The following is a 120,848-nucleotide window of genomic DNA, read 5'->3' as shown; positions in this document are numbered from 1 at the left end:
CTTTACAGGGAGTTCAATGTGTTTGTTCTTGTGCTTGAATGAGCAAATGGAGTTAGAGCAATGCAAAGCCCAGGACTGATCGTTACACCCAAATACGCATTTCACACCCTCTCCCTTTCTCCGGATGCTCTTATAAGACACTGACATTTCCCTTCCACTATGTAGTAACAGTGTCCGTCCACACAACACCTGGTTGCAGTCTGCAAATCTGTCTGGATCAGGGGTCTTCGGGGCAAGGACCCCTAAGAGATACATGGAGCAGGGACCCCCTTTTACTAAAGTGTGAACAGAGCTATTTATATAGGAACAGCCCTTATGGTCACAGCAATATGATCTAAATGCATGGCATTAGCACTATTATGCATGTTATTGTTTCAGACTTTTCTGTATATTCTTTTTCATGTTAATAGATCGTTTGATTATCGTAAGGGATTTGCAACATTTTCATTTTACTGTGAAAATGTACTGTTTTTCTTCTTTTCCGCTTCTCTGTTTTGCAGAACACTTCTATTTTATGAGCTCAATTGTCTTTCTCGTGGATCAGCATGGTCGCGGCTGCTACACGAAAATTCACGAGTATTTTTCTGCTAAGCATCAGAGAGCAACAAGTATAAATGTATCTGGTTGCTAAAACCACATAAGACAGGGCTTTACTCCTCCCAAACGGATGTGTGTTGCTCGGCAGTTAGCCGCGCCTGAGGCAAATAAACCGGTAAAACAGCCGGGGATGGAGCCGCCGCGAAACGCAGACACTGATGGGGCTATTTACTTGTGCGGTCGACGCGCTTTTTTTAGATCGCTGAGATCTCTTCATCCTGGAGAACGCGACTTGTGGTTATTCTGCAAATGCATGATTCCACGAGAGCACAAGCGCATTGTAAGAGAAAGCGTTACGACACGAGTTTGTCATCGCCTTTTAGACACGAATGCATTTGCAGAAGTAAATAAAGCAAAACAAAAGTCCCTGTATCCATTTCATTTCGGCGGAAATAAAGACATTTGCAATTTGTGCGCGCATAGAAGATTTGATTCCTTTCCGTTCTGAGAAGAGAGACAGAGCATGCACTCCGATGCAGATGTAACGCGTCTTCATTCGCATGAATGAATGTTTTTGTCCGCGCGAGCTTCAATGCAGCACGTGCCCAGTTTAAAGAAAATACCGATTGTAATATTTCTGTAACCTTGCTTAACATTTTTATTTAAAAGTTGTCTGTGAGTAAACAGTAGCCTAATTGGCGGACATCCGGTTGAAGACCCATGGTCTGGTGTTGGAGCTGCTATAGGTGCAATGCAATGGATGCAACGTTTGTTGAGTTATGGCAACATAACTCATGTCTGTGTGATGTTTCCTCGAAGGTTTTATATATATATTTTGCGCTTTTTTGATGCCAAAACAGCCGGTTCAAAACACGCTGCTTCAATCTATGGTTTATTTTTACACTGCAGTATGGACGCTTCTTTCCGAAAATCAGTCAGTCACTATAGTAACGCCTACTCAATGACATCACATACGCAGTCCACGTCACCCACGTCGTAAAAGACGAAAACCCGTCGTTGGGAGGACACGCAAAGTCTGCCATTGTTTATTTTGAACGACATGTCAATATTTGACAATAATTGAAACTTCAGCATTTCATTTCTAAGGTGATTTCAGATCACCGCAACTTTCGGAAGATTTGCTTTCAACCGATCGGCGGGCTTCATCTAAGCTTTGGACACTCCTTAACATATGTGGACATAAATACAACGCTTTTATCTTGGTACTGACGAAATTTAATCGAAATCCATAGAGCAGAGAGTACTTTAACTAAATCGCGGAAATTGGGTCACATTTGTGGCGGGTAGATTAGCGATTGTAAAAAAAACATCCTCTGTATTTAATAATTAGCATTTTCAAACACATGACTTCCATTGTAGTTATATGTTAACTATTTTAATATATTCCCCGTTATTATAAATATCGTTACTTTCGCAATCCTCAACTGATTTTCACAATTCAGGTGTCGTCGTAAAGGGAATTTTCAGCTCTGTCTAGAAGTGTGATCCATTTTGAGTTTAGGGGTGTTTGAAAATTGTATCAAACCCGTGTTGTTTTTTGCCCGTGTAGATCACTGACAAGGTATGTAGTGTACATGCCCAAACTAAAGGTGTTTTATTTTTAGATAATCAAGTAAAGTCAGCTTTATTTATATAGTGCTTTTAACAATTTTCATTGTTACAAAGCAGCTGTACAAGAAAACATTGACTACAAGAGGTTATGCAAGTCAAATCAAAACACAGGTGAAATATCAGACAAACTATAAATTCCTATATGCAGTGTTAATTAAATAAAACTATAAAATTCTAGCAGCCCCCCCGCCAGGCAAACAGTGCAGAACAGTATGCAAACGGTAGCGATGAACCCAAAACTCCTTTGGAGGAGAAAAAAAACCTCAGAGGGAAACCAGGCCTAACCAGGGGATTCCAGTTCCCCTCTGGCAAAAACTGCAGCCTCTGCACAAGCACGACAGTGCTTCACAACAAGGCAAAATAACAAAAATTTGATTTAAGATTATTAATAATCTAGTAGCGGCTGAAATGTTGTAGAGTCGCCACGTCCTTTGTCCAGCTCTTTCATCACAGCATTTGTCAGGTCTTGTAACCTTGGACTGCGTAGTAAAAGTAAAGGCACTCCCGAAGAAGTCATACTTTCATAACAAAACGCTTGTACTTTATGTGATCCAATGTTGTTTGCCTACACTGTTAGATGTCGCTGTAGATTAGCAGCACATTACTGTAAAAATCCACAGTACAATACTGCATCTGTATATTACAGTAAAATACTGCAGCTCATAATGCATTCTGGGTAATTTTCATTGAGCGGGAAACTTTTACAGTAAATTTTGGTCTCGCTGTAACCTCGCTGTAGCTTTGCTGTAACGTGTAACGAAAGTGCGCCACAACGTCATCACGTCAAATCACACAGAGCCCATCCTGGCTGCAGCTGGAGGAGGATAGTCGATTTCTGGCTTTTTGGTAAGTTTTTAGTTTGGTTTATTTTATGTGTTTCATACAAAAAAATTATTTTGTTTTTGTATTTTGCACAACAGTTTGTCACAGTGTTGTTTTAAACGTGGAATGAGAGAGATATGGTCGCCAACAAACGACCATATCTCTCTCATTCCACGTTCCTCAGAAATTAAACTAAGTCAGCCCACTGCTTAAACCCGTTTTACACATCTCACTTAATGAATATAGGATTATTTCAACCATTTATGAGGGTTTTGGTGAGTTTATTTTCTGTCGAATAGTTGAAGTTCGTTTATAATGGCAAGCTAGGTAAACCGACTTGTATTTGGTAATAGATAAACTCGCGTTTGTGTTCAGATAAAATAATCTTTGACCAATTCAACTAAGATTCCTCCTAAATAAATCTCATACGAAATAACAAAGTCACTGTAAAGTAGCCCACACAGCTACCAAACTGCTTCACACAAAATGAAACGTCATATTTAACTGTGATGAGTGCGATCCATACAGATTTCATTACTAACAGATTTATAAATGTGTTTGCGGCGCTTATTTCTGTATTTACGGTATATCCGCAGAAGCAGATATGATGTTCTTTAGAGTGTTTTACATTCAGTTGGCCAAAAAGTTTTGTATGACGATATATTTGTAGCGATATTGCTTCCAACACCTCAAACCAATGCACGTACTTTGCTTAAGAGCGCTGCTGACTCCGCCTTTACGTAATGACGCTGTACGGAAAGAGGAGCGCGATCAGCTTTAAATGCATTTCCAAAAACACATTGACTTTCGCTACACCAACGGTATAGAAAATGCAATCCCAAATATTTGAACTCTTAATGTTAATGTATACAGGGGAAAACATTTAAATGATCATTTTGATACATTTTTGATTGACTATCTTAAGCGTATATAATAAACAGAATGGTTTCTAAATTTCAGCAAGTAACATATCATTATATATTTCTTCTTACAGCTCTAACGTCACAGTTTGGTCCACTTTTGCACCCTGGGCTTATGAGTTTCTGTAAGTATTGACCATGTATTTATAATACAACTTTTATTCAAATCTGTTTCTGGTTTTACTTCTGACTTTTTAGTAACACTTACAATAAGGTTATATTTGTTAACATAGGATGTTAATACATTTTAACATTTGGCAATACATTTTTAAATCAATCAATTTATCTCTGTTCACATTAGTTAATTCATAATGAATTCTCAAATATTATTAATGTTGAAAAATATATTGTTCATTGTTAGTTCATATTATCTAAACCATTAATAAATGTTATGGAATAAAACCTTATAGTAAAGTGTTAATGAATTTTATTTCACCATTTACTTCACAATTTGTAATTATTTCTATGGCTAACAGATTTTGTTATTTTTGGCTTTTTGTGTTACAGTCTCACCATTGATATTTTGGCTGGATTTGGTCATTTTTAAACCAAGCAAGTCATCCCAGGATGTCCAGTTACAACTGCAAGTCATGTAGTTTCTCGACAAAAATACCCACACCCACACAACACTCTCACACACAACACTCTCACACAGCCACACACAACACTCTTACACACGACACTCAGTTTGAATGGAACATTTTAACTACAGACCAGTGTTTTCTTTGCCAGTGTTAGATGACACCTGTCACTTTGTTGCTATTGTTTGTTTTGATATGTAATGTATGAATATTTTTGCTCACTTAAATGTTGTAATATATATAGTAGTCAACATTTGAAGTGGGTCAAAAAAGTTACAAGAAAAGGTATTGTTCTCGCCTTTTTGATCCACTTTAAATGTTGACTACTGTACATAGTCATTATATGTTGTTAATGTAATACATCATTCTTCAATACTGTTTTAAATGTTTTAATACTTTTTTTTTCAATGAAATGATTCAATAAAAAATTTGCCTGGATTGCCTTTTGATTCATAATGTCAAGTATAGCAGTTTTATAATATTAATAACTACAGATTTATATCCAAACTAGCTAAAATATATAATAATATTTGTAATTATTGCCAATACGAATTAAATAGTAATTTGTCAATATAGGTATTACAGTAAATTGCAGTAAAAATATAGTAAAAATACAGTAAAGTACTGTGTTGTATCTATACAGCAATATTTTTTTGTACTGTAGTAATCTATTACAGTACAGCACTGTAAATCAAAATACAGTAACTTACTGGCAACCGTGCTGCCAGTAAGTTACTGTAAAAATACAAGCAAATCGTTAACAGTGTACTCCTGGCAGAAGGCAGAAATTGGTAGCTCTTTGAGTTTATCGAAATATTTATTTAAACCGTTTGAAAAGGCTGAAATTGAGCAAAAGGACAATACTGTGCAGCAGACATTTACATTTATGCATTTGGCTGACACTTTTATCCAAAGCGACTTACATTGCATTATCCTATAAATTTATACATGGGTATCTGCCATCCCCTGGGATCACACCCACAACCTTGTGTTGTTAACACAATGCTCTTACCACTGAGCTACAGGACAATATTACATTACATACAGCCCTTTAGCTAAATATACTAGTCTAACTTTGACTTTTATTTTTCTTCAGATTTGGGCTAGTTCAACAGAGCACCTTGTGACTCGTATGAAGTGGACCTGCAAGCTCTGCCCATATTCTTCTGCCAACCAACGCAAAATAATAAGGCACTATAAGATAAAAAACAGACACTTCAGTAGATCTTCCCCTTACCTTGCATCTATAGTGACTGTTTGTGTTCTTTTAAGACACAAGTTGCCCTTAAAAAACATTTGTTACAGCACAAAAAATATCTGCTTCATCAGTTTCAGCCAACTATTACCCACAAATCTCGTGTAATAACGCATAGGTTACAGTGTGAATTGTGCAATTTTTCTGAGCCATGTACTATTGAGCAGTACTTTGTACTTTTTTTTTAACTGTATGTGAGTGGAGTGGAGACGGCTAAAAACGCGCCATGATTATTTTCTGGGTCATTATCACTATAAAGTGCTTTTTTTGTCCTCATTCCAAACACTGAGCCATAGTGAACATAATGCAAAATAATGATATTTTGAGGTTTTATTGTAAATGACCTAATATTGTGTTTATTAAATGCTAACTTTAGGCACAAATGTCCACCCTGTCATTGTCCACCCTGTCACCAAGCCTTCCCTGACATGGTGGACAAGTGCATTGATTTTGCTACATTTGGATATTATTTGACATATTACAACAGTAATAACACACATACTGTACCAGTAGATGCTATACATGAGTATTTTTTTTCCAGGAATGAGTCAAAGTGGAGCTGAGATAGCAAGGAGATATAGGAAACGGCGTGATGCAGACCCAGAGAGAAGAAGAAGAAAGTTCCTTGAGAAAGAGAGAGAAAATGGGAAAAAAGACAGAAAGATTGGAAAGAAGAAGGGCATTAATGAGTTCAGTAAGAGAGAAAAGGGCAATTAGAAAGAAATGGAGGGAGGCAAAAAGGCAAGGGCCAGAGCTGTTGCTTTGGTACAGTCAAAGACATCACCCAACTCTACAGATGTTCCTGAAACTCAGCCTGAGCCAGGCCCCTCCAGGTTAAAATATAAAAGTTCACATACAGAATTCATTAGAAAGTTTATATTTATTTGAAGAACAATTTTCAATTTTTATTTTCCATTAATTGTACTATTGAAGACTAACTACCCAGGTGTCATTGTGGATGTGGAATGGAAGAGTGTGAAAGTCAAGTGTTTGCACCGCTATGGCACAAACAAGTTCATCTGGTCAGGTCCCCGGGAGGACATCAGTTGGTACCATGACTGGCAGATATTTTGCTTAATGCCAGAACCACAATCTCTGAACAGGCGCTCTCTACAAATTGCTCCGTCTGTTTGGAAATATGTGGAAGATCAATTAGAGTGATGCAGAAAAGGAGTTGAATTAAAAAAGTGAATTCCTGAAATCTTTAGTTATGTTGCTTTAGTGTTACTTGTTGCTCCTGATGTTCTGCTGATGTTCTTGTTCTCTAAGTTCACCCTTTAATGCCTTTGTCCATCCTGTCATTCAAGGTCCACCCTGACATCTTGTTGTTTACCCTGTGATCTTCAACTTTTATGAAAATAAATGAAGTTAGCAAATCCATGTGTGTGATTTCTTAAAAACCTAATGATGGACAGTATCATTATTTAGTCAAATTGTCCAACAATTCTGCCGCATCATGTCATATTTCTTTTGGTCTAGTGGCAGGATCATGACAGAACCTCATGTTTAATGTGGAGAGAGGCGACTATTGTGTATTTGGCTTGCCATATGCTCTCTCTGGTCTCGTCTCTGTTCCCATCCTCTCCTTACCTCGTTATTGATTCATGCCCTACACCTGTTCCCCTCTTGATTTGGTCCCTTATTTTATGCCCTTGTGTCTTCTGTCTTGTGCTGCTGGTTCATTGTGATTGTGTGGTGAGTTCCTGTTCTAGTCTAGTCTAGTCTAGTCTATTCAGTTCATTTATTTTTAATTCAAGTGTTGTCTTAGTCTTGTCTAGTTTAGTTAGTTAATCCTTGTTCCTGTTTCTATGTTATGTTACCCCCTCGTCGTCTCACCCCCGTGATCATGACATTTTACAATCAGTATACATTGAAGATTTATTCTATAAAAACTTACAGTGTCTAATAATTCTCTTACATATATGTGTACACCCAAAATAAACAGATTTTAAGTCTCTTGCTCTGATAAGAAAAAAGTGAGGTATAGTGGCACGCGTCGACATGGATATTAAAGGGAAAGTAATCTCTCTTGGATTTGCTGCTGCAATTTGCTCTGTGTCTCGTTTCTGTAGAAACCTCAGGAGTATAATAATGACATAATAATATTGATGTGACCTGCTTTCTCATAGAAGCAAACACATGCGAATCTTAAAGCAGGAACAGTGAAGGGGCATGGGCATGGTCTCTAATACTTCGGTCAGTGTTCTTAACCCAGATAGCACACTCCTGGCTTACGTCTATTGGACATCTGCAAGACATAGTTTGCTCATCTGCAATACGCCTCGGAGACGTCTGTAATACGTCTGCTAAAGATGTAAACATCAATTTGAAAAAGCTCTGTCTCAAGCTCAAGTAGTTTTATCTCGAACAACATGTTGCCAAATTGCTAAACTATCAAAATACAAGTTCAGAAACCACATCTTTAAAACTTTACTTTATAAATCCTAACTTTATAACAGCATAGTTCCCTCCCACCCCAAATATTATCCCTCTAAGAGAACAACTCGGAACAAAATCAGGAAACTTGTCTGGCCCTTGCTTCTTCCTGTCCTTGCCCTTCCCTTACAGTAAAAACCCGGGCATTTGATCATTCATTGAAACTAGAAAACCTGCAGTTTCTCTTTAAAAGAAGCAGCACATTAAAACCTTGTGTTGAAATGAAGAGCTCATTTTTGCTCTCGCACATTGAGTTTTAACCAATGATCGGTTCAGCATTGTCATGGTGACAGGATCGCTGACTTGTCTATTTCAGTTCTGTTTCTGTGCTTTTATTTTGCAGTAAGGAACATGCTTAGGGGAAATGAATCAGAGTAAAAGTATACATTTTGTTCAGGAAATGTAGCGGAGTAAAAGCGAAAGTTTCAAGTAAAGAACAGATTCTACCAAAAACTACTTGAGTACTGCACTTCAGTATTTTTATTTTGTTACAATACAACACTGTTGGTCAGTACGTCAGAAACACTCCAGGAGTGGATCATGTTGAGGGCAGATCATCGTCAGTGGGGTGAAGGTCTGTCTGCACTGAGGGCAGCTCTAGACCCCCTTAAGATCATCCTGATCCCAGCAGTCTCGCATGGTAACTGTGTCTACAGGGAATGGTCGCTGGATCCTTCGATGTATCCAGACAAAAATGACATGTAAACTGAGCCCGAGCTTCTGCCATCATGGCATACACACATGTACAGAAAGGCTTAACACAGCCAAACTATTTTTCTAGAACTTGAGAGCTTGCTTCTGTGTTTGAGAGACAAAACGGGCGAGTCCTGCACAAACATCCATCTCATATATATATATAGGCCTATATATATATATATATATATATATTTTGTTAATATATATATATATGAAGAGTTTGGTTCCAAGATGCAAACTTAAAAAATGTTCAAAAATCACTAATTAATATCTTGCTTCTGTGTTTGAGAGACAAAACGGGCGAGTCCTGCACAAACGTCCATGTCATATATATATATATATATTAGGATCAGACGATAAACAATTAGATTTCTTCTAAAACGTAATCATGAATTCCTCCAATCCAGCAGGGGTCAGTATTCCGCCAAAGCGCTTAACATTCGGCTGAGAAATATGGCGCATGTATACTTCATCACTAATTTCTAAATATTTGATATTAGTCTTTGAACTTCCAGAGGTAGAAGTTGAGCACGATATCAAGAAGTATTTGTGCTAGAAGATGTTCGTGGCGAAAAGTATCGCGGCGGATCATAAAGATCTCATTCACGATGTTTCTTATGACTTTCACGGTCGGAGGATGGCGACGTGCTCCAGTGATCAAAGTGTCAAGGCAAGAAAACATAAACACTTTCGCAACATTATACAGAAGCGCCAGTCACTGCCTTGTCTTTATAATGCGCTTTTATTTGAATGATATTTCTTCTTTTAAGTATTTGAAATATTGGTGGGTTTAATGTAAAATGATCAAATAGGGGAATTTAAGGCAAATGTCTTATTCGTTTTTAATACGTAAAATTAAGTCATGTTCAGATTGTAACATAATTTCAAAATACTCGCCATTGTGTTCAGACAGGTTTTGCTTCTGTTGTGTTTTGTTATCAGATTTTAAACCCATTTTCTGGCTTCTCTGAACTGCTTTAGGTCTGGGATAAAGATGACAGTGGAGAATGGCACTGCACTGCTAGCTGGAAGGTGTGTGTTTTCTTTTCTACTTGTTGTGAAATGAGTTCACAGTGTTTTATGTAAGAACAAATCTCTTTTGGCACCTGTATTTTGACAATTGTGCATTATTGCAAAGCAGCTCTAAAGACAATACATCCTAAAATAAATAAAAATGTAAATAAAAAAGACACGAAAGATTTTAAAGTTTGAAACTGTATTTTGTCTATCTGCTGTAGACTCACAGTGGATCTGTGTGGAGAGTGACATGGGCGCACCCTGAGTTTGGTCAGGTGTTGGCGTCTTGCTCATTTGACCGCACTGCAGCCGTATGGGAGGAAATAGTTGGCGAATCCAATGACAAACAGCGAGGTCAAAATCACTGGGTGTGAAAGAGAAATCACTTTTTCAGAATATATTTCACACAGCGTTTGAATTTGTTTACATTTTGATATCGGTATTTCTGAAAGCTGAAGCAGTGTCACAGTTCTTCTATTGATTGTGTGTTCAGATAAAGAGAACCACGCTGGTGGACAGCCGGACATCAGTAACTGATGTGAAGTTTGCGCCAAAGCACATGGGTCTGATGTTGACAACCTGCTCTGCAGATGGTGTGGTGCGCATCTACGAAGCGCCTGATGTGATGAACCTAAGTCAGTGGTCCTTACAGCACGAGATCTCCTGCAAGCTCTCCTGTTCCTGCATCTCCTGGAACCCATCCAGGTCTCAGCAGAACACGAGTGCCTCTCGACTGGTTCGCGACCATGGGACCCACATTTTGCCATAGTCATCACCAAGCCTCGCGCGACCCCCATATATATATATATATATATATATATGAAGAGTTTGGTTCCAAAAGGAGAGAACCAAAAACTTGTTTTTTAAGTTTTTTATAATGTTATCATGTTTTTATTGTGTTAGTAAGCTGTATATTTTTGGAGTTATTATGGCTTAAATCAAAACAAACCAATTGCAGTTTGATTGATATTAATTAGTGATTTTTGAACATTTTTTAAGTTTGCATCTTGGAACCAAACTCTTCATATATATATATTAACAAAATGTTGTTAATGTTGTTTCTTTGATTGTTCATTTTGACCCACCAGTTGAGAAACACACACTACACGAAACATAATAACTTTAGCAAGTGAACTTTTACAGTCTTATACAACCTTTTGGAATGTGACACTGTTATGGTTTCATTGTAACCGTCAAAACTTCTTACATCCAATAAGACGCAATTTGTCATAGTTGGGCAGATAGCGAGTGACTAGTATTGACTAAAATGAAATGGACCTCAGCAGAAAACAAGATAAAATAAATCATTAATTTCTTGAGCGTTAATGCGCTAACCTGTATATGGTTTGTTCTGACCATTAGCTCTCGAGCTCATCCTCCGATGATAGCCGTGGGTAGCGACGACAGCAATATGACATACGGTGGCAAAGTGCAAATCTATGAGTATAATGAAAACACCAGGTATGAAATTCACCTGTAACTGTTAACTGTTACGAGCAGGTTTCCGGTGTGTTTCTAAAGAGGGTCTCTGTTAACCATACAGGAAATACGCTAAAGCGGAGACGTTGGTGACTGTAACCGATCCCGTTCATGATGTCGCCTTTGCTCCTAATCTCGGAAGATCCTTCCACGTGTTGGCAATCGCAACCAAAGACGTCCGCATTTTCAAACTCATACCACTTAGGTAACATATCTCAGTTTGTAACATTAAAAGTTTCACCACAAATACCGAACGCCTCAGCAAACACTTAGCAACACCGCTTCTTTCGTGGAGATTGATTTGTCTTGTGTGTGTGTTTGACAGGAGAGAGAGCATTATCAGCTCTGCTCCCACTAAGTTTGAGGTGCAGGTGATGGCTCAGTTTGACAGTCATAACTCGCAGGTGTGGCGCGTCAGCTGGAACATCACCAGCACTCTGTTGGCCTCCTCTGGAGATGACGGCTGTGTGAGACTCTGGAAAGGTCAGTCGTCAGCTCGGTCTGCTTCCTTCCGTTCAACGACTAATTCAAATTAGAGCTTTTAGCATATTCTTTTTCAGATCTTGTATATCATGTGCTTATCAGTTTGCTTCTTTCCAATTGTGATAAACGATACCAGGTCCCAGCTGAAAATTCTGTTGTATATGAAAAGTTTTGGGAACTGTTAGTCACGGTCTCTGTTAACTGTTCAGCCAATTACATGGACAACTGGAAGTGCACAGGGATCCTTAGAGGAGACGGGAGTCCGGTGAACGGTTCTGGACACGCGGCAGCTCTTAATGCGGTGGGGGTGTCTGCGGCGGGTCAGCTGCTTGTCGGGGCAGCTTCTGCTGGCAGGTACGTAATGCTGGTGATGTGATTTTTATCGCCGCATGTTGTGGTAAAAAACGGATGTAAGACTGAATTATTGATTTTAGTTGATGTTTGCTTACTGCAGACATTTTTTTTTAACATCCAGAAGTTATTTGCCAGTTAGCCAGTAGTTACTGCAGAAGCGGTGGCGTGTCCAGACCTTTTTGACACATTGTTCTTATACTCAACATGCTGTCATTAACGGAACAAAGAAAATATATCATTGTGATTTTACGGCATCTCTGGCTTTGGGTGTACTTCTGGAATTTGCTCTGTGTTAGGGGTGTTCGTATTGTGCCTCAGGCCTCTCGTGTTTTGTGTATTTAAACACTGACGAATTACAAACCCACGTTAAGTATAATGTGTGCATTTTATGCTTTATTTCATAACTGGAGCTGTCAGTACCTTGACGCATTCACCCTTTGTCACTCACACTTCTCTCTTTACATTTGGTCAAAGTAGGAGACAATTTTTTAAAACAAGAGTTGTAGGAGTTAAAGTAATACTTGACCGGCTGCTTGTACATTTTCCCACTTATTACACTTACATGCTACTTGCCATCAGAGAATAAAATAGACATGAAATGTGAATTTGAAAGATTTTATTAGCTCATTTAAACCAAATGCAGACCTTCCGCGAGGAAAAGCTGTTGACTTTCCGTTTTAAAGTGTAACTACGACCATAAAACATCTGTTGACGTCCATTTTGCCCAAAAAAACGAATTAAGGTTGTTTTGAAAGCTACCTTAGATTGCAACGCAACCAAACTTCAATGCACTGAAAGTGCGTAAAGACATCGTGAAATTGTCCACGCGACTCCGGTGGTTCAGTATAAATAAATGTTATGCGACGAGGAAACTTAAAGTTACCCTTTAAGGTAAGAAACAACGTTCAAATGTCACGAACCGGCAATCGGGTTAATCAGTTGTAAATATTATGTTATTAAAAGACATATTAATACTTCATTTGTCAAAAATAACCTGTCAAAATGATTTGCTGCATCCGAGTAACCTTGTGTCATTAGTTTTGAGAGGTTGTTATTTGGGAATAACGAACCTGCAAATGTCGAGACTGGCCAATCAGAATCAAGCATTCCAACGAGCCGTGTAATAAAGAATGTTGGTAACCAAACAACGATGGCACCCATTCACTTCTCTTGTACAGACACTAACCAACGCTGCTGTTGTTCGGTTAACAACACTTCTAAGAATATATGAATAGGAATAGAAAAAATATTTGTGAACTGACAATGTAGTTTCTATTACACATTTGTCATTTATATATCGTATGCAGTGTTATGGATCACTAACACATTATATTAAGGTGTATATGTCTTTCTTTCTTCAGCCGGATACAATCCAAGTAATTTTAAAAGATGGTCTGGCTCTTCCCAGCTTGCTTATGGCAATAGATAGTGTCCCACTTTTTGAAGATCAAAAAGGTGCATATATCCGTCTTTAAATTCCATACGACTTTAGGGGAATATTATATATATATACTCTAGACCAGGGGTCTCCAACGCGGTGCCCGTAGGCACCTGGTAGCCCGCATGAACTCTGTAAGGTGCCCGCTAAACACAGGGCTCACCAATAATGCTCAAGACAGTTGACAAATCTGTGACTATACCGATCAACCACGTGCTACATCGTCATGAACGTTTATTATTAGCAAGTGTTATAAGCTTTAATATATTAAAGTGCAAAAATATCTGAAAGAAAACTGAATTTGGTTCTGTGAGTGTAAAAATAAGGCCTCGTTACATGTTTAAAGTTTGAAAGTATGTTATCAACAAGTAGCCCTCTAGAGGATTTTAGATATTTTGGTAGCCCTCGCTTACAAAAAGGTTGGAGACCCCTGCTCTAGACTATGTCCGGCTAAAGAAAAAGGAAATATACACCTAGGCTGGCATAAGGGTAAGTAAATTGTGAATGAAAATGAATCAATTCCTATTCCTTCAAGAACAAAATAGCAGGGTGTCTTTGTTTTTGTCCCAGCTGCAGGTCCGTATGACCCATTCATACTGAAAGTTCATTGAATCAATTTTTTTATGAAAATAAATCATGTAAAATATAGTTACATGCCCGGTATAAACGCCCGAAAGACATTCTTACCCATTTACCTATCAGTGTGTGACTGATGTTGAGTCTGACTGTACTGAGTGCTATTGATCACCACTGATAAATGACTCCAACATCTGCGATATGATGCATTAAGATATTATAGCCCTGGAGGGCAATACTTGATGAATCTTTACATGGACAGAATGTCTTTGATCATGACTGATCTGCTGTATGTTTAAAAGACCCCTGCTTTAACTCTAATATTAATTATTATTAACTTTGTTTAAATAAAATGTGCGTTGTCAATCTTTTCGGAGTTTTGAATATTTTTGTACTCATCTCGTGATCATTTATCAGCATTATCAGTTTGTCCCTTTGTGGTGTTACTGTGTGTTACAGCCATACATTGTTTTTTGCATTTGAGCATTTCTGTTTGTGTTTGCTGTGTTGTGGATGACGCATAACCCTTTATCTTATTTTTAACAGAAAGAAAGCACAGCTGATGCCTGGCTAATGGCCTAATGTGCTGATTGGCTGCTTGCTGCATGCACAGGATTGGACAGACTGACCCCTCATCCAGCTACTAATCCAACAAAAGTGTGTGTGTGTGTGTTTTCTTCAGCAAATTATGTTTTCTATAGTTGAACACTATTATAATCCCAGTCTTAATATTATAGGATGTTGTAACATGGTTCAGTATTATTTATTTCACAACAGTTGAACTTTAGGTCATTTCTCAAAACTGATAATAATGTACGATGTGCATACTTCAAGGCAATTTTATATCAGGTTTGCATGAAAATATGAATGATATTATATTAATTATATTAGAACATGAAGCATAAATTGTTATTTAATTGATTTTCCCATTGTGACATTTTCTGCCCTTAATTCATGTAGATATTATAGCACTACACATTTTAATATATATTTTTTGTGGTGAAATAAGTTACCAATTATTTACCAGTATCTTCATATATTCTGTATTCTGAACAGTAGAGAGAGACATTGGGTGATATTGAGCCCTTTCTGCTTATGCTGCGTTTAAGAGACCTTGGGTTTAGGGTATTTCCCACCTCAGCCCGGATATCATTTCTGGAACAGCACTATTTTAATGGTAATCAATACTTGTTATCTTTAATTTTGCTTGATCCAGACGTTTTCTTTTTGTGGTTGTCTTGAATGCAGCATTAAACCTCCAGAAATGCCGCAGAAACGTTTTTGTCAGTAGGCTTCCTAGTCTGGGATATATATAAACGTAGCGTTTGTGTTGTCCATATTAACATGTCAATGAAATTCATCATATTTATCGTAGTTTATAAATCACAAACCGGTGTGTTAAATAAAGGTCGGATTTCTAGAGATGCCAAATTCACACTTAATACATCAAATCTGTACATGTATTAGTTGGGATTTAGAGACAGGAAGGAAGTAATTGAACGTGTCTCAGTGTAAAATAAACGTTGTCAGTTTGTGCTTTGACTTGAGTACTTTTAATGTTCCTTTTGAAGTTTTATGTGAAGAATTGTATTGTCTTCTCTCAAGAAGGCCTTGTGAAGGTTTGAGTGGGACTGAGAAGAGATATTTATCACAAAAGAATACGGTTTCAGTCCCACGCAGACCAAGAGCCTTTTGAAGAGTAAAACAATTATTAAAGTGCAATAGAAAGGTTATCTAGACCTGTTAATTATAGAAAATAAACTTTAAAAATGAGCCAAACTATATTGAAAGTGATGATTATTAAATCTGTGGCAATTTTTCTGTCTATTCCATTAAAATGCACATTTGCAGTTCTTTCACTCAACTCTCTCGTGCTTGTGTGTTTGTATCTCATTTATTTTGCTTATTTCGTATCGCACCCATCGTTTGTACCTACAGGTATTTCTTTCCTCATCTGGACTCCCCCAGACCTGGATCTCGACTGACCCACCTTCTGCCTCCCCCCTCTCTCAGCGAGCAAATGTACGATTCCGATCCCACCCAGGCTGTTCAGCCACGCCATCGATACACGGCCAACACCACCAATCAACCCTACGAGCACGACTGACAACTCGACTACTCGTGTGCTTTTATATGCTGTCAGTTTTGCTCAGCCTGAGTGAGGTCAAACACGGTGAACGAGTATTATCCTTTCATTTTTGTTTTAAGCATCTAAATCCGTTGTTTAATGTCCCGGTAACATTTCAACCAGAAGAAAAAATGATTATAATGTGCTATTCTTTTGCATAATCTTTTATTTTCATTAATAGTTACTTGATTTGTTTGACCATGTCTAATTTCAAAAAGGCCATAAAAAGCCAGAACTGCCATGAATAAATAACATTTTCAATTGAGCTTCATTTCTATGGCGCTTTCACAACTGTTTCAAAACAGTTTGATTGAATAAATGGGATACACACATATCAAATATGTAATGAATACAAATGCCATGGCAAAGAGTTTTATTTTGGATTTAGTCAGATGACTCCGAGCATGCAATGTTGCACATTATGTTCCGAAAATGAAGCAAACACTTCAAGTCACGATTATTGAGTCATTCCGGGACATGTTTCCTCTTCTGTATCTGTGGCAAGTGGCCAGGGCTCGAGAATATACAGTTTTGTGGCCTGATCACACACCTGTCAACCCTTTGGCCATGTCTCTCATACGAACCACACACAGTGATAGCAAACATGCTTGTTAAATCCCAGCCAGGGGGTCAGCTTCTTATGTGAACGAGTCCTTTAGGAGGGTCAATGATCTGCTCCTTTCTAGGGGTCTTTGCACGCCTTCGACAAATTCTCTGTGGTCTGATAAACATACTCATATAGTCATGTTTAAATAAAAATATTCCCATCGTACAGTCAGTGAGTTGTCAGGCGTACTCCTGTCCTTCAGGTGTCGCTGCAGCGTGCTGTAAATGACTCATGTAGGGAGAGGGAGAGAGACCGAGGGCTGGACTGACTGGAACACAACGGGAGTTTGTGCTCTGCTGAGTTTTGGCCGTGAGAGTGAGACAGTCCGTCTAGACGCTGTTGACAGGCTCGTCTGGAGGAGAGAGAGACAGACGCGTCCCTCCGCGGCTCTGCCTTCAGCGACAGCACGCGCTTTCACAACGTAAGACATTTATATCTCTCATACCAACTTGTTGTCTGTCGTATTTCTGCAAGAAAAAGCAAATGAAGTTGTTGCAGACAGTCGCAATGGAAAAGACCAGCGGCGCGCTCGCGCTCTTAAAGGGGCCGTTGCGAGTTAATTGGTGCGAGACTGCGGTATTTTGCGGTTAAAAGGCACGCATCTGTTTGTTTGGCAACTACTCAAGTAATGTTATTTATAGGACAGAGAGATAAACTTTGCTGCAAAGTAAGGCCCCGGTGTTCTGGTCTAATTAAAAGTGACTCTGGGCATGCGTAGTGAAGCTAGTGCACGCTTAGAAATATAAGCAGACATTTGTGTATTAAAATAATAAAATTCCATCACTAAATGTTTAATATGGTGTCCATTTGGTATTATTCTTGTAGGATATAATGAGTTCCCATCCGCCAGAGGTGACATCACATCAACAGAACTCAAAACAGTACTAGAGACCGAGTCACTCGCTGAGTGAAATTAAAGGGTAACTCCGACGAAAATTGTCCCACTCGCGGTCACGTAGTTTAAAATCCGGATGGCGTCCATTTCCCCCCAAAACGCAAATTTAGGTAGTTTTGGAAGGTTTCGGACTCCTCCTTCGCTGAAAGTGCACGAAGACATAGTCAAATTATCCACGGAACTCCTGTGGTTCAGTTTAAATGTAATGTAATGACACTTTTTGTGCACAAACAAACAAAACTAACGGCTATAATAAAAAAAAACGTCCTGATTTGAGTGTTAGTTTCCAGCGCGCGTTCCCGAGAGCCACAGGACACGCATAAGGTGTCAGCACCGCTGGCGCTGACGCATGCGCGTTCTGACTAGAGAACGTGTAGTCGGAAAGCTTCCAGAACTGCCTTCATTTGCGCTTTTGGGAAGAATGGAGGTCATACAGATGTTAAACTTCGCGAGGGTGAGTGATTAATGGCAGATTTTCCGTCCGAGTTACCCTTTAAGAGTCTGAGAAAGAGAAGGTCAGGTAGAGTGCATTACATTATTGGACACAGTGTTTACAGTATGGCTTGTGTCATTTTGACATTCAATTAAGCTTTTACACGCTGTTGTTTGATCGTGAATACACATAAAGAACCCCAGGGGTCATTTCGAAGGGGAATCAGAGACGCACATATTCCCTTTACCGGCGACTTAAAAACAGTAAATCCTAAAACGGCTTTTCTGTCTTTATCTTGCGGTCATTTTTAGCCGCTTAAGTAACTTAAAGTGACACTATGCCCCTAAACTTCACCCATTCTTTTGTAGTGATCCACCCACAACATGAATGACTAAAACCTGTTCCAAAAGGTAGCTGTCTTGCTTAATCTGTAAAGATTTATTTTGTTCAAATTACATTTACATTACATTTAGTCATTTAGCAGACGCTTTTATCCAAAGCGACTTACAGATGAGGAAACATTGGAAGCAATTATAACAACATAGGCAACAAAATACATAAGTGCATCAAACTAGTCCATTAAAGCCTAGCACAGTATACAAAGCTAAATTCTTGGACAGTTTTTTATGCTTTCTTTTGCAAAGAATGCAATAGTTACATTTTGCCCGGAAAAGGTTTATATATGAACTTTGTAAAGGATTTTAATTGTATAATGTCTAATTGATTTAAAACATGATCAAAAGTTAAAAGTGATGTGTTTTAAAAACAGAATAAAACAATATCGCTATCAGAATCAGCCAGTAGTGGTCTGTTCAAATAGTTATCCGTTTCTGCCAAAAAAGTCCTATTGGTTCATCCCTGCTCGCTAGGTTTTGTTGACCACTTCTTCCTCCCTCTTTCTCTCACTGTACTTCCATTTCATCTGCTTAAATCTCAGCGAGAAGTTCATCACAGAAACTCTTGTTCTTATTAAGTCCTGTGGTGTACCGGCCGCTGTCATTCTGTTATGCATAAGCAAACCCTGGATCGTGTCCTGCGGCTAATGCTACCCAAGAGAACTAGAATGCTCTGCACTGATACGATTCTTATTATAGAGATGCACAGAGATTATAAAAAATAAAGTTGTTCTCCCTGCATGTTTGTTTTTTGTTGACCTGTCTGAAGTTGATTTTGGTGCTGCTGTTGGCAGTTTTTCGTATTTTTGCTTGTTTTTTTACTCCACATTGTTTTACCAGTGACCTTATATTGTTGCGTCCAAACAGCCATAAGCCATTTAAGGGTGAAAAACAGCTGATAAAAAGCGCCAGCTTTGACTAGAGTTAGTGCAGACCAGTATGAAGCGAGTATTACACAGTCCTTTGAATCCTTCCACAAATATGTTGATAGAATGACTCACTCCTTTAGTATATTTATGGAGCTCATTCATGCGTGTTATGTACTATAGTATTGTAAATGGATCTTTATGGCTGTAGGTTTGTCAGAATGTTAAACTGACTTTTATAACCGAATAATTTTTTTTTTTACATAATTTATGTTAAATACTTAAAATACTTAGATTTTTACATCACCTGAAAGCTGAACAAATACTCTTTCCATTGACGTATGGTTTTTTAGGACAATGTTTGGCCAAGATTCAAAATCTGGAATCTGAGGGTCGAAAATTGAGAGAATTGCCTTTAAAGTTGTCTCTAAAGTAGCATAGCATATTACTCACAAAAATTACGTTTTGATATATTAACAGTAGGAAACTTACAAATGATCTTCATGGAACATGATCTTTACTTGATATCCTAATGATTTTTTGGTATAAAAGAAAATCTATAATTTTGAAGCCTGTTTGGCCCAGCCTGTATTCGTTTGGCCAACCATAATCAAGATAACAGCTACAGTCACAGCGTCGTCTTTTTTGGTCCTTGGTCCAACCAGAATCAAGATAATCGTCTCAACAGCATTTCCAGTTTTTGAGCTCAACACTTCTAACGTTAAAGGGGTGGTGCAACGGTGTCATGCATTCTGATATTTTTACAGTGTTAAATGTGCTGTCCTCTCATACTTCACATGGTCAACTTGGCAAAAATCGAGTTGGATGTATGACGTAGTATTTTTGTGCTCGATACACTCCCCCAGTGTTCTTACAGGTTTCGGAAAGTTTTTTTTAGAACATGAAAAATCGTTACGTAACAACTTTCCTTAGTCCCTTATTGGACAATTCTCTCGGAAAAGCACCAGCATGCCCTCACGAACCTCACACGGTAAGTGAAACTGTCTTCTTGGCAATGTGTGCGCACATGCTTTAGTTCCGCCTCCTCCCCCCACACACGTTGCATGTTTTCTGAAATAATCGTACAGCTTTATCTGTCTTTTTTAAAATGTGTTCAAACTATAGACTCTGCGGATATGTGAAGGGTGCGATACTGTTCTGTAAGTACTCAAGATTAACATGAGATATACAGAAACTGCCTGAATTATGACGGCTTTAAGGCATGTGGTGTATTTGAAAAAATACTTTGCAGGCCAAAAGACTGAAGAAAATGACAATCTTCAGAAGTACGCTTGCATATAGATGACTCGCGTCTAACAACCATGAACTAAAAACTTCAATTTTGCGCTCATAGTCTTCGTGCATCTTGCTGAACAGACAGCAAACAGTCCTTTTTGTTACTCGTGCACATGATTTCCAACAGCAATCATCACATTATAATACTTAACGTACATAAATCTTCACTCCTGTGGCAGTGGTTAACTGGGGAACAAGCATGTTAGCAACAAGCCATCTATGTTCCTGTTCCTAAGGTAGGGAGCCTGCTGATGATTAGGGACTAACAGACTGCTATTTTCCATATTCATTCCTCTCCATCTTTATTTTTAGCCGTTTCAGGCACTCTTCCCAGTCCACCCAGGGAGTCTCTCTGTTCTAGCTCAGTCTAAATCTCAAAATTCACCGGGTTCGAGCATCTACGGCTGTGGCGAGGAAGCAAAGGAGGCCTTTCTGCTAGTTCTTCTTTGAAGAATCTGAGTTTTATTCATGTATGCTCCATTAATATTGATCAGAGTCCTGGTTGAACGCATCTTTTTGCTTTGAAGGCTTATTGATGGATTAGTTTCCTGCTGGAATAATTCAACGGGCAGGAAGGGCTAGCGTTAGGGGAAGAGCCTTAGTTCTGAGTCTTTAGTCAAGGCCTAAACCAAGCCAAGAGGTTCTGTGAGGATGCACAAGGCTGGCAAAGATGTTTTTATCTTTCTTTGTAACAACTCAGTGCTTTAAAAATACTAGCATTCTTTTAGTATGATATTGTATATTTATTGGAAATTTCCTATGGGAAGAAAGAAAAGCATTTTCAAGTTGCTTGACTGGCACAGCAATCCATAAAAGTATGCCATTCTTATAAATTAAACCTATGGGCCTTCATTTGTTACATATATAAATTCAATTTTGGAGCCAATCATTTGCGACATTAATGTAATGTGAAAATCACTCTGCAGAAAAAGTACCCTCATGTCATTCCAAACCAGTTTTTGACTTACTTTCTTCAGTGGAACGATAAATTATTTTTAGAAATGGTTTGCATACCATGTAAGTTAATGTTGGCCAATGTTGTTGTCTTCAAAATCATACCGGCTTGGAGTGACTTTTTAGCAGTATAATAGTGTTGCTTAATGTAATGTAGATAGCATAAATCACTGGCAAAGTGAAGAAAATATTACATTCGGAAAAGATGTTTATGCATATGAAGCCAGCATATTTCTTCATGGAGAATGAATTCAAGAACGGCCTCCTGCTCTCTGGGGTGGCCACTGAAGCGTTGCCCATCCTCAGCTTTGTTTCTGATGCATTCCAGCTGAATAGTTCTTAAACCAGAAGTATTCGATTCATATGCACATCACCAGTGAAGAGGATCTTGATCTCATTCTTATACATAGTATGTAGCAGAAATGAAATACTGTTATCATATGCATGTGTCCTGAGAAAATGTATACACAAATCTATCAATGTTTGCACTAATAATTCTTATGTCACATACTATGTTGGTCGGGACATAATATCTTAGAATTTACAGTATAGGATGGACAGTTTTAAAGTATGCATTCTGATATATCTTACCAAACGAATACATAAAATAAACCGAGTTAACAAGCATTGACCACATGTTTAAACTGTGTAGCCAGAGATGAACTGACCCTTCTGGTTGAGGCTGGCTTCTCTCAAGGTTTTTTCTCCAATACCAACACTAAAGTTAAGTTTCTGGTTCCCTGCCACAGTGGCCTATAGCCTTTTCACTGGTCTACAGATGTATAAATAAGACAGTGTTTTGTTTAATGTTCCTGTAGATGGAACAGATCAGAGTGGACATTAGTACTGCTATATTCCTTCTAGAGCTACTTTGAAACAGCGTTCATATGTATAACAAAAAGCTACATTAGTTCTCTCTGCCTTTGAAGGTCAACGTGAAACTTACTTGTGTTAGCTAACATTTGAGATATCGAAAAAAATTATATTTAATGTAAAATTGCTACATTTAATGTGAGACTTTATCAATCTATTAACCAGGTGTTTGCTTTGGATAAAAGCGTCTGCCAAATGAATAAATGTGTTTGGAGGTTGACAAAATAAGAGGGCAATGGTCATTTTCATTTTAAAGATGAAAAATGTTGAGGGTTCATTACATGCCCTGAATCACTGGTCAGGAACCTTACACATATATACAGTATATATACACACCGATCTGTTTTAACTTTTGTATGTTTTATTAGATAGAAAATATTAGATGGTCAATTTTGATTTCTGTTTACACAAGCCCTTCTGTACGTCTGGTAAGCGAGCGGTCTGTAATTTGATAGTCATGGTGTGATGAGTCTGGATGACATTGCTGATCCATGCAGACATCACTTAGGCAGCTGTAGCAGTCCAGCATTCATCTGCTGACTTGAGATCAGTCTTGTACACTGAAAGTATTGCTGTGGCAGAGATAAGGGTTGGCGTTATGATTACAGAATAGGACTACGGTAAGAATTCTGGCACATTGCATTGATCCACTGTCTTTTATAAAGCATTAGAGGCACAAATGTTTTGTTCTGAGATGTTTGATAAACTGTTATCTGAATAACCTGGCAATTTAGGGCTGCATAATTTGAGGAAAATAATCGCACATTGCAATTATTGAGGTAAAAATTGCGTTGTGCGATTGCGATACGATAAACTGGGTATAATGAGTCAACTTGGTTGCTATCAAGGAAATGCACACACAGATAACTCAAAATGCTGAAATTTGTATTTCTCAACTGAGATACAATTCAAACTAGCAACAACAACTAGAAATGCACAAAGTTTTCAAATTAAAATTAAATGAAATAACAGTAACATCTTTGCATTACTGAATTAAAATAACTTAAAAAATACACTCACCTAAAGGATTATTGGGAACACCTGTTCAATTTCTCATTAATGCAATTATCTAATCAACCAATCACATGGCAGTTGCTTCAATGCATCTAGGGGTGTGGTCCTGGTCAAGACAATCTCCTGAACTCCAAACTGAGTGTCAGAATGGGAAAGAAAGGTGATTTAAGCTATTTTGAGCATGGCATGGTTGTTGGTGCCAGACGGGCCGGTCTGAGTATTTCACAATCTGCTCAGTTACTGGGATTTTAGGGTTTGCAAATAATGGTGTGAAAAGGGAAAAACATCCAGTATGCGGCAGTCCTGTGGGCGAAAATGCCTTGTTGATGCTAGAGGTCAGAGGAGAATGGGCCGACTGATTCAAGTTGATAGAAGAGCAACTTTGACACAAAAATCCACTCGTTACAACCGAGGTATTCAGCAAAGCATTTGTGAAGCCACAACACACATAACCTTGACGCGGATGGGCTACAACAGCAGAAGACCCCACCGGGTACCACTCATCTCCACTACAAATAGGAAAAAGAGGCTACAATTTGCACGAGCTCACCAAAATTGGACAGTTGAAGACTGGAGTCTCGATTTCTGTTGAGACATTCAGATGGTAGAGTCAGAATTTGGCGAACAGAACATGGGTCCATCATGCCTTGTTACCACTGTGCAGGCTGGTGGTGGTGGTGTAATGGTGTGGGGGATGTTTTATTGGCACACTTTAGGCCCCTTCGTGCTAATTGGGCATCGTTTAAATGCCACGGCCTACCTGAGCATTGTTTCTGACCATGCCCATCCCTTTATGACCACCATGTACCCATCCTCTGATGGCTACTTCTAGCAGGATAATGCACCATGTCACAAAGCCCGAATCATTTCAAATTGGTTTCTTGAACATGACAATGAGGTCACTGTACTAAAATGGCCCCCACAGTCACCAGATCTCAACCCAATAGAGCATCTTTGGGATGTGGTGGAACGGGAGCTTCATGCCCTGGATGTGCATCCCACAAATCTCCATCAACTACAAGATGCTATCCTATCAATATGGGCCAACATTTCTAAAGAATGCTTTCAGCACCTTGTTTTAATCAATGCCACGTAGAATTAAGGCAGTTCTGAAGGCGAATGGGGGTCAAACACACTATTAGTATGGTGTTCCTAATTAGTACTGGTAAATAATACGGATGTACACATTTTTAGGAAAATAATTCCAACAAACGGACATTTAAGCAGGATGTAACATATACTTTAGAAACTCTATAGAAACACACGCCACCGCCACACAAGTCGACTCGTATAGACAATGGGCATACATCTCTAAGAATGGATGTCTTGTCACGTCCACGAATGCACTTGTTTCTTTAATAGAATCAGCTTCATGTAATCGCATAGCCTGACATCGCAATTGCGCCATGATTAATTGCGCAGCACTACCTGTCATGACTGTTAGAAGTATCAAATGCCTAAATTGCTGTTAGACATTATGACCCTCTTTAGTAAATTTGAGAAATTATAAAGCACTATATAGCGTACAACAATACTATCAGTTAAATTGATAAAATTTTGAAGTTTATTAAACTAATATTGTTTTAAATATTTTAACTATTAATGAGAAACAAATTTTGCCCACATTGTGTGCCTCGCCCTATTACTGAATTTGTGATTCACGTAAGATCTTGGTTTTCTTAACACTTGCATCATCACGCTTCCTTTTGAATCATTGAAAGCAAGGTATGCCATGTTTAACAAGTCAGTTTACAGAAGTCGTTTCACTCGGCGGCCATGTTTGCAGTCCTATCTACTTGAAGGGGGGAAGACAGATATATCTCAAATCGCTAGCACTGCGATATCACAATTAAACAGCATATTTCTGATCAATAATAAAGCATGACATGAATTGTATCTTAATGTTTGTAGACTAAGCTTAAATTGCGCTAAAAATCCCTTTTCAATGTAACCTCATCTACTGCACCTGCGCACAGGCTGGCAAGTGCTCACGAGAGCTACTGTTCATATTTATTTTGTATTTATAAAAACATAAATATGCATATAGTTGATGCACATGCTTATATTTAAGAAAACATTTATATATAATTAAATGTATTGGTACATATAGATAAATACATGTAAATATTTCCTTAATATGTATATGTGTATGTGTTTATAAATACATATTAATATGCAAAGTACACAGACAAATATTATGTAAACACAAACTTTTATTCTGGATGCGATTAATCGAGATTACTCATTTGGCGGCCCTATTCATTTCTTTGTTCAAATTATGCTTTGTGCAAGGTAGAGAACACAATTATGTCTATTGTGACAATTTCATGTTACCAAATTATATGTTTTATAATTAAAATCTTTACTGCCCTGAAATTGAGTCATCTAAGAAATTAAATCCACAAGCTCAACCTGCAACCCTGCTGCCAAAGTCATTGTATAAATATAAATGTTATTTAAATGCGAAATAAAAGTTTGTCAGCCACTACAAACCAACTTTTACTTCCAAAGAAGCTAACCCCATATTGAATAATAAACAAGTTACGCAAAATATGCAACCCTTTTAGCCATCCAGGCTCTGTCTTTTTGTTGTTTGATTTCAAGCCTATTTAAACACACAAGGGTTTAACTCTAGTGCTTAATGCGCAAGGCGATGCAGACGCATGCGAACGTTGAAACCCATCTGTCTAGCTCTTGTTTACATAGAAAAATGGTGGGAAAGTAGCGCCACGGGATGGAAAATCACGTTGTCTTTGAATTGCCGTGCCTGTCACTGTAGTTCACAGCACGGCACACACATACTTTGTGCAGTTATTCGCGTGTTCTGTACAGTAATGAAAACAGGTCATACCACAACAAAATGTGCACTCACACAAATGCTCCCTAATATATTTTGAGGTCGCACAGGTTAAATATAGAGAGCATATGCACCTGAAATAGTCCGATTTCGAGCCCAGCTCTCCATCGTGCCAATTGCGGGAGTATAATGTGTTCTTGCGAGACCAGTCGAATCTCGCGAGAAACATCGGATCTCGTCACACCCCTACCTCTTCGCTGGAGTACGATTATTCCTGGAAAAATACAACCTGTGGGGGGAGTAACTAAATCACGAGCACACAATAGCCTACATTAACCCTGCCTAACTATTGATTCACTATAACGTGTTGTTTACATTATGCACGTTCACGCCGATTGCCATAAACACAGACATATGACTTAGTTTCACCTACCGAATGCAGTTCGTGTCCGGCATCTTTTTGTGCTGGGACTGCTCCATCTATCAGTTTCAAACGATCTGCAAATCCAGATTTATATCCATCGTTTATATAACGTCCATCATTGAAATGCTGTGAACAGTCAGACACACCTAAACTTCACCATTGCAAGAGTGATGAGCTGCAGGCCCACAGCGCAGCTAATCTGGATGGTAAGTGGGTCTCACTCGTCGGTTTGGTGCGTGGGCGGCCTATTTACATTTACATTTATTCTTTTGGCAGACGCTTTTATCCAAAGCGACTTACAAGTAGGAGATCATATAAAGATTTTTTCAAGACGCTGTAACAGTACCGTTAGTTTACAAGGCCATGCTACTAGGCCTCCTTTCACTGACCGTTTGCCGGCCCTGTTATTTGACCTGTTGGTGGAAAGTGCCTTATACAGTACGTGGGCTTTGATTGCTTGATACTGAATCCTGGCAACAGACGCCACAAAACAGCATTGTGACACTGTCAGTCTTCGTGATCGGTTTCTTCCACTGGCTACAGATTCATGTATGGACATTTCGGCTGCTGCCACCTAACATGCCCATAAGTGGAGAGGCAGACAGCTCCTCGCCTGCAGCCTGCCCACGTCTCGCTGTCTCTCTCTCGGCCTCCCTCCCCCTCTTCTCTTCCTGGCACGAGGAGAGAGATCCAAGAGAAGCCTGCATTCCGGCAGCATAGCAGGAAAGCTTCCTGACACAGGCGGGGAATGCGTGACGTCCCGTTCCGACCGCGCGGTCAAACTGCTCCCTCCCCATGGCCTGTGTTTGGCCAAACTCGGTTGGCCTGAAAGAGAAAGGTCTCACAGCGGAGCGTAAGTCTCGGGCTATAGACAGACTGTTCTTTGATTTACCAACCCACAACCATTGTGTATAGCGTTGTGGCAATGTTGTGGCTGAAAAGAGTTTTTGCTTAACATTAAGAAACCAGAATCTTTAAAGGAGTAATTCACCTTCAAAATGAAAATTCTGTCATCATTTAATGACAATTTCAAACCTGTATGACCTTCTTTCTTCTGCAGAACAAAAATGAAGATATTTTGAAGACTGATGGTAACAGAACAGCACAGCCCCCCATTCACTTCTATTTTAACCAATGCAAGTGAATGGGGGGGGCTGTCAACAACATTCTTCTTCATATCTTCTTTTGTGTTCTGCGGAAGAAACAGTCATACAGAGGGGGATTAAGTGATGACAGAATTCTCTTTTTGAACGTGAACTACTCCTTTAATGAGATTAGGTAAATTTGTAAATATTCTGTAAATGGGGGGTGGGCTTTGTAGTTGTAGGATTAACCCAAAATTTTACTAGAACTGTATGACATAAAGAAGTACCTTCATTGCTAAGTGATGGAGCAAATGGTGCAGAGGAGGGAGAGCAAAGGGAACACTTTAGAAAAGAAAAAAAACATTACTAGTGTTCATGTTTTTCTTCCTCTTTGAATGAATATGTTTATTGTTAATGAAAGAAACATCTACATTGCACAACTATGTCCACTTTAAGCCAGATTCAGTGATCCTGCAGTAAGGGCACTGTGTAGGTGAGCTCATGGAATGTTTTTACTAATATACTGTTTTATACAAGCTATAAATAACTTGTGGCTTTTTATATTCAGAATATAGTCTTTAGCTGTGACAATTTAATGGTAAGATTTACGTATAAAGAACATTGCATTTTGAAGTGCATGGCCTCCCAACACACGAACAGCATTGCTAGTTCACCATCATTACAGTACAGACCAGCATTGTGCACAAATGAAGGCTTTGTCTTCTGTAGCACTTTCTGTGTCTTCTGCTGTTCCTGCCAAGCTCTGGCTAGCTCTTGCAGAACATATTGCATGGACATGCCCCAAGTTAGTGCCTGTGGGAAAAGAGGTCCAGATGGAGACGCTTTAGGCCTCAGTAGTGTTTTTTTTAATCCTCTCCCGAGGCGAAGCCTATGACCCAGGCCGTACCCCTCTGGTGCTCTTTCCCTGAGGACCGAGATGTATATGTTGAGCCACTAGGCACTTTTGGCCATGTGGACTAGAAAATGATGCATGCAATAAATGCATGCATCACAACAGAATAGTCAGTCATTGCTGTTATTTTTATTTAGTAATAGTTTTAAGTAAGTGATAGCTCACCCAAAAATACAAATTCTGTCATAATACTCGGCCTCATGTCATTTCCAACCTGTTTGACTTAATGTTTTTCTGCAGAACACAAAAGAAGACATTTTGAAGAATGATTTTCACTGGCACCCATTCACTTGCATTGGTTTTGAGCTCATACCGTAGAAGGGAATGGGTGCCGGTGCCAACTTTCTTCAAAATATCTTTTACAGTTTTAAAATGACAAGATGGTGAGTAGAACTATCTCTTTAAAGGGGAAATTCTGTCATCCTTTACTCACCCTAGAGTTGTTCCAAATTTGTATAAATGTCTTTGTTGTGATGAACACAGAGAAAGATATTTGGAAGAATTCTTGTAACCAAACAGATCTTGCACCCATTGACTCCCATAGTAGGAAACATTTCTTTATAATTGTTTTTCGTGTTGAACCCAAAAATAAGACATTTTGAAGAATGTAGGATGGCAAACAGTTCTCGAGCACATTTGACTGCCCTTATATTTTTCCTACTATGGGAGTCAATGGTGGCCAAAATGTGTCTTGTTATAAGCATTTTTTCATTCATCAGAACAAATACATTTATACAGATTTGAAACAATTCGAAGGTGAGTAAATGATAACAGAAATGTCATATTTGGGTGAAAAATCCCTTTAATGTGGAGTGTATTTTTTCAAATGTGTTCAAGATTGTTTTAATGCTAAGCTACATGCTATTAACTAAGCACATCATGCACAAATATTCTTTTAGTTTCACCAATAGTTTCTCTCATTTTCTGTAAATACGGCCAAAAAAGCCACAATGCTTTGTCAACGACAGTATCTCCATCAGCCATGTTTTAATGTGACCTTTGTATTACAGACAAAAAATGAGTTTGGTTTAATAGCTGTCAAACTCTGGGAAATAAAAGCAGCAGACGAAACACCCATAAACTGTATAATTATGAGTCGGAGCGAGGGCTGACCTCTAAACGTTTGTTAGACAATTACAGAGAGGCATCTGGGTGAAAATGGTTGGAAAATCTTGAAATAGCAATGCATAAATGCTAACACACGTGCCTCTCTCTCTCACACACCTCACCTTTCCTGTGTGAAAACCGTGCTATAAATGTTCTGTGATACTGTGGCAGACTCGGCCTGCAGTTGGCATGGTATTATTCGAGATCTGTGCGTGCGTGCGCTTGTAGACAACAGAACAGTACCATACAAGTCCTCGTTCTTCAGACTGTACCGTACGTACAGCTGTGGCCTGTTAACACAGAGCTTCTTTAGAAAGAGCCTCTGGAACATTGCAAATACAATCAGATGCATTCAAGAACTGAGAGAGTGCAAGAGAGAGAAAATGTGAGACACAACAACAGCCTAATCTGACAAAGACTTCAGTTAAAAGAAGCTTACCGTTGGAAATGTCATAATGTACTGTTTGAGCAGATGGCACTTTAATGCTTAAATAAATCAACAAAACATGTATCTTTTTTGTGTTCTGTACTTTTAGAAGACTGCAATAACCTTAGGGGAAAATATATTAGGTGCTGATTATTTGCTAACTTTGTTAACTGTTTCTTTAGAACATTGCTTTGTTAGCTTAGAAACGACCTTAAGTGTAGTCTGTTTATAGCATCATGTTCGCTTTTTGCGATTGTATTTCGGCTTCAAAAGTAACAAATGTTTTGTTAATTTGTAAAGATTATCTTGATAGATAAAACGTGTAAACATCATGAACATTTGTGGGAAAAATGTATAGGCTTTCAGTTAAGTGAACCAGCGCGGTTCTGGGTTAGCCTACAAAAATACATAATTTCTGAGCTTCTTTAGCAATAAAATTACAAATAAAAGTCACAATGAATGTATTTGTGTTCCCATTGTGCATGGTGAACAAAATATAAGCTGCTTTACTTAACTACTAAAATTTGTAATTCGAACTGAATCGCAAGTACGTTTCCTTAATTCAGAATTTGGCCCAGCTTTGAACGACAAGCCCACCCTTTTTCATGTCTAAACTTGGGTCTTTATGACACACGCGGTTTAGAATCTAGTTTCGTTTCTCTAGTGTCCTCATACATCAGACCCACAGACAGAGCAGACATGCTTTAATTCAACTCATGGCCTTTGAAGTGAAATGTTTAGTCTGCCAATAGACTAGTGTGTGTTGAGGTATGTGAGCACGAGATTGTGATCTCCCACATACAGTACACACACACACACACGCAAAGTCTATGCAATGCTTCGTCTGTCCCGCTGGAGAGCATGCGCCCTCTGTGTGACCTCCGTGCCACGACACACACACACCTCTGAAGAGCAGTCAATGACCCCGTCGTCTAGACGCTGTTAGCACTACCGTAAAAGCCATTGATTGGGTGCAAGCTGACACTTCCACTATCGCTGAGAGTGTGTGCGTTACTGAAAGTGTGGATGGAAACACCCCCCAGGCATTAATGTCAGGGCCTTTTGCTGTTTGCACCTCAATACCTCCACACGCACACACACACACAGTGACAGACTGGGATGTTGTTTTTTAAGTCCCCTATAAAGTGGTGTCCAGTCCATTGAAACATTGTTGTTTTCTTGAAATGAATGATATGTATTATCTTGTAGGTCTATTACTCCATAGATACCTATTTAATGCAATAAATTAAGCTTTCCTGTGTGGTCAGTGGTTAGAGCATTCTTTGGAGAAAAGCGTCAGCCAAATGCATAAATGTAAAGTAAAAATATAAAAATATGGTCTTCTGTGGTGGATTTTGTCGGTAATTGTGTACCGTCTAATTCTCTTTGATTTTCTTACCTTACATGAGCGATGAGGTTGGAAAGGTTTGCAATATTGGTGTATATCCAACTGTGAGGCATAAAAGCGACTCTCTCGAATGTTTCTTACCAACTGCGGAGTCACATTATCTGCGATTTCATTTATTCTTCTTTCTTCTGTATTATCTGAAAGTGAAATGAGATATAACCGCTTGCGGGCCTTTTCTCCACACATTACGCTAACCATTTCTTTTGCAGCGGGCAAAGTGAGATCTTTGCCTGTTGTGTGTGCTTTTTCCAGTCTTTGCGACATGATAAAATGCCTACACCGCTTTACTTTCGTCGTTACCATGGCAGGCAGATATTTAGGTTTATTCTCAGACTTTAGTAGGCTTGGACACAAATTTGCTCTGTTTTGTCTCCGAATGCTGACGTAGTTTTTTTCCGTTTCAAAGCTTCATTTGATAAAACTTCCAATACAACGCATAGATGCTGCTGGCTCTCCATCTCCACACATGTAATACCTAGTTATAGATACTCACTGCTGTATTTTTTTATAGTTAGTGTTATGCTTTGTTTTTTCTGACGTCCAGCGGCGATGAAGGGTTACCTTTGTACATGAATTCGTCCTTTTCAGAGACCCAGTTGCTAGACACTTATTCATGGTTACATCTGTTACGGCGTCGGTCACTGTATTCAGCATATTTCAATAAATTGGTGAGCACACATAGTGAATGCACACTGACTGATGAATTGAATATTTATTTTCTTTGATTAATTGCATAATAATGAATGATTTTTAGATGCGATTCACACATTCTAACGCATTTCATCAGAATGATTATTTTTATTAATATAATGCTAATAATTGACAGCCCCTCCAACAATACCCTAGTGGGGTCATTCTCACAAAACCGCTGAAACATCTTGGCAGTAAAGATGTTCATAAAGAACATATAATTCGGTATCATGAAAAAATGATTATTATAAACATTATTGGGTTCTGTTAACATAGGAATGAATTATTTATGCAATATGTTATATATTTAAATCGAGTAGAATGAAAAAACAATTGGATGTTCTACTAGATGTTCTGAAATGACAAAAGCATTACTGACGAAATATTCATGTATAATACAGTGGAGAAAAGGAGTGTCCATGACTGATATTCTCATCCTCCGTAACATTTTAAAAAGACACACAAATACATTATATTTACATTAATTTTGATTTTATGTGAAGAAACACATCTACTAGTACCGTTCAAATGGATTACTTCTTCATATTTTTCTTGTTAAAAACATATTCTATTGACACGCTGTGTACATGACTTTGTTTCATTCTCATTACGATACAGATAATTTTCTGCATTATTTTTATTAAAATATACTTCATTGATGTATGATTAATAAAAACTTGCTTGGGCATAATTTTTTACGAACAAATGCTATGGGATTGACAGTTTATATGGTAACGGTAATTGAGACCGAGAAACCCTTTTTGGTACACAAATAAAAAAATTGTTTGTAAAAGGTTTGAAATGAAGGATTTTAAACATTTCATACCTTGTTTTTAATGCAAGTGTTTTTAAGAAAATCCTGTTTGACATCTTAAAACCAAGATTTTGTAAGAATCATCGGTAAAAAGCCACTGCTTGACAACTTTGTTAGGATTGAACTGCTTCGCTTAAATTTAACATGCAACATTATACCGCCATGTAACAACATTGTAGCATTTAAAACATTTATCATTCCATACTGTTTCACTATTTTGAACTGTGCAGTGCAATAGCCCAGTGTTTCTTTCTGAACAATCCCCTTGACTTTATCAAGGTTTATCACCGCCGTCTCTCTCTGTCTCTCTCCTGATGCTTAGCATCCTCACACCTCTCTTTCACTCCTTTTTTTACATCGCCTTCTCTCTTCATTATAGTCTGGCACCCCCGGTACCAAACAAGACGGTAATGCGCTTGTGTCCTTTCCGTGCACTCTTTCTGTCTCTTTCTTGTCTTCCCGCAGCCCCCAAAGACGGACGCTCAGCTCACACCTGAAGGGCTGTAGGAAGGTCACAGACACCTCATGTCTGCATGCATCAGACAAAATCATTCTTTCATTCCCCCCAGACCACTATTTTAACACATATCTCTTCAGCTATGCTTGTTTTTGTAAATCAGAATTTACCTCAGCTTGCTTGGACGTCCATTGAAGTAGAAGACCAAATTTTTCGCATACATCTTTTGAAAAGATGATGCATTTTAGTTATGTGACACAGTCAGGTGACTCATTCAGCCCAAAGCAAGATGGCGGCTGATAGAAGTTTTTTATAGAAATTCTAATATTTTCACATGTTTATAAAGAATATAAATGAAGCATCTTCCATTTTACCCATGCGCTGAACAGGGCTGGAAACTAGTTCTGACGTTTCAGGGTGGGTGAGCAACTTTTGGACGACGCAAAGTGTTTTCCACAGGTAGTGTGAACGAAGGGCAGGTTTAAGTGAAAAAACATCCGAGTTAGTGTAGACGTAGCCTTAAGAACAATGAGGGTGAGTAAATGATAGCAGACTTTTTGGTGACCGGTTCCTTTAAGACAGGAGCTCATGAATAACCCCGTCAGCAAGAATTAGAAGGTCAATTAGAAAGGACGAAATGAAGCCCACGTCCGCTCTCCTCCAGCCAATAACACCGGCCAATGAGCTGTGAACGTTTCTGCTGCAGAATATAAGACCGTGTTGTCTGGCTGTACCCGGCGCTTTGTATCGGCTGCCATTTTTTTTAAAGGCGTCCTTTAGCTGCGATATAACGCTGATATAATCTTTGACAAGATATCAGGCTGAAACGGCTGCATGAGCATTTATTTATCTGATTCTCTCATCTCAGCTTCTGATGTACTCATCTCACTCTCATCGACTTCAGCTTCAAGTCCTCTGGAGTCATAATAAATGATATTTCAACAGTCTGGAACATTGTGTCTGTTTTCCTTCTGGCAGTATGGGAGAGATTTAGGCTTTTAATTTGAGCATTCTAAGTTGTGTTGACACATGAAGTTGTAAAACGACCAAATTGAGAATAAAACTTATTCTATATATGAGCACTGGTAGATAATTCGTCTTTAAAGCTGCTTACATCCGTACATTTTATTCATCAAGTCATTAAGTACTTTTAATGTAATTTAAAGTATTGACATTCTCATTTATGAAAATGTATACATACATTTGGGATATATTTTGTATTTTTTTAAGAACCATGCATTAAGTAAATAGCAAAACAAAATATAACCAATTTTCTTTTCAATCCAAAAGTCAGACTGTAACTGCTAAAAAGACACTGGGTAATGGCTGATGCAATGAATACAAAAGAATACCAAAACGTAGATAAATCCAACCAAGTATTGGCGTGTACTAACAATTTCTAATTGTCCAGTAACAAAACCATCGTAGATACCATCGTTGTACCATGGTTCCACCACAGCACTATTTTCAGGTCATAACTCACACAATACTTAAATTTCCTCTCATTTCCTTTGCTTTATCATTCTTTTTCTCGTCATGAACACAGCAGAGATTAAAAATGTTCCGCTGGCTTTTCTTTTCCCCTGTGAGCTCTGCCGTCTCGCCAGCCGATTGAGAAAGACGCAGACAGATAATGATGCGGGCAAGAGAAGTTTTTGCCTTAGGGAGGGGGAGAAACATCCTCCCACGCTTTTTATTTCCATATTTTATTGTGGCGTAAACAAAATAACAGAGAAACCGATGCTGTTTACCTCAGCTTCCATCAAGCTTTGTGAGTCCCCTCTGTGCCAGCGCCCCCCGCCCTGATTGAGAGTGTGAGACAGTGTCTGGATATGGCTGCAAAGCACTTGTCTGAGGGGAAATGCGAAGGTTGGGTGGGGGTGTTTTTCAGGGTTTGGGGGTGGTCCGCCTCACTTTGTGTTTTTGAGAGAGAGAGACAGAGATGGTGTAAGGGGGTGTTGTCTCGCTCTGTGCGTCTTGATAAATCAATCTTTAGCCTGGCAGACGAGGCAGGCACCACTGAGACACTCTCAGACTGGCACCATTCAGACCTGAACCCCTGGGCACACACAAACCTAGACAATAATGAGACGGAGGAGCCTCAGAACAGCACAATGATACACATATTATAGCTGTGAGACACAAATACAGAGCGTAAACACACAGACACAATAGCTCTGGCTCTGTCACACTGGAATAGACATGCACACATGATAATCACTTGCCAAAAACTCAAGCTCCAATCTGATTGGTTGATTTACGCATATTCTGCAATTTCTAGTCAACCTGGAAAGAGTTTGCAAAATACCAAGCTGAAACTTTATAGAAGAAATGATCCCTGGATTAACTAGGTTTGCAGTGTCAGACCTCCGTGTTTTAACCTAAATTTACAGTTAAAAATTACATCAGAAATATGTTAAGCTTTTACAAATATAACCAATAAGAACCTTTTTGACATGTTGTATACAGCAGTGGGATTTTAGACCAGTGAGATTTCTTTGTGGGCGGGGAGTGCAACATTTCAGAAATCGAAAGAAAAAGAACTAATACTTTTGGACTGACAGAAAGTCTACAGTTTTTTCTGTATAGTTTTGCGCATAGCTTGCTTATCTTTTTTAAAACATGTTATTATTATGGAACATGCTTGCCATTAAATAGGGTCACAGTTTTTGAAGAAATACATTTTCATTTTCTAAATGAATGCTAAATAAATAAAAAAAGCACAGTTCATTTTGCTGTTATGTGTTGGTCAGACCATGTCATTATGTCTGAGTGGGTGGTACTTGGCCAGAATAAGCTGCAAAGTGGGCCAGACTTGTGACAATAGTCAAAAGTTTGGATGAGAATTTTGCCTGAAGCCACTACAACCAGTGCTGTCCTATTGAGCTCTCTGCATGTGTGTTGCCCGGGGAGGTTTAATTGAGCTGTGACTCATCTAATGGAGAAGGCAAACGCCTCGTGTCTTACAGGCTGCATGGCAGGAGCGTAATGAATTGGTTGTTGCTGTAGACAACAGGTGGGTATATGTGCGAGTCCAGGATGGACAAGCTGTAAAAAATAAATGCACAAAATAAAGGTGAGAATGTAGGTGGATGTTCTTTAAATAGCGGGACATTACGTGCAGGTTTGTGGATGTGTTTGAGCAATGTTTTGAGAGGATGAAACCTGAGCTTGGCACATCCGGACTGATTCACTGCTTCTTACAACAAAAGAACAACAGAACGAAAGGGAAGTAAGAAGTAAATCCTTCATGGGAGAGCCGACAGGGAAACGGTAATGGGTTTTGGAAGCTTAAGTAAGATTCATCTTGCTGGGTTATATTATATGGGCACTCCTACGACAAACAACTATGCCAAAGGATGTCTGAATAGCAAAGATTCTTATATACTGGTCTGTGTTTTAGAACGTGAAAAAAACATAAATGGGGATTTACTTGTCTACTCGAATCTTCTATTCCACAAAGGTGGTCGAAACAAAACATAAGGCCTAATCAGTTTCGTAGCTACATATTATACATATTACATACAACATTTTGGAAAACACAAAAGTTAGTTTACAAGTAATGCAGAAGACTATTTTCACCTGCCGTCAGTTAGGCTCTTGTTAAATGTATGTTTGGTTGGAAGGTTACCATGGCAACAGTTCTTTCCATTAGGGTTGTGTCGGACGGTATATGGGCAAAAATAATTACTATTGTTATTTAGGCCTGTGAAAAGTATATTACAGAACAACTTTTTGTCTTTAAGAGTGATAAACGTGTTGGGACGGATCTATTGAAATTCTCTCAAAAAAGGTAACACTGAAAGTCATAGTATAATTCACACACTCAGACACACTGTGTAGTACACTCTGTTACATAAGATAGCTGGTTGCATAAGATATAAAGTGTTGGGAGTCTGAGAGACAAATCTAAGATTAAGATTAGTGTCAGGAACTAGGGTTAGGGATTCTCAATTGGCTTGCATCATGTGGGGGTAGCGAAGGATAATTTGTTGGCAATAAGTCCTTAAATCCTGGCAAGCTCCTCCTTGCCCAACGACACTATTTGTGCTGATGAGATGTTTGTGGTAGGGAGATGATGCTCCAACATGCTGTTTATTTAAAAACGCAAGATGTTCATCATAGGAATGAAGTTTGCTTTATGTGAGGAACGTGTTAAGTGTGTCTTTGAAGCAGGTGCAGGTTGTTTGTGGCAAAGATTAGATTAGATTAGATTCAACTTTATTGTCATTACACATATACAAGTACAGTGTAACGAAATGTAGTTTAGGTCTAACCAGAAGTGCAGTTAGCAAGTGCAGGATATACAATTAGAATAAATACAGAATACAATATTGATAAAATACTATACAGTTATGAAAATATTTTACAGTAGGTATGTTCTATGAAAATATGAAAGTAGGTATGTACTATGAACAATATATACAGATGACTATATACTATGAACATTAACACTATGAACATTAATGTACAGGTGGATATGAGCAGATAATAATTTAGACTAAACAATAGTGCAAGTGATTTAAGTGTGCATAGATTATTGACATTAGCTGTTAAAGTTGCAGTGCAATAGGTGAGTTAATGCAGTTGAAGTAACAGTGCAGTGGATGAGTTAATGCAGTTATTAAAGTTACGGTGCAGTATAAGAGTTAATAATAGGTTGCAGTCCAGAAGATGAGTTGATGCATTAATGCAGTTAATTAGGTTACAGTGCAGTAGATTAGTTAATGCAGTTATTGAGGTTACAGTGCAATAGATGAGTAGATGCAGTTAATAGTTGCAGTGCAGTAGATAAGTTAGTGCAGTTATGGAAGTGGTCCATTAGTGCAAATGAGCATTCAGTTAAATATTCCTGGTGTGCAAGTGAGCAATGTAGAGCGCAAATGATGCTGTGCGTGTGTAAACAGTCCAGTAGAGCAGATAACATGAAGTACTGGAGTGTACAGTTCAGTCATGCATGCAGCCCTGTAGTGCAATGTAAACGATGTTATAGCAGCATTGGAGTTAAAGGTAAGAGAGGTAGTGGAATCAGTGGGGGGCAGAGTTCAATAATGAAACAGCTCTGGGAAAAAAGCTGTTTCTTAGTCTGCTGGTTCTTGTCCGGAGGCACCGGAAGCGCCTACCAGAAGGCAGGAGAGTAAACAGTCTATGAGCGGGGTGAGAGGAGTCCTTGAGAATGCTGCGAGCTCGACGCAAACAGCGTTTCTTCTGGATGTCCTCAATGGGAGAAAGTGTAGTCCCTGTGATGCGCTGGGCTGTTTTCACCACCCGCTGCAGTGCCTTGTGCTCAGCAACAGAACAGATCCCGTACCAGACTGTGACACAGTTGGTCAGGATGCTCTCTATCGTGCAGCGATAGAAGTTCACCAGGATAGTTGAAGACAGTTGGTTCTTCTTCAGTGTCCTCAGAAAGAAGAGAAGCTGGTGAGCCTTCTTGACCAGGCATGAGGTGTTGGTGGTCCAGGACAGGTCCTCCGAAATATGAGTCCCCAGGACTTAAAACTGGAAACACGTTCAACAGCCATCCCATTAATCCTTTCGCCTTCCTGAAGTCCATGATGATCTCCTTTGTCTTGGAGGTGTTAAGGAGCAGGTTGTTGTCGGTGCACCATGTGGCCAGGTGCCGGACCTCCTCCATGTATGCAGTCTCATCGTTGTTGCTGATGAGACCAATCACTGTTGTATCGTCTGCAAACTTGATGAAGGAGTTAGATCCGTTCACGGGCCTGCAGTCGAGTGTGAAAAGGGAGTAGAGAAAGGGGCTCAGTACGCAGCCCTGTGGTACACCAGTGTTGAGGGTTGTGGTGGTGGAGCAGATGTGGCCTAACCTAACAAGCTGAGGCCTGTTCGTCAGGAAGTCCATAATCCAATTGCAGGTAGAGTTGTTAATGCCTGGGTTTCCAAGTTTGACGATTAGCTTGGAAGGGATGACGGTATTGAAAGCAGAGCTGAGGTCTACAAACAACATGCATGCGTAAGTGTCCTTATTGTCCAGATGTGTGAGCACGGAGTGCAGCGCCATGGTTACTGCATCATCCGTGCTCCTATTGTTGCAATAAGCAAATTGGTATGGTTTCCAGTGTGGGTGGTAGAGAGTCCTTTAGGTGTGCCAGGACCAGCCGCTCAAAGCACTTCATAACAATGGGTGTGAGTGCTACAGGGCGGTAGTCGTTAAGGCATGTCGGGTTCGAATGTTTTGGGATGGGCACAATGGAGGTGGATTTAAGACATGCTGGAACCACTGCTTGGGCGAGAAACAAGTTGAAGATGTCCGTGACGACCCTTGCGAGCTGCTCCGCACATGCCTTGAGTACACAACCAGGGATGCCGTCTGGGCCAGCAGCCTTGCGCGCGTTGATCCGGCTTAGTGCAGTGCGAACATCAGTGGCGTTAAGTGTGATGATTGGGTGGTCAGCCGAGGGTGTGAGCTTGGTAGCTGTTTCCTTATTGTCTCTCTCAAAGCGAGCATAAAAGTCATTTAGCTCGTTCAGGAAGACGGCATCTGTGGCTATGGGGGTGGAGTATTTGGGTTTGTAGTCACTGATGGCCTGGATGCCCTGCCACATGCGTCGAGGGTCAGAATTAGAAAAATGCTCCTCTAGCTTCAGCTTGTAGCAGTGCTTGGCCTTTTTGATGCCCCTCTTCAGATTTGCCCTAGAAGTACTATAGGCCTGTGCATCATCCGATCGGAAGGCAGTGTTACGTGCTTTCAGCAGGAGGCGCACTTCCTTGTTCATCCATGGCTTCTGATTAGGGTACGTGGTGATCTGCTTCTGGGTTGTGACACTATCAATGGTGGAATTTATGTAGTCCAATACAGAGGAGGTGTAACTGTCGATGTCCGTGTGAGAGCCACTGGTGGCCTGAGAAGCAAACAGACTCCAGTCTGTGTGAAGAAACCTTTCCTGGAGTGAAAAGTCTGCCCCCGCAGGCCACACCTTGATGGTCTTCACTGATGGCTTCACACGATTAATGAGATTAATGTACTTGGGGTGAGGAACAAAGAAAGGTGATCAGAACGACCCAGGTGGGGGAGGGGGGTCGCGGCGTAAGCTTCAGCCATGTTTGTGTGACATGATCCAAAGTTTTGTTTCCTCTTGTGTGGCAGGAAACATGCTGATGAAATTTAGGGAGCACTGTCTTTAAGTTTGAGTGATTAAAATCTCCCGCAACAATAAATGCAGCCTCCGGGTGAGCAGTCTGTTGTTTACTGATGGCTGCATGGAGTTCTTTCATAGCAAGCTTGGCATCAGCATCCAGTGGAATATAAGCTGCCCTTATAATGGTGGAAGTGAATTCCTGTGGCAGATAAAACGGTCTACATTTAACCATGAGAAACTCAAGGTTAGCCGAGCATGGTCTCCCGACAATAACAGAGTTCGTGCACCAAGCTTTGTTGATGTAAATGCACAATCCACCTCCTCTTGTCTTACCAGATTCCACTGCCGTTCTATCCGCCCGGTGTGTGTTGTAGCCCGCTAACTCGATAGCGTTGTCCGGTATGCAGCTGTGTAGCCATGTTTCCGTGAAGATTATGACATTGCAGTTCAAAAGTCTTTTGCTGTTGATGATGCGGAGTCGAATCTCATCCATTCAAAGGTGCTCTGTCTTTGGATGAAATGGCATGGAAGAAAGTTTTTCCTAGGTTTCATCATAATGTATTAAAGGGAAAGGCTCTCTCTCTTTAACGTTTTATGTATTCTCATTATTGGGGTACCGCAGGGTTCGGTACTTGGTCTCATAATCTTCTTCATATACACAGAACTGTACAGGCATTTCAGTCAACATGGCTTTCCTTATTTTTGCTAAGACGACGATACTCGACTAAGACTCATTATTTCTCCCTGATTGTCTCCACACCTGCATGTGATCTCAAGAAAGATCTTGGCATTCCTCTTTAATTTATAGTGCCTATTCAAAGACAAATGTGGGATATTCTCTGACTTCGGACCATAAAGGCGTTCCATTGCACATCACTTGAGAGCAAAAATGACAATGCAGCTGTTTGATTTGCAGGTGTTTGGTTGTCAACAAAGATGTTTCATAGCAACCAAATTGTGGAGGATAAGTTATGCTATTCACTGATGGCATTACAGTTGTGCAGGTGTACCATTATTAACAAAGAAGATCAGTTATGGTTGTAAATGTGCTAAGTTTTATTATCTAATATTGAAATGTTGAATCACTGATGTATTTTATTAGCTTAAAAGTAAATGTTCGTCATTACCCGCATAAAGATCACTTTTCCGTTAATGCTTCCAAGTTTGATGTCAAACTTTGACAAGTGAAATTTCCCTTACAAAAGTGAGCTTCTCAAACAAGACATGGTCTAATCATCTCTCCCGGTAGTGTTGTCAAAATTTCCAGTACTTCGGTCCAAGTCGGTACCTAAAAATACAAAAGTTGGTTGTACCTAATTTTCATAAGACCCGTCACCACGGACGTACCAGAAAACAAACAAGTTTTGTGGTGAAAGGAGGAAACATCCAGATTAATTTGAACAAATTCAAGCGGTTTCAAATTCAAATTCTTTTAGCGGTTGCATTATGAATTTTGTATCATATGTTTAGTTAACGGTTCCATTAAAATAAATGTCCCTGTTTGCGTGTTAATTTGTAAATGCCAATGCTAATCCTGTCAAGTGTCCTTGCATTTAATGCATTTATAACTGTAATTGGGTCAAATAAAGGGGAGGACATGATGGGTTTTACAGTAGGCTACTTATTTTGTATATCCGAAATCATGCTAAAAAATGACTAGCAATGTGTATGTTGTTAATATTCTTGAGTCACCAAAATATACACAGTATTCTTAGATAGATAACTCTATCAGGTTTAAAGCTAGGTTTAGATAAAAACGTTCCCCTAAGAAATGGGACACCACTGCTACTCTGTCATACTGTACGTCATTATAATACGTCACTGATTGTACAGAGATGTGGCGATATTTATCACAAACTTCCAATGATGCTGCTTTCAGCTGTAATTATATCAGTTTCGTAGATTACAGCCTAAAAAGCCACACACCCCTTCGTTCGCCGTCACCGGTGGCAAGCGGTCCAGGCAAGGCGGACAAGTTTTGATTAACCCGGTGTTTGTGATTGCATTCCTTGGATCTCTCCCTCTGTCCGCACGGGAATCGGAGGGCGATTGCGGACAGACAACCCCGCATTGGTCGGACAGTTGCATTCTGGAAATGGCACTGCTTAAAAATACTTTTTTGCAGTTGTATATGTTGCGGGTCTATCGTGCAATCAGTCATGCTTAAAAGCCAAATAAGCATTTCACGTATTCAAGACAAGAAACTGAACACAACATTCAATTTAACATAAACCAGATGATTATTTGTTGTTTACATCCTTTTTAAAGCCAAAATAAAGGCTTACATTATACTCTATATGTTGGAAAATGTCATACCCCTTCGTTTGAAAGTGTAGGGGTAGAAATGGGATTTGGCCTTACTGTGGACGTGCACATGGGCAGTCCACGCATACTCCGCTTATGACACAATTTGTGATGCACACTGAGACTGGAACATTACTTTGGGCGGTAGCATGTACAGTATTTTTAGCTGTGAAACATCCAGATACATCACAAGTAGTTTAGGTAAGAAACACCTGGTAAAAACACATACCTACTAAATTTGAACTGTGGCAATACTGTATATGGTGATGAATTCACACTGTGGTTGCAAGTGGACCAGAACAACATAGCCCGTTGCTGGTGGTTTCACCTTCACTGTACGGCGTGTTTGTATGTGCGCTTATGTTCGCTCCTCAGCCAAACTGCCTTTATCTGGCACGGTGTGAAGTTGTTATATCGTTCGTCAATGTCAGAAGAGCAACGTGCCCTCCAGCGTTTCTCGTCTCAATGGAGAGCGCTGCCGTGCGACTGTTTCATAATAAAAACATATGGACAGCCATTGACGGGAGAATATAAGGATTAGAAAGTGTATTATGTCAAAGCTGAATCACAGGATTCCTGTCTCATACAACCTTTGTTTATCATTCAGTTTTTGCCAGATAGCCTCAGTCTCAAATGTCTTGGCCTAGTTTCGAACGGCAAGACTTGGCCTGTGGAACACATCCATGGTCCGATGTAGCGATCTGAATGATTTGTGTTTATTATCCTACAACACACCTGGGCCTTCTAAAGAGTATCATCTGGATAGTGTCAGAAGTTTGGGAAGTTTTAGAAAGTACCAGTGATGCTCGGAGCACTGAAATGATGCAGATTAGACCTTCGCATTATTCAACATCCGCTGCAGTTGTTGCATTGTGGCCCTATCTTCCATTTTCAGTTGGTCGCAGTGAGCTGCGGCATGCTGGCCGATCTCCAAAGAGAGATATTCAGCTCATAGACTGCTGACACAAGGAGGAACTGTCTTCAGAACGGAGGAGAGGAGCGAGGGAGCGTCTCGGCTGTTTGTGTTCTGCCTGATATCAGTCAAACAATGAACAAACTGTTTCCTAGGGACAAAAAGAAAACTTGATTCGTACTCCTTCCTCTCACGTCTTTATCTCGCTAAATCAATTCAGCTTTTGTTCAGATTGGATGTGGCCCTTCACTTTAAACATCCTTGTCTGTGACGACCTGCAGAGTAACAACAGAAATCGGTGGGTTGTTTGAATGAAAAGTCTCTTAAGTCTTTTTGCTCTGTATTGTATAACGGCATTGGTTAAAGGGATAGATCCCCAAGAATGAATGGCTATTCTTGGATCATTTACTAATTTTCATGTTATTGCAAGCCTTTATTTTTTCTTCTTCTGTGGAACACAAAAGAAGATATTTTGAGATGTGTCCGTGATTTTGTGGCCATACAATGAGGGCCGATGTTGTTGGGGCACCAACCAACAAATTTCTATTCCTTTAAGGGGTTTTAATATCAACTGGACACCAAACAACAAATTAGAGTCACAAATCAGGATACACCATGACGCATTGATTCATGGGATCTGAAAAAAGGAATGTATTTAATGGAAACTTTTTTTTTAACAATAGTGAAATGAACTTTTGAATGAGAAAAATGTTGGGCGTGGCTTTAATCTATCTCTGCGATTTGATGTCTAAAACAGCTGTTGCATTTTGAAATGGAACTCGCAGCAGACTGACAGTAGAAGGGGAGGAGTTAACGGATGCTCCACCCAGGCCGTCTAACATAAGATGGATAGTAATTACAGGACGGAAGTGACGTTAATGAGGACACACAATTTTTAATTGATACTATGTACAATATACACTGCAATATTCCGTGAAACAATTGGCATTGGAACTTTAAATCCAAATGATTTCTCAATCTGAAAAATGATGGGTTTTTAGTAATGTACTGTTTTTAGAGCTGACATTATATTTTTCTAATCAGAAACCACGTCACTTAAGCTACACATTTAACTAACCCCATCTGAAAATGAGATGAAAGTAAAACTAATTAAACAGCTGTTTGTTGGCCGTGGTTTTATTCTTCTGTCTTTCTATTCCGCGGTTCCTAATGGCCTGCGTCTCGTACGGTGCATTGATACATGAGGACATTTAAAAGCAACCGCTGTTTCCAGAGCTGCCGACATTCATCCTGATTATTTGCTTTGTCTTTATTCTACACACTAGTACTTTCTGCTAACAATGTTTCATTTGCCGTCTCTTGTTGAGAGGTCTTCTCCTCTGCCGGAAGTGTTTGAAGTGGAGCTGATTTTACTTTCAGAGGTGTTCACGCCACCCCCAGTTATATTTATCTTCAGACTTCAAAGAGCCACCCCGCTGTGTTTTTGCATCTGAGCAAATAAAGAAGGTTGTTTCTCCGGTGTACCCTTCCAAATGGCTCTCTTCCCAAATGAGCCAGCCATGGGGAACGGGGATCACTTGTTCAAATATAATCCTGTTAATCTGTTTCTCTTTTTCATTTCTCCACAGTTTTTCATGAGATGAACCTCTGGCCCCTCTGAGGAAGGATGGTACGCCCGGCACATTGGATAGGACGGTGCCCATGGGCAACTGTGTCACACGTAAAACAATCCTGAGCAGTAATAAGACAGTCATAGCACACTTCTCGTGTGAAAGTTTTCACTGTTGGCCATGGCTGCATTTCCATGGCTCGGAGGATAGGGTGCTTGTTTAGAGAGCACTTTTACCAGCGAGTCAGCTGGTCATTTTAGCAAAGTCCAGCACTTCCTTTGACCCGCGGAGGCTGAAAGAGAAGCATACGTCTCGAACCAGAAGATTCATAATGGAGGTGGCACAGGCACGCTGTCACAAAAGCTCCTCTTTCTGCAGGGCTGGTTAACACTGCAGTCAACAGCATTACTGCAAGGGCAGTATGCAGGCTGCTGACTACCCAGCCACAAATAATAACACAGGTAAGAATCACTTCTTATAGGCATAAATAAAGTCAATGTTTCAAAGGTTTTACACCTAGAGATGCACTTGGTGGACTTAGGAAAGGGGTTTATCTTCTACATACATTTTAGCTAGGTACCACCTGTTTTATCACACACTTTCAATAACAGAGTACATCAATCATTAGTGACAAATACTTCTGTGAAAAGGTTGTTAGCAGCATCAATTCACGTCAAAATGTAGAAGATTAAAGTCCATTTAAATTGAAACAGAATGACCTGTCTGCAATTTTCGCTTCAAGCTTTGTTTATTCACATTTCTCAATGAGTGTGTTTACATGCTCAAAATAATCTGATATCTATAACAATCACGTTTACATGCATATAAATAAACTGGCTACGCAGAAAAACGCTTTTAAATGGAAGTTTGAGACTTGCCAGGTATCGTGCGTGCAGTGATAGTCTGTCTAGTAGTTAAAATGCCGTGGAAAATCGGTCAAAAGCTGTATTTTTATATATCTTCTCATGTCAGCAGTATTTGCCTATGCACCAATAGCTTTTATGCATTATTTTACTGTTACTTCCATTTGAGACCTTTACTCTTGCGCTGTCAGACAAGCACACACAAACAAAACTGGGAGAAAACCGGTAAAGGCATTTACATGCATTGCGTATTGCTCTGCCGACCAGGTTTTCTCCCAAGAAAACCGTGACTAATGTCAATTTTCCTTCAAGAATTGTTTATAAAGTCAGCACACCAAATATAGAAAAATATAAAAAATGTATGAATTAAAAGACTTTCACATCAGCGTGTGATGTTTTGAGCGCTCGGCTCTACAGTTAATAATTTTTTATATTTACAGAGCATTGGTGTGCTGACTTTATATAAAATTCTTTATTTGTTTTTTGGTCGAGCACACACTTGAGGTTGATGTGTGTTCTTTTGTCTTCTTTTAGTTATTTTCCTTAAAGAACAATTCGAACGCTAAAAACAGATAAATAACTTTTTTAGCATTCAAATTTTTAGCGTTCGAATTGTTCTCTAACCCTGCCCTCCATACATGTGTAACGGGTGCAAGCTAGTGAAGAGCTGTGCAGCGTGTAAGCCTCACTCCCCGACCAACAGAGATGCTCTGGCGACAGACGCTAGAGTCTGCGGTCTTTAGGCTCCTCGTTAGAGCGCCCGTCTCCCATTCGGACCGACGTCGGTTCGAAGCCCGCGGAGAACGGGGCGAGTGGGACCGGCTACACATGCACACCATAAACTGTACTTTACCATTAGACTGACATCTTAAAGAGCTAATATTTAACATTGGCTCACAGGTTCCCCCATGCGGTTGATCAACGCGATTGTCTGTTATCAGTGTCGTAAATACTGTTTCTGTAAAAACTTCTCTACGGGTAGCGCAATACACATGAATTTGCTGACCAAGCAAAAACCAGGTTTTGTGTAATAGCATGGTAGCTTACCTAGCATGGTAACTTCAGAAACTGATATACTCGACTGAACTGCTCAACAATATATGCATATATGTTATATATAACAAATATGTGGATTACGTGCATGAACAAAGTAATCTGCAACTTTTGACCATAAAACATTTATTGTGGTTTGGAAGTCACCGTTTAGCATTTCACACATTCATGACGAGGCACGACATGCTAGCTATCGAAACCAGCAACATTACCTTATCTTTCAGCTACCTTATGGTTATAAATTGTGAGCCAGTAGTGCACCAATGAACAACCTGAACACGGCCTAGTAACAAATAACCTCAAAATTACAGGACAGTAAGAAAACATGTATACATAGGATTTTTAAATCAAGTAGCAGGACTGCTAGGTTTCCATCCGTTTTGCACCTGTTTCCTCTTTTAGCTCGCACCAACGAGTGTAAGCCGATCACGCTGTCTTTCTTTTGCAGACATATTTCTGGTTTCTTTGCTGTCTCTGCCTTGGCATTGGTTTTAGGACTTGCATATTAGATTGTTTCATCTTATAGTTAGCTGTTGGCTAACTTCACTCAGGCTGTGAGTAAAATATGTGACTTATGCCGTAAAGCAGATCACAGGGTTGGGTGGGCTGGGTGTACCTACCCGAACACCAAAGTTACAGAATGCGGTTGTAGCTGCTAGGAGGCTGCTCAGGTAGGAGTGGCAATATAATTTGTCCGGTTAAGAGTTGCTCTACCGCTGAAATTATTTTGGAGACATTATTTTAAGGTCGTAAAACTACATAGTGTTGCTTTAAGCTCATATTACAAATGACAGTTGTCTGAAATTGTCTTCTTGCCAAGGGAAGGAAGAGAGCCAGGACCACCGCCCCTGCAGATGTCAGTAAAAAGTTGTATAAGCTAATAAATACGAACAAAAAAGACTCTGATTACCTGCATCATTAGAGGTTACATGATGTTGTTTAGTCCCTATCGTGTTATCATGGGCTAATGTTTCACCTCATATAAAAAAAATCACTGTCTTGTGCCTTTGTGTGAGGCCAGCCAAATGCTGACTCTGAAAATCCTCCGGTATCCAGTTTTTTTAATATCAGATGTGGAATTTGAACTTGGAGAGGAATTTGGACCCATACATCCAAAAATTCCTGAGAGACCTGAGGTAGAGGATATTGTTTTAACAACTGGAAGGCCCCCAAGCCGAGCTGGGGTCACAATGTTCAGCTTTTTTATTCATCGTTTAGAGAAATGAAAAACCAGAACATTCTGTTCAAAAGCATGTGACAGGCCATCCAGCTGAGGGGAAAGAGCGCTGGCCCGCGATCCCAAGCAACCTGTCAATCGCAGAAAAATCACAACTGAATGAAGTGCCCAAACCCAGATAATGGTTACAAAAGCTACAAACTTAAACGAATGGTTCACCCGAATTACTGCCATGTTTACAGATCCTCATATCGTTCTCAAGCAATACGACTCTTTTATGAGGTGCACAAAAGCAGTAGTTGAGCAGCTTCTCCTTCATACAGTGAAAGTGGACGGGGACTGAGGCTGCACCATTAAAATCATTGGGATCTGGACGTCATGGAATGGCTTTCTGAGAGGACTGACATGTATTCATTTCGTTGCTGTCCCTGTTGAAAAAAACAGCATATGCTGGTATACAGTGAGGGAAATAATTATTTGATCCCCTGCTGATTTTGTAAGTTTGCCTGCTTCCAAAGAAATGAAGGGTCTATTATTTTTATGGTAGGTTTATTTTAACTGCTAGAAACCGAATATCAAGCAAAAATTCTGGGAAAAAATGTATATAAAGGTTTTAAATTGATTTGAATTTAAGTCGGTGAAATCAGTATTTGAAACCCCCTACCAACCAGCAAGAATCCTGGCTGCACAGATTGGTTATGTGCCTATATGGACAACAGATTAGTCATGTCACTTTAAGAAAGTTCACTTTAACAGAATCTGTATCTTCTTTTTCAACCTCCCCACCACCATGACAAAGACCCAAAACATATTGCAAAGACAACCAAAGAGTGGCTAAAGGAGAAGCACATTTAATGTCCGAGCCAGTCTCTAGACCCTCGTCCAATAGAAAATCTGTGAATGAGGCTAAAACTCCAATTTGCTGAGCGACAGCCAAGAAACCTTTAAGATTGGACTCAAATGTGCAAACCTGGTGACCAACTATCAGAAATGTCTGACCTCTGTGACTTATTTCACTGACTGAAATGCAAATCATTTTATAACATTTATATATCAGTTTTCCCCTGATATTTTTTATTCTGTCTCTATCAATTAAAATAAACCTACAATAAGAATTATAGAGCCTTAATTGTTTTGTACGCAGGCAAACTTACAAAATCAGCAGCGGATAAAATAATTATTTACCTCACTGTAGGTTTTGAAGCATGTTAGCTGGTTTGTGCTGGTTTAAACTGGTCATGTGCTGGTTTAAAATGGTCCTAATCCAGCTCAGGACCAGCAAACTAGCTACCATGCTTTAAAACCTATAACAAATCATTGTCAGTCAGGCTTTATGTTGAATATAATATTCCTTTCGTAATGCTATTTTATTGGAAAGCATTCGAATTTTGCGGTGACATTTCCCAGTTATGACTCGATTTTACCATTAGAGAATATGTAAATTCTTCAAAAAATCTCATTGCACTTAACACTAGTTAATTATTTTCCGAGATGATAAATTGTATTATTCGCTATTTAACAAAACACATGCTCGAACATGCAAAAAATGTCTGTGCAAGTTATTTTTAGGTTCTTTCCAGAACGTTGCGGGATGGTGTTCTAAAAATGTTATTTTCTGGTTCCAAAAAATAACCACCAGGGAAGTTATTTTCTAGTCAGTAAATAAGTACTTAGACAGCTGTTATAAATAGGCATGTAAAGATCTTGTCATTTTATAGCTCTAATGAAGCCTCATGCATTGTCAAGTCAGCCCACTCTTTATTTAATATCAATTTATGTTAATTTGATCTTAATTAAAGAAATGTGTCTGCCACAGAGTTTTGTGTAGATATGAATTAATTTGCTCATGGTTTTGCTTAGCAACAGAGACCAAAGCTAGTCGATTTTGAAGCTTGTGCTGTCTCACTCTCTCGCTCACACACACACACACACACACAGCCTATCTTCTTCATGGAGTCAGAATCGTGTTGGTGTTTCATGGCAGAGGCGTTTTGAGTGTGGACGGCTTCCAAATTGATTCCCGTCATTTTGAGAGCCCACGGAACACAGGTTTGCGTAGGGAGGTTGGCAAAGGTCGGGGGAGTTTACCGTGGGCTAAATGACGGGGAATACGACGCTGCTAAACAAGCGGGCCGGGGAGAGAAAAACGACAGATCCTCACAAGGTTAAACTGTGGTTGGCCGTGCTCGTTTTTAGGTTTGAACTGAGGCGGCGGTTCCTACCTAACACGTGCACTTGAAAGATAATGTTTCAGAGGCTCGACGAAATTAGCTTAATAGTTTCCAAAGGTTAGAGCAAGGGATCTTTTTTTCACAGTTTTAAAAAAAGCGGATCACACCGGCTATATCTAGAATGACGTCTAGCCCTCGTCTGGTTTACATTTTACACAGAAATGTTAATAAAGCGAGAACATATTGCGACGGCTGCACCGTCTCGCACCTCTTAACTGGGTTTTGCTATGCACACACGCTTAATTATCCGAGCTCATCCGGCGGAGGTCACTCTCTTCTTACCAACACGAACACACCGCTCCCCCTCGACGTGCTGGGGAATTTGGCGCAGAACATTTTCGCAGGCTTTCTCGCTCTAATTTTCTCTTCTTAATAAAGGAGCCAAGACCTGGAGGCGGCGACAGACAGAGACTGAAGGGGAAAGACGGGGAGGGGAGTGTTGAAAGTGACAAAAAGCTATAGCGTGATGTGTGGGAGACGAGGTCCAAATACGATTAAAGGTATTGAGAACAAAACTCATTTCGTAGCTTCAGAGGACATATCCACCGGAGGAGCGACAACAGATCTCAGTGCATCTGAAACTAGATGGTAAAGTTACAATACAACAAACGAAACGTGTCCTATTGTGCTTTTTGGCCTTATTTGGGTCATTTTTATGTGATACAAACAGGATATTTTTTCCGTACGTTTTCCGTGTTTTTATCAACATCGCAGCATCGGCTTAACCGGTGATGTGAGTTTCTGGGACTGATAATAGAAAACATAGGTCTAGTATAAAATATTTTCTTGATAAATAACGTCAAGTCGCGCCCCACATTTCCAATTGTGGATGATTTGTAATCATTTGTAATTTTTACCTTATTGGCATTTTCACATTAATTATCAAAACTTTGTAACATTACCACAGAAAAAAAGAGTCGGAACCACACGATGGTGAATAAATAGTGATTTTTGTCTTAATTTTTTTGTTATCCCTTTCACGATGAATTTAGGAAAAAAAATCACAATCACAAGAAACATAAGTCTGAAGAGCTGACACACTTGGCTTAATCTTGTTGTTGACTCTAAGTCCCAGGTGTGGAGTAAATTTAGACACTGAGGTTTCTCTCAAACCCATCCGTGTCCCTCGGCCCGGCCAGCCGATCACAGATGGCCTTGTCTGCTAAAAGGGAACTGATAGCAGGTGACATCAACAGCCGGGCCGGGGAAGAGCACGCAGGGTGGTTTAAGGTCTTATCAGGTCCGGATGAGTCATGAGAATGGCAGGCGAGACTCAACTCACCACACAGGAGAGAGTGCCGGTTTACTGCAGTGTATTATAACGGCTGCATCATCACCATTACGGTTACTCATATCTGAGCAGTGTTTGAATGGTGTCAAAGCTCTTCGGGGGTCCCTCTTACCAGCCCTAAAAAAGTTTAATGCAATAAATGTCTTAAAAATGTTGATAATCCATTACAAGATATACGTCAAAACAAATGAATAATAAAAAATATGCAATTCCTTGGAGCAGGAGCGGACGTCATCATCATCATCATCTTCTTCCGCTTATCCCACCCGGGTCAAAGTCAATAGTGCCTGTCTGTACCGAACTGTCAATAACCTGCCACTCACAGTTGTAAACGTGATTAACCATGATTAATGTTGCTCGTGTATATGAAAAATCTGTATGAACAAATGCAGAATACAAAAACTATATAATTCCTTCGAGTGAAAGCAGAAGAGTAGCCTACTCTTTAAAAGCGAGAGCTCATGTTTGCGAGGGAGCGCTAAATGTTTTGTGGGAATGCGAAAAAAGTTTCTGGCTGAGCAGAAAATATTCCCTATGGAGCAATGTAAAAACTGCAATTTTACAGAATTTTTTTATTTATTTATATACTGTAAAAAAACCTGTAAATTATTATTATTTAATGGTACTTTGCTGGTGTATTACAGTTTTTTACTGTATATTTATACAGTGAATGCAAACGTTTCTCAGTCAGGAGTCAAAAACGTTAGTAAAAATGTCAGAATTTTATAAAAATGAATTTGATGTTTTTAGTAGTCTTGTTTTATTGTAAAAACAGGGAACTCCTCAAAGTTCATTATTTTAAAGCTTATGGACGGTCCCATCATGCTTTTAGGACAGGGGTATTCAATTGAAGTTCCAAGAGGTCTTTATATTTTCTTCCAACAAGAGGTCCGGACAATATGTTTCTAGAAAATAAAAAAGGTTTGGAGCAGAAAGGGTCCAAATGATGCTCGTTTGGCGCTATAAAGATATTAGAGGATATAGCGGCAAAAGCAAGCGCGTGTGATGCGATTCTCTCTTGTGTAGATGCGTGGCTCAATTTAAACAACCAAAATAGTCAAATATTTGAAATGGTTTATTAGGCTATGTTTAGTGTTCCGGAACGAAGCATAAGTCCGGACCTAGCCCGCGGCCAGCCAATTGAGGATTACTGTTATAGGAGGTCTGGGACCACCCATTGATTTCTGGCCTGTTAACAGAGATGAATGACACATCAAATTGTGTCATTAAAAAGTGATCGGATTGACTAGATTATATTTAGCACCACAAATCCCAGACTTGCGTTGAGGGATATTTGGCTACTAGTGACTTGAAGTGGGCACTGGTCTGGTGACCACACGACCTGTTCTTCCCGAAATCAAAATGCCTTTATTGTTGACTTATATGTATTTAACTTCATCATGCATGGCACAGACCAAACTGAGTATGACATCAAAGTACTGGGAGGAAAATGTTTGAAGTATACTTAGCAACAGTGAATAATGCTGATACACCCTCTTGTTCCCACTGATCTGCATTCTTAGAATACGTCCATTTCTTATAGCTATGCACATTCAATATAACTGTTGTATATGCTACTATATTGTATTTTTACTGCACTATTTTTTACTGTTGTAAATTGTAGTAGATACGGTAGTGTTTTTGAACCTTACTGTAGTAAATATCAAAGTATACTACATTGTTTATGACAGTTTATTAATTAGCTAGATTTACCACTACAGAATACTATAGGAACTATAATACTACAGTTTTCTACAGTTTACCATATGTTTATACAGCTTTTAACACCATATTTATGGGTGCGGTGGTTTGGGGGGCCAGTGTGTAGCCCGATCTGTGACTGGAGTCATGAAGTCTGCTCACCATCTCAGCTTATTCTGGCTACGAACTGCTTATTGACAAAGAAATAAGACTGGCTGATACGCGAATCAAACAAGCAAATCCGGTGACTTAAAGTATTGTTTACATGCTCTCATAATATCAACACAACTTTGTTCTCTAGTGCATTGATTAAAGCTTGAGATTTCACAGTGAACAGACTTGACGCAAAAAACATATATACCAACACTAATACTCATTGTGTTATTTTATGGAATAGAAGTTACATTTTCTAAAAACATAAAGTTGAAGAGGAATGGTAAGCGATGGAGAGAGGACAGGGTGCAGGGTTTTTCCTGGCTCAAAATGAGACCGAGGTGGTGCCATCCTGATCTTGTACATTTATGCGCATGTGTAGGCCTGCCGTCCCTTTAAGTGGATTAACCAAAGACTTTACAAACAACATGTAATTTTTATAATTGTAATGTAGAACTTTTATATCAAACACAAAATGTATCCAACCACTGAACAAACAAACACACCTCAAACTTCTCTCCCCATTGCAAAAGTATGCCAATCTTGTCGCAGTTCAGTCAATCTTGATAATTGGGTCTTCCTATGCTGATTCCTTTAAGTCATAGGGAAGACGTAAGGATCACCATTGTATTCTCCTCAGCCATTTTGCTGCGTGTTTGACCACTCAAGGGAACGTGTCCTGGAGCTTAAGGGGGGGACGTCAATGCATACCCTCTATTGCTCGATAAAAGGAGTAGGACTTATAAGAAACTTTCCGAAACAAGTTGGAGTGCTGGGGAAGTGTATCAAGCACAGAAATACTACGTCATACATCCAACTCGTTTCTTAACAAGTTGACCATGTTAAGCATGAGAAGCCGTGCTGGCAGTGAACAGTGTAAAGAAGTCAGAATGCATGACATAGCATGTTACCCGATCTTTAAGGTTGCTCGATATCATCATCACCACCACCACCAAGCCTCCGACTACTCTTTAAAAATGTATAAAAAACTGTGTTCCCTGGAAAGTAATTACACCGTGAATGAATACACATCTACTTTTTTAAGATATTTGTGCCCATGTTGCATTATTTGTGAGCTTTATATGCACGATGACGTCTAACGTCCCCGCCGAAGGTAGTAGTCACTTCTAGCAACTGCTGTTTATAAGACACAATAAGGCTTTAAGAAATCACAAGCGGGTTATAATTGGTGTGCTTTATGTCATTAGAATTTGGGCCGATTTACCAAAGACCCATTCAAAAAACCCATAGACTTTGAAGCGATTGAACAGAAAGTTTCTAAAATGCTAACTCGCTTCCGGGTTTTGCATACAAAAGTAGGTCTTCTCTGAGCCTCCCGTTGACATAACATATAACTAGACCGCTTGTTGGCTGCTGGATCGTACACAATATAAGGGGTGGCAACCTTCAACTACAAGTGAATGGCGGAGCGACGGGGTTTCTGGATAAAACGCAATTTCTCGACCGATTTCAATACTTTACAACTTACGTGGAGTACAGGTATATTTCGGATCCAGTTATCGACGGTTAATTTTTCTAAATAGTCAAAATGTTGAGATTCTAAGTATCTAGATACACAATGTATTTGTGCTGCATGTATATCCTAGACCATTACATGTGTTAAGACATGTGAACTTTATTGTGCTTTTAATGCCGAAAAAGCGCAACTCCCCATTTGTTTACATGCCAATATGGCAGCGCCATTGACGTATCGCGGCAGCTGACCGAAACAGCCAATGCACGGTCTAGTATTTCTTATGTCTTTGTGAGCCTCCCTATAGCTCGTCAGTGCCTCACTAGTGCTGCTGAAAATGAAGTAGCGCCTTTATTTTGGCGTAATGCAGCAATTGCAGTAAAATTCACAATCTGTTGAATGCTCGCCGACATAATTTTGGCCAGAGACTGAGGCGGGATGAAATTTGACTGAGGTGGCCGCCTCCAATTTTTCTATGCAGGAAAAACCTCGGGGTGGAATTGGGAAATGACTTTAGACAGACACTGATTCAGGCTGCCTGCACACAAGCGCCACCTCAAAATATGCCTCACTCACTCAAAACACCCTAGCATTTGCATGGAAGGGACAACTCAACATTTTATTCAGGAAATGTAAAAATGGCGTTTTTCTATTACAAAGCCAGCAGTGTGTGAGGCATTCTGTCTGCGTATGGTGTCCTACATTTCCAGATCATTCTGAAATTGAATGACACGCCTGGCCGTCTTCTGGGGACAGACAGATAGTTGTCTGTACCCAACTTGACATTGGAGTGCGTTTGAGTTTGTTTGGGCGTTGTATAGAGAGTAGAGAGCGGTGTCTCATTTCCCCTGCTTGTGATCAAGTCTGCGATTAAGACCACAGACCAGACAGCGGCCGGCCAACAGCCTGATACAAGCTCACAGAGATCCTGCCTCTGTGGTGGTGAAGTCAATATTTTATAGTGGAGTGTTATGTCATTAGGTGTGGCATCAGGTCTCAGATTAGAGCTTCAGTCAAAACATTCTGACCTCTTTTTTTTCAGACCAGCTGTTGTGATCCTTAATATTGTGCTTTTGTCTTATTTTAGGAGATAGACTGTATGATGAATGTAAGAACATGCTGAATTGCTTGCAGTGTTAATCTAGCTTTTAAAGAAATGAAAATTTGAGTTCACACAAAGATGAAAACTATAAAGATAACTTTCATAAGGGAATGGACAATAATGTTATGTTTATTCTAAGCTTGCACTCTGCAGTTTCACATTTTAAATGTGTGAGCCCATTTAATCTGAAGACTTTGTGATGCAAATTCCATTTTATCCGAGAGAAAATGCATGTTCACACCGGGACGATAATCGCTCACGTTTTTTAGTTTGCCTCGCAAAAAACGACCAATGAGATTGGCGCATTTGTTCATGTGCCTGGGCTGCTAAAGTTACAGTAAAACACAACTTGGTGCCGCTTAAGCACAAAACAAATTTTGAATTTTGACCGTTGCTCAACTACCGTGGCATCATGGGAAAGATAAATGTCCATCCGATGCCCACTCACAAACCACGACGGAAGTAGTAGACCATCCAGGTAACTCTGGCCTACTGTTTTTTGTATACTGATGTATTCAGACATACTATTCCTGCCTCATTCTACTATACAGTATGGAGTAGGCGATTTCGGAGGCAGCCGTTGACGAAGAGGAAGTAAGATGTATTCTTCTTCTGTGTGAAAAAGCGAGTGTCAGAAGCATAATGTTGCACAGCGCCACCTTATGAACCCTGGGTATTTCTGTTTTTCATTAAGGGCCATCTATGTCAGGGAGTGAATTTGCACGTTCACTCGGCTCATCGGCAATGAAAATTGTTTGGGTATGAACGCCGAAAAACGCTGGCGAAAAGAGGGTGCGATTTTTGTCCCAGTATGTGCAAGTTACCTTAATATTACCAAAGATGTAATGTAGAAAATAAAGCTGATGAAATGGAGGTCAGCCTGTTAGATTTTTGCACCGTCTGCAATATTCATCCGTCTACAATCTTGTCCTTGTCGTCTGAGTCTCAGCCTAGTAGAAGAATAGCTCGATATAAATATTTCACATGCTTTCTCAGGTTTGAAATGTCGTTTATCCCAACACTCCACCCAAAATCCTTTTGTTGTCTTTCCTGCCCATGGTGCATTGCGAGGATCTGCTTGATTGTTCGATCTGTCGGGTATGCCCTCAGTTGAATGGCAGTGATATGTTTGCTATAACTGTCCCCGTCTTATCTGCCCTCGAAGAATAATTTCACTCCCTATCTGCCCACAGAGTGCAAGTTCCGCTGCACCAACGGCAGATGTCTGAAACTTCTCTCGCTGATCTGTAATCATCTGAATGAATGTGGAGACAACAGCGATGAGGAAAACTGTTCCGCTGCTGTACCTCCACCTCCAGACACCATCCAGTGTAAGTGCACCCGTCCCACACGTGCATCTGTGTAAAGGAAGCTATGCTGAATGTGTTGTGAAGTCACTGGAATTTCAAACTTCGATACCTGAAAAAATATCGATTTTAGGTTATAGAACAGGGATAAAAATGCCATAACAACAAGGCGAAGATTTTAGTTTTGTTTTATTAAAAGTTAAATTGAACAAGACAATAAGGTATATTTTTAAATTCTTTTAAATTGTAAATCTAATGTTAATTTTACATGTTAATGTTATATTTGTCAGTATTAATGGTGCAGAGCTTACATAAATAGTTGTATTTTTAACTTGCATTTAAAAGAGATGAATAAATACTTGAATGAGCCATACATTTGTTCAAGTAATACATTTATATGTTTAACACATTTTTATTCACATATAATCATTGATCAGCTTACATAGAGACAGAAACGCAAACGGTCAACGCAGGAACTGTTGCGGAGACTCCGCACTGGCCATCTTTCTTACATTAACAACATGTAACCGGAGTGAAGGAGACGAGTGGATGAAATCTTTGATGAGCGCACATACATAGATCGCTATGGTAAACACGGGATGCCTAAGCGAGCGTGCACAAAGCGCCAGATGTGTTACTGAGACTCTGCACTGGCCATCTTTTCTAACATTAACACTGGCTGTGTCTCGTTTCGGAAGGCTGCGTACTCCGGAGGTCTCATTTGAAGCCTCCTACGTTATCGAGGCCGTCTCGGTTCATAAAAGCAGGTAGGAAACTCCGTAGGCACGCTTCTAATGCGACCTGCTTTCACGAGAATTCGGACAGATTCACAGATTCTTCGTTGCTGAAATATCCCACAATTCTTTGCGTCGGCCAACGTCTGTAATTTCAATCAAATATGTGGCGTTTAATTGTTAACAGTTTACAAATGTGTGTCATGTTTTTTTCTATCTTAGCAGGCATATGTAGTAAATAGGTTCACAGGTGTTTAGTGATTTATTTTTAAACGTTTTGAAACATTAAGGCAAAAAATAGTGCATCTGTTTAACTCTTTTGGCATTGTTTAGGGTAGAAGTAACCGACTTTTAACCTCTTATAATCGTGTAGAAATCATTTTGATTCATTTGACAGGTGTGCGAGTGCAACACGTTGTCATAGCGACGCGGTACTTCCTGTTCCTTTTCTGACAGTATGTCATACGAATTACGTCTCGATTCATTCTAAGTTGAGAATCCTCCGTATACCGCATCCTAGAGGATGAGACCTCCGGAGGACAAAAGGACGCAGCCTTACGAAACGAGACACAGCCACTGTAGGAGAAAAGAGAGTGCGGGAAAGCGCAGCCCGATCGATACATGGGACATACATTCGTATTGGAACCGTTTCAGATTTTTCAATGTCGATATTTTTGACAACAGTATTGTGAAGGGAGTTCCAGGAACAAAACTTCAGTGTTGGAAATGAATCAGTGAGTCATGTTTGAATCACTTTATCCGAACATACCCACTCGCTAAAATGCTATTCAGTGCTATTCGAGTGTGAAAATTGATGTTTAGTAAAGCAGTTAGCTGACAGTTTGTTAGGGTAAATTTGACCAAATTTACAGTACTTTATTTAATGTGAGTACTTAATTGGTAAGCAGGTGGCTCTGTTTTCATATACAATTTATTTTACAATGGCTTTGTCTGTGTTTGGCAGACTCTTTTTTTTTTTACCACCAAGAAAATGTTTTTTACAGCTCCGCTATTATTGCTTGTGCCTGTTTCCTTTCTGCCTCTCTCTCTCTCTCTCTCTCTCTAGATCCCGTTAGGTTCTGTGTACTTTATTTAACATGCCATTTTTCCCATTTTTTCCCCCTGCTGCCTGGTGAACAAGGGCCACTCTTTACTGATGGAACACGTCCAAGCGCTGCACTTAAAATATTTAGCAGTCTGGGCCGCATGTTAATGAAAGTGTCTGCGGCTGGCTGCTATTTAAGAGACACCTGTGTGAGCCGTGATTGAATTTTTAGAGGCTGAGGAGTGCTGATTTTGCGTGGAGGAGAGGGAGCGAGCGAGGGAGACGCAGAGGTGTTAGGAGCAGAGATGTACGGAGGGGGTGGGGGGGGGTGTTGAGGCAAACATTTTTCAATTGTGATGGTCGCAGCCATATCATATAGTGTTGTCTCAGACAGATGGATCATGAATACGGTCTAGACGTGGGTGAGTCAGGGGGCCGTGAACCAGAGAGGGGCCTTCACACTACCCAACCCCCACACACTGTGAGTGGAGCGTAGTTATTTCTAGTTTCATTATTATTTTAAATGAGCTTTTAGGCCCATATTTTGTTTGTTAGTTTTAGCAATTTTTGTTCATTTTATAATTCATTGGGTTTATTTTTGATGTGGCTGTATAAGATTAATACTTATTTTATTTTCGTTTTTGTTTCTTTTTATAATCTTTGTGCTTTCAACTTATTTTTGAAGCAACATTTTTTTTTTTCATTTAGAAAGTTTTTGCAGTCATGTTTTATCCCCTTAAGGTTTGAGATGCAGACAGTGTCTTGAGGCTTGTCTTGGTTGCAGCACGTTATGTCAATTCACATTAATATAGAAGAAACTTTATTGCTTACCACTTTGAATTTATTACCACATAAATGCAAAACTTCAGTTAGACCCGCAACCAAGAGAACGTGCTGTTTAACTTTAAGCCCTTCCGAGAAATGTCGTCTTGAAGACAACTGTTGCCCATCTTCATTTATAAATAAAACATTTTATTTCCTGTAGCTCAGTGAGAGCATTGCGTTAACAACGCAAGGTTGTATGTATAAATGTATAGGGTAATGCAATTTAAGTCGCTTTGGATAAAAGCATCTGCAAAATGCCTAAATGTAATTGTAAATACAATGGTCCCTAATAAACTAAACTTAAGTATACTGTACATGTTTGAGGAGTTGAAACTTAAATGATCTGACTGTGTTATCCCTGTGTAGCTTTAGGGGGAAATGTAAAAATCATAAGATCATGATAAGAGACATTTAGATTTTAACATGAAATAGTAAAACTAACTGATAGTAAGTTCAAACTGTGCACACTCGCAGATCTTCCACATGCTTGGCTTTATCTGGCCTGAATAAACACCAGCGGTTGGCCTCATTACACCGGAGCTCTCAGCGTCTAGACGTTCAGAGTGAGACACGCTCGCATGTTTATGGCAGTCAGACAGGAAGCACTTCGTATTACGGTTACATCATGAAGGTTTAGTTCAAACCAGAGTTAACTAAACCCTGCAGTCAAGCCAACGTTGAATCAATATCAAAATCTCATAAGAACTGTCAAGAAATGTCTGGGTCACAAGCCCAAAAAGAGTGTTTTGTGTATATTTTTTTACGACAGAATAGAATGCTGTCTATGAAATAAACCAAACCCACATATGTAATAACAGCACATTTCGTTGCATGTTTTGAACATGACGTGTTTATTTTCATGTCATTTACGTCTGGAAATAAATGAGACACTGAGGAGATCTCATTTGTGATTTTTCTTTCTTTTATATGGATTCGTAGGATCAGTCTATTTTAACAGTACTTGGCGTAGTGCAAAGTCGTCTATCTGATGAATGTGTACAGCATAGACAAGCATTGAAAAGCACGCTGAATCCATTTGGAAGAGCACTTTAGGATGGAAGTATTAAAGAAAGCATCGATGGCCAATTGTTTCCAAATTTGTAGATGAATGATCTGGCAGTCTTTACTACTAGGAGGTTTAAACAGCCTCACGTCGAGCAGTCAAATGCAAAAGCTATCGAGTCGTAACTGGAGTGTATTTAAAAGCTTTGCGTTCAGCCTGTTCTGTCTGTCTGGCATGCACAAACAAACACGCACATCCTGACCCTGCGGAGAGGAAGAGGATTTTCAGTTCTGGAAAGAATCGCTCAAAAAAAGAACAGACGCAGATGGATTCGAGACAAACGCATCACCTTATTAAAGCTAAATCAGCCTTTAAAGTAGATGTGTCCTTTCTTGAATGCAGGAACAGGTTGTGAAAATCTGGAAATGCTAACACATTGCAGTGTGCTTTCGTTACTGTCACGAGTCTTCAAGATGTCGGTCTGCTGTTTGTCAGTCCGGTGGAGTCGGCCCTTAAGTATTTTTGTGCTCCCTCCCTCTGGCAGTTGTGCGCAGTGTTCATGTCTCTCTCTCTCTCTCTCTCTCTCTCTGCAGCAAAGCCCAAAACAGACAGAGACTCTGCATCAGCAACAGGAGGGTTGGAGATTGCAGTTATCTGACTCTGCCCCAGAGACGCTGGTTTTACATTTAGCATATGATTTCACTGGAAATCTTGGCTTTTGTATCCGAGTATGTATCCTTCTTTTAGGCAATGAAGAAAAACAGAAATACTTCTCACATGAATGAAGGGAGAAGGCAGAGTATGTTGTTCTCAGATCGCTGGCTGTTGTCGCATCGAACATCTCTTTCTCTTCAAGCTTAATTCACAGCAGGCTTCACAAATTGTTGCATTTCCTTATTTAGCATTGTTGTGAATTCGTCGTTTGTATATTCTGAAGTGTCAGCAAGTTTCAACATGGGCTCATTCTCGACGCCATTCTAAAAAACGAACCCTGCAAAATGTGTGGAATATTGCAGATTCTGCAAACGATTAGTCGCGACTAATGAAAACTCACTGTACAGTTCACAATATCAAACCGTTTGCACTTGTTGTAACTTGAGTGCCTGTAAAATAATTGTCACGTTCTGTTAACACACAGCAAGGTGTTTGATCTGTAAATCGTCTGTTTCACCTATACATGATTCCAAGGGTCTGAAATGTGCAACATGGAGCCTGCAGCGTAGCGGGGGCAGACATGCAATCCTTTTTGGGCCAGCGAGTAAATGGCATATTTGTAAAGCACCTGTCTTTGTGTTAAATAAATCGAAACGTCTCCATAGACTCTAATAAAACACTACACTAAATAATTTCCTCCTAGAAGTTTAGAATAACATGCTATTGTTATATGCAACACAGTATTTGTTTCTTGTTCTTTATTTGGGAGGAAGCTGGCTGATGCTGTTTACATGCATTTTCACCTCATTTTGGTTCCTTGTTACACACCCGCGTTCGGTAGAAAATGTCTTATTTGTGAAATATTCCGAGCAGTAATAATATATCTTTACTAAAGCATGCTTCTTAGCAAATCCCCAGTAAAGTGGAAACAATAATGAGATATGATTTGATCAGATTGATCCTTTCTCTGTCGGAATCTTTTAACACAGTAAAGAAATGAGAGAGGAGATGTGTCCTGGTCTGAGGTCAGAATCCTACAGCAGACGCTCTAAAGGTTGCTAAAAGCCAGGCGAGACAGTCAGCAAGGACAAACCATGGTGTGTGTTTTGCCTCGGTGGATTGCGTTGCCTTTTTACGAATGGTTTTACTGACCGCAAGTGTCGTGTCGCGGAGGAAACTGCACAGACATAGGACTGAAAGTTCTTCTAAAAACTTGTCAGTGTGTGGTTTGTGTTCGCATGATGCTGATTTCTGCATTCTCATTTGCTGCAAGGGCTATTTATAATACACACATGCGTGCGTGCGTGTGTATGTAGTATAGATAGTATATAATAAAGTCATATATTTGTCCAGCAGTACACACAAAGACTTTCAGAGTTTCTCTAAAGTTTCTGAGTTCAAACCTGTGGTTTCCTCCGTCTGTAGGAAGTTGTCTCTCGTTCTCTGCCTGTTTGTTTTCTTTTTTTATTTGCATGGATCTCATGAGAAAAGAAGAAATGAAAATGAATGTGCACCACGTCAGGTTTATTTACCAGACGCACTACCAAGAGAGGTTACACTTTATGCTAATAAAGGTTATATTTAGTTTTCACGTTATTGAAAAATGGGTCCACATCGGGACCAGAATAGTATACTGACTCGGGGGTGGTCTCTTTTGGGTTTGTTGAATAAGCCACACCCCAGCAACCCCTCAGAAGGCCCTAGCAACTGCATAGTAACTAAGATTTGCATGAGGGTCTTTTTTATTAAAGACTACCCAGAGCTCTAGTTTGGGGCTTGTCTGAAATGTTCAAAAAAACAATTTATACAGTGTTAAATGCTTAAAAAGAAAATTTCGTCATCATTTACTCACCCTTATTGTTGCAATCTGTAAAAATGTCTTTATCCCTTTAAAAATTAAAAGCAGCTACTGTAAAGACAAGTTGAAGAAAGCGTGCTAAAGGTAAAAGTGTGTGCGTGCGTTAGAGGTTCAGTCTAGCGCGAGAAGTCAATAGTCTGAGTCTGTAAGTCTGGTTAATGAATACCGGCCCCTCAGGGCGATCCCTTCATGTAAACACTTCATCACAGCAGGAGTAAGAGTCTGCATAGCTCCCAGGGGTACGGCCATCCACCGCCCATGACTTAACAGCCTATCAATATCTCTCCATCCTCAGGTAAACACACACAAACCCAAGCAGAAGCTGAAGTTGGTCTGTCTTCCTCACTTCTCTCAAATCGCTCGTTTTGCAGTATTAGACTATTAGTTATAGTCTAGTTAGTGAGAGATTTTATGATTATATTCATTTACATGGGGTGACTGAACACACAGCCAGACGTTGGATTATTGACCGTGCCGCTCACTCTGCTCCAGAACTGCTCACTTTGATGGGGAAAAACCATTCAGAAACCATCCGACTTTGCACAGAATTTTGTACTTGTTAAAGGTCCAGTATGTCATTTTTGGATGATCTATTGATAGAAATGCAATCTAATATAGATAGCCATGTATTCAGAGGTGTATAAAGATCTTACACAATGAAGCGTTATGTTTTATTACCTTAGAATGAGCTATTTCTATCTACAGGCTCCTTGCATGTAATTTGTGTTTGGAAAGGGAGGGGTGGAGTGGAGTTAGCCGTTGGTTGCAATTCGCAACCTTACCGCTAGATTTCACTGACTGGACCTTTAATATTATTTTAAATGTAACATTTTACGTGAATAATTATTACCCCATATGGGAATTTATTGTCTGCATAATATATTACCTGTTTCTCTTTTATCATCTGTCTGTGTGTGTGTGTGTGTGTGTGTGTGTGTGTCCGTGTGCATGTGTGTTTTTGTGCGTTTAGTGTGTGTGTCAGTGGTTGAATGTTATGTTCGGTGTGTGTGGGCAAGCGTATGGTTTGTGTGTCTGTGCATGTGTGTGTGTTTCTGTGCGAGACTGTTTGTGTTCGCTGAGTGTGTGCATGTTTTTTTTGTATGTGCGCTGTGTGAGCGTGTGTGTGTGTGTGTGTCCTTCTGCCTCATGTGTGTTTGTGTGTATCTATTCACTTTTCTCTTACCTTTACCTATACCTTTTCTATTTTATACATTTAATGTATTGTTTATAGTTAACATGTTTTCATGTACAGCTGCTTTGTAACAATGAACATTTTTAAAAGTGCTATATAAATAAAAGTTGAGTTGAGTTTTAAATGGGTACCGTGTTGGGATGATGTTACCCACTCCAGGATATAGAGGAAATCCATGCATTTAGCTTAGAACTGCTCATTTCCAACCAGCTTTTGCTATTTTTTGGTGAAACGGACATCAGTGAATGGACTGTGGACAGTGTGTAGGTGGTGGTTTGGGGCTCTGAGACTATATTTCGCTATACTCGGGGGGCGATAGTAAAGCCTAAAATCAGCCTCTTTTTGCGGCAGTTACTCCCGCAGAATGTTTCCAGTAATTGCAGTTCAGACCTGCACAACATTCAGCGGAAATTTCTCTAGAAAAATGTTACACTTCAGCAATATTCAGTGTTTGCTGACTCTGAGACTGCCCTGTGATCCTGCTTCAATTAGTTTCATCTTTCTTATTCTTGTCTTTTTGTCCGAACAGAATATATCATTTGTAAGGAGATGTTCTTGTCTGGTGCTTTATATTCAGGGAACATTTCTTTATTTGAACGGACATCAGGAGTTGCGCAGTTGGTTTGTCTGCGTATCCGGAGTGATGTTGATATCTGCTGAAGTAAGTGATGGCTGACGGCAGTGTGATTTAGACGTGCACCTGAGCAATCACAGGTGGTGTAACAGAGCCAGACCGATGTAACTGTGTCTCAGCCGTAAGCAGTTTTGCCTCTGGGAACAGACGCTATGACTCATTCTTAAAACCACTGACGAACATTGAAAGGTGTTTGTGGCGTGAGAATATATTGTAAGAAGGATAAGTATTAGGACACTAACATCTGTAGTATTATCCAGATTTTCTTCTAGTTGTATTGTTTTGTGCATAATTATGAAACTAGTCTACGTTCAGATATTTTCTTGTAAATCTACGAATGCAACGATATTACATACGCGGTGATACAACAGCGTTTCATAAGATCTAAATTCAAAGATTATCATTAACTCCTCTTATCTGTCTGACCTTATCTTGACCGGCTTGTGCCGATTTCACGTCATGGTTGTGCCGTTAACTCGGTCTGGAACACTTCAAACTATCACACCATCAGTGAGAGGTCACAGGAGAAAGTAGAACACAAACACAGGTCACTCTGCCCGAATTCAGCGCAATGTAGCAGTGTCATGACACCAGACGCCACTGGAGGACGCTCATGAAAACAACTTGAGACATAACAAGGCCAATTCAACTTCTCATGTCTGACAAATCATTTTATTTTAATGAACATGACTAGAGCTGCAACTAACGATTATTTTAATAATCGATTAATCTGTCGATTATTTGTTCGATTAATCGATGAATCGGATACAAATTTTTAAAAGCATTCATTTTCAACCCTTTATTGAAAAATAGAACTGACATTGCAAAACATATTTCAAAAGCTTTATTATTACTTATTTTATTATTACAGCTTGCTGTGGTTTACATGATGCATTTCCCATCAAGAAGCCTCTCATGGTTTGCTGTTTTTTTCTGGAATTTTTTCGGGTCTCTCTGATGGGTCTTTCCTCTACCTCCGCTCTGCTTTTTTAATTTATTTTTTCTCCGCTATGCTGCGCGGCGCGATCAACTTTTTTTAGTCCTGTGACACACTAGATGCGTGGCGTGAGCGTCTCAGAAGCCTGGCGTGACCGTTTTTAAATCGGCTCCCATGTTAACAGGTTAGAGCTTGCACACTGCCTGCGTGAGACGAGCCGCACGGAAAACGCGTGCATGCTAGGAATTGAATCGACGCCTATTTTTCACGAGACACGCAAGCGTGTTGGAAGCGTTTCCAGGCAAAATAGAATAGGAAAAGATGTTTATATGTAATTTTGTACACGAATACATATTAATGAATGCCATTTTGATGTTTGAAAGCTAATCATCATTTATTTGAACGTATTTTCAAATTGAATTTCATTAAACCAACATCTACACGTTACGGGGTTTACATGTCCACTGTAGAAAACATCAGGACTTAAATCATGTTTATAATGCATTTTTGGAGAAACAACAAGTGAATATTGAAATAAATTATACATTAATATTCCTATTAAGTATGAGATATTATTACTAAAATGTTGCAAATGAATACTCCAATTAACTACTTTTTTCCATAAAATCTTCCTCCAAGAAAATGCTTAGGCTATATCCAATGAAAAGATACATTGCATTGAATGGGAATATTAATTTATGTCCATCTTAAACACATATTGCATAAAGTAAACTCGTGCATCAATTGATTACGTTACATCTTTAATAACATATCTGAGAATCATCTTAATACGAATTGTGGTTCGTATTAAACCCCAAAATGTATTGGTGACTGAATTATTTTTGTTTTTTATGCTCTTAACAATGTGATTAAAAATGGAAAAAAATATGACACACTACAATAACAACGTAGTCTAGTGTGTCATCTGAGTGACGGTCCAACATCAGGTAATAAAGCTACAAAACATTTGGAAATGTTATTTAAATAAACAGACAGCCTACTTACTCATTTTTCGGATTTTGGAAGGTGTAGGTTATGTGAAAAAAGTTTAAACTTGTCGTGAATACAAGACCCTTGTCTGTCGGCGGCCTCCCTCTATGTCACCTATAGCAGCAGCAGCGCGCCAGCGCCGCGTCAGGCACGGTGCTGGTGTGCAAAGATACAGAAAACACGACGCAGCCGCCACAGAGCTGACACGCAACAGAAACGCCACGCTCACGCCACTCAAACATGTGGCGCGCGTTATAGTCGCGCGATACAACGAATCGATAATGAAATTCGTTGCCAACATTTTTAATAATCGATTTTTATCGATTTTATCGATTCGTTGTTGCAGCCCTAAACATGACTGATTTGAGAAACAAGTTTTGCTGGTTTTAATACAAACATTTGTTTTGTTTTATTCTAGTGAGTACACAGAATGTTGCTTGACCTTTATTAAACTTTTGTTAGATTTGTAGTGTTAAATGGATGAGTCACCCCAAAATGTAAAGTCTATCATCATTTATTCACCACCCTAATGGCCTAATCGCATCTTTTCCGCCTGCATATTCATCATATTATTTTAAATCTTGACTCGCGACGCGTCAGCTCTGCAAAGAGATGAAAATAGTTAAACTTTCAGAATGTCGCACAGAATTTTCGTGCAGTTTTAGGCACGAAATGTGAATCGCTCCTTCTGTGATTCCAAATCTGTTTATGACAGATACAATGGGAAACAGTGTTCAAACTTCAAACTATCATATGTTTGTGTCCTGCAGAAGATAAAAAGTCATTTGGGGGTTTTTAAGTAAAAAATCACAAAAACCTGTCAAGGTTACATTATATAAAAAAATCCTATTTTGCAAAGAGAAAATAAATATACATATACTTCAATTTTTTATCCCTTAATAATATGGATTAGCAGGTTTACTACATTCTTATATAATTAATTATTTAAAATATTCTAAAACTCTTTAAGCAAAACATTATCTCTTAAAGTCCCCATGAGACAGAGGTTTTGATCGTTTTAACTTACGTATTTGTTGACACATTTCCGAGTGGAATGGAATTTCAAATGAGAAAAACAGTGGGCGCGGCTTTCATGTTTATCTGAGATTTGATTGGATGTATACATTTTGAATTTGTGCATTTTGAAATGGAACCGGCAGCTGACCAACCGTAAAAGGTCAACGGATGCTCCGCCCAAGCAGTCTAACATGGATAGTCATAACAGGAAGGAAGTGCATTTTTTTTAGATTTTAACTGAAGATTATGAGGTCACACGAATAAAAAAAAAGAGAATTACCCACATTGATAAACTATTTACAATAAACTGCAATATTTCATGAAAAAATTGGCATTGCCATTTTTTATTTCACTGGGACTTTAAACCACACTTAAAATCTCTAGATTTCATCGTATAAAATGAAAGAATAGCAATAAAATGGTGATTCTTTTAAGAACATATATCCAAGATAAAAGATATAGCATAACCTTTGACAGTTCAGACACAAATCAATATTCATAGTTTTCTTCAAAATTTGCGCTAATAGGCTGATAAAACCTCTGGCAATTTCCATGCAAATATCTCCAAGTTTGATATTATGTTGTCTAGTCTCATACACCCTGAGTGTGACTCAAATGTCCGTTTTGGAACCACAGTGTTTCACAAACTTCACTCGGCCGGACATTCCCCACAGCAAACCGGTCCGGATATATTTATAGACCGCAGACAGTTTGGGACAGAAGGGGGTGTCTGACACATCTGCTGAATATCTGCTAGACTGTGGGGTCAGCCCAAGGTTAAAGCCTCTTCAATGCCTGCCTTGACTGCTCGTGGCTGGCACTAATGAGTGTGTGTGTGTGTGTGTGTGTGTGTGTGTGTGTGTGTGTGTGTGTGTGTGTGTGTGTGTGTGTGTGTGTGTGTGTGTGTGTGTGTGTGTGTGTGTAATTCTAACCGCTCACACACACACACACACACACGCAGTTCTCTCTCTCTCTCACCACTGCCATTGTCAGCGCCAGCCTCCCTCCCACAGCTCGTGTCTGTCTGTCTGGAGCTGCTCCCCTCTCGGAGGAGGGAGGGACGCGAGGAGGTGGGGTGTGAGCCTGAGACGGTCACGGAAAGCCATTCTTCTGAATGAACGCGAGACGAAAAGACCGTCAGGATGCGGGGAACGTATTTACCATAGACCGACCGCAGCGAACGCGAGCGACTATGGCATGACGCGCGAGCGAACCGAGAGGCCGACAGCGGACTGCTGCCGTGAAAGTGTCCGTCAGTTCGTGTGAGGGCCGCGGCCGGCGGCTCTCTCGCCCCCGTCCCGTCACTTTCCCCGAGCCTCCATGCGAAACATCACGGTCCCGGACAGCAGCTCCAGAAACAACAACGCCAACTCCAATGACACATGCTCCTGCAACTGCACCCTATCCCAGCCACAGGGAATGGATATATGTAAGTAGGGCGGGATTTTCCCACCGACTGCGGTCGCGAATTAAAAACGGTTCCGAACGTCTGAATATGCAAACGGCTTCTTTGAAGCGCGTGGAAACTGTTTCCGATTCAAACGTTCGAAAATGTTTCATTTGTATCAAAGTTCCATTTCCGAAATCTTTGGGTTTTTCTTTGACGGCGGATACGAAGCAGACAGTGTCTTGGTTATCTTATTCTGAGGTTGAACTGATCGTTATCTGTCAGTATTTCGCGTGCACACCAGACGAATTTGGCTGTGGCGCATTGAACCATTTGTTCAACCCTCCCAAAAAAACGCATTTTCCGCGGCACTGGTCGTCTTTATAAGCGATCTTAAAGATTGATAAAACACAGGCTACCGAGTGAATGTTTCGGTGAGCTTTTTTGGAACAGAACCCATTGCATCGCCTTAACTCCATCACTTCTGCTGTATTCCCAGACGAACACACCTCTACAGTTGACCAGATGCACTCATTCCCACCATTAATGCACAATGTGATCACATTTTACATTAGTGTCATGTTACATGGGAACCAGACTTAATGTGCCCTTATACTTTGTGGACCTGCTTGTTGTTATTACTGTAATGTAAAGTGTAGCCGGAGATCTTTATGTACGTCTGCTGAGGCTATTGCTGGAAATTGCGGTCCGCTGCAGCCGGTCAGTCGACGCTTCCCCCCTTCAGCTCAGACCGGCTGAGACTCTGGGCCGTCTGATCCACAAAAAGGACAAAAAAGCCTGTCATAATAAGCACTCGAGCCAGCTATTTCTGCCCCAAGTGGGATGAATTATTTAAAGTAAATGCTTCGTATGAAAGAACCAACCCGCTTTCTGAAAGGCCCCTGGCTGGTAGTCGACGCTGATGTGTTGGCCCAGAAACTTTCCTTCGCTTGTGAATTTGAATTCGTTTCCGTGCTGTTAGATGTATGACGCACACGCCGAGTCCCATGGCTAGACCGCAGAAGAGAGAATGGGAAAAGAGATTGTGTGTCTGGGATAACACCAGGTGACATTTCACTCCAAAATCAGGGTGTTTTGCGGGCCATGTTTGAGGACATATTCATTTAATATAAGTGACGTCATTTCGTTTTATTTTTGGAAGGAATTTCACCCGGACATGTTTTGATGGTTCTGTGTGTGTGTCAGCACGTAAATGCGTTGTCGCGTTCGTCTCCGTGTCTGTGGTGTTCGGGACGGGCCGTGCAGACAGTGGAATGCCTTGGCGCTCACATTCTACTGCAGTGCTGGCCGCATTCGGGACCAGTGATCCAGCGAGGCTTGGAAACCGAGTGTGAGCTTCTGAATTGGTTACATTAGCTTGCAGTTTCATGAGTGTGCATGTTATTGAACCCTGGTAGTCTCCTTTCCTGTTGGCTTTTCCAGGTCCGGCCCCTTGTTAGCCACTACGTTTTAGGCTCGTCCTACGTCTGAGGTTTTCCAAGCTAAAGGCTGCTTGTCTTATCTGACAACGGCCTTACAGCATACGGCTATTTCAAGAGAAAATAGAACTCGGCTATAAATAGAGCCCCGTGTGGAACGCCACCATAGCTTGCTGTGCAGCATGAAAGGAGAAATACAGGACCATTGCGTCTTCGTTCTGACCGCCTCGCTGAAACTCACAAATGGCTGCACACAAATGGGTTGTTGTTATCCGTTTCCAATGGGGCAGCGGCCAAAGTCAAGCAGCAGAATGGGGAAACAGGATATTGCACAGCATTCAGCTCACTGGTGCGCTGTAGCTCATATGTAAACCATACTCAGGGTTACAAAAACACCATCCTCGTCAATATCTGATCTCTGCATCGGTTTGGCACCTTTTTATTTTCCACTGGCGGGCCGAAGTTTGGACCAGGCTGCAGGGTCAGGCGAGACGAGACACAGGAGTCATAGTTTATTGGTGGAGTGTGCGGTCTACCTCTGTTAAAAGTGTAGAATGGAAGGATGTTTTTTTTCAAAGAGCAACTAAGGGCTATGTCCATCAAGGAGTTTCGGCCGATGTGTACGCTGTGTTTCAATTGTTTCCAACAGAAACGCTGGGTTTTCTGAAAACGTGAGCAGCTGGCGTTTTTTTTTTTTCTGCACCAGAGTTTGACCGGCCGCTTAGTTAAAAAAATGCTCAATTTAGGGCAGAACGGTCAGCTCGTATTTTCCTGCAGCGGCCGCTTTCAGCCTTGTATAAACGCCTCGGTGGACACAGCCCCTGAAAGCAGACAGTTTCAAGTTAATGTTTGTAATGTTGTTTGTGGACCATGTTGGTGTTCAATAATACGGTTTATTGTGATAATTGATGCGCAGAATTTTGTTACCATGGGTGTTGGACAATGCTATGAATAATTGAAGATAACTTTGTAGCTTAATTGTTTACATTTCTCTTAAATCTCCGACACAACCATTGCTAAGGAAGAGCGAGTGTAAACTAAACCCGTGAATGTATATATCTTATACATAATATATAAAGGTACATGGGACATGTACATATACATGTTTGTATTTAATTAAACATCATCGCAAAAAAGTCCTAGCAAATTTTTAGATGAAAATTGATACCGTCACATGCATAGTTGTGCGTACGAATAGTATAAGGATTTAATACTATTGAAACTTAAGCATTTCATTTTAAATTCTCAAAGCTATGACAGGTTTTAATCTACAGAGGAGAAGTTAAAAATAATATTGTGTCCGATAAAATAGGCAATATGGTCTCAGACCTGTTTTTTCTTATGTTTAATATTACAATGTCTAAGTGAAGTTAAGAGCGCAGCAGTGATTCACATTGTTGTTTGTGAGTGTTCGTGAGCCGAACAGTTTGTGAAGTGCACGAACACACAGGAGGGATCCGTAATTGCCTTGTTAGAGAGGTGTCAGTCAAACAACCCTCTGGGCCCAAGCACGCCATCCAGTACAATTTGCATGCACTGCTCGACTCTTCCTCTCCAGCAGCGCTCCAGGGTTGGCTCAAGGTCACAGTCCTGCCCCCCGTAACCCCGGGCAATGCATTCGAAACTAGACTTTACAGGCCCACCCCGGCCATAACAGAGCTCCTTCCAATAATCTAATGCACCTAATGCATGAGCTCAGATGGGGCGTGTGTTTGCGTCTGAGAGCGAGTGTGATGAGGTCACGCTGGAGGTCAGCTGTCACCCCCACACGCTCCGGGGAGGGTGGGTGTCAATAGAGGTTTGAAGGCTCACGGGGGGAGGTCAGCCTGCTGAAGGGTAACCGTATTTATCATTTACAACGCTACTAAAATGAAATGCACTAAAACGCACCGTTTCATTCTTGTCCCATCATTAAACATCTCAAAGACTAACTCCACCATGATTACGGCGTTTGGGAGGCTGTTTTGAAACTTTAGCTTCCCAAGTGACGAGCTCATTTTTACAGTAGTTAAGATGCTTAACAGGGTTACCAAAAAAGCAGCTAGCTACATTGAAGCTATTTAACTTTGTAACCTTAACTAATCATTTGTATTATGCACCGAACACAACTTTTACTCAGTTTTATTTGAAACAGCGTTTATAATTTGCATAAAAATTAATTTCTTTACTTTAACAGGAACTCAAATAAATTTAAATTGTATATGTGCCGCAAGAGTTTCATTTTTGCTTCAGCTCACAAAGCTATAAAACTGTGTGCAGTTCACTGCACAAAAAAAAAATCATTGGCCGCTATCATTGGAAAAAGAGCTTGAAGCTGCTGTCACTTCCGAATAATGTTGTTTGTAGTTTGTAGCATCGCTACTTTTAGGTCCCCATCAGCGACTGGGTTGCCAAAAAGGCAACCTCTGTTGGTTGGTGTGTTGTTGGATTGTTTCACCAGGGTATTCTGGTTGTCTTTGGAAGGCAGAAAGGGAGCAGCTCGTGGGGTGGAGTGCCACCCTTCGCTCCTGCCAGCGATAAACTTTGCCCTCTGACAGCAGCAGCTGAGCCTCTCCCCGCAGCAGTCAGCCAGCCTTGACATTGGCCATGGTCCCCTCTTTTGTGTCTGGTCCCCCATCCTCCCGCTGGGATTCTCCACAGGGCCCCAGGGACCCGTCTCAGAGGTGATTGGTAGTCATGCAGGGTGTTTGCTTGTTCTTATGGGTCTGGCAGAGTCGTATCTGGATAGACCTGTGTATGCAGACTGTCTGATGGGGGGAGTTAAAAGTGCATGTGTTTGGGTTTTGTGAAACCAGATGACCAGACTTGTGTCTAATGGCAGCTTGTTTTTGTTTTTTGAGGTCGTTTGCTTGTAGGCAGTCTCAAAATCTGGCAACAAATCTTGTTAAAGAAGTATTATCAGTTAGGGATGTAACAATATAAGTGATATTGTGTTATCGGTTTTATCGCAATAGCAAAATGTGTTATCGGTTTTATCGCAATGACAAAATTGTCTCAATATTATCGTGGTCACATGACTGTATGAAACAATAGGTCTCAGCTTAACATAGAGAATGTTACCTTTGGCAAGGTCCATCTGGTGCAATTACTTTATTTTTTAAAAGGGATTTTTAGTACCTATCTCATACTATTAAACATACCTCTGAGCAACAGTTATGATTAGAGGATAAAGAAAAGAAGAAGCTTGTGCCACGTTTCAAAGTCATCATTTGTCTTTTTAAATATTGCAATAAATACCGTACCGTGGACTTTATATTGAGGTATTATCGTACAGTTAGATTTTGATATTGTTACATCCATATTATCAGTATAATGCAAGTTTTTATTTTACTTGAGTGATCAAATGTTCAACACTGTCTCTAAAAATACTAACAATGTACTTTAACAACGACTTTGTGAGCATTAGTTAAGCACTACTAAAAAGGTGTGATATTTGGAAGGGTATTTATTTCAGTATGTCTAACTGTAAAGCCATAAGCAGAACATGTATAAATAGTCAAACTGGTTTGTGAACACAGAAGAGGACGCTTAAAAAACCTCAGTGTGGTTTTCAAAACATTCTCAGCAGAATGCAGACGTATCTGCAGCGGTGTCGCTGTTTAGTTTTTAACCAGGAATGTAAACGTTTTTTTCTGCATAGCACACAATGTCTGGCCTCCTTTCCGCTGATTTTTTGTTGTAAAATGGTGCATTGGTGCTGCGAGCGAGAGAGACAGACGAGCAGACGCAACAGAATCAGATCAGACGTGATGTTATCAGACTGCGCGTCTCGCACCCATCCCCTTTCATCAGGAGTGCGTGCACTGGGTTCTGCTCCCAGACATCACCCCGCCTGCCCCCTGCTTTATTCTCTCGGGGTTCAAAGGTCAGAAAGTCGTCGTGGTAACCCTTCGCCTCGCTCTTATTCATCGTGTCTGTTCACGTGGAGTGCAGTCTGCTTGATTTAAATATAAAAACAAATCTTCTTTGTGCTGGCAATTCACTTGGAAAAAAAGCCCTGTTTTATAACTGGGACTCGATGCTATATGTAGCATCAGCACAAAGGTAGATTTGAGTCATTTTTTATATGTGTACAATTAGCAATGACATTTACAAAATGTTATTTTTTCCTTGTGTTGTATTGCCTCAAAGAGCCTACAAGAAAACAGCATTACTAGTTTAGGTTGATCAGATAACCATTATTAAGCCAAGCAAAATTAAAATGTTTTCAGTAAGTAAATAAGTGTGGTTAAACATAAATATAATAAATGATCATAGCCTGGTTGTGTTTTTTTTACTAAATGAACACAGAAAACTATTTCATTCACATGATTCATAACAATACAAAATAATAAATGGCAATATTGACCTAGTTGTATTTCTTGATAAACCATTTGAAAAGCACGTAAACAGCCATGCGGGGGCTACAGCAAATATTCATTTCATCTAAATGATGACACATTTATTATTAATTTATTATTAGGTTTTGAATTGATTCATGGTTATGAATCAAACATAACTAACAGCATTTTATTACTCACGTTTAACTCACAGAATCTATAAAAACTTCTCCATCTTAGTACTCTGACATTGAAGTCGCAGAAACTGGGGATTATGTACCTGGACTTTGGGCCACTAATGAACTAATGGCCAAATAAAAACGTGCATTAAACATTTTGAGATTTATGACTTTACTTGATTTATATGCACTTTTCTAAAGAAACTTTATCAAAGGTCTTTGACAGAATGTTACATGTACATTTGTAAGTCGTTTTGGATAAAAGCGTCAGCTAAATGGATAAATGTAAATTCTTTGAATTTACAAAGAGCGGCATTTTAATACATTGTTTATTTTCATTTTTACATTACGTCATTACATGATTTAATTTAGCAATATATTTGAATTATGTGATATAAATCCGTCACAGCTTTGTTGTTGTGTGGCTGGTGACTGATATTGGGGGTGGAATGGGGTCTGACCCTCATCTGAAAGTCTGTCAGGATCTGATTATGTTGGTCGCCCCTCCCTGCACCTGAGATGGAGGAACATTATTTTATTAACACGAAGACAGCAGTTTGCCCGGTTTCATTTAAATTAAATAAATTTTTAGGAAATAAGAATGTTTTAAATGTGGAAGATATCACATTTCTACTCGATTATTGCAAATATTTGCTCAAATATTTAAGTTTTGAATGAGTTTATTTCACATCTGTTTCCATTGCTGGATCAACCAACAAATAGTCATTTACACCTCTGTGTGTTTATTAAGGATCAAAGTGATGCACCTTTTGACGGCCAAACGTCAACATTTATCAGACAAATCTTTTGTTGTTTCGAGGCTCGATCATCAACCACTTACCGTATATGTTCACAGGAGATGATGCACTGAAGGTAATGTTCCTCTGACAGCACATGGAGTGCAAGGACTTGTTTGTGTGTTAATCTGGTGAGTCCGTGTTCAGACAGGGTGGGTTTCTACCTTTACTTGTCATACAGCAGCAATTGGTGATGTCACATGCAGAACACCGTCATAATCACAGTCATGATGTTGACACCATGTTCACTGTTATCTCAGCACTATGTTTAGAGGACATTTCTCCTGCCAAGACTAAAGCTAGCAATGCTTAGCAGACTTTCTTTATGGTTCCCCTCTGTGATCATTTCCATTATCTCTTCGGTAAGAGTAGAGTTTGTCTGGGGTTTGCCGGGCTGTTTCAGAGCTATTTGCACTGCGTGGCTTGTGTCTGTTGTGAGCTGCTGAGTTATTTGCTCTCCGGTCGTTCGTGTTGTTTGGTTCATGCAGAGAATGGAGACAAAATGGAGGAAAATAGAGCTTTTAAAATGGGGGTGACTATGCCAATTTCAGTTTTTGATCCTAAATTGAGGGTTGGGCCTAATATTGTCCTGCTTTTGTGTCTGCTTTTTTCTCTAAACGTGTCAACCGAATGCATATTGGTTTTTTTGGTCAGTGTCTGTGAACATGATAATAGTTCTTCTTAGGGCTGGGTATCGATTCTGATACTCTTGATTCGAGTCAACGATTATATATATATATAATTTAAATCCTATAGGTAAGATCAGTAAACATCACATTACAATGGTGAGTAAAAAAATGAAATGAAGAGCCACAAACCTGTATATTAAACTTTAAACACACTTGGGTATATTGAAACAGAACATGTTAAGATACAGTATAACAAACTAAATTTCAATTATATGCCATCATATGAACCGCTGCCTTTCATGTGAAGGAGATGTAAAATTCGACGACAAACCCGCATCCGCCATGTTAATTAAGCAATGACCGATACGCTCCCTGTTGTAACATCCACCCGTTGTAAAAGGTTAAGTGACATCAAGTGTAGGGATGCACCAAATGAAAATTCTTGGCTTAAGCCGAATCAAAATTGAAACACTTGACCAAAGAACGAATACCAAACATGGCTTTTCGTATTTATGTAGCCAATTTTTCACAATTGCATAAAATGAATGGTCAATATGCTTTTTATCTTTTGTCTTGCTTTTTAATATAATTCAATATAACTTAAAATAAAATTGTGCAAAACAAGTAGGCTAAATGAAAACAAATCAAATTGCGCACTCACTTCTTGAATAGCCTATATTGGGCCTATAAATGACTTCTGAAAGAATGTACTGTACTCCATACTTTACTCTCTCTACAACAAAACACTTCATTAAAAAGTGTCATTCAACATTATGAGCTAAACATTTTAATAAACAGATTATTATTGGCTACATTGCAAAATTATAAAAAAAAAAACTTCGATGCAAGCAATTCTGACTGACAACCGTTTCAGTTCACTCTCTCCTCCAAGCTCCGCCCACAAAAGCTGACTGTCACTGTTCTCTCAGAAGGAGAAGGTGCACTTGTAGTCCGGATGCACAGAACACACTTTGACAAGTTGTTTAGTACATGGAATTGTGTGCACTCGACCACTGTATGATGTCAAAGGATGCGCGAGTGGCGGGGGTACTGTCAGACCGCCCACTCCAGTCTGAAGTACAAAAGTTACCGACCAGTAAAACACTTTCATTCAGAAATTTACTCCGCCGCAGCAAGGGACTGCGTGTGTCTTTCTCTGACACTATAAATGCTCCACACACTGTTTAATGGTCGCTGCATTAATAAAGCGCGTCTCTCTCGCTCTCTCTCTCTTCCTCTCTACGCTGGTTGCTGCTTGATCACACATGCACATGCTTTTTTTGCCATTTTCGGCAGAATATATTCGGTTGCTGAACATTCGGTGCATCCCTAACCTAGTGGATAATATTAGCAATAACATTCATGTTAATGAATGTTCAGTGCTTGCAGAAATATGAAATTAAAAAATGCATTCACAGCTTTTGACAATCGATATTGAATCGACCGCATTTTAAAAAACATTTAATAGATATTTGCCCAGCCCTAGTTCTTCTAACATAAAATGTAAATGTACATTTTCTTTGTCGTAATGTGCACTTCTATTCAGGATGCGAATGTCTATGTAGTCTGTAGACAGCAAGGCAACAGAGCTTTAGGAGCATAGTTGCTTGTAATATATAATAGTTGCCATGAATAGTGGCGATGCTAAAAAAGCTCTGATGTGCTCAGTTGCATCCGTGCAGGACACTGGTCTCATTTCGCCCCCTTAGGATATGGGTTGAGATGAGTTGTTCTGAAATGTGGTATCCCAGCATGCCTGCTCCTTGGACAAGAGACCACCTGTAAGAAACCGCCGCACTATAGAATAACATGTGGACGAAATGGGATTATGAGGATGAAAGCTGTATCTAAATTCATGTGTGAGAATGCATACTTAGGAGGTACCAAATGAAGGTTTTCTAGAGAAATATATATATATAATCATTGCAGAGTGCATGAAAGCTGTGCTAAAAGAACATCATGTACCAAACGCTATTTGATGAAGAACTAAACCCTGGGCTGCGTCCTGTTTCGAGGGGATATGACTCAATCGACCTTTGCTGAGAGGAGGAGGAAGGGGCTGTTGGATTGAAGAAGAGTAGAGGGGTGTCAGACAATATTCATGGTAAACTGGCTCACCAGTGGGATGAGATGAGCTGTAGGTAGGGGCTGGACGTAGGGGGGACTCTGTAGCAGGTGGTGTCCAGGCCCAGGCAAAGCTTATCCTGTACAGTCTTACCAGGAGGTTAAATAATTAAAGAAAAGTGGGTGTTATGGCATGGGGAGTCTAGACGTGTCTGGCGCCCGTATGGGGCGTCTTTTTAATACGAGAGCTTTATCTCAGATTAGAGAGCGAGGTCAGTGGCTTGTGCCCTGCTTGGGTGACAGTGCTGCCTTTGCCAGCGAGGCACCGACTGCCAATGGCACGAATAAATGCTCCCTATTTTTAAACGCTTCCTGCGTTCATTTTACTAAGCTTTTTTGCATGATCGAATACAGAGTGCATCAAGTCCAGGGTCTTGATTCATTTTTTAGGGCCGTCCTCTGATCTCATTTGTTCCATAAGACTCAGTTTATTGGTGTGTCCTTTCCTTTCCTCTGTCTCATACATTTTCTCTCTCTTGCACTCCCATCTCTTGTGTTTTTTATACACCTTGTGTGTGAATGGAAAATGTCTGTCACACGGAATAGAGCCGCCTCTCTCTTCCTCGGTTTCCTAAAAAAACGAGACAGTTCCACAAGGCATAGAAACCTCTCTTCTTTCATTTAGTCTTGTTTTTGGCTTTCATGTTTTCTGCCTTTGCCCCTTCCATAGCCTCTCATAAAGTGACTCATGACATGTTGCTAGGGAATGTTCTAGAAAGGCGCATTTACTGCAGCCGTGAGATACAGTTGTGTCTTCCCTTATCATCGTGCAGTCTTTCTTACAAGTCTCTGGCCCACATGGGCGTCTGGCAGGGCCCTTTCCTTTTGTCTGGCATTCTGATGGGACAACTCAGATAACACAGAAGAAGGGGGGCAATTCCTCCTCTCGAAGGTTCCTATAATGCCTTTTGTTGTCTGGTGTATGCTGTGATGTGGGCGAATGGATGCTTAACTAGATTTCAGATTGTGCTAGATCAAACCGTGCTTTTATCGCCGGATCTCTGTTTCCAGAACAGTCCACAGTCAAGCCGGGCAAAGTAAGTGGCTGATAGCTTTTAGGTAACTACGCCTAGTTGGGTGGGTGATGCTCATTTTTACACGTTGTTTTTACTCAGTGCACCACAAAAGAAATGTGTTTTTCCCTGGACCTTGCTGCCTTGCCATGCCGATGAAGTCACTTGGAAACAAGTTATCCAGCCTGCACACACACACAACTCTTTGCTGTGGAAATCTGTTGTGTAATGTGTGCTTTGGTATGAAGTCAAAGCCCAGTCTGAGGAGTTTTCCTCACAACTGTGAGCTCGACTGTTGAATCTGGCATGACATATGCGCCTCTTGTGCCCGACTCCATGAGAATTGTACTGTACTGAGGAGACATTGGGGAGAGATGGAGCACAGATGGCTCCCCATTCTCCAGCCTTTCCCCCACCTCCTCCACCCTCTCCTTTTCTTTCCTCCTCGATCGTGAGAGCACAGCTGTTTTTCTTCTGTTATGAAACTGCCGAGAGGAGGAAACAGGAAATGGCTTTATGAAATATAGATCTGGTGGCCAGACTCGGCTGTCTTTGCAGCTTTGTGAGCATGGTATAAAAAAAGAACGCAAGCGAGAGGGGAAAGCGTTTTGGATAGGCTTATGTAATGCCTCCAACCTTCTCTTCAGCTCAGAAACAGAATGGCCCCACAAAGGACAAACAGGACTTTTTAACCTTCGAGATGAGGTGACGGTTACTTGCTCTATTTGAACGATCCAGTTCGCCTAAGAGCCTGTTATAGTCTCGGTGACAGGTGTTAGCACACATCTCCTCTTAGCTATCAACACAATGGGGCGGCATACATAGCGGTAAGAGGATTGAGCTGTCTTATCTCAGGGAGTCCAAGCAAAGCTAACCTGAATCAGCCCAGCTGCCTTTCTCTCCCTCGGTCTAAGGCTCGCCGCTGTGCAGTTATATCGGGACGTTATAGCAGTCTGTTTACATTTCTGGCCCATTGCAAACAGGCCGATGATGGTTTGTTGTGTCTGCTCTGTCTGGGTTTTGGGACGGTAATCATAACATATTAACAAATCTTCCGGGAATGCCCTCACGTCTGGGTTAGACACCAAAGTCGCCCTATTAGCACAGTGAAGGTTAAACAAGCCTTTGAGGATTTAATTTAAGGATTATGAGTTTTCATTATCTTGCGAAACTAACGCTATAGATTGAGTTCATATTGAATTCCGTGTCGTATCCAAGCAATGGCTAAGTTGGCTATGACAGAGCAAAACCAGAAATATCCCTTTACTTCAAGGGAGGAGATTTCGTATTTATATTGCTCTGAATGCGACGAAACACGAAAGATCCATGTAAGCAACAATAAACTCAGCCATGTATTGTTTGTATATTGCAGTGTTTGGGTCAGAACCATTCTTAAGGAAGAAAAGGTTGAGGCTACCTGACGTCCCAACCCTGCCTGGCCACCTGGAGAAAATACCTCTACTGTGTTATACAACAGCAGTGGACATTCCTGGATGAGGGACTTGGTAGTCTCCAGTTCTCCAGCTCAGATGAACCTTGTTGTCTCTGGGGTTCGGATGTGTCAATTATAGGCGAGCCACTTATCTCAGGAGATGAGACACGGGACTGGGTTCATGAGACTATTAAGACCATTTATAAAGAAATCCTCAGTGATGAAATAAATAGGGAAAATAGTCTTTTATTCACCTTAAAACACAAAATGCAAAAAAAGTTGGCATTATAATATCAACTTGTACTTTATGAAAAACATCAAAGGTCTATTTTAATGAATTAGATCATGCTGTAATAAATATGTAAATACTGTGAAATATTTAGTCACAAACTCAATTGACAAGCACAAATGATGGTTTGTTTTCTTAAGTTCAAGAGCTGTGGTTGTTTTCTCTATATGCTTTTGCATAGTGCTCAAGTTAGCAGAGGTGGCGATCACATCACACAGTCAATCCTTCTTCCTCAAAATATATTTAGGGCATTTGTGGGAATGCACACTTTGTTGTGTTGTGACCTGTTCTCATTACTGTACGGAACAACGCTAATAACTTTACCCAGCACTCCATCATGCCAGTTGCATAAGGGAATTGTGATCTCGCGAGAATTATCGGATCTTACACCCCTACTCAATTACAACATGTTTGCCCCCTTTCACAATCAACCACCAGTTGTCTGTCTCTTGGAGGTGGTCCAGGCCGTAATCCGGTTAGGGGCGGCAGATTTAGGCCGTTTTATCTCCTGTGCTGGGTTAACTCTTACAATACGTCTGGTCTCTGGTTATTTCCTCCAGGCCTTTAACAGACGGGGCCTTGTCTTGCAAACACTCTCCAATGGAGCCATGGCACGGTGCCACTTTTTAATGCTGTCACTTACGCAGCCCAGCTGCATTCTGGGTATGTTCCCTAAGTAAAGAGTTGCCATGATGGAAAGGTCAGTTTGGAAGGTTATTCAAAGGATTGAGATGAGTTGGTGACCTGTGAAAAGCTCATAATCAAGTGAAGCTAACTGTGGAGCATGTGGATTTGTAATTTCTAGCTTTAACATATCGTGTGGCAGGACTTTAAAGGGGATGTAGAGTTTTTGTATTCATGTTTTGATATTAAATATGTCTGACCTTAAAGAATTGTAGGCTTTAAGGTTATTTTGGGCATCTCTTGTTTCAAGGCGGGAAATGTAGGCACTATAGTTTGTTAGAAGATATAAACTATGGTCTTCTTTTCTGCCTAATACGTGAAATCCACTGTGTGTTATTGACGTTAGATCAATTTGTTTTATAAATGATCATCCTAACAGCAGTGTTAGACAGTTGATTGTTTTTGCATAAGGATTTACTTTAATGTATTGGTGATTTTTCCATTGTCTCACAACATAAACCTTTGTGTGTCGGAGGGAATTGTGGGAGTTCCTGAATGGGCAGTAGGCCTTACAAGATTTCTCTCAATGTATGTGTGGCACATTTCTATGTTTTTTTTATTTGACTTGGAAACAAGACCCTATTGACTTAAGCCTTACTTTGATTTGGCGTTGGGCAGGGTGGGGTGTCTAGCCAGTCGTAACGTTTTCTGAAGAAATAAACACGCTACAGGAAATAAAGAGTGGCGTGACACGTTCATTCAGACATTCCTTTTAAGAAATATTACATTTCTTTATTTTGATTCCGATATATCTATGATGTAATTAGTTGATTTTGTGAGGTAATAAAGAAGCTGTGAGCAAGCAGGGCAATGTGACTTTGAGTCCAACTAACATCATATTTCCATAATCCCTTTCCATCACTCCTGAAAAATTTTCTCTTAACTGTCCTTTGAAAAAAGCTTTAAGCATTCTTAAAAAGCATAAATACATTCTTGAGCTCTCCAGTCTTTGAAAATGTGGACAAATTAGTCTGTTAGTTAATTAGTCTGGTTCTGGTTAGTGCTCCCCACCCAATCACAAAACCTTCAAACCCGTCCCCTTCACTGCCCCCTGGTGGTACAGAGCAAGAACATGTTGGGTTTGTCGTCACGTTACTTGTATTAGACTATCCAGCTTCATACCTTCAGTCAAGTCACGCGGCTTGTTAAGGAGTGGTTCTCTTTTACTCTTTTAATTGTACATAAATCCTGCCCTGAAAGGTCTTCGATTTCAGACTTGCCACACGTGAGCTTTTAACAAGAGAAATCTGCGAATGACTAAACAGTGCTAATGATTTTCTCTCTGTGTTCTTGTCTTTTAGCTGAACTGGAGTTTGTTCAGATAATAATCATAATTGTGGTGATGACTGTAATGGTAGTTGTGATCATCTGTTTGCTGAACCACTATCGGCTGTCGGCCTGGGCCTTCCTCACACGCCACAGCCAGGCACGTCGACGAGAAGACGGCATGCAGCCGGTAAGTGATGTTTTCGTCCAGATGTGAACGCCCCCTTTACGTGTGTTTACGGAGCGGCCACGTGTGTGCTGTCTGCATGAGTTCTAAAGCAGAGTGGGTGTCGAGTTCCTGTTCTGCTGTTTGATCGCCATATGTGTGACTCTTTGACCATGTTCATGTGGGACTCGACCGCGTGTGCGCCCGCTTCGGGGTGTTTGCGGCAGCACTGGTGAACCCGTGCGCACTTCCTCGTGTAGATTTACGTCCTGTAGTTAGGAGTGCTGAGACACGCTCGTCTAGACCGCCATCCATCTCACCTCCCAGCGAGAGAGTCATAAAAATATGGCAGGATGTGATTTAGAAACAGATGCAGAGCATGAAAGTAGCACGAATGGCTAAAGTCTTAAATTCAGAAACAAGCTCATAAATTAAAATCAACAACATTTGCGGTTTTATGTTCAAGACTAACCAGCTGACTTAAATTAAAGATGCATGATTTGAATTGATTCACGAAGTGTAGTTTGGTAGATTCTGATGCCTTGGACTTTCTATCCAAACTTCCTGTATCAGATGAGATTTGTCTTGACTCAAACAGTCTTTTTTCCTTTCCTCTCTCGTCTAGGACGGCTGTGCATGGCCAACAGACAGTTTGGTGACGCAACAAGGAGCCACCGAGGTTAGTTGAGTCAACTGATATGACCTGTTATTAAACCGTTAGCCAATTAAAATGTTCAGTTAAAGAATCTGGTTAGAAATAATTAAGATTTGTTTGCAAACTGCTTTTCTACAAATAAGAAATATGGACTTATACATTTTCTTTTACAGAAAATCAGCAATCGTTTTGAAAAATGATCAAATTTTGAATCTTAATATATCTTTCCTCTGTCCTCAGGTGATGTACGGGCCACGGAGCGGAGAGCGCTTCAACACACCATTTATGCAAAGGGACCGATTCAGCCGCTTCCAGCCCACCTACCCGTACCTGCAGCAGGACATCCACTTGCCACCCACCATCTGCCTGTCAGATGGAGAGGAACCGCCGCCCTACAAGGGCCCCTGCACGCTACAGCTCAGAGACCCCGAGCAGCAGCTGGAGCTGAGCCGGGCGTCGGTGCGTGCGCCCCCTAACCGGACCATTTTCGACAGCGACCTGATAGACGTTTACGTGCACGGAGGCGGGCCCCGGCCCCCTAGCAGCAACTCTGGCAAGAGCGCCTCGAACTCGCACGTGGAGGGCCCACCGCCCACCTATAGTGAGGTGATGGGTCAGACGTATCCAGGCTCCGCCTCCTTCTTGCACCAGCACAGCAATAACGCACCACCCTCCAACCAGAGGACAGCCAGCCGCTCGGCCCAACCTGCCGCAAGCACAACACTGTTCGTCAAGGTCAAGGAAGGCCGGAGGGACAAACCTGTGTGACTACAAGGCGCAGAGAGTGGCCGATCCGTCGCCCACGCTCTCTGGCACCGCCTCCTGCATTTCGAAGGGGTGGTGGCTAGGCTTACGGCACACTCCCCTTGCACAATTTCGAAAAGAAAATTGAGGAACCAAGCTTACAAAGTTATTTCTTTTTGTATTTTTTGGTTTCTGTTTCTTGCTAGAACTCGGGGGCTATTTGGGCTCCTTGGCTAAATCTCTGTTCGTTTGGTTTTGTATGCTCTCCTGTATTTAAAGAAACGGTGTGTCAGCACAGAAGGTTTGCGCGAGGGACCGGTCATAGGATTGAGATATTTACTGTTTGTTTGTGCATTTCCAGGAACCGTGCACAAAAATTGAGTGCCATGAGAAAATCTTAAATCTTGGGGACGTGACTCTTGCAACGACGACAACAAAGACTCTTTACGTTGCACTTATTCTTTTGAAACAGCAGACATTGTCACCCTTCGTTACTTTTGATACGTCAGCGCACAGGTATTCTCTGACTTGGAAATTTATTTTCACGATTTTCTGAAAAGGAGACGCAGAACTCTGATCCAGCCTATAACCTCCAGAAAGGAACTGCGTCATGGCACTTATTTACAAAAGGGGTTTAGCAAACTGTTCAAATTCCAGATCATTTTCCACTGACCAAGCGAGAGATATTGACATGGACGACACATACCGTACGCCACTTTCATCCTGTCGAGTAGCACTTTAAACTTGCGTCACTTCAGCGTTGTCATGGGGTCCAAGTGCAAGGGAATCATGGGAACTTTAGTCTTATGCACATCCCCTGTCCCCTTTTGAATGAGCGTGTCATATCTCATGTTTGTTTACTATTTTAAACCGCAAAAAAGCATGCATATAGGTTTCCAGTTATCCATACTATACTTTAGTTGACAATCGTATACGGATCTCATATTTTCGTTTTATTCCGTGGCACCACAGGAACACGGTTTTGCCTGTCGCTTGTTTATCATCAGTATTTATTCGTTGTCCACGCAGGTGTACATCCACGTTTGTTCTCATCACCACATGGCACGCATTGGTAATGCTCTCAGACACGCCATCTGTTTTTGGCCTTCACTTTAGAAAGTCCCGTAGAAAAGCGGGCTATTTATTTATTAACTAGCTATTTATTGAAGGTATCAGATTGAGAGGACAATTGGTTGACGTGGGGGGAAAGCCATTTATTCACGTCTGACACCACTCCCACCCCTTTGGAGAGATGTCCATCCAGTCAAATGCTATTGTCCATCCGGTGTTATCTTCTTCGGCTCTGCTTGCCGTCACTCATTCTGAGCGCACGGTTTGAGTTTGTGCTGTATCGCTGCTGCTACGCGCTCCTGCTGCTGCTGCTGCTGCTGCTGCTACTCTTTGTTCGGTGTCCGCATCCCCATTACTTAATATTTGCTTACCGACCGCCACACACATACATGTGCTTTTAGATCGCTTTATTTCTAGGTTAACTTGGTCGTCGTAGGAAAACAAATGGAAATGTATTTTTACGTTCGCAGCCGAGAGGTCGGCGTGTTACTATTTCAATGAGCGAATTCGGTGCCTAACAGTGATGTTTAAGCAGACATAGAAACCCACTTGCACTCAAAAGTCCCCACCTTTGTTGTGCCTCACTTCCTATGGTGCTTCTTTCAGTAGTCGAACTCTGTTTATTTGTACGGTGCTGTATATAACTTGAATATATTATGCACATATCCTACCCAATGGGTAGACAACCACAAGAAAGCATTGTTAATACTGTAATATATTGTATAGATGATAATATTAAAAAGAGAAATTTAACAAGGTGGCATCAAGTTTTGTGAATGCCTTCAATTGTGCTTTGTCTTTTTTGTAAAACAGAGTAACGTTTGCAAAGAGAAATGCTACAGTATGATCATATATAAATACAACAAAAATACTTCTTATATTTTTTTCCTATACGGTGAAATGCAAATGTGTTATGTGATGAAACGAATATAAAGCAGTTATATAAAGGAGAACTAGCTGCCGCTTTTGTAACTTCCAGAGAGCGACGTATAAATGCCAGCGCTTGACATTTTATTTATTTCAAGTTTGTTTTGTGACTGCTAGCTGTTTGGACTTGTAATAACAACGCTCGGTCGATCGCAGAAAATAACCTGACGTGACATCATTGTATCCTAGTTAACAAAAAGAAATGAAACGGATTCTTTATCGAAGGTTTGTGTCGGGGTGAGGCAGGATGTCTTGTTGGTTGTAGGCCGAACTGACGAGAGAGGATTTGAGCGACGCGTTTTCGGATATCATTTTGTTTCTTTCTTTTTACACATAGCCAAGTGTGTGATATATATATAAACAGTGAAAGAGCATCAGACGCCCATAGCCGAATGTTACTGCATGTTCAGTTGCTCATTTTCCCCGCTCGAACCAATAAACGGGTGAATGACTGAGAAATTGTGTGAGTCGGTTCATCTTGTTCTGTGGATCTGGAATTTTGAGTCATCTGAAATCCACAGCAATGTTCGGCGCTGGCCTTGACATCACATCGCAGGACCAGATGACCTGGACTGTGGACTGCAAACTTTTCACTTTTTTTTACAAGAGAAAAACAGTTAAGTGAGCAAGGAACACTGCTGTCCTTACACCTTTTTTATTTTTGTTGTTCTGTTATTTAAGTCATTGTGATGTCAGCGGTTTTCAGTTTGAGGTCTGTTAATTGCAATACTTTTACAGGAAAAAAGGTGACTGAAAACTCTTTTAAAAATCAATAAAACTATTGCTCAAAGATACTGTTGTAGTCCCTCAAGAAACCATCCCACGCTTGTTCTTTCACTGTCATCAAATGGCTTGAGAGAGCAATTAAAAAGTCGAGGAACAGAGTCTCATATGTGCTTCTGTCATAATGCATGCAAATAACATCTCTCACGTAAGTTTTGTTTCCATTTAAAAAAAAGGTTTTGGACCTGGAAAATGACTACAGATATGATTACAATCTATAATACTCATAACGTCATATCAAGTTGATCATGTTTGGTTTTCTACCATATAATCACTATTGTTGGGCAGATACTATTTTATTTATGGCAACTATTAAAAGCCATGACATATTTGGCAATTTATAAGGTATTAAAATAGAAAATTCTGTCATGAATTACTCATCCTCAAGTACGGTAGTTCCAAACCTGTATACATTTATTTGTTCTGTTAAACACAGAGAAGAATATTTAGAAGAATGTCGGCAACTGGGGTTTTTAGGGTTGTCAAGAAATGCTGGTCAAAGGTGCCCCAGAACTGTTTGTTTTCCTAAATTCTTTGAAATGTCGTCTTTTGAGTTTAACAGAAAAAAAGTTAAATGTACAATATTTTCTTTCTAGCATGGTAGTCAATTGTGCCCCAGAAATGTCCATTGCTAACACGCTTCCAAATATCTTTGTGTTCTACATGTGTTTTACATAAATGTGCTTTGGACAATGACATGTATACATAAAACAAAAAGTGAGCTTTCGCAACATTCTTATTAACTTAAGTCATTTCTGACATGAAATATTACAAAACTAAATTGTGATAAACAGACACCATCACATCTGGTGCAGAAACAAAGCGGAGCAAAATAAGGTCAAGTAGAGTGTTTTCATCATCAATGTCAAAACGGTGTCTTTGCTACATCGACCCCCTTATAAGACAAAGTGACGGCATTTAATTGAATATTATTGGTTGCTGTTTAAGTGGGGAGAGGAAGTCCGAAACTTCTGGGATGGCATGAGGGTGAGCCAATGATTTTTCGAAGGACGAGGGAGTTGCACACCTGTAGCGTACCTGCTGCTCATTTGATTCATGAGTTTGTCATCTGTACATTATGGTTTGAATATTTCTTCTTTTACACTACGTATGTTGCAGTTGCACCAGTGTCATAGTTATGCAGCATTAGGCTTTATTCATTCAAATACATTTATACTTTGTGGTGTCTTTAACTTCATATTAATCAGCTTAATATGTATTCAGACACAATATTTTTTGGAGAACCCATTATAAAAAGGGTCTCGCAATGTTACGGGACATCACAAAATGAGACGAGAGAAGCTATTCTGATGGGTTTTTTTCCATTTGTGACCAACCAGGTCTCTTCATCATGGAATATCATCGGTCATGACAGGAGTTGGTTTGCAGGGAACGATGCAGGAGACCCAAAGGGTGCGTGATGCGATGACATTTGCTGATAAATGCACGTAATTATAAAATGTCATTTATAGTTTTGCAAAAATACATCAATGTTTGAAAAAAGAAAACAGGGACTCGAATGAAGTCACATAGGTTAAAAAAGACATCTTGACAAAATCTGCAAAGTTTGATTCTGTAAATTTTAAGGTGTTAAACTTTTTCAGTTCAGTACAATATAACACAGAATTGTATGTGCTGCACGTACATTTACAGCTTCAAGAACACTGTTTTGCATAATGTTTAGTTACAATCGGTTTCGATTCTTCCAATTTTGACCATATCATGTTCAGTAACTCAAACCTGTGATAACTATAAGCTATAGCTTAAATAAGCGCTGCGTAATGTTAATAAAGAAAAGGCATGGAGTATAACACAGGAAAATACACTTCATGTACAACTCTGTTGTAAAACATTATGTTGTGATTATCTCCAGAAACTAAGGTAATATTATAAGGTACTATTGACGTGTGATATTATCTTTTCGCAATAGCTTAGCCAACTACGTGAACAAGCAATGTCAAATGTGCAGCCTATTAGATTTAGAGAGCATGTGTTTTCCCCAATAAAGGTGTATTATATTTTAAGTAACATCACGTTCTAACATTACTGGGAGATGTCACATCAAATCTTTAGTGCATTGTCCTTCTCCATAAACTATAGACACACAAGTCCAGACCTAACACCTCTCTTCGAGATGCTACTCCTTTTTCTTTCGGAACGACACTTTGTCTTTGGTTTCTTGAAGTTTTTCATTGAACTTGTCTTTCGTTTCCCCCATTCTCTCGGATAAGCGATCCTTGGTCTCTTCCATTTTCTCAGAGATTCTCTCTTTGGTCTCCTCCATCTTCTCCTGGAGATATTCTTTCACCGGTGGAGGAGTGGACATGTAGCCGTGCTTCCTCAGGTACTTCACAGACAGTGACGTTCCTCCTAACGTTACTGTGTACCTTGCAGGCGTGGTAATCTTCAGAAAAGGAGAAAATAACTTCAAATCTTACACAATATCATTTATTTATGTGAAATTGTTTCATTTATTGGGTAAATGAGGTTAAGTCCCACCTTGTACATGGCATAGGCTGTTAATGCATAGCCGCTCTGAGAGTTCTCCAGAAGTTTAACAACCTTATCAGGAAATCCAAGATACTCCAGAAACGGCACCAAATTCACTCCTCTAAAAGAAACACAGAAGTTCTATTGTTCAATATTTTCATTCCGAATTGCAAATAAGGAGCGTAAATTTCCTACAGACCTTTATTCTGTGCAAGGTTTATAAAAAAATATAAGTCTTGCAAATAAGTGTTTCCCACGTAATATTTAATACGTATTGACCAAAAAGAGTTTAAGCATAAAAGCAATAAGTGTAATACTGCTAAATTGTTGTTCTTCAAAAAGAAAATTGGTTTCTGTTTAATTCAATTGCAATTTTCTGAGCAAAAAGTACAAATCATACATTTTTCTCTGATGTACAGATGACAACCATTAAACTGTCATTCAGTGTAACAATCTTCTCAGGCACATTTACAACAGAAATCTATTTATGACGTATCAAAAGATACATTACTTTCACCCCTAATGCAACTTTTACATATTTTTGTATTTCCCACTATCCTATAGGTTTTGCCCCTTTGTCAATAAGAATGTTTTACTCATTTAAAGCACAATATTATTTATATGTTTTAATATGTACAAGTCAGCATAAACATATCGGTTGAATTTGTACATAAATATTGTGTTACACTGAATGACAATGTTACATCATTTCAACCAAATTTTGACATGTTATTCTACAAAACGTGTAGTAGACATTTTACTTACATTAAATGTGCTTTCTATGGACTTAAAATACCTTTTGGAAATTTCTTTGCGATGCGGACATATTTACGTCTTTGACCCATTTATTAATACAAAAACACTGTATTTACGAAAACATCTGACGGTAGGAAAACACATTTGTCTTTGTAAAAGTGATTCCTTATATTTGCCCGTTTAGTGCACACATTTTTGACACTCCGAGACTTTTTAAGGACCCTCAGACATAACTATGAAGAATTTTATTTTTCATTTGAACTAAAAACTGTTTGCTGTGAGCACTTGATAACTCAGACATTCATGACAAGTGAGGTCATGGTGAATGAAACGGGCCATTTTAAAGCATCCATTAGCCCCTCCCACATTTCTGAAATGTCTAGACAGTGGTGACCCACATTCAGCCAGATACACGGCAGAACAAACAGTCCCGCGTGCTATTTACTTCAATTCATCACGACCATGAAGATATAACGTCCAAGCACAAAATAAAAGTCCTTATACCCCACAGCACAACTGACTCTTGTAACGCACGCACATATCAGCTGAATATTCTATTTGTATCTGTTTCCATTGGCAGTGCTATAGCTTTGACACTGTGGTGCTTTCAGGTCATCACAAGTTCCACGTCTCTCAGCGCGTAGCTTGTAAAACCGAAGTCTCTTAACCCCTGACACAAATTCACACATTTACAGTAATCACGTGTCTTACTTACTTCATTGCAGCGTAATAAAAGGTGCCGAACCACAGCGAAGACGTCACCACATGCACAGGGATCATGACTTTGCTGTACTGTTTAAAGGTCTTTTTGAACCTCTGAATGAGGCTTATAGAACTGTCCTGCAGCGGGTCCGACTCATCCTGCCCCGGAGCGGCATTCACCGCATGATCTCTGCTGGAGGTATCGTGACGGGGAGCCGGACAGAACGACACCGCAGAGGTGCCGAGCCACCGTGGGCCGGAGATCAGATGGACCGAGGGTACCAGCATCTGTGTGGTACGACCGGAAGAAGATGAAGGTGTGATGTGCATCAGAGCGGCAGTCTGCCTGAACACTCCAACACACACGAACCTCTTCATCTCGACACCGGCTGCTTCTCCTAATCTGTCGACACAACATACGACAACAGCTCATAAATGAACATTTTTCTGCGTGCATCCAATTGCCTGGTTTCGTCTGGATCAGCCGGTTCTTATTTCTTATTGTCGGATGCAAGACAGCCACCAGGATGAACACAAACAACAAATGTACTAAACAAAAACACAAATAAGCCAAGAATTAAATACACAAGTTTAAAGTTTGGATCTCAGATGAAAGGGTTTAAGATACACACAGGTACTTGTGAGTTGTTATTTGTTTTCTCAGATCAGGCAAACAACAAAGAGATTTGAGCATAATATAAGAATCTTCATGTGTCCAACACATGTGATGAAATAAGCAGAATGAGATGACTCGATGGAAAACATCGCTACCTTTGACCCCGATGATGGAACTAATGTTGGTCACACAGCTGAAAACACAAAGACACATAAACATTAAAACAGGATCACATCGAAATGACCGTTAACTTCTTCACATTCACTTCTGTTTGTCATTGCAGTTAGTTAGCGAACGATGACCAGCTAGCAGCATTGCTAAGTGATGTCTGATCTTTCATCGGTTCCACTAAACACAAGTTCACTGTCTGATCGGAAAAACGACGATCCGCGAGAAACTGATACATACACAGTTAACCAGGACCAGCATGGTGTTATTCATCCACCGAAACCACGTTTTATTCATGTCCCTTCTGTCATTGACACACCGCACCGGTTACGAGACATGATGACTATACCGCAGTGCAATGTGGGAAGTGTAGTAGCCTAACGTCAACTCTAGGAACTACACTTCCCATCTCACGAGGCTAACCTATTTCTTTGCAGCTTTACAGCTTTATGTATAACTTGTGCGTTGATGGCTTTTCTAAATAGTTATCATTGTGATGGGAAAATATCATATACACAAATGTAAACGGAGTAAAAAATGCTTCTTTCAATTGTTTTTCAAATGAATGTAAAATTATTTGGCATCCCTAAACTATCTATTCGAAGACAAACAATTCCTGTCTGACTATACATTTCTCTCTCTTTGTTTTTAAAAATCTGAAAAGCGACTTCTGATTCTGTATATCGACATAGCAGTAATGAATTTATGACATACTTCACAAAAAATAACATGCAAGATATAAGTGTGCAACCAGAAGTGAAACCCGCTGAACAAACGACTAACTACAGCGCCTCTAAGGAGAAATTGAAAATGTATTTTCTACCATAAATCACGATGAACTCTCTTAAATCAGTAGATCATCTAAATCAACTACATGATTGCTAGACCCTATACCTACAAATCTAATGAAAGAGATGCTCCCAGAAATTATAGATCCTCTACTTAGCATTATTAACTCATCTCTGACATTAGGACTAAGATGAACTGGAGAACTAGTTAACTACAGACCTATTTCGAATCTAGCTTTCATATCTAAATTTCTAGAAAAAGTATCAACTCAATTATGTTCCTTCCTCCAAAGGAATGAGATTAATGAAGATTTCCAGTCTGGATTAAGAGCACATCACAGTACAGAGACTGCTCTGATTAGAGTTACAAATATCTGCTTTAGGCGTCTGACCGAGGTTGTATCTCCTTATAGGTGCTGCTAGATCTTAGTGCTGCCCGCTCCTACATAGACTCGAAAATTATTTCGGCCATAAGGAAATAGCTTTGAAATGGCTTAGATCTTATTTATCTGACTGTTTTCAATATGTAGCAATAAACAATGAGGTATCACGCAAATCGAAAGTCCAGTACGGTGTACCACAGGGCTCAGTCTTAGGGCCTATGCTCTTCGCATTATACATGCTACCTCTAGGAGATATAATAAAGCGACACGGAGTAAGCTTTCACTGTTATGCTGATGATAAGCAACTTTATATTTCCTCGAAGCCTCATGAAACACAGCAATTCCATCGAATAGTGGAATGCATAGTCGATATAAAAAACTGGATGAGTAAAAAAATGTAATACTGAACTCGGACAAAAAGAAGTGTTACTTATTGGACCGAAAACCACCCTTCGTAACAACTAAGAAAACTACTTAACTATTGATGGATGTTCCATTAAACCACTGTCGTCAGCAAAGAATCTTGGCGTTTTATTCAGTAGTACTCTGTCATATGAGAACCATGTCGCCAACACCTGCAAAATTGCGTTTGCCATCTTAAAAATATATCTAAACTACATCTTATGCTGTCACCATTAGATGCAAAGAAGATAATTCAAGCATTTATGAAATCAAAACTAGATTACTGTAATGCACTTTTAGGTGCTTGCCCTGCAGGCCTATTACAAAAACTCCAACTGGTCCAAAATGCGGCAGCTCGAGTTCTTCCATGTACAAAAAAGTATGAGCATATTAGCCCGGTTCTGTCAACCTTGCACTGGTTACCTGTAAAGCATCGCATAAACTTTAAAATCTTGCTTATTACCTATAAAGCCTTGCATGGTTTAGCTCCTCACTACTTAAGAGAACTTCTAACGTATTATAGTCCATCACGTGCACTACGCTCTCAGGTGTCAGGTCAGTTGGTAATACCTAGAATTTCAAAATCAAGTGCAGGCGGCAGATCCTTTTCCTATCTAGCGCCTAAACTTTGGAACAGTCTTCCCTGCACTGTCCGGGAGGCAGACACACTCTGTCAGTTTAAATCTAGACTAAAGACGCATCTTTTTAATCTTGCATACACTACATTATCATAATATATATATTTCAAAGATCTAGGCTGCACTAGTTAGATCAACCGGAACCAGGGACACTTCCAATAACAACTGATGCATTTGTTGCATCAAAGAGTGCAGAACAGTAGGCCTACTCTACTCTAAGCCAGTCTTGTCTCATTGTTCCAAGGTTACCAGAGCGAGCAGGATGCAGTCCATGCCCAGACCTGACAAAAGCTGAGATGGATAAAGAAGGTTGTGTCTTCACAACAAAATTGCAGCCGCTATTAGATTATTAATGATAATGTTAATTTTATATATTTTTTTATTTTGCCTTGTTGTGCAAGCACTGTCAAGCTTGTGCAGAAGCAGCAGTTTTTGCCAGAGGGGAACAGGAATCCCTGGTTAGGCCTGGTTTCCCTCTGAGGTTTTTTTTCTCCTCCAATGGAGTTTTGGGTTCCTCGCCACCGTTTGCATACTGTTTTGCACTGTTTGCCTGGGGGGGAGGCTGCTAGAATCTTAAAGTTTTAATTCATTAACACTGCATATAGGAATTTATAGTCTGCTTTATATTTGACCTGTGTTTCGCTCTCCTAATCTTGGGTGTGTGCGTCTATGTGATAGCCCCTGAGCGCGCGTGCGTGTGTGTCTGTTTGTTTGAGTGTTTGTGTGTTGGCAGCACGTGGTGTGTGTGTGTGTGTGTGTGTGTGTGTCTGAATCTGTGTCTATCTGCGTTGGTGTAGGCCTACAGCGTTTTGTAGAAAACGAAAAGCTTTTAACGAAATATGAAATTAATTAAAGTAAAAAGCTGTATATTAAAATAAATACGTGGATAAACGTAAAAATGCGCCTTTCAAACGCATACCGTTTCAAAGCAGCCTTAATGAAAAAAGGCACGTCAGTGTCGAAAAGCATAATAAACATGCCCCTTAAAACCTTAGAATATTCCGCTTCGTTGTAGGTGTGAAATATTTGCATAAATAAATACATTTTGGTATCCTTTCATTTTGTTTCTGTGGCGTCTAAATATTAGGTAGAGCGACGTCAATTCCACCCCAGTCCTGTGGGCGGCGCTGAACTCACATCACCCGCCCATATCACACCGGCGCGCGCCCGTGATCATACTGTGTACGCCGTATGCGGATTCACGATGGCGCAAAACTTAAGTGAGTAAAGCAACGTTCATCTCGCCTCAGTGCTCTGCTTACATACCGCAGCTCATCGCTTAAAAACTGTGTGTTTTATAAGAGTTCGCGTCGCAGATCTGTTCAGATTAGACACGTGTCGACTCGACATGAATGATGCGTGAATTTGAATCATCGATGCAAATCTAAACTACGGCCATGTCAGAACATGCTTGTATATCATGAGTCGGGTCGTCTGATCGTCATACTTCTGCGTATTTAAAATGCAAATGTCTAAACGTGTATCGGTGTTGCCTCGGTGAATCGTCTTCAAGGGCCCCACGCAGTGTCCACAACAGTATCTGATAGCCCCTCATTCACAGGTTATGCCCAAAGGAAATATTCTGGAAGATACATTTGTTATTCAAAATAAACAAACATTGCACCCTTCCTGTTGTTTTAGTAATGCTGTAGTTTTCTCCTGACTCACTAAAGACTTTCATTTGTGTCCGTGCGGTCGAGATTGATACTGCAGTCACTTTTAGACACTTTATTTATTTTTAAATACGACATAATTACGATATGTGATTATGATTTTGGTATTAACTATCGAATGATGTTTTTGTTGTGACAGACATTAAATGTACCGATGGAGAGGTCGAGCAGGAGTGTAGGAGAGAAACTGCACATACTTCACTGAAGAGACACAGGGATGCTGATGAAGATGAATCTCCCAGAAAGAAGCTGGTAAGATGCTGTATGGTTGCTGTGTGCTGCTTGTGGAGGTTCGGGTCACACAGTTTTGTATACAATGAATGTTTATCAAGAAAACACTTCTGTTGTATGTAACATATTTGTTTTAGCATTGTTTAAACTTTCCTTTCACTTTATCTATCGGTCATCTTTGGATAAAAGCGTCGTAATGGTTAATGCAAAGAACTTTTGTGTACCAATGCTTTTCAGGTCACAGAGGAATCCTTACACAGTCAAAAAGTGGCCACGCATTATAATGCTCTCCAGGAGCACGGTCTGGCCGAGCGCAATAGGAGCAGGATTGTCCACATGCGCAATTTCAACAACTGGTTGAAGAGTGTGCTTATCGGTGAGAAACACTGCAGCTTTCAACTTTTCTCGCTTTCAAAAGTCATGTCATGTACTTTAGGCCCCTGTAGAGGATGCTGGACAATGTTTCCTCCTCATTCTCATCCGATCATGTTGTTGATTTTTTTTAATCTCACGGATGGGCTTCCCATTAAATTGAAGCATTAGACTTGACTTGGTGTGTTGCTCATAGCGGACATCTTGGACAAGGTGAAGCAGAAGAAAAGAGATGTGACCGTGCTGGATCTGGGCTGTGGAAAAGGCGGAGATCTTCTCAAATGGAAGAAAGGACGGATTGACAAACTGGTGTGTGCAGGTAATCGTACGAACCGTTTGATCTTTTCCAACCTCTTGCATTGTTTATATTGCATGTAATCCTCATGCTGATCTGAGGCCAGTTCTGTGATGGCACAAATGAGGAGTGTTCTTTTACAACAGACTTCCTGAAATATAAAATACCTTGGCTGGAGGACAACCCAATTGTCATTATAAGTGCCTGACTGTCCTGTTGTTTGTATGTTACAGACATTGCAGGCGTGTCCATTGAACAGTGTCAGCAGCGTTATAATGACATGAGACGCAGGGGTCACCCAAATGACCGCACCTTTGGAGCCGAGTTTATCACTGCAGACTGCAGCAGGGTATGTGCATTGATGAGAAACACAAAGAAGTTTTATCTACGGTTTACCTGTAACTTCACATCGCTCATTGCTTATTTCAATCATATATTAATTGCCACACAGGGTTAGCTATTACTTGAACAGATTTAAAGCAGTTCACTTGCAACATGAAAATTCTGTCATCAATTACACGCCGGCATTTCAAACCTTTTTCTGCCGAACACAATAGATATTTTGAAACAGGTCGGTGACAGAACAGCACAGCCCCCCCATTCACTTCTATTGTAACCAATGCAGGTGAATGGCAGGGGGGCTATTAACAACATTCTTAAAAATATCTTCTTTTGTGTTCCCTGGAAGTCATACAGGTTAGAAATGACAAGAGGGGAGTAAATGATGGCAGAATTTTCATATGGAAGGTGACCTGCTCCTTTAAGTGTGCTTTGCTTATATGAAATCATTTAGGATCGGCTTAATGTTAAGTCCACTTTGTGAAGAGTTTAAAAACATGACTCTCTCTTTAAGCCGTCTGACATTTCATCTTTAATCAATGCTCACAAGTAGCCCGTAAGATAACATAAGATGTCCGGAAGGTTTTTGGAAAAACCTCTTCAGGTAAGTAGTGGGTGCTGGTTGTGGTTTCACACTTTTGAGATCTTGTTTCATTTGTGTGAGACACATGTTCACCTTTTAATGTTCGGGAGGTGTCAGATGATTCTCACACATGGAAAAATGATGAAAGTCATTGAACATCAGCACATGACAGTACAGGGTCACCTGCTCTCTCTCTCTCTACGTGTTTCAGGAGTTGCTGTCTGAAAAGTTTCGAGATCCGGAGCTTCAGTTTGACGTGTGCAGCTGTCAGTTTGTGTATCATTACTCTTTCGAGAGTGAACAGCAGGCTGAAACCATGCTGAAAAACGCCTGTGAGAGACTCAGACCTGGTGGATTCTTTATCGGCACAACCCCAGATGCATATGAGCTGGTGTAAGTTCTCACACTTACGCACAGACACATGAGCTGGTCATGGATTATAAATTGCAATGATTGAGAAGAGGCTGTGCTGTATTATACACGTAGCTTTCTTGGCTGAAAGCTGTTGCAAAATAGTTACGTAATAATACAAATATTAAAAACACAGATTTGATGTCACTTTATGGGCAATTATGGATGTGACACAGAGTTTGTTACGATTATATTGAACCATCTGTTTATATTCTACTTGATGTAGAGTCTAAACATTAGAATAATGTCAGTCTATGAACAATGTATTTTAAGTGAAATAAACCTTCGTTATGGATGTGATGAAAAATTAACACGTTTTTTGGCAGACAAACTTTGTAGAGTTTCTGCGAATTAAGATTAAGCAATAATACCCAATGAATGGAGCTTTATTTACATTTTCATGTGTTCATTTGAGAAATATGTACCGCTACGGATGTGACAATCCCGAAAATGGACAATGCGTTTAAAAATAAAATGCATGCTTTAAAAACTTGAAGAGAGACCTCACATGGGTAGTTGAACCCTGAATGTTTTTTTCATGGCAAGGTTGACAATTTCACACAATTGTAATCAGCAGTGTTTTCTCATGCAGTTTGTGTTTTAATATGAAGTCATTTTGGTCCACAGGAAGCGATTAGAGGAGTCGGACACCAACAGCTTTGGAAATGAAGTGTACAGCGTGAACTTCCATAAGAAAGGCGACTACCCTTTGTTCGGCTGTCAGTATGACTTTAACCTGGAGGGAGTCGTCAATGTGCCTGAGTTTCTGGTGTATTTCCCTCTGTTTGAGGAGTAAGTGTTGCACATCTCCTGTGTTTTTGAAGCCTTGTTTTTTTTGTAGCGTTAATGCCATTGGATGCCATCAGAGGGCAGAAGAGATCCACAAATCTCACATGCCTCTTATCTGCAGCGTCTAAGATGTTTATGATCATTTTATGCTGTTTGTGGCCTCAATCAACAGAATTAATTTGATATTGTTATTTCTTTGTCCAGAATGGCTAAAAAGTACAACATGCGTCTTGTCTGTAAGAAAACATTCCGAGAGTTTTTTGAGGAAAAGGTTAAAGATGAGAAAAACAAGGTTCTCATGCAGTGGATGCAGGCGCTAGAGGTTTGTGTGTTTTTGTGATCCATTACTTCACTGAGATAGATCTGCGATGGCGTGAGAGAATTATAGAAGAAAAGCCAGAAGAATGTTATGCACACGTGCACTTTTAGCTGTTCCGCTGCACATTTGTGACAGCAGTCGCAGCTCGTGCGCTCTTTTAAAAGGGATCGTTCACCCAGAAAGAAAAAAATCTGACATTGTTTATCGTGACATTCAAAACCCGTAAATGACACAAAACACAAAAGAAGATATTTTGAGATCTGTTCTTTAAAATATCGACTTTTGCATTCAGCCGAAGAAACTCATACAGGTATTGAATGACACAAGGGTGAGGAGATGTGGCTGGACTTTCACTTTGATTATGAAAAGCATATTAAATAGATCTCATGCTTTTTAGAAGTGGGTGCTTACCTGACGTATTAAGATAATTATCTAACCTTGAATTTTAAGTAACTGAGAATATTACAGTCAAATGTGAGTAGTAATCACACGCAGTGTGTTTTATGAACCTCTAAACGCATCATTAGAAAATCGTATCTTGAGGCTGTTTTTGTATTATTTTATGTAACCAAAGGTTCTGTGCCACAGATCTTGCCAAATCATTTTCATCTCCAATTTCTACCTATTTGTTGATGTAGCACTGTGTTCGTGTTGTTTGGCTTTCTGTGAACAATCATACGCAGCAGCTATAAAAGTGCGCAATTGTCATATTTTACAAACTCCAGGCACTCTTAGAAATATCTTTCATTGTCAGCAGTTGTCCTTTTAGCTTCTAAATGGTAATGTACAGAGATGTGCTCCGCTATTGTCGTTGGGGAAAAAACCTTAATGTCCTTGAGACTGGATGTGACGGCAATTTTCAGCCTGTAGCTGCCAGATCTGTCCGTGGATAATGATGCCTGTTCATCTGCCCCTTATCTTTACTTTGGCAGAATCAAACAGTTTGTGTCTCCTTGTTGTCATAGCGATACCCTCCGGATGAGAGAGGCCGGCTGGCTTCCGATTCTCCTGGGGAGTATGACCATGCCAAGACAATCTCTGAAAATCCTGGTGTTAGACTTCCCTTGGTGAGCATTAATATCCTTTTCTCTTAGTGGAAGGACTTTTCTATAGGCTTTTATTAATTAGGTTCTAAAAGCGGGCTCTTTTTTTCTGTTTCTTCCCCCAGGGGACGCTGAGCAAGTCTGAGTGGGAGGCTACAAGTATGTGGTGATGTTCACTTCCTGTTTAAATCAGCCTTACAATATGTCATTGAGCGTCTTTTCAGTTCTCATGTTGTGACAAACAGATGCTTTACGTTCCTGATATATCACTTGTCTGAATGTTTTTTCTACAGCGATTGTACCGAAATGACAACAGAGAAGAGAACTGTTATGAGAGGCAGTTTAGACCAAAGAGATAATTACGTGACCATTATACGACGACTCCTACTAGATGATAGAATCTGGTACAATTTGTCTAAATGTTTTTTACGCACAAATACGTTTAAAGCGCTTACTTGCATGGCAACACATTTTTAATACCAAAGATTTAACATGCAGGTTGATATCATTTGTACTTGTCGACGGCGGATTGATCTGTTCCATATATATTTTACGGTCTTTAAATAAGTGGGCGTGGCTTATTTAACAGCGTGAGCGTGAGACTAAGTGTGATGGAGAGTAATATAAAATATATTGTTTGTTACGGCAAAATAATTACTCGTGCTGTGGTCATGTCGGTCATGTCACTTTTCAGTTGTACAACACATAGCTTAATATGTGTTAAAATATTCTGCATAGTACATTAGTAAGCACACTATTTTAGTACATGTGTACAGTCATTTATTAGATCAAGCTAATGAACTTGCCGACTGAGACTTAATCACAGAAAATAATTATGAAACGTTTTAGTCTAAAAATATGTGTAACTGTGTGGATTGCATTATAAATAAGTCTTCTGTCAGATAATGTGAACGTCTTACATGAGATGATGCATATCTATTTTTATTTGTATATCACCATTGCCTAGATCAGGTTATACAATAACTCCGAAACCAATTCTTCAACATATGTTGCTTTCTTTAGACAAGCAGCAAAATAATGAACAGCAAAACAACTGATGCAGTACTTGATGCTTTTTCTGCCACCGATCCGAGTCATTTTATTTCGAGTATCTGCCGATCCGAGTCACGCTTTAATACTTGTATTTTCCTAGTGCTAGGTGCACGCTCCAGGTATGTTAAGGTTATTAGAATATTTCTATTTAACAGTTCAGCATACTATAAATGAACATATTGTAGAAAAGATAATGACAGAATTAGCGGGATTAGATTAAAATGGCAATCTTTATCGATGAAGTATAGTTCAAATGCTTTTATTGCAGCTGGGCAGGAGTTTGTCCTCACGAGACCGAATAAGAGCTTCATTTAACACTCAACACGATACAGCAAGATCACTCTGCGCTATTGACATAAACAACTTTGAACTTTAACAAAGATGCTGAGTTTCCCTTTATTTCAGAGGACAGCTGCTAATGCAGACGCTAACCCGCGTTTTCTATCACAGCGTCACAGGGCTGAGTGAACTCACTGTAGTCTGTCACCTTTTTTGAGGGTTTGGTTTAAAATAATTATTATTGAATGAAACTCCGATGCTAACGCTTTGCGGAATGCTCGCGCTGCATACATTACAAGCGGCTGTTCCGCTGCACATTTGCGACAGCAGTCACAGCTCGTGTGCTCTTAAGAAACTTGTTTGATGGCAGAAGTGATTGGAAATGAGGTTAAAATACTTGATCACCCCCTGATCTTTGCGATCGGTTCGGGACATCCCTACTTGATGTTTTGGGTCTGTTACAGTTTTCTGCTCTTTTCACACTAACAGCTTCTCTGAGGCCCTAATTTACAAAAAATGCCGACTGGATAGCCCTCGCAAAAAAACCTTTTCTAGCTTATTTACTAACACAGTCTATTGAGCATTGCGTCATGTTTGTTTTTGTGGGTTTCCTTTAATGTGAAAATGTTCACTTGAGACATGCCTTCAAACATTCTCAAAACACCAGATGATGTCAGTAGAAATGGATTAATGTGCTGTACAATAATAAACGTACATTTATATTTATACAAGTGACTTGCATTGCATGATACTATGCATTTGTATTTGAGTATGTGCAATCCTGGGATCGTACCCATGACCTTGGTGTTTCTTGCGCCATGCTCTAACCACTGAGCTACAGAAAGCTAAAACTTTATATAAAATAAAACGAAACAAAAACATTTGGACAAGTTGAAGCCGGTTGAACTGAATTGATCTACATATCAAATTTGTGATAACTGTCGAACTTAGCACCAAGGTTTTTCACAACGGATTTACAAAAAGAGGTAAAACTCACCCAAGTCAAAAGAACTTTGGGTATCAGGGGCCGCCAAACCAGATTACTCCAATTCAATTATTTGAATCTAAATGATAGCAAAACTGATTTCACTTACATTTACATTTATTCATTTGGCAGACGCTTAAAAGCGACTTACAAGTAGTTTTTTTACAGTGTCACATTACTGCAGAGCAATCAGGGGTAAGGTGTCTTGCTCAAGGGCCCTTCAGTAATGACCTGCTGGCACTGAGATTTGAACCAGAAACCTTCTGATCACAAGCCCAATGCTCTAACCAATAGGCCACAGCCAGAAAACGTCCTATTTAAAAGCTAGGACTTGAGCTACTCGAGTGCCATGCTTTTGTTGGAATTCCACTGAGCTACCAGAATCAATGGAAATCTAAATATAATTTAGAACTTTCAACAGGGCTGTCTCTGTAGACATTTAGTTTAAAACCAGACTGAAAAGTTACACTACTGATGCTGTTAAAGCTACCTCAGAGAATATAAATGAGTGGTGGTTGATCTGAAGTTGTGACACCTTTTTGTTGGCGGAGCATAGAGGGGGGCAGAAAGATTCCCCTTGCCGCTTTACTAACGAAAGCGATCTTGTTTTGATAGCCTTTTGTTTTACAACGACTGGAGAAAATCAGATTTCATTTGAATGTGTACGGTTAGTAACTGCTTGGGACTGTGACTGTTGTTGAAAATTTGAATTTTAACGGAAGGAAGATAGATGGACGAAGTGTCAGGATTACCTTCCATAGTAACATTTAGGTGGTCTGACATCCACACATACCAGATAAAGAAACCAAGTGTGTATTTTAAAGAGAAACTGCGAGCATATACATATAACAAGTGCAACAACTTGACACACAACATGAGCCTACTCGCGGTTTTCTCTTCCCAATTCTACTAATGCACGTATGAAAACTGTAGAAACAGCAATGGTAAACCGTTCCCTTTGTTCAGTCTCCAGTCGCTGGCTATTAATATATATATTATATATATTGCGCTAATACAGGAAAATAACTTGACTTGTTCCCCCGCTGTTGTGATAAGGTGAGCGAATATTATAAGTTTTTGACACATCACCAAACCATAATCCATACTGTCGAAAGATGTGTCTACACGCTTTTCTTTTGTGCCGTGCGCCGACATAATTGTTGACATTTGTCATGATGATTAGACTGTAGTACTTTCACAAACTCACGGGAAAAGCAACAGAGAAGAATGATGTTCTAGTTGACGCACAGAGCCTGTGATCACTTGAGGAGTATACGCACTACCACCACCACTGCAAACAAGAGAGCGTTTGTCTTGTGTGCGTCCGGCTTTATGCGGCAGAAACGCTGTCAGTGTTAAAGCACATCACGAGTGGCACTTTTGTAACTTCCTTACGCACTTCTTACGTGTTCACTCTGGTCTGTCAGTATTGGTCTGATGCTGTGACCCTTGAAAATTAACGTTCGAGTGATTTTGGGTTCTGAATCTCTCTCTTTTATTTTGTCTTCTGAATCTCTCTCTTTTAGGCATATACCTGGTGTTTGTGTTTGAGAAGATGTCGTAAGTCAGAGGAATCGAGCGGCCGCTGCTGACGTGTCTCCTGTGGTTTCCAGGAGCCTGCTGACCTCTTCAATTTCACACATCTTTTTATACAGGCAGATCTTTTCTGAGTGGGGGCTAAAGGAAGAGATTGTGTTTTGAGCATGTTGAGGAAAGGCGACGTGTACACGAGGCAAATGATTATTATTCTGATGGATTCTGTGGTTACTTGTAACCTGTGTTCACCAAGTAATCTTTCTCTTCATGTCAAGCTAACAGCCAGGCAGGGCTCACAGTCCCTTTGGGGTTTGCTCTTTGATTATCTTCTTCTGAAAAATACCCACCTCCAGCAAATCGCTCTTTCTTTCTGTATGTTTTAGCCAAAGCTCCTGTTTGTTTGTGTCCAGCCGTGAAATGTCGATAAGTTTTTGTTTTGTGCGTGACTAGAGCGTATGCCCACTTTTCTTATAGATTCGACACACATCCATGTAAACGTAGGCTTAGCGTTTGGTTAGTTTTTTTTTTCTTTTCATTTGAATTTGTAATGATCTTTTACTGCGTATTTTTTTTAAACTTCACTATCTGATGTCATTGTTGAGCGCTGTGTCAGTCTTGCAATCTGTCGAGGGAATGTAAAGCTGTTTTTTTGGGAATTAAATCTTGAATTACATGACGTGTCTGTTGTATGCCTCTGACTGTGAAGTCCTTATATCTTCGTGTTTTATGTCTTGCGTTTCCGACACACCCTGTGTAGTTCGTAAAGCCTTCTGCTAATGATGCAAGTTGGATGAACACCTGAAGCCACAAGAGCTGCCAAATTAAAAGTGAAAATAAAAGTACAGAAAAAAATTTAGCACTTTCAAGTGCAAGTTATAAACGCACCAAGAAATGTTCTCCTTTTTGTTCAATTGTACTTAACCTAACAACAATAAATGATGTTTTTCACTGTTGTTATTACATCTAAGGCGGTCAAGATATATGTTGGGTTCTTTATTTTGCAGTTATCGTGGCAAATAGAGTTTCTGGTAACGGTATTGTAACAATATCTATTTAAATTGTGTTTTTATAAATCGGTCAAATTAATCTCATTCATTCTCTTATTTGGCCAATAAATCACACAATTTGAGTGTAAGGAATAGAGAGTTTGTTCCATTTTGACTCTGAAGGTAAAACTTACATTGGATGCTAAATAATAAATGATATTCCCATATGTGTAGTATTAACGTGATCTAGATAATCGTGGTTTTGTATATCAGGGTTATTATCATTACAGGAAGTATATAGGGTCACATGACAACATGCCGGATATATAATGTCTTGAATGTATTCATATTAAATTGACACATACTGTTATGTTCAAAATAACAGCAGTCCAACATCACTAACCAGATCAGTCACTGTTTTTGTTAGAAATTATATTTCTATATGGCAAATGTTTTACTAGTAAGTGTAGTAGAGTAACAGAAAACTAACATGACATGCATGCCTCTTATTCTGTGTAATTGAATCATTCATTGAAAAAGGGGTGTTCACAATAATAGCAGCGTGGAGTTCATTCACTCTGATGTCAAAACTGATGTCAAACAAGTGGCCCTTATTTAAGGACGAAGCAGCTAATGCTGTACCGCGCTCTCAGAAAATCTGAGCAGAATGTGTCGTTCCACACAATGTTCAGAAGAACAGCGTACTTTGACAAAAAATCGATTAGACGTGGAAAAACCTTGTAAGTGCAGAAAATGATATCAAATGCTTTAAAATGGCGACCAAAACCAGAAAGACGTAGAAGAAAATAGAAAAAAACAACATGCGCTGAAGAGGTTACAATTTGCCGTAGAACATATTGACTGTCCTTAAGAGAAAGGGCGTAATATTTTGTGGACTGATGAAAGCAAGATTGTTCTCTTTGGGTCTAGGGGTCGCAGACAGTTTGTCAGACGACCCCCAAACACTGAAGTCTAGCCACAGTACTGTGAAGACGGTGAAGCATGGTGGCGCAAACATCATGATATGTCAATGTTTCTCATACTATGGTGTTGGGCGTATTTATCGTATTCTGGGATCATGGATCGGTTCGAGTCCATTAAAGAGGTCATGATGCCTTAAGACGAAGAGGACAAGTTTCAACAAGACAACGACCCCAAAGATTCCAGACCAACAAGATTAATGTTATGAAGTGGCCAGACAAATCTCCAGACCATAATCCAACAGAAAACTTGTGTGGCGATATCAAAAACGCTGTTTCTGAGGCAAAACCAAGAAATGCAGAGGAATTGTGGTCTGTAGTGCAATCGTCCCGGGCTGGAATACCTGTTCACAGGTGACAGAAGTTGGTCGACTCCATGCAACACAGATGCGATACAACTGAATATTAGTTCAGTGATTCACAAGAACGCAAAATCTTCAAGGCTTTTTCATTTTATACAGTAAATGTTTGACTTTATAAAGAAAAAGGCAGACACTGACATTTTTTTGAATAGCTTAACATTCCTTTTTCTTCACTTTCTGTAGAGTAAGAAAAAACATGTGATACTTGTAGAATGAGCAGTGTTCCCAATCCATGTGTGTATTGAAAGGATTTTGAGCTTAACTCACTTTTTTCAACACACTGCTATTATTTTGAACTGTATATAGACTCATTTATAAACTCATTTAACGTTTAAGAAGTAGGTTCACTTCATTTATTCTGTGACTGGTGAAGAAATGTGGTGAAAGTAACGGATGATGGATGGATGAATAGATTGATGGACAGAAAGATGGATGGCTGGCACCAGGCAAGAGGGCTTTTGATTTAGTTTACAGAGAACGGTGTGAAAATTATCCAGCGAGAATCTGATCCGTTAAAGAGAGGGAAGAGGAAGAGGCTAAAATAATCACAACCAGTGTTTTCCAGCCTGTGAGTGGAGCGGATACAACTCCAGAAGGTAACACCAAGATTCAAGGTCTTTATTTGCATCTGTAATTTATTGGAATTTTTATTTTGTCCATCCTCTCAAGCAAGACACAATAAAAGGGCACAAGAAACAATAAATTACAATACAAATAAATATACAAAATAGACAATAAAGAAGAAACCAAAAAGTATAAGAATAAACAATACAAAAGAACAATAACAACGTTTATAGTAGTGTATTGTATATTATTAATGTAGTGCAGCTGAAGAGAGTGTCTAAAGAAAAAAGCAGTCTTATCAGTCCAATAAATACAGTATGAGTTCAAATAACATCAGGGCCCATTCCTGTTGGGCATATAGGCTGATATAGATGATCAATATCAGATACATGTTGCTCTGATGAATGAACACTTGCAGATGGCAGGATCGAAAATGGGTAGAAACAACAAATCTACGCATCAGTCTGGTCTTGTAGTGTGATGTGTTGTCTTGGCATCCATCAGACTCTTTAATACTCATTTAGCACTGTGTTTAAGAACGATCTGTATTGAATATGAAGCATGATGTTGGTACGGATAATTGTAACTTTTCCCTGTATTTTAAAAGGATTTTTCGCCTGTAGTTTTTGACAGCATTACCTTCACAAAATATCTTAATCATGTATTCCACAGAAGAAAGAAATCATTTTATACAGGTTTGGAACAGCATGAATAAAGAATCATGTCATCATATTTTTGGGGGGGGTCAACTCTCCCTTTAACATTTATTTTTTTCAATAGTAAAAGCGTTATCCTAACTTAACAAAACACGTCAAATAATTCTCTGGTCAGCCTTATATGCTTGCGATTAACAGCCGGTGTGATTTACAGACCCCATGTTTCAGTATACGTTCACTGCTTCCAGAACCATTGCAATGAGTTAAGTCTTTGACTTAAAATGTTTGAATTGTGTACATGTTGTTATACTGTAATGTTTGATGGAAAATGTAGGTTTGCTACAAAAGACAATTGCTCTTTTATATATCAATGACATTAATGAAACATTGTTGAAGCTGTTCAGCTGCACATCATTTCCAGATCATTTAGGTTTCATAGATTATAGAATTACAAATTCTTTGGGACAAGGACTTTTCCAGACTCAGCCATCTTCATTGATATCATTGAATTCTGAAGCAAAATTGATTTAGAAGTGTAACATCGCCTTTACAATGATAAAGCAAGTGCCAGCGCTTCATCATACAGCAAATCCATAATCCCATGAGCCCGGCAGAACATCCAAGATTTTAACCTTGTGGTCACAGACACACATGTGCACACACTCATACAACGGTTACTTTAAACAAAGAATATCTTATGATCAGAACTGATTCACTGCTATAAATCGACGTCCATTTCCCTAAGCGTATGATCACAATTGTTTTTGTTTGCTGTGGAACTGATTGAGAAGATCATTAGTTTATATCCTGAAAAAAAGCCTGGTCTAGCTTTTGTTGAAACTAGTAACTTTGTATTAGCACCTATTGTGTTATTGCTCTTTTATGACATATCGCTTATTGCTCCCTGAACTCTCTGTAAGTCGCTTTTGGATAAAAGCGTCTTCTAAATGACTAAATGTAAATATCCTTCAAGCTCATCTGCACTCTTAGTTCCAGTCGATTCACTGTAAAAAAATATTTGTATTAATAAGTTGCCTGGTCACCTAAACATTTTGAGTTAACTAACATTTTGAAGTTGAACCAACAAAACAACAAATATTTCTTTGCAGTGTTGTGTCTGGCAAGCAGTTGGTGTGTGAGTGACAAGTTAGCTGTGGTTATTGACAATTTGTAGTCACGTAGTCACGTTAACCGTCAGATGTCACTGTCGTGAAATCAATTCTTGCTTCGCTTTCACACTGAGAATAAGCATTGAGTGAAGATATCGACAAAATGGAGCATTGCGGGATAACACGATAAACGGTTAACTACAGAAAACATCCCCAGTGTTTAAATTCACCATCGTTTACAGAAGTGGTGTTCAGGTCATGATGAAATCGCTTGCCGGTCTGAATATAAGTCTGTGTAAAGCCTGTCCTTGTTATTCTGTCTTACTGTACATGCTGTATAATGATGAAGCTTGTTCAACTAGAAATCTGAAACACAGCCAGCAAGAGCTTCATTACAGAAGCAAGTGATTCATTCTCTGCTCTTACATTGGATGTGCAGACAGTCTTGAATCCCAATGAACCTGTGATCCCATAAAGAGCTCTGACACGTCACCCCACCTGTCATTGCTCGCAGGGTTTCAATTCAAACGTCAATGACATCAATTATTTTCTGTCTTAAAGACAGTCCCTGGATGACACTGCGTGGATGCAGCCGGACATGCATTTGTTGAACGTGTGCCGTTTTGACAGCTTTATCATGGGTCTTTTGTCTTAATAACAGACCGGTTTGTGTTCAGATTTGCAGTCATATTGGGGATTTTGTGCCTCTACTCTGGTTCCTTAAGAATTATCTTCCTCTTCAACGATAATGGAAATAATTAACAGGTGTTCACCACTGGTTTTGAGAATAACTTGCAGTTCAAGCCAGAGCTCGAGAGCATGGCTTTACCTTATTGGTAACACTTAACATTAAGGTATCCTGTATGAAGCATTTATGAATGTGTTCATTAATGATTAATAAGTGATTTACAAATGCATTATAAAGCAGTTATAAATGCATGAAAAAAAATGGGATTCTAACGAAATGCCTGCCCAATAGTGAGCGGTATAAGAACAACATAACACCCTACAGTGTCCAGTCTGACAGCCTATATTGCAAACAATATAAAGATAATAATGAATCTGCTTTCGAGTCAAATTAATAATGAATAAATACATTTATTAAGCATTTATAACATGTGAGGTGAGAATGGCTCACTATTTGGCAGATATTTCGTTAGAATCCCTCTTTTTATTCACGCATTTATAACTGCTTCATAATGTATTTGTTAATGACATACTAATAATTAATGAACACATTTATAAATGCTTTATAAAGGGTACCTTAATGTAAAGTGTTACCATTTTATTTAAGTGTTACCAATTGCTGATTCATCAGTGCACATAATTTTTAGGGATTTTTAGGTTGTGTCGTTGTGCTTGAAGTGTCAGCTTTGCAAATAATTTATGGACGCTTGGCAATGAATTTTTTTGAAGCCTGTTTGCTGGTTTGTGTCCTCAGATGGTCAAAATCACAAGCCAACAATTAGTAGTGGTATGACGGGATAATATAAACAAAGTGCCGAAATTATGAAAGCCGCCACCGGGTGCTTAAAGTAGAAAAGTAAATGAGGTGAGACCGGGGGCTGTTATGCAACATGTCACCCGCTGTCTGATCGCCAGAAGCGTTGAAAGAGTTGCGTAACTGAGGGGGTGTTATTATCTGAAAGGTCTCTGGAGGAGAAGACACACACAGAAGGCTTCTAGCATGGGTGGAGAAAGCCTAAAAATACAGCAATAATTCATCCTGCAGCAGATCGATAATCCCATGAGCCCAACAGAACATCCCAGATTTTCACACAGAACGCTTCTGGCATGTGAGGAGAAAGCCTGATAACACAACAATGGTTCCGTCTTCAAAAGCCCTTAGTAATGAAGCTCTCCAATTGCAAGGAAGGTAAACCGCACTAGAATGCACCAGTAATCTAGAAAATAAAAAACATTTACTCTTACATTACACATTTCTATTCTTATTATTATTGTGTTTATTTTAAATTTTTGAATATTGCACACAGGACATTATGCTTTAGTACTTAAATTCATAAATATGTCTATTGTTTATTTAGAAATAGATTTTCATATGCCGCCTCATATAGAGAGATGCACTTTTTATATGTCAACATACACATTCTACAATTGTTGTATAAGGGCATTGTGCCCAATGTGCCTTTCGAGGTAAGCCGTGTCACTGGCTCAATTTGTAATAGTATTTCCTATGAAATTCTTTACAAAATAAAAGCATTTTCTTGACTGAATCATAAAAATGTAAAAACTATTTACCAATTGAATTGTGCAAAAGTGAAATATTCACATATTCCTCAATGCTCACCCTACATATTAAGTATGATGTAACATTTTATATGTGTATGGGGCAGAATGTTCAATATATGTAAATGGAGCAAACTTTTGGGTAGACCTTTTTTGATTTGAGATTATGATAAAAACAACAATATGTATAAATATCTATGAACATAAATCAGTTTAAAATAGGTTTTGTAATACTGTAGGTTTTACTAGTATGTTCATCAAATGAATAAACAAGATTAAATAGACTTGAGGCTTTTCTCAGCCCCCTGAATCTAAGAACACACAGTCTTTGTGATTTACGGCACCGTCTGCGGTTTCCCCATTCTGTAACTGTCTGCTTTAAGAATATCATTTGATTTACGTCAGACAGGAAAACAATAACCTCGCTTTTCCTTTCAAGATGAAAACGAAGGTTTGATTCTGAAGTCACGGTCTGGTTCTCTTACCTGAGCAGATAAATTATCTCATGCACCGGAAGGACTTTTTTAAATCAGCGCTTCATTAAAGCTATTGGCTTCGATTAAGAATCCTTCACATCACACATTCAAGCACTGCGTGTCATTATAGCCTGTCCACTAATGAGCACTCTTCACAATATGTGGTTTTAAACACGAGTTTCGCTTCATTTGTTTCATGTTCAGAAATCCTCAGTGTGTGAAACGTATCTAAAAATTATCTAGTTGTTATCGCCTCGATTCTTTTCATCTGCATCACAACGTTGATGATCTGTGGCAGGCAGAATGTCACGGTCACACACCAGCAAAACAATGTGTGCAATTTTTGACAAGAAACTTCAGTGCCCTCCGCTATTATTGGCACCCTCGGTAAATATGAGCAAAGGCTGTAAAAAGAATCTGCATTGTTTCTCCTTTTGATCTTATATAAAACAAATCTATAATTAAGTTAAACTATTTGAAGTAGAATATCACATTATGATTTATTTTCTCTCTAATACACCCACAATTATTGGAACCATTGTATTCAAAACTTTCTGCAACCTCTATGTGCATGAAAAACATCTCTGAGTCTTTTCTTTTATGTCTGATGAGGTTTGAGAATATATGGCAAGTCGTCCGAGTCCATTCCTTCACACAGAATCTCATAAGATCCTTCAAATGTTGGTGATCTCTTACATTCAGTTCATCCCTTCCATTTTCAATAGTGTTCAGATCAGTGAACTGGAGGGATGGCATATATTGTTTATTTTGAACCAATGTGCTGATGGAAGATCTAACCACGGCCCATTTTTAATTTCTTTTTTATTTGCTGGTATTTGATATAAAACGTGACGCCATGTATCTGAACAAGATGTCCAGGACCTCTGGTGTAATAGTAGGTTCACAACAAGAAAGATCAGAACATCACGTTTCTTGTCCCCTTGGTGTGCTAAGAATGTGAAAATGTCTTGGGAATACACTTATATTTTACTCATAAGAATTTCTAAGGGTGCCAATAATTGTGACCAGGGTGTATAAGATAATGTTATATTCCCCCCAATTCAAAATGTTTTACTTGAAATAAAATGTTGGAATATTGTAGATTTTCAGTAGAAGATCAAAAGAAGAAACAATGCAGATTTATTTTTACAGCCTTCTTTGCTCATATTTGGGTGCCAATAATAGTGGAGGGCACTATAAATGAACTGACCAAAGAATCTGAGTGTATGTCATTTTGTCCATACATTAGCGTGTAATCTTATTTGAAGTATGCTCTCGTGGTTTATTTTGTATGATTTATTACTCCCCTTAAAGATAAAGACATTAATCAAATCCAGAGGAAGGGGAGGTTATCGATGGAGGAAATGGCCTTCTGCTGCCTTATAGGGAAAAACAGAAATAACTCAGAACGCAGTGCGAGAGTGAGAGACAATGCTATTGACAAAAGCTTATTTATAATCTAATTTAATTCCATACGTTAGCATGGCGTCTCACAGTGACAGTGCTGCGTATGTATAACTTGGATTTAGAGTTTGCAAACCACCAGGCAGCAATGTCAAAGCTTTTTGAGGTCTTCATAAGAAGTCTGATATTTTCCATGATATTTCGATTATGACACAGGACGGCTTATCTCAGTCACTCTGCATGGAGTCATTTTCTATGGCTCTTTAGATTGACACACAAACCACTCGAACGCCCCGTCAAATGATGATAACACTGCTGCTCAATGTTCAGGGTGTTCAAAAAACATTTGGACTGCAACCACAGAGAAACATTATCTCATGTCATATGTCTTACATAAACCTCACATAATATAAAATCTATAAATGTTCCATCTTTAAAATTGCTGTCAGTCACATTTCATAATTCTGTTTGGATCGCACAACGGTGATTTCAATAATGAGATACTTTTCGCAGACATGTTACTGCTACAGACCTTAAAAAAGATGAAACTTGTGACTGTCATCACAAGTTTGACAGTAGTTGGCACCCTGCTGAGAACCACAATTTACATTTATTGCCATGCACAACAAGTGTATGATCACGTAACCCTGGAAACCGTACTTGTTTTTCAGTTTATATCATCAGTAATTGTCTCACATTTATGTGTGATTTATTGGAATTTGTTCAGGCAGTGCTAACAGAGGTAGCAGTGATACTGCGGTCTGAATGCACCTTTTGTTCGGATTCATAAAACAGTCATGGGTTCTGTTTAAATGTTGATCCTGACGTCGAGCTGTCACTCAACACAGCTGTGGGTGAAGATCAGATAAACATGGCTGACCTAAAAGAGCATATCCTGAAATGAACTTGGAGGATCTCGAAAAATGGGTGTTGAGATCTCAAGATAAAAATTGGTTTTACTTCAAAGATAAAATGTGTGAAATTATTTTGATGTGGAAATGATTTCTTTAATCACAGCATAATGTGCCGACATGTGTTCTGGAGAAGTGTCTTTGGGAACCCCAGTTACTAGTCATTTGGCAGTTTTTTGCATTTCACCTGAAATAAAACAAATCTAAATGAAAGGTTCAATATGGTTATGTATACATTTTGTATCTTTTAAAATGGGTAACGATGGTAACCGGAATGCATTTCTCCCACTCCCTATATGCATTTGTGGTTTGGAGATGTTCACTTAGATCACTTTTAACTGATCTATGCATTTATAGACTGAACTGCCTGCTTTGTAGGATATACATATGAATGAATCTATAAAAAACATGTAGAAAATACTTCTACTAAAACTAAAGCCTATCAATTATATTTAGCGCTGGTCTTGGCTTCACTTCAGCTCTTGTATAAAGAATGCTTGTGTAGAAGGATCCTCTGAGAGCCTGTGGAGGTGGAGCTGTCGCTGTTCCTGACCTAAGTCCATATACTCATCTGATGCCTCATTCTTTCACAAACATCTTCGAACACGAAACACGACTGAAACAAACACACTGGCTTTGAGATCCAGTACAGCATAGAAAAGTACTGCTCCAGACAGGTAAACCACTTCACTGCTGCTTTTTCACTTCGGATTAGCAAATCATGTTTGGGTTTTACGAGTTTCAGTAGCATTATTCAGGCAGATGTGTTTATTTCGTTTACTGCGCTAGATCGTGGCGTTTTCCCGAAGCATCTCGTTTACTGGGACCGAGCACTCGCAGATTACTCTTCTTGCCTGTGTATATGTGATTAACTACATTACAGCATGAATGAATGAATTCAGTGAACGAATGAAGATGATGCGCATCCTTCTTTGACGAGTCGCTGTCCGACATCTAGTGCTGAAATCGCATTCATCTGATGAGAAATGTTAAGTGAATTCAACACGCACCCGGTGAACTTTCATTACAACGTCTTCGATTTATAACAGGAAGAAATCCACATGCAGTTAAGTTTTATTGTAGATGTTAAGTATGATCTGGGCAGTTTCATGATGTGAAAGATAGCAACTCATGTAGTTTTGACGTTATGTAATGGGGTGCTGGTTTTGGGAAAGCGCTTCTGCTTTTATGGAGGTTGCACTCAGGTTTGTGTGGATCGTGTGCTAAATGGATTCAGTAACCTGTATTATTTCTGGACTCATTGCGGATAAGTTGTTTTCAAAGACTGGATTTTGTTCTGCCGAAAGAAAAACGTACCCAGACACCAAAGCTGTTGCTATTAAGTCACGACGTGTCTGTGTCTCAACATCCAGCAAGTTCCCTGAACTGTAGATATTGAAGGCCATTGTACATTGAGTCCGAAAATGTATTCGACCTCACGTTTTATCGATCTCAGTTACTGCCTCCGATATTTTCGTCCTTCAAAAAAAATCCTGCATTTTCGCATCCGTAAGCATTTTGACAATTCAGAGACAGCGTACAAACGAGCGCCGAATACGAAAAAACGCATACGAAAATGTCACTGTATGTGCAAAGACATCAATCTGAATCTTTTGGCTTTGGTATGAATTCGCAAAGGTTCTTGTAGGTGCAAAACTGAGGTATGTGAGATTTGTCATGATATGCAGTACATATCACTAAACTATGTTAACACAGTATGCGTGAGATCATTTTTAACTGTGTTTAACAAAACGTTTATTTTACTTTAACCGAATGTGTGAAATGCCGCACAAAGACTTCTGGGAAAAGTATTGAGAGATAACGCAGAACACTAAAAAGGTGTATTAGGTGATTAAACAATGCTTTTAAAATGGCTATTTAAAAATCCTGGTTTATTTTATCAGGCCTATTATTTTAGATTAGGCTAAGTCATCAAACTTATTGTATACTACACATTTGATCAAATTTAAGAAGTCATTACAGAATTGTGCAGTGCTTATTGTTGGCAAAATGTTGCATGTTGTTCGTCATTTTGGATAAAAGCGTCTGAATAGATTACTTAAACTAAAAGGATTTGTACATTAATAACACACTGTCCGTGTTATGCTTTTTGACACATTATGTGGACAACACATTCAGCACTTGACTAAACCCAGAATGTGTTTCTGCATAACTTCAAACTTCTGCACTTCTGAGTACTGTACAACGCCGCATCTTTCAGAGAACAATGTACACTTGAGATGCTTAGACGCTGGGTTTTTTTCTATGTTTTGTAACTCTCAGGATTTATTGGGTTTTAGCCGAGGCACATCAAGAACTCGCAAAATGAACAGTAATGAATGATCAAAATACATTTGTATAATGTTAAACTTATACAATATCTGTTCTTTGTAGCTTTCAATAAACCTGCATTAGAACGGAAGAAACAAAAGACTAAAAAATGGTATTGAGGGTTAGGTAGAAATGTAGTCACAAATTGCCAATGAGACTGGATTGGCAAATTACCTTAGCCTTACAACATTTGATGATATTCATTTTGATACAACAAACCCCACACACACCATGAGCTGTTCACCTGATCTGTGAATCAGATTTTTGAACGGGTCCAGTGGAGCTTAAGGATTCAGATGCATCAAAGTGTTTGTTGGCACACCTGACCTGGAACGTGCCCACTATGCCCAAATATTTGAGAGACAACCCCAGTCTGGAATTGCAGAGCACATTTTGTGGAAATGAGTCAGAGCTGCGTGGGTGTGTGCGTGTGTGTTTGAGTATGTGTATGTGCACGGATTATGCCACGTCAGTATGTGCGTGTGCCCACTGCAGTGCTGAATGAACAGGAAGCTTAGGAACATGAGACACATCTGAGGGTCAAGAGACTCACCCAATCTTATTTATGAAAAGATAGATGAGATAGTTGTTTATTTGGAGTTGGGTTTAAATCCACATCCCTGGTTCAGATAGCCACTGACTTACTGAGCCTTGGGGAACGAAGAGAGGTCTTATGGAAGTTTGCACATGACTGCATCAGAACTCTAGTGAATGTCATATTGTGTATCGTACTGTATTGTGTGCAAAAATGAGTGCCACGTCGTTCGTGGACAACGGTCACAATTTCTTAATATTGTATTAAAAGGACTGTAAGAATGCTTTTTGTAAAGAAAGCATTCTTTAATATGTGAGGGTTTCATTTTAAAAAGGCTTAGTTAGAATAGTTTCTTAAACCTTTATGTTTACCTCGATTCAACTTTAGTTTCATAGCATTTTGACTACAGTATTTAAAAGTAAGAATATATGCAAACTGTGTAAATGACTTAATGTACAACACTAACCTTAAAACATCAAGTTGAAAATGTATGTGATGCACTTTCAACCACAAAGCTTCTGATTTCGATTAGAAATGAACCTTTGTGAACCTTCATCACATGCCCGTATGTGTTTCATCACATGGTGTCATATGCTATGATGAACCGGTATTGTTTTTGTCAGAGGTTCTCTTTAGGATAACACATAATAATAAAAAGGGTTTAAGTATTGGGAAACAGCTGCATCACTTTATTACTGAAACATTCATGTGATCTCAGCATCAAGACATTCAGAAACTGCCTGCTTATAAACATGTCTCACAAAAGTTTAGGCAAAATAAATAAATAACAACAACACGACTCAGAAGCAGAAAATAAGGCATTCTCCGTGAATAAATAGATAATCAGAAACCGGTAAAAGGGCTCATTGTGGACAGCTGTTGTTCCAGCCAAGAACACCACAGGAATGTTGCAGTAAATGTGAGGAAACCAATGCCTTGATGCACTCGTAATTCTGTGAACCTGATTGTCACGGTTCCGTCTGCACCCGTCTGCCTCCCGTGTTCTTCATTGCCTGTTTCCCCCCGGACTACACTTCCCATCATCCTCCACACTCCCTCTCCTCATTTATAATCACCGCACCTGCCAGCTCTTACTCCCGCATCACCAAGAGACTATTTATATCGTGCCTGTTCCCATGTTCTTTGTCTTGTCTTATATGTAACAACTTGTACATGTCCCGTTCATGCCAATAAAAGTGTTTACTTCAGAATTACATGTTCATCCATTTTCCTGTGGCCGTACCGTCACACTGAGGATCTAAGACAGAACGATTATTACAGCTCTTCATTCATTCATTAAGGTGAAACACAGAGTAAAGGCCATTGCACATTCGATTTTCTGCGTTTTCCGCATCCGTAGCAAGCAGTTTGAGAGGCGTATGTGCAAAGACCTTTAGGTATGTTGCCATCAAACCATAAATCCTCAATTATGCATGTAAAATTCTCCTTCGGAGCCTCATCTTTTAGAAAATGTTTTCTTTTGCCTCTCTTTTGTTGACTTTGATGGTGGAAGTTTATTATAAATGTGTATAATAAGTAAAAACACATAATTATACAATATGGTTTGCAAACATGTTTCAGCTTGAGAAGAGACCATGAGACCCGTTGGTCGGAGATGTGGAACAGAGATGTGATATGTGTTCGGTTTCATCATAACAAGTCAATCTCTGAATTTCAGTCGTCATACTAAAAACAAAGCAGATCAATGGCAGTATGGGGTCCTATAAAGGCATGTGTTTCTAGCATCAATATGTGTGGGCGCGTGAACGAAATGTATTACTTCCACAGGAATAAATGAACGAACATTGGTTAAAATGCAGGGATGGTGCCTTTACTGACATATGTAAGACTGAACAACAACAACTAATGAAATTCACCTATATATATATATATATATATATATATAGAGAGAGAGAGAGAGAGAGAGAGAGAGGTAGTGTGGGCTGGACATGTGAAGTGAAAACATGTCAACTGTCAAACTGTTACTTTCTAATGAGAAGTCAGTTATTTTTAATACTCCAGTAGAGTGCTGGGCAAATTTAAGGCCACAAAATGTTTTATTCACATCCAGACATGTTTGATTCTGTAATTTTTGAGTGCTGTTTAAGCACAGGGCTTTTGCTATCAACAAAAAGAGAACTTATTTTATTTTCTGAGCATTTATTTCTATTTTGACAATTTTTAATTGTTAAATTAGTGTGCTTTAAGAGAGTGTGTGTTGTGAATAGTCTTGTTGTAATAGTTACATCTATACTCCAGTAGGATTCGTCAAGCAGGGCCTGAAAAACGTTTAAAAAACTGGCTCAAATAAATTGTATCAGTAGCCAAAGACGAAGCATTTCATTTGCATTTTTGACTAAAACACCTACTGTACCCGAGAGCATAGCTTGTATTCTGTATTATAGCATATAGTCGGATTCATAAAACTTCCAGGTAATGAGGTGTTATAATGTCATGTACAGTGTACAGTATTGGTTACTGTAAATGAAAGAACACTTACTTACATTTGATCAGTTAATAAGAATAATTTATGTAGTTTCTTTTTGTTGAGTGAATTAAACTATTATAAAATGTAAATCATTTCATGTCTGTCC

General features: G+C 39.6%; 4 protein-coding genes across 9 annotated transcripts; 3 read left to right on the top strand and 1 right to left on the bottom strand.

Moving 5' to 3' along the window:
- Positions 1-7,417: 7,417 nt before the first annotated feature.
- seh1l (SEH1-like) lies at positions 7,418-16,333 on the top strand (the record flags this gene model as incomplete). Of its 4 annotated transcripts, XM_079485493.1 has the most annotated exons (10): positions 7,418-7,442; positions 9,395-9,549; positions 9,861-9,911; positions 10,118-10,264; positions 10,390-10,601; positions 11,259-11,357; positions 11,440-11,580; positions 11,701-11,858; positions 12,068-12,212; positions 14,773-16,089. In XM_079485493.1, the coding sequence occupies exons 2-10, from the start codon at positions 9,439-9,441 to the stop codon at positions 14,798-14,800; spliced, it is 1,092 nt and encodes a 363-aa protein (XP_079341619.1). In that variant the 5' UTR covers positions 7,418-7,442; positions 9,395-9,438. The 4 variants fall into 4 exon arrangements, with proteins under 4 accessions (XP_079341619.1, XP_079341618.1, XP_079341621.1 ...); XM_079485492.1 differs by lacking the exon at positions 7,418-7,442 and having other exon boundaries at positions 9,285-9,549; XM_079485495.1 differs by lacking the exons at positions 7,418-7,442; positions 14,773-16,089 and adding an exon at positions 16,165-16,333 and having other exon boundaries at positions 9,288-9,549.
- Positions 16,334-17,207: 874 nt separating this feature from the next.
- Positions 17,208-88,937, top strand: ldlrad4a (low density lipoprotein receptor class A domain containing 4a). 2 transcript variants are annotated; one of them, XM_079484982.1, is made up of 6 exons: positions 17,208-17,382; positions 45,716-46,158; positions 57,936-58,073; positions 84,532-84,686; positions 85,288-85,341; positions 85,558-88,937. In XM_079484982.1, exons 2-6 carry the CDS (start codon positions 46,119-46,121, stop codon positions 86,083-86,085), a joined length of 915 nt encoding a protein of 304 aa, XP_079341108.1. In that variant the 5' UTR covers positions 17,208-17,382; positions 45,716-46,118; the 3' UTR covers positions 86,086-88,937. The 2 variants fall into 2 exon arrangements, with proteins under 2 accessions (XP_079341108.1, XP_079341109.1); XM_079484983.1 differs by lacking the exons at positions 17,208-17,382; positions 45,716-46,158; positions 57,936-58,073 and adding an exon at positions 69,986-70,367 and having other exon boundaries at positions 85,558-88,846.
- Positions 88,938-89,234: 297 nt separating this feature from the next.
- On the bottom strand, positions 89,235-93,974 carry fam210aa (family with sequence similarity 210 member Aa). Its single transcript, XM_079485514.1, has 5 exons — positions 93,815-93,974; positions 93,562-93,599; positions 92,804-93,193; positions 91,342-91,453; positions 89,235-91,246 (listed from the first exon to the last, which is right to left on the bottom strand). The coding sequence occupies exons 3-5, from the start codon at positions 93,166-93,168 to the stop codon at positions 90,980-90,982; spliced, it is 744 nt and encodes a 247-aa protein (XP_079341640.1). The 5' UTR covers positions 93,169-93,193; positions 93,562-93,599; positions 93,815-93,974; the 3' UTR covers positions 89,235-90,979.
- A 2,510-nt stretch (positions 93,975-96,484) lies between these two features.
- Positions 96,485-106,646, top strand: rnmt (RNA (guanine-7-) methyltransferase). Of its 2 annotated transcripts, none has more exons than XM_079484216.1 (11): positions 96,485-97,005; positions 97,598-97,710; positions 97,927-98,065; positions 98,258-98,380; positions 98,590-98,705; positions 99,490-99,671; positions 100,317-100,481; positions 100,683-100,800; positions 101,763-101,864; positions 101,966-101,999; positions 105,684-106,646. In XM_079484216.1, exons 1-11 carry the CDS (start codon positions 96,990-96,992, stop codon positions 105,719-105,721), a joined length of 1,146 nt encoding a protein of 381 aa, XP_079340342.1. In that variant the 5' UTR covers positions 96,485-96,989; the 3' UTR covers positions 105,722-106,646. The 2 variants fall into 2 exon arrangements, with proteins under 2 accessions (XP_079340342.1, XP_079340343.1); XM_079484217.1 differs by having other exon boundaries at positions 96,949-97,346.
- Positions 106,647-120,848: the final 14,202 nt, after the last annotated feature.

This window comes from Barbatula barbatula (assembly GCF_947034865.1).
Source record: "Barbatula barbatula genome assembly, chromosome: 21".
NCBI classification, from domain to species: domain Eukaryota; kingdom Metazoa; phylum Chordata; class Actinopteri; order Cypriniformes; family Nemacheilidae; genus Barbatula; species Barbatula barbatula.
The sequence above is the reverse complement of the archived record's forward strand: the minus strand, read 5'-3'. Positions and strand labels throughout refer to the sequence as shown.

What these genes read in the sequence shown, in the direction of transcription:
- ldlrad4a (XM_079484982.1), top strand. Translation starts at nt 46,119, where the DNA reads ATGCAGGCTGCTGACTACCCAGCCACAAATAATAACACAG. An exon ending in ACCTCCAGACACCATCCAGT is followed by an intron (nt 58,074 to 84,531) that starts GTAAGTGCACCC and finishes CTTGTCTTTTAG; the next exon opens with CTGAACTGGAGTTTGTTCAG. An exon ending in CGCAACAAGGAGCCACCGAG is followed by an intron (nt 85,342 to 85,557) that starts GTTAGTTGAGTC and finishes CTCTGTCCTCAG; the next exon opens with GTGATGTACGGGCCACGGAG.
- fam210aa (XM_079485514.1), bottom strand. Translation starts at nt 93,168, where the DNA reads ATGAAGAGGTTCGTGTGTGTTGGAGTGTTCAGGCAGACTGCCGCTCTG. An exon ending in TTTTATTACGCTGCAATGAA is followed by an intron (nt 91,454 to 92,803) that starts GTAAGTAAGACA and finishes TGTTTCTTTTAG; the next exon opens with AGGAGTGAATTTGGTGCCGT. An exon ending in CAGCCTATGCCATGTACAAG is followed by an intron (nt 91,247 to 91,341) that starts GTGGGACTTAAC and finishes CCTTTTCTGAAG; the next exon opens with ATTACCACGCCTGCAAGGTA.
- rnmt (XM_079484216.1), top strand. An exon ending in GTTGAAGAGTGTGCTTATCG is followed by an intron (nt 98,066 to 98,257) that starts GTGAGAAACACT and finishes TGTTGCTCATAG; the next exon opens with CGGACATCTTGGACAAGGTG. An exon ending in TGACAAACTGGTGTGTGCAG is followed by an intron (nt 98,381 to 98,589) that starts GTAATCGTACGA and finishes TGTATGTTACAG; the next exon opens with ACATTGCAGGCGTGTCCATT.